The following is a 141,653-nucleotide window of genomic DNA, read 5'->3' on the forward strand; positions in this document are numbered from 1 at the left end:
CCTAAGGCTCACAGGAGATGTTCTGTTCACCAGCAAAAATCGTGTCTGGGGACACCAGCACCAGACATCACGGCCTGAGCTGGGGACTGTACCCCAGAGGGGTGCTGGCATGCCTGAATCCCAAATCCATCTCCCATCCTTCAAGGCTCACAGAAGATGTTCTGTTCACCAGCAAAAATCCAAATGGGGACACCAGAACCAGACATCACGGCCTGAGCTGGGGACTGTACCCCAGAGGGGTGCTGGCATGCCTAAATCCCAAATCCATCTCCCATCCTTCCTTTTCCTGCTTCACAGCCCCCATCCTGATCAGGATTTTAATGGCAAAGATACAGCAAATTTTGATGAGCTATCTTTCCTCATGGCTCAGCACATGGCCAAGGCCAGCCGTGTTTTCCAGGCAGGAGGACACAAAGGGCATGTCCAGACACAAAACATCCTCCCAGTTTGGAAGCTCCTGCTGTAAAGAGACCTGGGGAAGAGTGAGAGCATTGTAAAGAAACGTTTGCCAGAATTCAGCACATTTTTTCATTCCTGGGAGCAGATTTCAGCATTTTGGCTGAAACTTCGCAGAGTGATTTCGCTCCAGGCAGACACCGGCCTGGAAAATTTCATCTCCAACCATTCCAGTTTGGCAAAGCCGAGAGCAACTGCAAACACAGACCTGTAATGTGTGGAGTGGGAGCAGCCCAGGAACCAGCCCTGCACCCTGCACCCCATTCACTCCTCTCTTTCTGTAATTATTTGCTTAATCACAGCACACTTTTAATCCTGTGCCCTAATTAATGTGCTATTAAGAGCCGTGCAGGCCATAAACCTCCCCTTGGCATGAGCAGGATCATTTGCATTTGAGCTCGTTTTTTCAGCCCAGGATCTTGAAGCACTTTCTGAAGTAGAGATCATTAACCCCAGGTTCCAGCTGGCGAGGCCCAGACAGAGGGGATGTGACACCAATTGTCTCTCTGAGCACCGATGTCCTTGTCTGGCAGATCACTGGGATATCCATGGGAATGCACAGTCTGGGATTGCTGCCATGCTGGGGGCTCCCTGGGATGCTGAGCTCAAGCACCACCTCTCTGTGGATGCTCTCCCTGTGTTCCTGCCTGTGCTTGTCACCACTGGAGAGTGATGCTGGCATTGTCCTGCCCATGGAGAGCAAGGGTGACACTGGGATGGCAGGAAAAGAGCAGAGGTGTCGTGTCTGGAGCTGGGAACAGGGACAGCAAGACAGCAGGACAGCAGGACAGCAGGACAGCAGTCCCACATCCCTCCTGAGCCTGGGCTGCAGGAAACGCTGGCCCTGCTCCGGGATGGGCTCTGGGTGCTCGCCAGAGGCTCCCGGTGGATGTGCTCGCTCCAGGGCTGTTTACACAGGTGCTGCTTTGAAAAGCAAATGTTGCTGTTTATAAAATACTTTGCATCCATTTCCTGAGGAGCAGCAGAGCTGAGGAAGGTGGCTGAGCCCTGGCAGTGCCGATGTCCTGCTGCCAGCAGCTCCCAGTGTCCCAATGCCACGTCCTTGGAACATCATCCCTGCAAACCCTGCTGTCCCTGATGGGCTGGAAATGAATCCAGGTGAAAACAGAGCACAGCAAAACTCTCCCAGGCCCTGCCTTTAAAAAAACTCTACTGGAGACAAGGACAATTTCCCTTTTTAGGTCTGTCTGGTAGAGACAGCCAGAACTGCTTGGAATCAGCACAAGGAATCTTCACTTCCTCTGGGTGTGCCTTCCATGACCCCCCCATGAGCTTAGCTTTGGGGTGCACATGGATTTCAGGCTATTCCCCTAAATACTTAATGGAATCATAGAATTCCAAAATGGCTGGGTTGGAGGGGAAATTAAAGCTCATCTGGTTCAAACCCCCAGAGCAGTGACACCTTCTACTGTCCCAGGTTGCTCCAAGCCTGTCCATCCTGGCCTTGGACACTTCCAAGGATGGGGCAGGCACAGCTTCTCTGGACAACCTGTTCCAAATTCCTGCAGAGGGGAGGAGAGGGGGCTGCCCCAGGCTCAGCCTCGCTGCAGCCCAGGGCCTGGCTCTCCTTGCTGAGCTGGCTCAGGGTCGTTTGTCTCCCCCAGTGTGTCTGGGTTTGATCAGCCCTTCCGTCCTGGAGCTCAGAGACTTCCCCTGATGACAGTCTCGTCAAAACCATTCCATTTCCACACAACTCCTCGGCTTTGACAGCTCCACATTTTCTGACAAAACCCAAACCAAAACAAGGCGCTCTTGGAAATTTCTCAAGCAGCTGCAGGGGAATGCTGATGAGATTGGACATATTTGGGTGAGAAAAGGCACGGGCAACAACCCTCAGCTTTCCTTCTTTGGTTCCCGAGGATTTGATTTCAAAGCATGGACAGAACTGCCTCACCCCAGCTGACACAGAGCCACCATCCGTCACCTTCACACCATGTGGGGACCACCTTGGGCACAGAGAATGACACTGGGGACAATTTAGAGAGGAAAACCAGAGGCTCTGGGCACCAGAGTGTGTGGAGGAGGTTCACTGTGGGAAGAGTGACACGGCTGCAGCGTGTTCCCATCCTCTCTCCAGTGCCATCACCTCGCACCCATCATTCTCAAAAGAACTGGCCAAGAAATGTCAGTTTGAACCCTTCTTGCTTTGTAATATTTTTCCTGTTTAACAGCAACCTTCTTGCCCAAAATCTGAAGGTCATTCAGGGCTGAGCTGTCTTGACTCCGTTTTTCCAAGAGTCAGGAACCTCTTCTGGTCTTTTCTCGGCAGCTTCTTCCCTCCTCCTGCATCCTTGGTCTGGAAAATGAGGTTTCACTGAAAAACCTCCAGCCCTGCTCATGTATGAGGGAGGTGTTTCTCTGTTTCACAGGTTGCTATGCAAAGAGAAAGAAACAAAAAACCTGATTTTCAGAATGTAATTTTGGTTAAACCCCACTAAGGGTTGTGTTTATAAAACAAACAATCCTTGAGCTTATTTGTCTAAAATGAGCCCCAAAATATTTATCATCTGCCTGTTTGCCCAGTCAGATGCTGGAATGAGGAAAGGCAGAACTGAGAGGATGGGAAGGGACCACCAGCAATGGGAATTGAGTCCAGCAGCAGGACTCTGCTCCAAAAACCTCCTCTGGGTGCTCCTGTGAGTGCTCAGGGCCAGTGCAATAAATTGAATCATGGAACAGTTTGGGATGGTTTGGGTCAGAAGGGACCTTAGAGCCCATCTCATTCCACACCCTTCCATGGGCTGGGACACTTTCCACTGTCCCAGGCTGCTCAAATCCCTGTCCAGCCTGGCCTGGAACACCTCCAGGGATGGGGCAGACACATCTCCACGACCTGGGATTTGTACAGGGGATTCAGCCTGGCACCTGCAGCAGCAGCAGCCCAGATGTGGCTTCTCCAATGCTCCATTGTCCTCTTCCAGCCGGGAGCTGCCCCAGGAGCTCTGTGCCCCTCTCCGCTCCCCCAGCTGATGCCAGGAACGCCTCTTCAGCACCCTGCTGACTCCCGTGTCCCAGCCCTGCCATTCCTTGTGGAGCTGTCGGTGCCAGCAGCGAGGGCTGGCACTCAGCCGGCAGAATTCCTGTGTGGAGCTCCTCATCCCCGCTGGGAGCCCTGCTGCAGGCATGGCACGGGCTCGGCACGGCACGGCACGGCTCTCATGCAGGGCAGCTGCCGGCGGACACAAAGGAATTCACCAAAATTAGTGGATCCGCCACCTCTGGAGGGGTTCATGTGTGCAGCAATTATCTCCTGAACCACCCGTCCCACCTTCCTCTGGGAATGCCCCCAGGCGCCGCCTCGCAGCGAGGGCTAATGAGTGGATTATTGCAGCATTTTAAAACTCAGCTGTTTTGTAAATTGGGATTATCCAGTGAAACCAAGAAGACTTTCAAGAAGGAGCAGCCCTTCACCCCCTCCTCGCTCTCTGCAGTCCCTGGAACAGCAGCACGGCCACGGGGAAGGGCTCATTTTTTAAATTCTCCATCTCAAACACTTCCTTCTCAATCAACATCAAGCCTCTCCCTCCTGCTCCACTTCTCCAGTGCCAGGGAGCTGCTCTTCTCCCTGTCCCCATCTCCCACCGGAAACATGGCACATCCAGGCAGCTCTGAATTGACAGAGATCTGTGAGCTTTAAGATTCCTTCCAACCCAAAGCACCCCACAGACTCCATAATTCCGTGTGGGAGGCTCCCAGACAGCCCCCCAGCCCCTGGCCCCGGTGTCAGAGCAGAGTGGGACACCCAGGGAGCCACCCCAGAGCCCTGGGCAGGGCCATCCAGGCACCAGGCAAAAGCGACCCAGCTGGGAGATGTGGCTGGGAGTCTGCTGGCAGCATCTTCCCAGACCCAAAATATGTTAATGAAATATTTCAGTTTCGATGAACAGGCATTCTCTTTCCAAGCAAATTTCCCCCAGCTTTAGCTGGGAGCAAGTCCAGATCCCACAGCCCTCCCTTCCCCACTCTGCTCCAACCACCAGCAGGGCTTGGCTGAGCCAGGTCCTGCATCCATGGCTGTCACCTGCACCCCTGGCCAGGCTGGGATGTGTGAACAACAGATTTGAACTCGTGCTGGAGTCAAGCCTTGGACAAAATCTTCTGTCTGGTCCCGGAATCACCCCAAATAATTTGTTTTCCCAAGCCTTTAAAATGGGATTTTCTAAAACACTTTGAGGAGAATTTCACACATACCAAAGGTACTGGTGGCACTGGTTACCCCTTACTTCTCCCAGGAATTCCTTTTCTGTAGGATTTTTCCTTTTTTTTTCTGAGCATCACAGAGACCTGTGCTCTTCCTGTGGGGCTGAGGCACAGGATGACCACCAGCCCGAAGACCCTGATCCCAAACCGAGCACAACCTGACCAGTGGGGTGAAACTCATCCCCCTCCCCAGAGCCCTGAGAGAGCAGCACAACAAGGCGGAAATCCAAGGAGGTTCTTCGGAAAGCTGTTTCCATTTTCTGGAGCATTGTTCCGTGGGTATGGAGCTATTTCCCTGGGGTTCATCCCAGCTGAAACCCAGGAACAGCAGATTTTACCATAACGGGATGTGCCTGCAGACCCTCCCGGCACAGAGCAGCCCCAGCCCAGGAAATCTGGGATTTCCTAAAGGGAATGGGTTGCCCTTGTCTGGGATGGTCCTTAATTTGCTTTGGGCATTGAGCTAGGAGGTCCCAGGGGAAAATGTGCTCTAAGGGCTCCTCTACTTGCAAAGGTTTGTTTTAAGCGAAGATTTAAATGCCACCAAAATTATTCAGCATTTTTCCGGCTGGGTGTGCTGCCAGCCCCGGTCCCGGCCGGCTCATTCTCCCCTGATTTTCCAAAGCCTTGTGCCTCCATGGGTGACACCGTCTACAGGTCCTTGAAAATGTCACAGTTCTGGCGTCTCTCATTTGCTTCTCTTCCTTCTTCCAGCTGCTTCCCAGTGAGGAGGAGGAAAAACCCCTCAGGTTGCCCCTGAAAACCCCTCCTTGATGTGTCCGTCCTCCCATTAGCTCGGTCGCCCCCCCCCCAGGATGCCATCGGGAGCTAGGTCGCCTTTGGCTCCCTTTCATCCCCTCTGTGACATTCAGGCAGGATTTCCATTTGGAAGGATTTCCATTCTCAAGGATGCCGCCGAGCCCCCGGGGGCCTGCCATTAAAAAGAAGACGAGAGGAGAAAAAGGCGAGCCCAGCCTTCCTGGCTCTTTCTTTTCCCTTTTTCCCCCCAGTCAGAAGTCCCTAATTGGTCTGAACTCCGTGGGTGTCACGGGGGCCCTCCTGGACCACCGACCCCAAACAAGACCCCGGCTCATCGGCTGTGGAAGGAGAGGCTGGAGCTGCTCATCTTCCCTCCCTGCTCCCGCCAGAAACGCTGATTCCTGCAAAGCTGTGACAGAAAAACGCGGAATAAATAATTGCAAAGATCTGAAAAAATGTTATTTTTGTGGTGGGGAATACATTTGGGGAAAGGGTGAAAAATAAATAAGAGGGAAAGGTTTTGAACTGATGAAGAAAACAGGGTCTGGTCAGAGATCGTCCCAGAGAGATCCCATTTGCCATTAATGGGGAAATCAAATTGGAGGCTAATTGCTGGATTTGGAGAGGGGGTTGCAACACAGGGAACAGGATCTGGGTCATGATTGTTGTGTTCTGGGCACAGGTGAGCACTGGAGGGAAGTTGCTTTGGCCATCAGGTGTCCGGGGTGGGGGCGATGGGGATTTTGGGATGTGGCATCGCCCCCACAGCAGTGGGTGGGACGGGGCAGCTCCTCCTCCCTCCTCTGGAGAGGGACCACATCCCACAGTGGCAGCTGTGACCCCACTCCATGCCAGGCTGGAGCACCTGGTGGTCCTGCAGCTTCACCCAGCACCTCCAGCTCCTCATTCCAGCTCTCCCAGCATGCTTCCTGCCCTTCCAGGGCAATGGGATGCCCATGGACTCTTCTCACCCAAAGCTGACCAAAACTCTTCACCACTGGAGATGCTGTGGCCTGGTAGGAGTGCCAGTGGTGGAATCATCTTCCCTACCACTGCCTTGTGGGAGGCATCTCCATGGGAATGGTGATGGAGAAGGGAGGGGACACAGGGACACAGGGACACAAGGACACGGGGCTCTGGGAGTAGCACAGTTCAAAGTGGGGGTGCACCAGCTCTTTCTGCTCTCCCTGCTTGCAGGCAGAGAGAGAAATAAAGGACAGAGAGAAGGAAATAAAAGAAGATGAAAGACAGAAAGGGAAGAAGATAGGACAGGTGTTTTCCACTGAGTTATTTTTGAGAGGCTCAGGGCGTCTCAAACAGGAACAGTCCATGACATGCGGACCCTGGTACCCTGTGGCTCTTGGAGGCTGTTGTTGGAGTGCAGATGGTCCCCAACTCTTGGTGGGGAGGGATGATCATGATGGGGAAAGAATTCCAGGCGGAATTCACTCACTGCCCAAACCAGGACACCCCGTGTGCTCCAGTTGGGAAAGTGATGAGCAAATTCCAAGGCTCCTGAAAGTCAGCTCCAGCTGAGCACTCCCAGGAGGTGTCCTGAAGACTCCCCCTACCAGCCCACCCAGATTTCATTCCCAACAAGCAATTCCCAGCCCCAGCCCAGCCACCAGGAGCACTGGGATGAGGCACACACAGTGCTGGAGCTGAACACCCCCACAGGCAGCCAGGAAAAGGAGCAGTGTCACCCTCGGAGGCTGGCACCACGCTGTGTTTCATAGTAACGAGGAAATATTTTATGCATCAAAAATAATATTTTGGCAAGATCCTTCCCAGGCACTTGTAAGTGCTTACCACGGTGCGGGAGCCTGGATGCTCCAGGCCCTTGGACTCAGATGCTCTTTGTTCTTGTACAACCTGATGTAGGTGCTGCTGCAGAGAGAAAAATAAACACAAAATTCGGAATAAACACCCTGTTGTCTGCTGCCCCCCCCAACTGTGTCTGTTCCTAAAATAATTGCGTCTGTGGTAAACGCTGACTAATTAATGTGCACATATTTAGAAGAGGATTAACATCAATAATAATCAATGCAGATCTATTATGGCTAATTACGGATGTGGATCTATTGCATAGCTCCTAATCTTCTATAAATATGGTTTTTATAATCACTTTGTTAGCAGGTATCTAAAGCAATGCAAAGAATTTGCAATACAAGTTTAGAGCCTGGCTCTGTTCCAGCTCAGGTAATTACACCCTGGTTCGATCTATCCCTCTGCAGCTCCCCCTGGGAATATATTTATTTTTAACTTCTTACCCAGAAATGTCTCATGTCACTGAGGGCCGTGTGCTGTGTGACACCACAAAGGGCTCAGAGCACAGGGGGGATGTGGGATCTCTCTGGGTGAACCTCAGAACACACTGGGTATGTTTAGTCCATTACAGCTTGGGATTAGGTTGTTATTAGTCCCTACAGAACACCAGGAGCAGCTCTTTAGTCCGGGGAAAGAGGCTGTTAAATAACAAGGAGGATCTGAGAGCTCTCTTGGATGAAACCCTTCGCTCTGTGTGTCTGGGCTCCTCACTGCTCCACAGCCACTGCTCTCCTCGGGAATTGCTGCTCAAATCCTGCTGGTGCTGAGCTCACGTGGGGCTGATCCATCCCAGCACCCCAGCAGGGCTTGGTGCACATGGATCCCAAGGAGCCCCCAGCTCTGGAGGATGCTCATGGCCATGGGGCTGCGGGAAGGGGCAGTGGGAGCTCTGCAGATGGGATGCAGAGTCTGGGCTGGAGGAGGAAGACCACGATGCAGCAGCAGGAAGCCTGGGAGCTGGGTGAGCAGTGGTTCCCTGCACCTCTGCCCAGGCTGCTGAGCTGCTCCTGCAGTTTGGAAGCACCAGCATCTGTGGGTTTCTTTTTTTTTTTCCTTTTTTTTTTCCTGAGAAGTGACCTTGGGAAAAGTGAGCTGGGGTGGGAGCTGTCACGGTGTGAATGGGAAAGAGGTGGCAGCTGCACAAACCTCAGGCTGTCCGGGAGGCTCAGGAAGCAAAAAACAACAACCATGTTTCACCACAGCCCCTATTACAACAGGGTTAAGTTTGGCACTTCAGCAGTCAAAACATCTCTCCAAAGTCTCCTCAGGCTGGAATCCCCCTCCAAGAGCCATGGGAAGGAGGACTCGTAACCCAATCTGCTGCCCCAGATTATACAGTGTCCAACCGTTTAATTGAGATTAATCACTTCTTCCCCCATGCCCAGAAATACCTTTCATGTCTGGAACACTCTTCCCCGTCCTGAACCACTTGAACTTTGAGACTTGTGGGCGATGGAGATGGAGGGGGAGAGGGCAGGGTGGGATCCATCGGCCAGGCAGCACTTCCTGAGTGTCCCACGCTGGTCTGCAGGGTGAGACACCACCCGGGAACCTCGAGGGAGCAGCTTCTCCGCCTCCCTCCCACCACAATGTGCCTCATGCCCAGAGGCCGTGGTGTGACACTGATCAGTGATTTGATCATTGGCAACCCCAGCCCACGTCACCTTCTCAGGTGCTGTGGTAGCACCAGGACAGGTGGAGAGGGTGACCTGAAATCTGGCAGAGTTTTATTTAAACCTAAACCTGGGCTCAGCAGTGCTGAATTAACAGCTTCACTTGATGATCTTAAAGGTCTTTTCCAACCTGAGCTATTCCATGGTTCTCTGAACCATCCCTGCCTGCTCCCACACAGGAGACAGCACAATTCCACCAGGCAGCTCTGGGGAAGTGAGGAACCCTCTCAGCTGCTGGGGGGATAATTCTCCTTCCTTCAGCAGTGGGAGTGAAGCAGACATGGGGTTTCTTGTAATTCTCCAGGATTTGGTAATGTTTAGTAACGTGCAATAGCCTGAAGCACTGCGGTGGTTTCCCAACCTGGAAGAGGTGGGAATCTCCCTGCAGTCATCACAAGGAAGGTATGTGTGACCTTGCTTGTCTGTTCCTTTGTGGGGCTGGCAGGAAAGATGCCCACCCCAGGCAGTCTGGGTTGGGGTCAGGAACATCCCAAGCACATGGATGTGCCACTGCAGGGACACAGGGCATGTCCTGGGACACGGGGCTGGGAAAAGCGGCCTTGACAGAGTGGAATGGTGAGGGCAGCCCGGCTTCCTGCTCCAGGAGGTTTTGGAGCTGCCAGGCTGGGCTGGGTGACAGTAAGGGACACCCAGATTCCTGCTCCAGGAGGTTCTGGGATTGCTGGGAGGCTCAGCAGGCCGTGCTGCTGGCACAGCCATGCGTGCAAGCTTTGCTTTTCCATTTTAACCTAAAGACCCGAAAAGATTGGGTTCCAGCTGACAAGTCATAAAAGCTGTCATGTCCTGTATCACAGCAAACATCTGCCAGCGGCATGGCTCCCAGCGGGATCAGCGCTCCAACACGAGTTCAAGGGCTTTTTGGGGGCTTGCTGGAAGAGAGCAGAAGGAGGAAGAGGAGCAGCAGTGCCCTCGAGGTGCTCTTGGCCAACCGCAGAGGAATTGAAGCTTGGGCTGGGGCTGGGGCAGACTCTGCAAAGGTCAGCAGCATTCCAGCTGCGGGAGCTGCGGGACAGCCGCTCCGGGTAACTGGAGAAGGAGCTGGATAAGCTGCTGCAGACACGGTTTAAGGCTGCTCGTCCCTGCCCTAGGGGGGCTGCTGTGTTTATGGGTTCTGCTCCCAGGATGGGATAGGTTTGCACTTTACCAGAGCTCACCCGGAGCCTCAGAGCCCCTTCTTGGCACCAGCAGCGCTCGGGATCAGGCCTTGGGGCTGAGTGTGTGGGGTTTATGGGGGCAGAGCCCCACAGACTGCAGGGGATGGGAGGGAAGGATGGCGGGAAGGAGCTGCTCAGACCTGAGCCAACCTTCCACTTCCTAAAGCAACCCCAACGAAGGGAACTGACTCCCATCCCTCTGCCAGACCTTGGTGCCCTCCCCAGCTGCCCTGTGTGGCCATTTCGGGGGGTGCAGAACAGTCACAGGGCTGGAGCACAGGAAAAGTGGCTGGGAGAGGAGGGCTGGTGACCAGGCTGCATCCCAGAGGTGGCACAGTGGCTGTGTCCTGCTCTGGTGGCACACTGTCCCTGTCCTGCTCCCAGAGAGCACAGCCATGGGACTGGACAGACCATTGCACAGCCCCCAGTGCTCTCCAGCCATCCCAGTTCCTTATGCAGTGCAGGCAGCAGCTGCCATGGAGGAAAAGCCCCAGTGCCAGCGAGGGAAGGCCAAAGCAGAGCTGTGTGTGGCAGCTGAGAAGGAAATTAGTGTAGACCCTGCAGGACTCACTAATGGCCTCCACCGTGTGCCTCTGCCTCGTACGAGGCCTTCACTGTGCGAGTTTGGACACATCCCATTTCCCACAGACCCTCATTATCCTACTCGTGTTCACCGCAGTTCTCCATAAATATTTTATGAGCATCCTCTTTGCAAGGCTTTCGTTTGGATTTGCCCTGTGAAAGCGTCTGCCTGGCAAGGAGAAGAGAGGGGAAATGAATAACAAGAATGATCACGGAGAAGGGTGGGGGGGTGGAGGGGATGGTGGGGAGAAGGAGCCTCTCTCTCTCTCTCTCTCTCCTCGATAGCTGGGTTGTCTCATCTCTGCTCCTGTGTGATAACAGCAGAGCAGCTGCGTCCCTGAGCCGGGATCCTTCGGAGCGCTGCTCTCGGGAGCCGTGCCCAGCTGCCTCTGCCACCACCCAGGGGGACAGAGCCCAGCTGTGCCACGTCCTCCCGGGGCTGGGGAGAGGGAGAGCGACGAGAGGAATCAGCCCCAGCATGAGGAGACACGGCCACCTGCTGTGTCCTGCTTGGCTGCGGCCCTGGCACACAGGGATGTTTCAGCACATCCAATCCTGCCCACGCCAGGCAGAGCAGGAGCTCTGGTCCAGCAGGACACAGGAGTGGGGAGCACAGGTGTGGGGGCACAGGTGTGGGGGCACAGGGCACCTCCAACACAGCATCAAAACCCAGCATCCAACCACAGCATCCTCCAACACAGCATCCACACACAGCATTCCCTGCATACAGAATTCCACACACAGAATTCCACACACAGCATTCCCTGCACACAGCATTCCTTGCACACAGAATTCCACACACAGAATTCCACACACAGCATTCCCTGCACACAGCATTCCCTGCACACAGCATCCACACACAGCATTCCCTGCATACAGAATTCCACACACAGAATTCCACACGCAGCATTCCCTGCACACTGAATTCTATGCACACAGAATTCCACACACAGCATCCACACACAGCATTCCCACCACAGCATCCCCCATTCCACACACACAGCTTCCCTGGGTCACTGTGCAGGTGGGGACATGTGTCACCAATTCCATCCTGTCCCCCTGGCTCAGACACATGGGCCGTGGCCCTGTTTGCCTTTGGGACCTGCCCTCCCTCCCTTCCTGCCCCGGGGTGCTGCAGCCCTGGCCATGGGGCTTCTCTCCTCTGGTTTCCAAGGCAGAGTCCGAGCCCATTCCAGCCCACCTCCACCCAGGAGAGCCTCCTGCCTATCCTTCTGCTTCATGAGTGAGCTGAGGCTGGCTGGAAAGCAAGAATTCCATTTAGGGGAAAAAAACCAACAAACCCTGAGGTTTGGAAATTGGTATTCATCATCATTTTGAAGGGGGAGCAGAATGCTGATGACACCAAGGCAGGAAGGGAGCTGCTGGCACCGCTCTCCTGCTTTGTGACCATGGCCCTGCAACCCTGCATTTCTGTGGATGAAGGACCTGGGGCAGAGATCAAACCATTCCTGGGCTCTCTCCAGAGAGTTCCATTTATGGACCTCATAAATCTTCTCAGCTGTCCAATGGGATAACCCTCCCATCCTGCTGGAGGAGCTGCACTGCAAATTCCTCACCAGCCAAAGCTTTCCCAGAAAGGGGCTGAGCTGGGCTGGGTTGGGTGAGCTGGGCAGGGGGCTGGTGCTGTCCCAGGAGCCACAGCCCCAAGCCTGAGGGGTGGGGATTGAGGGTCTCTTGGACCCCTCTGGGATTGGAAAATGTCTCTAGTAAAGGAGATAAGGCAATGGGGATGTTCCAGAAGAGCACCCATACCCAGGACACAGCAAATCCCACTTGCCTCCTGAGTCCTGTAGCCCACATTGCCTCAGAGGCTTGTCAGCAGAGGTTTCCTCCCCAAATTTTCCTTCAGCAGATGCTTTTCACAAATGTGCATTTATGAATGAGGAGCTGGACTTCCACCCTTCCCTCTGCACAACGGCAGCTCTTGCTGCTGGGGTTTTCCTGCTGAGGTACATTCCTAAATAAATAAATAAAGCAGTTAAATAATTTCCTGTCTAATTGGTAAGAGGATGAAATAAGTGACCTAATCATCCTTTTCTGTCTCTCATTTCTGCCTAACTCTGACCTTACTCAGCCCAGCTTGGCAGTACAGGGAGCCCAGTGTGTGTGGTTGGGTTGGCCCCATTTTCCCTGGAGCAGATATGGGAAGCCTCAGGCTCACGGGCTCTGAGCTTTCCTCGGCTCATTTCAATCCCATCAACCCTTACCTGGAGCTGCAGAGGCCATAAAGCTTCTCTGTGCATCCCAGTTCTCCGTGTGCAGCTGTTGGGAAGCAGGCCAGCCCGAATGTTTGCTGAGATGCTCCCATAAAGCTAAAAAAGCCTGGAATTACCCCAAACCAGGCTGGTCTCCTGTTCCCCAGTGCAGCCAATACTGGCTCTAGGGTGAGTTGTCAGTGTCCAGCCCTGGATGGTGCAAGGAAACTGCTCCAGGATTTGTTACTGAGGGGCAGGAGAAGCCAGGAACACTTCTGTCAGGACTGGGCAGGGTCCCAGCGTGCAGGACCACCACCAGAACGGGGTGCTCTGTCCCTGGGAAGAGGAATTTGGTGTTTCCAATGAGCCATCCCTGCTCCCCGTGCCATCCCTGCAGGGCTGCACACTTTGGAAGTTCAGCTGATCGCCCAGGGCCACAGCAGGATGGTCCCATCTCTTCCCAGAGAGGAGTTTCTCACTCCTCTGCCTCTCTCTGTTGGATTATTTGGATTATTTCCCTGAAATTTATCATCTGTTTTCCTTTCCTCAATTCCACCTTCCTAACTCCACATTCCTCTACCTTTCTAAATCATTCCCCTCCCTTCTGCCTGCTGACACCTCTAAACCAGCTGAAGGTCAATGGTTTGACGCCTCTCCCCTGCTTTTCTGCCTCTTCCACCCCAACACGAGCAGGTTCCAGTCTGCAGACTGTCCCCACGGGGTGTCCCCACGACACAGCTGATCTTCCCTCCTGGTTCCATGACCCAGCTCCCAGGTGACAGCCATGAACAAAGAAGCCTTGGGGTGAATTGCTCAGCTGCCTGCAGTGGAGGTTTCCCAGTTTTCCAGCAGCTGTGCTGACATGTTGGCCATGCACAGCTGGGAACATCTGCCACCCCACCCAGATGGGCATCCTCTTCCTCCTCCTCTTCCTCCTCCTCCTCTTCCTTCTCTTTCTCATCTTTCTCCTGTTTCTCTCCAGCCCTCCCCACGCAATCTTTGTGCTCTGCTCTCCCCCTGCCTGTCCTCCTCTCCACACCTTCTCCATCCCTTGGTGTCTGGGGTGTGTTCTCCTTCTCTTTCTCCTGTTTCTCTCCAGCCCTCCCCATGCAATCTTTGTGCTCTGCTCTCCCCCTGCCTGTCCTCCTCTCCACACCTTCTCCATCCCTTGGTGTCTGGGGTGTGTTCCCAAGCCCCGGCCGAGCAGGGGCAGCTCTGGCTCCGGGGAAAGTCAGGCAGGGAGAGCTCCGTGCTCCGCCTCCGCTGCACCTTCCAGCCCCCCATCCCCCGAAATTTGTCACTCTAATCCCGTCTGGACACCGCTAACTCCGGCATCCTCCCCCTCCGCCTTCCCTCTCCGGTGCCTCGCGGTGACTCCCGCAGACGCTGCCTTATCTCCAGCCCATTTGTTATTCCCATTCCTATTCATCCCGCGTTCCCGGGCTGCTTGTGCCGCGGGAGACAGGAAAACAAAGTCGGCTCTGGCCCCGGGGGACGCCGCGCTCGGAGAGGAGAGGCACACGGCAGAGGGATCGGGAATTCGGAGCAGCTTTCCCCGAGCCTCCACGGCCAGCTCATTTCCCGTGGCTGTCACGGAGGGAATCGCAGTGAGAGCAAGTGGATGCACAGGAGAACGTCTGCGAACCCCCGCCAGCTGCCCGGGCCCTGCCCCGGTGCTGTGACACCGGGAGCGGTGACACGGTGACACGTTCCCGCGGTGGCACTGCCGAGCCGGAGGAGCTCCCCGCGGCTGCCGACATCTCCTCCCGAGATGGATTTCAGAGCAGGGACAATTCATCACCCAAGATTCCTGTATTTATTTTGGGCTGGTCGTGAAGTGTTGTTGCTTTTGACAGCTCGCTCTGTGCTGGGGAAGGACGAGGGGGGGAAGAAAGCGCGGGGCCGGGCGGGGGCACATTCCATCACCTCCCCGGATCCATCCCTGCACCCATCCTCTACTGCACAACCCCAAAGCGGGGCACGGCTGAGCAGCCAGGACATGGGGGATGAAATCCCAGATTATCTTGACTCAGAAGGGAGCCACGAGGATCTCTGAGCCCAGCTCCTGGCCCTGCACAGGGCACTCCAACAATCCCAGCCTGTGTTCCTGCCCAGAGCAGAGGCTGCCTCCCATGAGCACTTCCATCCCTCTTCCTCTTCCCTCCAAGGGCCGATGCCTTAGGGCTGCTTCAGTCTTATCCTTAATAGGAGAAATTTAAGGCTAAGGATGGCTGCAAACTGGAAAACAAATTCCCCAAAAGTAGGGCAGGCCACAGAGCTGAGCCGAGCCCATCGCATTGTCTTTTCTCAGAGAAGTTCACATTTTTTCAGTGAAAAACAAAATTAAAGCAAACAAGTTGTGTTTGCTGGGATTTTGTTCTGGCTGTTGTGTGCCCTGTGCCTGTGTGCATGCGTGGAATCGCTTGCTCCGGCTCTTTTCCCAAGGGAAGCCGAAGTAGGGAAATAAAAACCTAAAGTGTTTTTTTTTTTATCATTGCTGCTCAGAAACTAAACAATTTCAGCTATGCAGGATCCTCACAGAGGAAGGTAATTGAGATCACAGAGGCTTTTTTCCCACACAGGCATTTCCATGAGGAGGGTTTGATCCACCAGTTTTAAGCGCTTTGTTTTTAAATATGTTTTTTCTACATGGCAAAAGAGCTTTCCCCAAATCAGTGTTTTGCCCTAAACCGTCCTGTTCAAGCTGTCCCCAAGGCCAGGGATGTGCTAACCCAGGCTCCTGACAGCCCCACTCTCAGGAACAATGTCACTAATTAAGGTGGAATTATGTGTCTGGTGACCCAACCGAGGAGGAGGAGAAAGAGAGAGAGCTTGGCCTAAAAAAGTGCAAATAAAGGGCAAGTGGTTTGCGAGACCCGGGCAGGGAATGGTTTGATCAGCTCCTAATGAACAAATGGCTCAAAGCACATCTGGAGGTCCCAGAGGCACCAGTGACCAGTCCCAGTGACCAGCCCAGCCCCTCAGGGCCACCATGGTGGCACCACAAACGGCCTGGGAGCTTCCACAGATGCTGATGGGACAGCCAAAACCCACCTTGTGAGACCCTGTGGGTGCTTACCCCTTCTCCCCTCCCTCCATCCTCCCTCCTCATGAAGATGGATCTGTGTGGATCCATCCATCCACCCAGGGCTTGCTTCACCTCACCTCTCTGAGGAGATCCTGCCAGGCAGGACCAGAGCTGGGCTCCTCATGGCAGCAGTGCCCCAATCCCCCCCACCCCACTCCCAACACTTTTTGTCTCCTGCTTTTCCCCCGGCCCAGAGCCGCAGCCCTGGGATGCAGGGAGAGATAAGGCCCTGCTCATGTTACCTGATGCTGCCTTCCTGCCACCTGATAGCATTAATTATGACTTATTCTAATATGAAAGGACCCCTTCAGAAGGCTTCCCGCTGCTCTGCCTCCATCCCCGTGCCCACCACGGGGACCCCCCACCCCTCCCGCCTCCCCTTCCCGAGCCCACGGGACTTCCCAGTTTTCAGCAACACGAGATATAGGAGGCTCTTTGAAAACGCTGCACGCTGGCAGCTTTCCCACCTCAGTTTCAAATCTCACTGGATAATATTCTCCATATTCCTTTATGGAAACCAGAAATTCTGGCTTTGCCGTGTCTCGGCGTGGCCACGCTCGTGGCGGCTGCGAGGAGCTGGGGGACAGCAGCGGTGGCAGTGGTGACAGCGGTGACAGCAGACACAGCCCGTGCCACTAGCCATCAAATAAGGCCACAGAAGGCAGAGCTGGAGGATACTCCTCTGCCAAACACGTTGTTCACCCAAAAGCACAGCTGCAAGTCAACCGCGACACTGATGCAACGGGAATGATCTTGTACCCCCCCAAAAAGGGAAAAATCCAATCAAACCAGCCAGGTTTGTCCTGCTGGCTTTGAAGGAAAGCTTCTTGAAGTTCCGTGATTTGGGCTGAAATTATGTTTTCAGGAGAAATTTGCCTGTGTTTAACTCAAGCCCACTTAAGAAGCTTAAAAAGGAAAAGCTTGGAGCGCACATGGAATGTTTGCTTGATGATTGAACCAAACGTCTGGGTTGACTTGAGGCAGGTTTTGGACAGGGGATTTTTTCAGTTTGTTTTTCATTTCACTGAGTGCAAGTTTGGGTTTTGTCAACGTCTCCCAAGTTTCCTGTAACCCCTGTGGAAAGATGGGCTGCCAAGGGCTGGGAGAGCCCCATGTCCCAGTGCAGGGATGGTCACTGGATTCCTACAGTCCCCAGAATGGCCAGGGGCCTGCAAATAACCTGATGTGCTCTCCAGCTGCCAGGAATTCCCAGACAAGGTTGTATGGGATTACCCAGAATGGGAAGGGCTTTGCTGGAGCACACAGGAACACTCCAGGGTCTCCAGTTCTGAGGTCCCTGTGGAGAGGATTGCTTGGAAAACCTCCCCATGTAAATGTGGTGAAAATGCTTTTTTTTTTTTTCCCCCAGGATATCAGTGAGGGAAAAACACAAATCTGCTCTCATCTGGTGCTGCTGGGAGCATCTGCCTGAAGGCATGGGAGGGTGACACGTCCTGTGGGGTGACAGGGGGACATTTGTATTTCCATACAATTTATAAATGAGCCAGGCATGGGAATAACTGGGTGGGATGCTCTCAGGAACAGGCCAGGCATGGGCAGGTAACAGAGCCATCCTGAGGGGAAAAGCCCCACGGGATGGGAATGGAGCTGAGCATGGGGGGCAGCAAGAGCTGAAAATGCACATTTTCAAGCCCCACAATGCCAACTCATCCCCCTGGACAAGGACAGTGCCACTCCAAGGACAGGGACTGGTGGAAGGAAAGGAAAAGAACAAGGCCTAAAGGGGGTTTCTTTGCCCTAAAACACCCTCAAAACCTTTAAAACCTTAATGGCTTGAGTCTGACTCGTGCAGAAGATGCTTTGAGCAGCCAAGTGACAGCAGGGACAGGAAGGACCCTGCCTGAGGGCAGGAGTGGGGGAGCAGCCCTGGGAAGGCTGGGATACCCATCCAACAGGTGCTGAGAAGGGAATGTCAGCTCAGCTGAATGGGAATGCTCCCTGCCAGCCTCTGCAGGGGAGCTGCCAGGCCCTGCTGCTCTTAATCCATAGCACGTTGAGGAGCTAAATATATTCCCAGCCTAGTGCAGCAGGGCCTTGCTAATCTGCCCTTCATCACTTGGACACCCAGGACTGGCTCTGTCCATGTCCCAGCGCAGGATTCACAGCAGAACCAGCAGGATCAGGGGCTCCTGACATCCGGCAGGGGCTGCTCCTGAGGATGGGCACCAGTAATTGAAACAGAACTGCTCTTGTCACAGGGAATGAGCCCTGGGCTTCCACTGGCCTGACCTTGCCCGGTGCTGCATTGGGGAACAAATTGCATTTGTTAATTTGCAAAACAATTCTCCCAGTCATTAGTGTCCCTCAGGTCCTAATCCCCGGTGTTTTCATGGAATCTCAGGCTGGTTTGGGTTGGGAGGGACCTCAAAGCCCATCCAGTGCCACCCCCACCTTCCACTGTCCCAGGCTGCTCCAAGCCCCATCCAACCTGGCACTGAACAATCCCAGAGGTTGTGGGGACTCCACAACCTCTCCGATTTTCCTGTAGATCTCAAATCCCCATCCCAGGTCCTGGCTCTTGGGATCAGGGCTGTTTGGGGAACAGTGCCAGCCTTGAGCTGTGCCTTTGGAGTCAGTGATGGGACAGCACTCTATCCTGTGCCTGGGAAAGCCCAGGATGCCCATCAGCCAGGAGGGAGCGTGCAGCACACAGAGAGCCAGCAGGCACAGGCAGCTGCCTCCAACTCACACCCCAAAAGATAAGTGCCTTCATCCAGCAAAACAGGGCAAGAAATGCTCCCCAGGGATTCTGGACAAAGGCTGGATGAGGGGGAGATTCCCTGCTCAGCCCTTGCTTTGGGAGAGCCCAGCCAGCCCTGCTCCCGCATCCCAGGGGAAACAGGAGCTGGGGAAGGGGGAGCCAAGGTGCTGCCTGGTGCTCGGCCACCCGTAGCCAGCGAGTCCCATCTCCCAATCCCTGTGCCTGCATTAGCATTCCCCAAATCCTTTTAACACGCTGATCTGATAAGGGATCTGCCCGTATTGGATTTTTTTTCCCGGTGACACATAACCCAGCTGGCTGGGTGGCGGCTCAGGGAGGAATCAAACGGTCAGGAACAAATGAGTAAATCAAGTTACCATTTTACATCTCTTTAAGTTGTTTCCCTCTAAGAGCTCCCCAGATTTTATCTCAGGTAGCTTAATTGGAACAGGAGAGCCGGGGCTCCTCGGAGCGCCGGGCTTTCCAAGGGAAGGGCAGCCCCCACCAGGTAGGAGGGAGCTTTGCTCGGGAAAGGCAGGGATAGTTTATCCAGTCTTGTGGGAAGTCCAGCAAACGCCAGGAGTCCCCGTGACGGGGAAGGAGACAGCCCAGGAGCAGCCCCTTCCCAGCAGAGCTGAGCGCTGTGGGGAGGGGGCTCTGCCTCTCGGGGGTCCCTCAGCATCACCTGCCTGGCACCCTCACCTTGCCCACCTTGGCACCCTCACCTTGCCCATCTCATCCCTGGCATCCCACTGTGCCCTCCCTGCCAGCATCTGCTGGATGCTTTTGTCCCTAGAGATTCACAGGGTGACTTCCCCAGGTTTCACCTTCCCTGCTTCGATCTCCTCGTTGGTTGTTCCCTGGCACCAGCTGTCTCCAACACCCAGAGCCAGAACTCCTGGGAATTTGTGCCTTGGGACTACAAGTTGCTCATCCAGGAGCACCGAGCAATCGCTGTCACTCCCTGAGCCCCGGGGGGCACGAGGCCACTCAGGAGCCTTGTCCTGGGCTGCTCCATCCTGCTGACACCTCGGATGGAGCCCTCAGCGTTCCCTGGGCTGGGAATCCTGTGCACATTCCCTGCTCCCCAGGATGTCACATCCCCCCGAGTGTGCAGACACACCTCTTCTCCCATGGACAGACTTCCCATTCCAGGCTGTTCCAGACTGGGAGAACTGGGCAGCTGCTGCTGGCTTTGCTGTTTTCTGCTCCTGAAGTGTTTCCGTGCAGAAATTTGCCCGGATTTCCCTAACCGAAGAGATAATAACCTGAGGAATTCCTAGTCAGGCTTCATTGGCCATGGCATTTCTCTGCTCTTTCACAAATCCCTGATGTCTTCCTACCCCAAAACACTGCAGAAACAGAAAACAAATCAATCCACATAACAACAGCATGATCAGCTTTTGTCTGGCCCGGAAGAGAGGAGAGAGAAGGGAAGAGAGGAGAGATGGAGTGATAGGGAGAGAAGGAGAGAAAGTGCAGGGCTGAGGAGGGGCAGCATTTATGGACTCGTTGGAAACCATCAATCACTGTTAGTGCAAGAGGCTGTTTAGAGCTGGTGAGTATTAAATTCCAGCAGAATTTGATGAATAACAGGAGGAAAAACATTCTTGTTGTAGAAGAATAAAAACAAGAGTTCCCTCGTCCCCCTGTGCCAAACATCCCCAACCTGAGGGAAAGTCCTGGGAAAGGTTGTTCCTGAGCAAGGGGATGTGGAGCAGCCTCACTGGGAACTCCAGAGGGGCTGCAGGGCTGAAAGGGATCTGAACTGGAACATGCAGGACCTCACTGTCCCAACCCAAACCTCCAGCTGGGGTGGAATGGATAGGGAATGGCTCATTTTGCCTTAATGATCAGCCAGCCCCTGCTAATTATTAGCAACTGGAGTGAGTCTGCTCAGATAAAATCAGGCTCCTAACTCCCCAAGCCCTGCACCCTTTGGGGCTCAGAGGGGTTCCTGCTGCCCAGGGGCCTCCTGCTGCTGAACCTGTCATTCCACTGGCTGGGACACACTCAGGGCTGCCCTCCTCTCTCTAAAGATCCAGACCCCAAAAGCACAGACCCTGGTGATGGAGATTGGCATTTGTTGCTTCCCCACGTCCTCCTCCAAAGCAGTCAGCAGCAGCATCTCTTCTTAATTAGACAGGCTGGTAATGAGAGCCGAGGGCCCCAGAGGCTTGTCTGACATCACCAGGTATTGCTGTCAAGCAGACACAGAAAAATGCACTGAGATTCAGCCAGAACATCCCCTGAATCAGGGAATTTGTCCTAAAAATGCAGGGGCTGATATTTTGTCTTTGGTGTGTCTCAGTGCTGGGGAGGAGGGAGGGGAGCACCTGAACCCAGGCAAATTTGGAAAACATCAAACAATGGCACAGGGGGCACTTGGGCTTCTGGTGAAGAATTAATTTGTTATCAGCATAAATGTGAAAGGGAAAGGCTGGTACAGCTCAGGTGACCTTTTCCCAGAGCTGTGTGGGCTGTCACGGTGACAAATGGGACACCTGGGCGCAGGCACAAAGGGGTAGCACTCCAAGGTCACCTCCGTTTGCTAAACAAGGGGTTGGCTGCACTTTGGGGCCAGAGCCTGGACCCCAGGCCACTGTGGGATGTGGGACTGAAGCATTCCCACTCTGGCCACATCCCAGAGGATGGGCAGTGGCTGTGCACAGCTGGGCACAGACCCCAGCGTGGCCATGGCAACGTGAGCATGGCACGAACATGACATGGAAACATGAACATGAGCATGGTCACTCTCCATGGCCACTCACTCATGGTCACTGAGCACCAGGCTCTGACCCAGACCCCTCCTGTCCCCAGAGGAGCCAACACTGCTGTGGGAAGGGGATGGTGGCCATGGAATGTCTTCTGAAGGCACCGTGCCACGGAGGGCGGGCACAGGATTCCCAGCACCTGGCACGGCACCCACCGAGAGCCTGGAGCGATGGTGGCACAGCTGGGAGCAGGGTCCCCATGGGGCCCTGGCCCTGTGTCCCCTGGGCCCCGTCCCTGCCATGTGGCAGCAGCCCAAGGACCGCTCTGATGGGAGAATGACTCACAGGGACTCTGCTGCGGGTGTGTTTCCTATTAGGGCCCTTCGAGTCTCCACAATTAGGAATGCAGCTCAACCAGAGTGTGAATCCCTAATAGGAAACATTCCCCAGATGCACATGAGGGCCCCGAGGAAGATGCCAGCCCTGGAAAGGGCTGGGGGGCGAGAGCCGCCGGGATGGCTCCCACATGAGGCGGCATCAAAGGCGAGGCTGCAATCCCGGGGTCTCCGTGGCCACTTCTGCCAACTTTGATCAGGGTTTGTCGTCTGACTCCCAAACAGTTCTTTCACACTTGTTTCCCAAGTGTGAAGAGCCCGAAGCCTTGTTGGAAACTCTGAGACAATTTTGGATTCCTTTGCAACAAAGCCAAGGCCAGGACAATGGGACTTTGATGTTATTGACATATTGGTTCAGAGTTTCCTTGTTTCCATTTCCCAGCATTAGGCCGGAGCAGAGGGCTGCTGCCTTGCTCTGTTTAATTAGGTAATGTTTGTACAGTGCTTGGAGAATATAAAGTGCTCAGCAAGTGGAAAGCGTTATCCTTATTACTATGCCTTCCATATCCACTGGCTGCGCTTGGTGGAGCTGCAAAAGCTTTGAAAGAAAAATAAAATAAGGTCAAGTTTATTTTATTTAAATGTAAAATAAAATTGTAGTGCTGAGCAGAAGTAATGGACTGGCAGAGGCGGGGAGGGAAGAGCTCTGTGTCTCTGGAGCAGGACAGACTTTGCCAAGCTGAGTCCCCTTGATGTTGTCCCAAGCTGTCCTGTCACTGTGTGTGTCCGGTGTGGCCTGGACAAACCCTTCCCAGAGGCAGCAGAAGCCAGGGCAGCTCCCAGCCTCCCTGCTGGAACTGCCACCAACAGAGTTCCTGGTGCCCATCATGCTTTCATCAGAAGAAGGGACAGCTGTGCCAAGCAGGGCCACCACGGCACTGCCAGGCACAGCTGGGCTGGACAGGGGCTCCCAGCACCAGCACATCCTCCAGGCAGTTCCTGGGTGCTGCCAGCACTGCCAGCCCACTGTGAGACAGGGAAAACACCCCACTCCTGCTGTTGCTGGTCTCCCAACCCCAGGCACTGAGAGATCCTGGAGGATGCTCCGAGTAGCTGAGAATGGGACACCCCTGCACTGCCACGGCTGTGCCCCACTCTGGAGTGATGCCAGGGATGCTCCCACCCAGGACTGCTCCACTTGGGCCCCAGGGCTGGGGCTGGCTGAGTCTTCTCAGGCTGCTGTTCCCTTTTTCCTTCCCCTGGGTGATTTCCCCTCATTGTGATTCCTCTCCTTGCTGGTGATAAAACATTTGACGAGTTGCACTGAAGGCCCAGACCCAGCAGCCCACCCCAACCCTCCCACCCCAGCCTCTCCCCCACCAAATATGTTTGTATTTTTAACATTTTTAGGCAACAATCTTAAACCGAAGCAGATGTGACAATGAATATTTATCTGCAGCATCTCAGTATGGGATTTTCTCTTAAACTCGATAAAATAAACTGCTCAGGATACAGAACAACATTTCTCCTAATATACAATACACAAGGGGCAGGAGGGGAATTAGCAGATGAACTCGGCATTAAAGCCATTTAAAATCAAAAGAGCAGCAGCATTTACATGCGAGGAGATCAGTTGGTGCTTTCAGTGAGATCCTGGCGTGTTTTCCTCCTCATTCCTGGAGGCTGGCAAACTCCAGGCAAAAAGCTCCTGCCAGGGAGGGGCAGGTGAGCAGCTCCCACCTGTGGGGGCTGTTCCCACAGGTGGGAGAGGCAGGAGCAGCCCCTGTCCCCAGCGGGGAGCAGCTCCCATGGGATGGGATGAGGAGCAGAGGGAGGAGGGGAAGAAGGCAAACACTGCTCCAGTGACAAGGAGGTCACCAGGTGCCATGCTCGTGTCTCTGCCATGCTGTCCCGTTGCTGTCCCTCCCTCAGGGGGCTCACAGCAGCTCCCCCCTGCTGACTTCACCAGGGTTTGTTTCCACCCAGCAGGAGAGTGGCAGTCAGGAATTGTCCCCACCTGCTGCTTCCCCGCTTGGAGGCTGCTGGGGTTACCCTGCAGGGACTGCAGGGTGCTCCAGGCTCCCCAGGCTGGCACTTCTGGGCTTGCAGGGCAGGATGTGACTCTGCTGGCTCTTCAGCATCTCCCTGTGCAGCACAGGGTGGCTTGCTGTGGGATCCCTCATGCCCAGGGGTAGGATGAGCTCCTCTCCCACAGGACCAAATCCTGTGCTTGCTCTGCTGCTGAGAGCCCCTTCCTTCCTATCCTGCTCATCCTCAGGGCTTGGCTTTTGGGGCTGGAAGCGAGGAGTGACTAAAAACTGCTGCAGACCTCGGGGTGAGTGCTGGGGCTGGGCGCAGCCCCGCTGGATCCAGCAGCTGCTGGAGGCAGCGCGTTCTCCTGGAGCTGGAGGGCATTGCCAACCTTGCCACGCTGTGCTCCAAGAGCCAGGCACGTTTCTCCAACCTGCTGTCTCTGACGCAAATCCAGAACAATATGCAGATTAAAAATAACAACCACAACAAAAAGGCTCCAGCACCACCCCAGAGAGCCCCAGGCACACGGAGCCCTCCCCAAAGCCGGAGCAGGGAGTGGGCACAGGGGGTGGGTGAGAGCCCAGGGGCCTGGGAATGGCTGGGAAGATGGAGGGGCAGCAGGAGGAGCCTGAGGGTTTCTCCTGTCCTGTGTCCAGGGCTGAGAGGCCACTAAAGCCCCTCGTGCTCATTCACTCCCCCACAGCTCTGCAAAGGGAGCAATTTGGAGGGACCAGGGACAGCTGTGCCATGATGGTGGCCCTCTGTGACCGGTCCCCAGCTGAGCTGAGCCAGTGACCGCAGCACCATGCCCTGGAACATCTTGTTCCTCTTTGGCTTAGGACCATCTACCCTCCTCCTACTCCTCTCCCAGACAGGGATCTGTGTCTCTGGGTCCTGAGGGACCCCTAAATAACGAGTCAAAGGGACAAGGTCTCCTTTGGTCTGCAGAGAACATGAACTGGAGCCAAAAAACTGCTGACTGAAAGGGCTCAGCGGCTTCCCGAGGGCAATGGTCCCAGCTGGTGGCACTCACAGTGTCAGAAATGGGACGGTGACTGTTTGAGCCTGGAGGGAGCATCTCCGTGCTGAACAGAGAGCAGGCTGACACAGGAGATGCCTCCAGTCACCAGCACAGGCCCTTGGGCAGTGAGGGTGGTGGAAAGAAGGCTTTGGAGTCCCTGTGCTTTTAAAGCATGGGGAGGGTCCCCAGGCCCTGCCCCATCCCCTGCCGGGAGGATCCTGCTCAGGCCTGTGTGCTCCTGTCTCTTGCAGCCAGCACTGGATCCCAGCCCACAGCCCCCTGCCCTGAGCAGGAATTTTCCCCTCGTGCTTCATTCCCCGACCTTGGCCAGGTCAGGGCTCCCCAGGGGACTCCTAGGGCAATGAACATTCCACCCTCATCCTTCACCTCCAGAGCCTGGCCATGTCCTGGCTCCCCTTGTGCCTTCGCAGGGTGTGGAGGAGGCAGGGTTTGATTTCCTGAGCCCCCAGGGGAGCAGAGGGACATTCCCAGCCCAGGAGCTGCCCAGCATCCCGAGACAGGTTTTGTTCCTTCCCAAACTCCATGGGAGTGGCCTGATGCGATGCTGCAGCCATTCCTTTGTACATTCCTTTGTAAGGAAGTAAAGTGTCAGTGCCACAGCTGTGACATCCAAGCTCCGCTTCAGTAGCGTGCCCTGGGCAGAAAGAGGCGGCGGGATCCTGTTTAGGTTTTCAGTTACTGTGTTTGTAAAATATTTATTTTTCTTGGTGTTTCTATCCCAGTCCCTTTAGAATCCAAATATTTGGAGGCTGGAGGAGCCGTGGCCGGGCCCAGCACTGCTCTGCTGGCTGGGCTCAGCGTGTGCCAGGCATGCTGATGGCCCCAGACCCCCCCAGCCAGCCCTCCGCATCAGACAGTGTTTGAATGCAGTCTCCAGGGGTGGAGAGGGTGGTATGAGGCACTGAAAGAACTGCGAGAGGAGAAAAAAAGAGAAGAAAAAAGAAAAGGGAAAAAAAAAAAAAAAAAAAGGCAAGGCAGTGGCGTATAAATGAAAAAATAATAGTAATAAAAAAGATCATTGGGAAGCAAAGACATTCTTTATGGTGCATTAATGTGTTTTCTCAGCTGCTCTTTTGACTCGGCACCAGCTCTTGCAGTTCCTGTCCTCAGGACACTCCGTTGGGCACAGGAAGGTTTGTTCTGGCCGCTCTATCCCAGTCCCACTGCCCCTGGAGCTCCTGTCACCCACTGCCTGGTGGGGAGCACAGAGCCCCCACCTGCCCCTTTCCCCACGGCCTCCCTGCCCATCGCTGTCTCCTGGGACTCGGCTCTTTGGGAGAAGAGCCTCTTGCTCCAGAGCAACGCCTCAGGTGGGAAACGCCAGAAGAACGTGGGGTTTTGTCCCCTTGGTGCCACCCACCGCTGCCTCCCCCCGCTCTCCGAGGTTCCCTGAGCCCATGCTTTCCTCCTCCCCCATCTCCAGCAGCTTGCCAGGGAAGGGACCCATCCCCAGAGCTGGTGGGACCCCAGCCGTGGAGGCAGCAGCTCTTATCAGGCGGCTGCCAGCTCTGTCACCACGCTGTGCTGAGTGACGGGCGCTCCCACCTGCTCCCGGCGCTGAGCGCGGGGTGCTGCTGCTGCTGCTATAGAAACACCCAACTTCTTACACTCACCTCCTTTTTTCTTTCCCTCTTTTCTTTTTCCCTTTAGACCCTCAAAGCCGCGTCTGAATTCCCTCACCATTCAAAGGAGGATCCGCCGGCTCCTGAGCGCAGCCGCGTCCCTGCCGAGGCGCCGAGGCACCGTGTCCTGGCTGTGGCAGGGTGTGGTGATCCATCCCCGCCTCACGGAGAGGGAGCTCCAGAGCCACCACCTGCTCTCCAGGAGCTGAGCTGAGAGCTGAGCCCTCTCCTGCTCGCACCAGGGCCATGGGATTTGTTCTCTGCGCTGGCACTGCTCCGTGAGCTCATCAGCTGCTCCAGCAAAGCCCCACACAGAGCTCTGGTGGGTTTATTTTGCTGGCTGCTCTCACCCAGCTGTTTATTTTCTTGAGTTTCCCCCCGTGAACCCACTCCACACCTGGAATTGTGCTGACGAGTTGACTTCAAAGCTGAGCTAACTCTGCAAATCCCTTCCATGCGTGACTGTGGGGAGCAGGTGCTCCTCGCTTCCCCAGGGCTGCAGAGCCCCCCAGCAGGAGAGCAGGATCTGGCTCAGTCCTCATTTACCAAGCAGAGACACTCACATGGAAAACCAGCCTGTCCTCAAGTCATGGAATCACAAAACGGTTTGGGTTGGAAGGGACCTCAAAGCCCACCCAGTCCCACCCCCTGCCATGGGCAGGGACACCTTCCACCAGCCCAGGGTGCTCCAAGCCCCATCCAACCTGGCCTTGGATACTTCCAGGGATCCTGGGGCAGCCACAGCTGATCTGGGCAGCCTAAGCCACCAAGCCTGGACTTATCCAGCATCACTGTGGTAGATGCAGCACATCCCTTCTCATCCCTTCCTGACCTCGCTGGCCTTGGCTGACAGTGGCTTGTTTTGGTATCAGTCCCCATGTACACTCTGCAAACCAAAACAGCTCAGTGTAAGATCCAAGGAGACATTTACTAATGGGCTTTGGGCTGAAATTCAACCCTTCCTCAAAAAAAAAAAAAAAAAAAAAAAAAAAAAAAAAAAAGAAAAAAATTTCGTTCAAACTAAAAGGTTCTAAACAAACCTGACTTGAGAGTCATTTAATACCCTGTCAGCTTCCCTTCCCACTGCTCCTGGCCCTGCCGAGGTGAGCCGTGTCCCTGGGATCAGGGTCCTGCTCTCCTGTGTCTGCCAGGAAGGTGCAGACAAATCCTAAAGTGCAGATGCCAGAGTCACTGACCCAGAGAGATCCTTCTGGAGCCCATCTTTGGCTCGAGCCTCAGTGGAAGGCCAGGACAGGTCATTTCCCAGTCCCTGCACTTTGATTGTCTCTGCTGTGATTCCACTTCCCACAGAGCAGCCCAGCACTGCTGCATTCCGGAGGCATTTCAGAGTCCTGGGGGTGTCGGTCTGGGTGAGTGGCACAAATGGTGATGCCATCAAAGCACGGCAGACCTTCCAGCTGTGACACCTGTAAGAGTCAGGTCACCAGTGTTTCTCCTGCCCCACAGCTCAGGAGTAATTATCCCGCTTCCCTCCCTTCCTTCCTTCCTTCCTTCCTTCCTCCCGCCACTTCCTTCCGCCACTTCCTTCCGCCACTTCCTTCCTTCCGCCACTTCTTTCCTTTTGTCCCTTTTCCCTTTTTCTCCAGGATGACACTGTCTTCCCTTCCCTTCCCTTCCCTTCCCTTCCCTTCCCTTCCCGCCTCTCCTTAGCCGCGCTCTCCCCCTGGCGGCCGCGCTCGGTACTGCCGGCCCCAGGTGCCGCCGCCCCGCCCGGCCCCGCCCGGTCCCGGTCTCGGTCCCCCCGGTCTCGTTTCCCCGGTCCCGGTCCCTTCCATCACGCCTTCCATCTCCCGAACCTGCAGGGACCGCGGCGCTGCGCAGGACAAGGACCCCGAGCGTCCCCCGGCCCCGGGCGTTCGATGCTCCCCCGGCCCCCCGCGCCCCGGAGGTGACACTTCGCACGCGCTGGCGGTGACACCTGGTGGGGAACCGCTGGCTCCTGGAATCTTTGCTCTTTCCAAGGGCAGGGAGCCCCCACGAGTGACTCCCAGCCATGAAGATGCACCTTCCAGCCCCCCTCCTTTCAGTGCCACCCCCAACTCGCCCCGGCTCTGAAGCGGGTGGCCTCCTTGGAACATCCTCACTGGAGACTGAGGGAAGAGAAGACAGGGAGGGAAGGGAAAGGAGAGGGAGAGGGAAACAGAAAGAATTAAACCCCCTGCTTTAAATGATGGAAAATATCCCAGCAGTGTTCCCTTTCAAGCCTTATTTTGCTATTCAGGAGCTTGAAAGGCACCGAGCTCCCAGGCCCTCACAGAGCAAGCAGAGATTTCATGTTATAAAATATGAATATCCTGGTTTATGAATAAACCTGGGTTTGCTACTCAATCCAAGCCACCACAACCTCCTCGGTTTCTCTCTGGGGTGATTTGGTGAGGGGTGTCCCAGGTGTGGGGTCGGGAGGGGATCCAGCAGGGAGCAGCTGGAGGCACGGATCCCCCTCCCCTCCGGGGGCTGCGAGGAGCGGAGGCACTGCTGGGCTCTGGGGTGATGCCAGGGCTGGGAGATGTCCCAAATCCAGCGCTGGGAGCCATCCCCAGAGCTCAGGCACGTGTCTGGGGGAAGATGCTCAGGGTTCTCAGTGGCTGGTTGGAGCACCAGCCCTCGAGAGAACAAGTGGAGAGATCCAAAACCTGCCCCCGAGCCTCCGAGGTCCCACAGTGCTGAGAGAAAGAAGAGAAACGAGCACGGAAGGGGGAAGTCTGGGCTCCCCCTCCCCGGGGGACAGAGGCAGCAGGGCCGTGGCAGGGAGGTGACAGAGGGATCCCCCGGCTCCCGCCGGGGTGTGGGGCACGGGGCTGCGGCTGCACAGCTCACCTGCTCTCCCGCACCTGGGGAGGAGGAGGGGATGGCACGGGCATGCCCAGGCTCTGCCCACCTCTGGGCACAAACCCAGGGCACAGACCCCCGCCAGAGCCCCCTCCCCTGGCCCCGCTGCCCCCGAGCTGCGCTGGCGAGGGACAGACCCGCACCAGGAGCAGCAAAGACTTCAGAAGCGCTTTGGAGGAAAAGGAAGGAAGGACAAAGAAGCTGGGAAGAGGCCATGCCTGGTCCCCTGATGCACTTCAAGAGAAAACAGTCTAGACTTTTTATTTTTTTTCTTTCCCAGACCCTGTTTTCCATTTCAAATCAGCCCTGACATTTTGGTTATCTTTTCTTTTAATAAGTCAGGTTTGGTCTGCTAGAATCCATTCATCCATGTGGCACAGGAAAGTTCAAAGATAAATAATACCTGGGGACGAGGGAGCTCCCCAGTGTCTCAGTGCCACCAGTCTGCCTGAGACAGAGGCCAGGGCAGCACAGGAGGGCACCCAGCACCAGTGTCACCCTGCAGACAAGGACCTGTGAGCCCCAGGGGACACAAGGCTCTCTCCACAGCCTTCACTCTCCCCTGGGAGGTCTTGGCATGGGGCAAATCCCCTTGGCATAGCTCCTGGCAAAGGATGCAGGGGTTCCTGCAGATTTGGGGCTCCTTGAGCCTCCCTCACCTCTCCTCTCTGCCGCCTGGCAGAGCAGCCGGAGCACAGCAGCCGCTGGCTGGGGCACTGCCAGGGGAATTCCAGCTCCTCCCGCCTGACCCCGGCACAGTCCCTTTGGCAGTGTTGGGAGAGCTTCCCAAAATGCCGCCCCAGGAGCCCTTCCCTGCTGGCAGCCTGGCCCAGCCCTGCTCCGAGTTCTCGCCCCTCATCCCGCGGAGGCTGGAGAGGGGGGAAGGCAGATGGAGCTCTGCAGGAGAAGGCGGCTTGAAGGAGGAAAATAACAACCAGAAACACAGAGAAAGGGATGAAATGTTACAGAAAAGTTGGCCTGAGGGAAATAAGGGAGCTAAAAATAACCCGCCAAAGGCTGCGATGGGAGCGGGAGGAAAGCTGCCGATCGCGAGGAGGAATGGGGTTACCCTGCAGCTGCCCCCATGCTGCTCCTGCTGAGCCCCCAGCTCTGTGGGGGTGTCCCGTGGCAGGAGGGGGCCCGGGGGCAGAGATCTCCAATACGGTCCCTGAGCTGGCCCAGCGCTCTCCAGGAATGGGGCACATCCCTCGGGAATCAGGCAGGTGCCCACCCAGCCCAGCCCAGCCTGCGAGCCCTCGCCTTGATTACATTTCTGTTTCCTCCCCGAGCCGAGCACAGGAAGCTGCTTTGCCATCCATTTACCCAGGGACTTCACTGGTATTTAATAAACTCGATTAAGCAAGCGCCTTAATTTGCTTTGGTAATGAAAACATAATTGTTTCTGCAGCTCCAGTGCGGGGACTCTCCACGGCGAGTGGCGGGTGCAGGCAGTGGGATAATCAAGCAGAAGAGCCCAGAGCTGGGAAGTTGTTGGTTCTCCCCTGAGGAAATAACCAGGTTTTCATCTCAGCAGGGCACGGCTGGGGAAGGGCAGGGGGAGAAGCCGCTGCCCTGGGGGGGCTCGGCTGGGCTGGGGTCATTCAGGGCAATCCTGCCCCCTCATCCTTCTCAGCCTCGTTCAGCCCTTCCCCACAAAAACGCACACCACACATCACCAGTGACCTTTCCTATTCCCTCACCTGACACCTCCATCCACACCCTGGGCAGGATGCACAGATCCCACACAGGGTGATCCCATGGGATGCACACATCCCACCCTGGGTGATCCCATGGAGGGATGCAGGTGTGATAAAGCAGGTGTGATGAGGCAGGGGCTCACCTTGGACCTTCCCCAGCACTAGTGCACAGCTGTGCCAGGCCATGGATAATGAAGAATTCTGTCCACAGATGCATGTGCAACCCTCAGCACTTGACTCAAAATAGAGCAGTGACCCCACTGTGGTCCCTCCCCGTCCCTTAAGGGCTGTGTGAATGGAGCATACCAGTGCCCAGGGACACGTGCCACAGCAGCCTGGGGACAAATAAACGGGAAAACAGAAGTTCCTTGTAATGGCAAGCCCCGAAATGAGCAGCCAGGTGCAGCGTGTGCAGTCGGTGTGACACAGGAGGTCCCTGCAGGCACCAACCAGCACAGCCCGCCAGGGTTTGTACACTTAATGTGAGATATTTCTCATGATTGATGGTTTAGGAATTACTGCAACCCCTGCAAAGGTGGGGAGAGCCCAAGGGTCACCATGGCCAGCAGGAGCTGGGCGAGGTCAGAGCCCAATCGTGCTTCCCAAGGAAACTCCAGGGAAGAAGGGCCCTGGATGTGCAGTGAGCACAGAAAGAGAAAATGGGAGGAGGAAGAGACAGATGGTCCCATTTTGTATGAAAAGGCAGAGAGGGAAGATGTAACTTGGGAATCTCCCCAGAACAAGCCATCTGTGAGGTGTAAGGCCTGAGCTGCTGCCAGTGCAGCCAAAATCCTGGAACAGCAGAAGATGCTGCACTCAGTCCAAAGATTTCATTACCTTGTCCCCGTTATTTGTGACTCAGAGGTCACAGGTAGTGAAAGCAGCAATTTAATCCTTTGTCTTTTTTATTTTCTTCTGCTCTAATAGGTTTGTGTTTTCCCTCACCCCTGTCTGATGCCAGCCAGGAGCTCTGGGAACTCTTGTGAGCCTCAGGCAATTCCCTCCACTGATTTAAGGAACCCAAATAAATAAAAGTTGTAGACAAATCCTTTAAAATATTAGAAACTTGAAGCAGCTTTTGAAACCTTGTGAGCCAGCCTGGCTTTCCCACTGCAGCTCTGGGAATGCCCGTAGGAGCTGCTGGAACAGGGAGGACTCAGCCCCAGCACCCTCCCTGTCCCTGGTAGGAGGAATGTCCCATCGTGTCCCAAGAGTTGTCACAGTGGGAAGGGAGGTCTGGGACAAGGGCAGCTCCTGGGTTATCTCCTCTAGACAGTTCATATCCCTGGAAATCTCAGTCCCTCTGGAGGGACACAGCAGCTCTGTCCCTTCTGCACTGCAGCCATGGGGGACTCACACGTTTTTCTACCTCTGGGGGCAGCCAGGCCAGCAATGTCCCCATGCCTGGGGACACTGGGTGTCCCAGCCCCAGGCTGGGCCCCTCCTGCACGGGGTGAGAGAGGGAAAATGAGAATGTCCAACCCCCAGCAGCCACACACTTCCCACCCTTCCCACAGCTGGGTCCCAGCACGGACAGATCTGCAGGGCCACCAATCCAGGCAGGGCCATGGTCCATCCCAGAGCCCAGCCATGCTCAGGAATGCAGGAGCAGCAGGATAATAGGCCTGGCTTGCCTGGGCACTGCCCATGGTCTGATTGTCACCCAGTTTGGTCACTGGAGTGGGAATGGGAGCCAGGTGAGACGTGCTGGTGCCACCGGGCTGGGTCCCTGCAGAGGGCTGGGCTCTGTCCCCATGCAGACCCCGGCAGGATGGAGCTGCCAAGGTGTAATCAAGGCAGGGATCTGGGGGTTTTGGGGGTTTTGTGCATGAGGGGGAATGAAACAAGCCTCAAAAAGAAAAGACACCGCCCCTATAAATCACTAATATTAAAAAGCACAAAAGGGCCGGAGCCTTCAGCCCCGACTCAGCGCTGGGTGGGAGAGCAGGAGCAGCACTGGCCCCGCTGCTCAACTCTGCAAATATCCATCAGCTCTTCCTGACACATCGTTATTAGCTTTCCTACGCTGAATTGCACAGGGATAAACTTGGGGCTGGGAGAAAAACCGCAGAGATTATTGTCAGCCCGAGCGCTGCCACGCGCTGTGCTTTTCCTCCTTCCCCCCTCCGCCTTTTTCATGCAGGAACACAAAGGAAATTCATGGCATTTCTACGGCTCATACCGCAGGAAGCGTTGGTGGGCTTGAAAGAGGAGAAAGAATTAGAGGCTCATCCAGACAGTGGGATGTGGGGGGCGAAGGAGGGGGAGCACAGGGGGGGCGTCAGGAAAGGCCGAGAGCAGCTGATCTCAGTAAAGTGAGAGTTTGATGCATTGGTTGGGGGAAAATAAAGAAACTTCAATAAAACAAATTGAATTTAAATCCTTCGGCAGAGCCGGTTCCCAGCGAGCGAGCCCCGGGAATGGGTTTGGGTTACACTGGGACAGCTGTGGCCCCTCACTGCAGTTTGCTAACAAAGGAGGGGGTTTGGGGGGGCTGGGGACAGCGAGGGGCCAACATCCCCCACTTCCCATCCACACCCATCCTCTCTGGTTCCATGTGTGGCCCCATCGTGTTCCTCATGCACCAGAGGCATCTCAAGGCACTGCCAGGCAGTCTATCCCTCCACCCAACTTCTGCACAAACCCCCAAAAGTCTGGGATCCCCCCCAAAACTCTGTGTTCTCCCCACCCAATCTGGGCTCATTCCAACCCCTGGACCCGCTGTGTCCCTCACAGAATTCCGGCTCTGGCTCTGCCTGGCCCTGCTGATGTCAACGGAGCAGCTGGCTCCCAGTCCAGGAATGAAGAAAGGCAACTCTTGGGAAGGGCAGTGAGCTCAGGAGGCTCAGAGCCCTCCCTGGGCACTGGTGCCATCCCAGCTGCCCATCAGAGCAGTTAGCAGATGATCCATGGAGCCACTGGGTAAGAGGAGGATCCACCTTGGATTCCACTCTCCATAAGCAGGGTTGGATGTCACGCCCCCGGAGGGGTGAAGCCCCTGGAATTTCCTCCCCTGCTGCCAAGTTAACTGCCCAGAACATTGATGATACAATCAGCAGTAAAGCCTAAAAATAGCCTAGAGCTGCTGTCAGCAGTGTAAATAGAGATTGGTGAGTGTCGTGGAGCGGGATAAATACTGGGGATTTATGGATCAGCTCCCTCATATGGGCAGATGATGCCTATGGGTTGTCTGGGAGCTGCTGTGACTTCGGGAGTTGCCCAGAGAGCCTGGGCTCTGTGGGGGCACAAAGTGGCATTTCTACAACAGCAAGAGCTCCAGGAGAGCTGGAGAGGGACTTTGGACAAGGACATGGAGGGACAGGACAAGAGGGAATGGTTTCCCACTGCCAGAGGGCAGGGTTGGATGGGATATTGGGAAGGAATCCATCCATGAAGGTCGGATGGGGCTTACAGCACCCTGGTATAGTGGAAGGTGTCCCTGCCCATGGCAGGGGATGGAACTGGGTGATCTTTAAGATCCCTCCCAATCCAAACCACTCCAGCATTCTGTGACATGGAGCAGAGCTGTGTGGGGGGATCGAATCTGCAGGAAAGGGGAGCAAAGCCAGGGGTGCCCAGGCTGTTGGGGAGGGCAGCTCCATGTGCCTGATCCATTCCCCTGCTGCACAAGGTTCCCAACTCCTTCCCAATGCTCTGGTCTCCTTCCCAAGGCTCTGGTCTCCTTCCCAGACCAAAAGGCCCCCACTGTGCTGGAAGCCCCCACAATTTATTTATGAGTTTATTCCTGCAGGAGGGCCCCCCATGTGTCCATGGAGAGCACACAGCACCCTCTGCTCTCCTGGGGGCTGCTGGAGCTGAGAATTCTCGTGGCACTGGGAGAAATCTGGAAGCGATTGCTCCGGTGCGCCTCTCCAGAGGGAACACCGTGCCCAGTTCATTTCCTTTAAGGAAACACAACCCCAGGGGATAATTAGAGCTTCTTTGCGTACACAATCCCATACTGTTTATCCAACACAAATTAAAAAATGTGGTCCTCAGGAACACGGAGTGGGGAGATAAAGAAGCGATCGCTCCCAGACGGGTTTCATTACTGCCCCAGCACACCAGGCCCCTGAAGCCACCTTGTGTTCCAGGACAACAGCAGGAAAACCAGGATGTTTGGAGCATGAGTGAGATCCAGGGATACACCCAGGGTGCTGTAAATAAGTATGATGGAAAATCAGCTGAATCTTGGCACCAGCATGCATCTCTCTCTCGAGCTTTTGCGCCTCTTGTGTCACGTGCTCAGGTCTTGGGTGCACACAAGTCCTGTGAAAGCCTTCTGGTGATGAGAATCATGGAACCACAAAGTGGTTTGGGTGGGAAGGGACCTTTGACATCACTGAGGACTTGGAGAGGTGCTGAGGAGCAGGGTGGTTTGTGGTTTGTGCAGGCTCCCCGCCTGCTCCCCGTGGCAGGAGCAGAGTCCCTGCTGAGGGTGGGGTTTCTCCCAGCACCAGCAGTTAACTGGGAGCTTCAGTGGACCCCAGAGATGGGAAGAAGGTGAAGAGGGAGTGGGGAAATGCCCCTGGAGTGGAGTCCCAGCTCGGCTACCACAGGTCTGGCTCTGTCACTGCTGCGGGCAGGCAGAGAGGGGGAAATGCCATCTGGGGTCTCACTTGAAAGGGGTTTTACAAGCACTGGGATTTTATTACAAGCAGCCCAGTGCTGGTGTGATTCCTGCCTGGCTCTGGGGTGGAAGGGCAGGGCTGGGAGCGGGGCTGCCCCTCCACAGCCAGGGTGGCACAGAGCTCACCCCTGGGGGGACACCCCGGGCAGAGCCGCCCAGGGCCAGCACGGGACAAAATCCGTGTCCCCTCTTGGAAACGTGCTGTGAAAGATCCACCCCAGAGGGACACAGGCTGGGTTTGAACACTTACTCCTGCGGTAAATAGGAATGTGCGGGGCCAAACCGTGCGGGGACACACAGGAAGATGCTGGTGGCATCCCCCGGACCAGGGGAATGTCACCCCGGGAAGGGCCACGGGCACGGCTGCGGCATGGCAGCGGTGGCAGCCGGTCCCGTCCCCTCCTCCCCTCGGAGCCGGAGCTCATTAGGGCAACGCTGTTTGTTTGTTTTGTTAATCGACACCAAGAGGCCCCATCTGGGCTCTGCCGAGCCCCCTTCTCCACCCCTGGCAGCACGGAACCCGAAGCCAATTTTCCAGTGTGGTTTCTGTGGCTTGGGAATGTATTTCAGGATCCTCGTTTGGAGACCTGGATCAGAGCTCAGAGCTCTTCCCTTGCACTCCCTGCTCTCCATCTCTGCTCCCCCGTGCTGTGTGAGACTGAATTGTTCTCCTCAGGCCACTCACACCCCCTCCCTTGGAGCCATGTCACTGTGGGGATGATGGAGGGACATCCCTGGGGGACACGGAGCATCCCTGGACACATCTGGGATGGACACCTACCGGAGATGCCAAACAAAGTTGATGCCAACTGGCAGCTGGGTTCCAGCTCCCATCCCATAATCTCCTGGAGACGCCAGTGGAGAGGCCACCTTTGAATGGTCCTGCTGGTGATCCTGCTGCCTTTGGGGGACACTGCAGCCACCCAGCTCCGTGATGAGGCAACATCAATGAAACAGAACACACCGTGCCAAAGACAGCCTGGCAGGGACTCTGACAGGGACACTGGCAAGGACTCCTCTCCCCTGGGAAGTTGTCAGGCTGGCAGCTGAGTGTGGACGTGACACGAAGATGATGTGACAAGCATTTGCCACCATGAGCCAGCAGCAGGGACGAGCTGGGCTTCTCCCACTTCCAGCCTCCCCTTCCTACCCCCATAACACCTCCTCCTTTTCACTGGCACAAACGTCTCTGTCGCCAGGAGAGGAACAGTTCTGGCTGAGAAAAGCCACATTTCAAAGCGAAGCCACCCCTTGTGGCGGTGTCGGTGGCTCCAGCCGTGCCCCCGAGGCACGCTGCTCCTCCCGGCCGTGCCTCCCACAGCCCCGCGCTCCTCCACGTGCGGATGCTGTGCGAGGCAAAACAAAAGTCAGTGAAATCTATCAGGTGAGAAAAGCTTTTTGGAGGATGAGAATGAAAAGCAAAGGTTTTTCTGAGCCTTCCCTCAGGCTCCCTCCACACGCACGTCCGAGGCAGCGTCTGTCCCGCTCTGTGATTTAGTGAGTGAGACAGCACAGAGCAAACGTGCCATGTGAGGGGAGGAAGGGAAGCTGCTGGTGTGTTTGGCATTCCTTCCTTCCTTCCTAGTGACCTTGGGAGGCATTGGAGACACAGGTAAAGGGACACGGTAGCCTGTGGCCACCAACCCGAGTGGCAGCCACCAGTGAGCCCAGCCAGGTTGTGACAGGAAGCCCCAGGGTGGCCGTGCCTTGGCTGAAAAGCTCTCACCAGGTGAAGGAGAGGATGGATCTCAGCACAGGGGTCCACAGACCCCAGCCCTCCTTCCCGTTCTCTCCCAAGGCTCTGTACATCCCGGCTCCCCTCCCCTCCCTGGACTCAGGGAACATGTGTCTGGCAGATTTTTATTAACTGTGCAGCTTTCTCTTGCTCGCTTTCCGTCTCTTTTTTTCTGCTCCCTGCTTGCTTGACAGAATTTAGATTAGACAAAACATGAGATCATTCCTGCCTGCACAAAAAGGAAACAGAAGAAGAGAAGGAATTGGCTCTGGCTTCTGCACCCCCTTCCCTCTGCACCCCAGCATCTCCACCTGCCCCAGCCCCGTCCCTCTCCCCCAGCCGGCAGATTTCTGACATTCCAGACGTGATGAAGATCCAGGGCAGACCTGCTGCTGGCCACCACCTCATCCTCAAACCATCCCTCTCCCTGTGCCTGGTGGAGCTGTTTGCTCTCTCCAGCCCTGATGGTTCACACTCCACAAGCATAGAGCCGGCACAGCCACCCGCAACCCTCCCAGCAGGGACAGGGATGTCCTGCAGGACACAGGCTCTGCCAGGGGCCTCTGGGCCAGCACGGCACCTCTGGCCAGAGCTGAATGTTTCCCCATCCTCACTTGTCCCCACACTCCCCAGAGCGGTGGCTTTCAGTGAAACGGGGGCAGGAGCCAAAAGGGGACAGTGGTACTGGGGGTTCATGGGTGAAGGTGGGAGCTGATTCCCACCCGCAGGGGCTCCCACTGGGGAGAGCCCCCGGCACAGCCCTGGGTGCTCCTGCCAACCACAGAGCTGCTCCTCTTCCCCAGGAAAACCATGGGGAGGGGGCACCACCGTGGATTCAGGTTTCCTTCTCACTGCTGCTCCCCTTTCCAAGGAGGAATCTGCAGCTAATTTTATGGACACCTGGAGGAGCTGGAAAAATGATCTAACATCTCCCAGGGCCTTGCAGAAATGGAGGGAGGTGTGAGAGGGGGAGGAAGGCAGCTCTGGAGCCATGAGCCATGCGGGCAGCTGGGAGGTGGGAGGATTTTCCCCTGTTCCCTGGTTTCCAGAGAAACTTGCCTCTGGGTGGAGAAGAGGTGGTCCAAGGCTCCAGTTAGCAATGGAGCCCAGAGGCTTGGGAACACCAAGATCACCATCTCATGGATAGGCTGTGAGCCCTCCAGGGTGTCCCCAGAAAGGTGCTCCCCACATTCCCAGATCCAGGGCATCACCTCCTCTTTGTACCCCAGCCCTGCTCACATCTCCTGGGCAGCACTGATCCAAGGTGAGAGCAAGGAAGGGCAAAGAAATCCTTCCTTCCTTCCTTCCTTCCTTCCTTCCTTCCTTCCTTCCTTCCTGGTCCTGTCCCAGGTGTGCAGGGACAATGTCCCAGGGCCACAGGGATTCCATCCGTGTGTGCCAGCCCTGGAGGGGCCCAGAGGCTCCTGTCCCTGTGCTGTTCATGCTCTGGGCAGCACACATGTGTTCTCACTCACACATGTTCTCCCTGCCCATGCACAATCCCATCCCCTCCCCAGGAGCAGGGCTCACATGGACAGACAGAGGATGCATCTGTGGATCTCACAGCCTCTCTTGTTTCTCTCACATTTCCTTTCCTCTCTGCCTGACCTTCCTCTTGGATAGGACACCTGGATGACTGACTGGAATTTAATTATGACAATTGGATAAATAAACCCCCGCCCTGACAGCAGCGGTGACATCAGCCTGTACCCTGCCATGTCTCTGGAATGCCAGCTTCCAAGGATCACATCGAGCACGGGGCCTGCTCCAGAGGGAGGAGAGAGCACTGCAGGAGCTCCTGGAGCAGCCCTGAAGTCTGCTGGGACACATCTGATCAGCCAGGGATCCTATTTCAGGCATAGGTGACCTCAGGCAGAGGAAATGAGAGGGACCCAGCCTGCAGCAACACTCCCAAAGGAGCAGGGACACCCCAGGTTCGGTTAAATGGTTTTGTTTAAAAACACCCTAATGGCAACCCGAGAGATTGGGAGTCAAGGCCCACCCAAAAACAGTTTGAGAGAAATCCCAATGTGCTTCTCAGGAGATGGAGCGAGGCTGGTGGGGCTCTGTCCCGACCCTGCAGGGTGCTCTGGGGACACCTCACTCCTGTTTCTGGTGTTTTCTTTCTCTGTGGCCACGAGGTTGTTTTGCAACAAAACCTTCATTTTGGACCTGCTTTCCCAGGGCCTGGAGCTTTAAGAGACAAAGAAAAACATGTGAAATGTCTACAGACCTGCCAGGAACAGAGCTCTGATTGTCCTTTGCATCTCCTCCTGTGCATCCCACTGGCTTCTCCTTCTCAAGGGGGACATCAGCTCTGGGCAGGCAGAGGCTGAACCAGACCCCAATTCCCACCCCAAATCCTCTCCCTGCTGGGAATATCCTCACCCCAAGGACACAGCAGCCCCAGAGGAGTGGGTGGGCCATGGCTTGGGCTGAGGCACAGCTCCATGAGTGATGTCCCTCCATGAAGTCAGAGCCCGGAGCTGTGCCAGGAGCCTGGTGCATCATCTCCCAGTATAGAAGCGTGAGCTGTTCACAAGAGCTGAACATCTTGAATCCTGAATTTCCAATGTGCTCCAGTTCTTTGGGAGCCCAGGGAAATGTCATCTGCTCACTGGCAGTGGGAAGGCAGCCCAGGCCTGGTGCAGGCTGGTGGCTCCGTCCCCAGCCGATGCCGATGCCGGCAGCAGGAGGTGCTGCCATGGAGTTGGTGGAGAAGGAAAAGCAATTCTGACAATTTTCAAAGCACCAGATCCAGCTGGATGACAACGGCAGCACCCCACAGAGCAGTGCCCCCCCTTGCCACCACGGGCTGGCCTCCATCCTGGCCATGGATCTCCCAGTGGAGAGACAGTGGGGGACGAGGAGCTCCCACCGTGGAGCTGTGGGGACTGTGCACAAGCTCTCCAGGATTTCCCTGAGCTGTTTTACCTCCTCCTCCCTGCTGGACTCCTGTGCTTTGATATTTTTTGCTGGAAGGAAAGAATAAGCCCCCCCTGCCCAGAAGAGCAGGACAAACCCAGCCCTGGGGGGTGCTGTGGTTCCCCACTGAAACCAGAGCCCAGTTCCTCCCATAGATCTCCTGAGTCTTTGCTGTTTCCCTTGAAATCTGTTTGTTCCTGGCTGTTATTTCGCCTCTCCCCACGTTTTCCTGCCAGGCACCCTCCCTGCCCATGCCCACGTCCACCCCCGTGGTCCCGTGTTCCATCCCCGTGTTTTTGGGGGCGGGGGGGCCCCCCCAGCCCCTGAGCTCCGGAGGTGCTCACCAGCCTCCGATTACAGCTTGTTAGAGGCTATTATAGCCTCCCTCATTTAGAGAATTACTCATTTTTTAGGCCTTTCAGGAACTTTAATGAGTTGTTTTAAACACATGCAGCAGATGTGGCCTTGGGATGAGTTCCTTTGAAACCCTCCCTCCCCCAGCACGCAGCCGGAGCCCCCCCAGCTCCAGAGGGAGCGAGTGGGGTCCCTCTGTGATGTTCCTTGTCCCCCTGTGCCTGGGCACCTCCAGCCTTGCTGTGGTGCAAAACCAAACACCCCAAACCAGCCCAGCGCTGCCTCTCTGCTTGTGATCTTCCTGTTTTGTGGATGCAGGGATTCCAGGGGATGCAGAAGAGGGGGAAAGCTCAGGGAAAATGCAAAGGGAGAGGAAGATAAGTGTGATGGGGCTGCTTGGGGCCAGCCTGGGCTCTGTCTTTGAGACCTGCTTTTAGGAAAGGAAAGAAGTGTCCATTGGAGCATCAGGATCAAGCCTCAAGCCTTGCTCCAGGGACGCCAGGGAGGCTGGGAAGCAGTTGTGGGAAGCAGTTATGTGCCAGCTGGCTGAGGAGAGGTGCAAAAAGCTTCCAGCCCCGAGCCCTTCCCAAAGCCCCCGCAGAGGATCCAGCTGGGATTTGCTGAGCTGGTGGCTGCTGTGAGGAGCTGCCCCAGGAGAACACAGCCCAGGAGCTCACAGAGACACAGCCCTGCTCTGCCTCCTCACAGAGCTTGTGCTCCTTCTTTCTTTGATAGATATTCATCAATGTATTTACAAAACCTGGACGAAATTACAGCCCATTACTCAAATGCAGCCTGTTCCAAATCCCCAGCATCCCTGCAATCAATAACTGCGATCCAGCTCCCATCCCAGCTGAGCCCAGGAGCCAGTGGCTGTTCCCAGCCTGCCACAGGTTCCTGTCACCTTCCTCCTGCTGCACCCGTGCCTGCCAGCCGCAGCCAGGACACCGGGATGGAGCTCAACAAGGAGGGAAAAAGGAGGGGAAAAGAGAAAGGAAAAGGAAACCAAAGGCTTTGGGTGCAAGGCAAAGTTTCGGTCCGTGCTGGAATGCAGATTCCAATTGGAATTCATGTAAACATGCCTGGAGTGCAGGTTGCACAAGCCAAGAAATTGCAGGTGCAGGACGTGGTCCCTGAGGAGACCCTCGGCAGAGCTGGGGATGGAGCAGTTCCCCCCTGCCCTGAGGGCTGGGCACGGGATGGGGGACAGTGACAGAGCCCCTGTGCTCCCTGTGCTCATGGGACAGGCTGTGCTCGTGCTGTCCTGCCCAGGAGATGCTTCCTTGGGAAGGGGGATAGGTGATATCAGCCCCTTGCACAGACAGTCCCATGTCACCGCTGGCAGCGATCGCTGTGTCCTCTTTTCCTTGTTTTTTTTTCTTTTTTGCCTGTCACTGTGAGGCCACTCGAGCTGCGAGCAGCTGAATCACACCCACCAGCGCTGCTGCACCAGGGAATTTCAGGAGATAAAACCCGAGGACCAAAGCATAGCTGTGGAGAGCGGGAGGTCTCTCAGAGCTGCCGGGAAGGAAGGGAAGTGTCACTTCAAATCACACTGACAAGAAGCTGCCTTCGGTGCTTCCCTGCTGAAGCTGCTCTGCTTCAGCTGCAGCCCAGCCAGCGTGGAAGTGCTGGCTAATGGAGTTAAGTGTTTCCATGCATGCCAGGGAGCTGCAGCCTCACCTGCAGGAGCTGCTGGGCCCTGTGGTCACCGGGGCTGGGACTGCAGTGCCTGGAACAATGCAGGGCTCAAATAATCCCCCCGAAACTGAGGTTGGCTCAGGGGTGGGGGTAAAGAGGCACTCTGTGAGCCAGCTGCTGGGACAGACACAGAGTCCATCTGGGACTGTAATTTGTCTCTGCACCGAGCTGCTGTGACACAGTAAAACATGAGGATAAAGGAGGGAGATGGGTGGGTGCCCTGCTCCCAGCGCAGGGCTGGGAAATGCGAGTACAAAGATGAGTGCTTGGAAGAAAATCTCATTTCTGGGAGAGCTCTGCTTCCCCTGCTTTATGCGGCCTCCAGGTTAAGCACCAGCAGCAGCACCGGCTTGGCCAGTCAGCCCTAAAAATACCTGTCCCATTAACCCAGTTCCATCCCAGCAGGGAGAGGGAGCAGCAGCTCCCCGGAGCCCCCCAGCTCCCCCGTGCCCCCCGGCTCCCCCTCCCAGCAGCCCTGGCACAGCAGCGGCTCCGGGCCGGCTGCCAGGGGAACAGCTCCGAGTGTAAACCCGGCTGCTCCCAAAGCACAGCTTAGCCCAGTTTCTCCTGCCTTCCCTCTGCTCTGCTCTCACTTGGGTTTGCTCCCTGCAAGCAGCAGGAAATTGCTCTGTTGGCACTTTTTAAACTCTCTGGGGGAGAGCTGGAGGGTCTGATGGGGATTTGTTCAGTGTCCATCACTGGGAATCAGGGCAGGAGGGGCAAGACAGAGACCCCAGGGCTGCAGAGCCTCAGAACACCACCCATGATGGAGTGGGTGCTCCCAGAGCCTGGCACACCCCAGCAGGGACTGGGGAAATAAATGGATTCCAGCAGGAGAGACATCTCTGCGAGTGCTCTGCTGCCTTCCCCACTCCTGCTTCCCTCTCCTGCACCCCACACGTGCATTTTTCCAGAGCCCCTGCTCCTTTCCAACTGCCACAGCTTGTCAGGCCTGGGAAAGGGGGACAAGGAGGGAGCAGAGATGTGGGGAGAGCTGGAGGGTGATGGGAGAATGCCAGGAAGGAGCTGCAGAGGGGCACAGGCCTGCCCTGGAACCAGCACGGCTACATCCCGGAGGAGAGGAGAGGAGAGGAGAGGAGAGGAGAGGCCTCTATTGTCATCTGGAAGGGACTCACCACACCCCTCTAGTCCAAGTGCCCAGCAAATCCCAAATGCTCCATTGGTTGGAGGGGAAAACACCTCCAGGGAGGTGTTTTGGCCCAGGGAGCCAAATTCAAGTTCCCAACCAGCACAGGAGAAGAAAGGCTGTGGGTACCTTCCCTCCCTTCTCTCCTCACAGAGCTGGCAGCTCTCCTGCCTCTCTTATCTCTCACTGAGCAGAGCACTGAATGATTTTTGCAGCATGAGAGCTGCAGCTGGAGGCCTGTGTGTAAATAAGAAACGCAGAGCCAGCGAGGAGGCAAAGCATGGGGGGAGTCGTGCCCTGATGGCAGAAGGGGGCTCAGCTCTCAAGGAGGGCTCTTTAGGCAGAGCACAAATGGAGAGGGTGACACAAACTGCTCAAGTGGCTCCATGGTTCACCTCTCCTGGGGCTGAGCCTCCCAGGAAGCTGAGCTCTGGAATCTCGGTGCAGCCCCTCATGCCTGGGAGCCCTCTGCTCCTCCCAAAGCCTGGGGGATCCATACACAGCTCCTGATTTGTGGCCGTGGCTCTGGTGCCTTTGTTTTCCTGCTATCACTTCCAGGAGATGAGACTTACGATGAGTCTTCTTTTATATCATGACTGTAAAGATATCGTCCTTTCCTAATGCAATAACCTAATAAAAGTTGACAATGGCATCTGTTCCCGGGGTATAATCTGCATATAGATCAGGAGTGTGGTGATTCCAGAAGGAGGAAACAAGAGTTTGATGAAAGAAGATAAGATGGAAAAAATACCATCTGGAAAACAAAGGAAGGAAAAGCTGAGGCCATGACAGTAATGGGAGATTTAAAACATGACAGGCTCTAAATCAGCTCGATCTGGGGTCGTACCTGGGCTCCCTGTGCCATGGGACACAAAGAGCTGGCTCGTGCTGCTGGCAGGGGGGTCCCAGCCTGGGCTGTGCCCACCCTGGCTGCTCTGGCCTCTGCTCCAGGGAGGGAGGGGGAGGACAGGCTGGGCTGGACTGGCTCCAGCCACGGGGCTTTTCTCTAGCTGAGCAGTGAGCTCGGGGCGTGATGTGATGTGATGTCTGACAGCCTGTCTGGGACACCAGGGATGGCTGGATCCAGCGGTGCCATGAGGGAAGGACGAGCAGGGGGCAGAGGCAGGAGAGCTCTGCAGCACAGAAGGACCCATAAACTAATAAAAGTTGACAAGATGTGGACATGTGGAACAGCTTTTTATCTCAACACCTACAGCTCAGACCCTGCAGCAGGCAATCTTGTGAGATGGTTTCATACTTTCATCCCAGAATAGTTTGGATCCCTAGAAAAGCAGGGTAGGGATTTTCCCAGGAAGCATTTCTGCCAATCCTGGGCATGTGGATGGTGGCCTGCAGGAATGCTGGGCTGGTGGAACTTGCTGACCCATTGTCCAGCAGACACCTTGGACTCCCAGGAGGGCTCAGTGGGACGTTCAGTGGGACACTGGGAAGGACACACTCCTGCAGCTGGTGGAGACTATGGGAATATCTGGGAATGGTGGCACGCTTTAGCCAGACCTCAAAGACACTGGGAAGCCTTGCAGTGAGGCAGAGGAGCTGGCCCACACAGGGAGAGAGCCAGGTCCCTCCTTTGTAAAACCATCACAGAGCTCTGAAGCCATTTCCACATCCTGTGCCGTGCAGGACGGAGCCCCCAGCAGATCCTCCCAGCCCAGAGTCTGAGAGCAATCCTTGATATGAGTCCTGGACCCGCTCCAGGTCTGCAGGCAGCAGAGGGACTGCTGGACTCTGGTTTGGCAGAGCAGAGTTTGTGGTGATTAATTACCCCCCTCTCGGGGAAGTCCCTCCCCGTCCCTCTCTTCTCGTGCAGGGCCCTGACCTCCTTCTGCTCCTTTTGTCCCACTTTCCCCAGGAAGCCCCTGCCTGGAAAAAAAGCTCTTTTTAAACCAGTATTTCCAGAGGGTGACGATGCTCTGCACCAGTCACAGCCCTCACAGTCATCCCCTGTGGTGGGGAGCAGGAAAGTTTGGGGCTGGGGATGCACAGGGAGGGTGGAGGTGGCTGGGATGGAGCAGCCTAGGAAGGAAAGAGCCGGGACCTCTGTGCCAGCCAGGCCTGCATTCCTGCCCTGGGGAGCTGCCAGAGCCTCGCTGCCCACTCTGGCTGCTCTCCTGCCATCAGCAAGGTGTCCCTGGGGCCGGTGACATCACGGAGCAGAGGAAATGACCTCACGGGGAGGGCAGCAGGAGCGCGGTGCCAGGTGATGGCTGCAGAAGCATCCCGGCCATTCTCATGCAAATGGGGGAGGCAGGAGCGGGGAGAGGGAGCCCGGAGAAATCTGATGTGTCGGCAGAATTGTTTCTATACAGAATATTTTTCAAAGACTTCAATAAGGCAAGAGCAGCGTTTGCAAAGGGAGCGCGAACAAAGAAAACACAGCTGCATCTTGGGGCTGAAAGGAAGAGCTGGGGGGCGGCTGCGATCAGCTGGGCGGGGGGCGACAATCGGGACAGCGGGGCAGAGAATGGGCGCATTTTTCTGCAAATATTTGACGCTTTGGATGAGTTTGCTTTAGTGCTTCTTCCCCCTTGTGCGCTCCCACTCCACAAACATTAGCACTATCAACTTTTACTGGCAGGAGAGCTCTCAGTGGGAGATCTCCGCAGCTGATTCATTGAGGGCTCGCAGGAAACGGAATTTTAAAGGGAAATTTGCATTGTAAGTGCTTTGCACGATCGGCTAATCAAGGCGAACATCAACGCCATGAGGCTTCCATGGCCAATTACAGCACAGCTCAAATATTGGCGATGGAGCCAAGGGCGAGACGCTCTCCAAGAGACGCTCCCGGGAGATGGGAGCCGCGGCCGGGGCGTGTTCGGGGGGCTCGGGGGGGCTGTGTCTGGCTCTCGGGGTTGTGTTCTGTGAGGAGAACACCGAGAGCTTCCAAGTGTGGGAGCTGGGAGCCGGAGCTCGTCCGTGTCCCGCGAGCAGAGATCTCGTGGCTGAGGTTTTGGGAATGCTGACAGCCGAGCTGGAGAAGTGCTGACTGGAGACGAGGCAAGAATTTTCAGAGCAGCTTCTTCCAGCAGTTCTGAGCTCTGTCTTGAACCGTTTTGATCCTGAACTCGCTCTGAAGCCATGGCACAGGAGTTCTCCCCTGGCGTTCGCACCCCACGGTGATTTTCGCCGGATTTGCAGACCCCAGGAATTGTTCCTGGCTTTCCCAGCTCAGGGTTTACATTTCTCATTCTGGCCCAAGCCTGGAGGAACAAAGAGGCCTGGGAGGAGAATATTAAACAGGATCTACAGCCTTGAAAACTGTCCTGGAACGGCAGCTTGTGACCTGTGCCACGGCTCCAGTGAAGGCCTGAGCAGCAAGTTTGGAGTCTGGCTGTAACTTGATGTCCTTTTTCCTTTGCTTTCTGCCTTGAATCACCACACAGGGAAAATGCTGCAATACTTCCATGTGGTATTCCTAGGGTAACACCCAGGTTACCCCACAGAGTGCCCTGGTGCATGAGAAGAGTGTGGGGACAGCCAGGTGTGAGCCAGGTGTGCAGCTCCTCTGATCTCCAAAGCCTGGCTTAAATCTTCTGCTTTTCCATTCTTTGTCTTCCTTTGTCTTCTTTATTTACCCCAAATTTTCCTTCTTTGGAGCTATTTCAGACTGAGTTCCAAGGGGTCTGTACCATTTCTTTCAATTAACCTTCATATCAAAGAGATTGCACCGTGTTCAGCAAGTGTTTTTGGAATAAATGCTAAAAAAACCCCCACACTATCCTGATTTTCCTTTCTTTGCTGTTATGCCTGGTGGCATCAACACCTGCCCGTCACAGCGCTTTCATTCCTGGAACAGCTCCATCTCTAACACACTCTACTTTTTTTTTAGTGGTGGTTTGGTTTTTTATTTTTTTTTTATTTTAATGTTATTGTGCAGCCACTTGTGTTTTCCTGCCTCCTTGTTCCAATTTCTTCCATGTATTTTCTGTTTCTGCCTTCCCACCCAATGGCAGCAGGCACCTGCCTGTGCTTGGGGGATCCTCGATTCAATTCCTCTCCCTGACTCTGAACTCACTTTGAAGCTGCAGCAGAAATTCGGGTGGAAACTGTGGAATTCAGTGCTGTGTTGTTTCATTCACACACAGAAGTGCAAAGTCCACTCCTCAGGTCCTTCTGGGATGGGGAAGAGCCATGGGGGTCTGTGGCAGGAGGGAGGCAGCTGGATTTGAATCTGACATGGAAAGGGGTGATGGAAGTGGAGGATCAGGGAATGGTTTGGACTTCAAAGCCCATCCAGTCCCACCCCTACCACAGGCAGGGACACTTCCCACTGTCCCAGGCTGCTCCAAGCCCTGTCCAGCCTGGCCTTGGACACTTCCAGGGATCCAGGGGCAGCCACAGCTTCTCTGGGCACCCTGAGCCAGGGCCTCCCCACCCTCACAGGGAAGGATTCCTTCCCAATATCCCATCTAAATCTACTCGTTCTCTTCCAGTTTAAAGCCATTCCTCCATCCTGGATCCATTCCAGGATATCCAGAAACAAGTCCCAGAAACCATCCATTGCTGCAAGGACTGCTTTATTTTAGTTCTATTTTTAAAGAAAACTGGAAAAAACAGAGAAGCTCCTGGGCACCTTGGGAAACCTAGCCTCATCTCCAAATCTGGAATAACCAGGTTTAGTTCCCAACCTTGAGAATGGGGCACTGGGAGTCCCAGCATTGACCTGAGGGATCAGCTGGGACAGACTTTGGTTCCTTTGTTTTCCTTGTGGAGGTTGCCAAGAGGCCGTGGTGGCTTTGCCCTGGCGATCCTGCTGTGACAGGAAAGCAAGGGAGCATCCCTAAAAATGGTATCCCTGCATCCCTGCACACTGCAGATCCCACCACAAATGATTTCAGATGGAAAATCCCATTGTTAGGTTCTGCTCCCTCCACCTTTCTGCAGCAGAGGAAGGCACAGCTGGCAGAGGTGACCCAGGAGCACCAGGAGGTGTCTGCCTGACCCTGGGGTGACCTGGGGGGTGACCAGGGACGGGGCTCTGCTGGGAGGGGGCTCCTGCACAGACCCTCCCATCCCACCACCACACAGGAGCCTTTTTTCAGGAGTTTATCCACCTGGAGCATCCTATGGGGGCCCAGCAGCCCTAATTACACCTCTTCAAAGGCCTGTGGGCTCTGGGCAATTTACTGGGGCAAAACTTGGGGTGTTTTTAATTAAATTTTCAAAAAGTTGGGCCAGTTGGGTCAAAGGAATTCTCTGTTGAACTGACCCATCATCCGCTTGGAAATTGTTTAGCTGGGCATGTTTTCCCCCCTTTAATTAAAACTGAATTAAAACACAGCTTATTTGGGATAATGACTGCGAAAACCATTTGCATTTTCTGTGGGTTCTGGCTGCCCAATGGACTCTGCAGGGGGAGCCTGGTTTGGGTTTGGGGAGAGCCAGATCTGGGGGGCCCAGGGGCAGCACCAGAGCAGCAGGGCAGGGGGACAGATGCCAGTGTCCCCATCCAGTCCCACAGCAGCCACTCCCATGGAGGATTTTGGGCTTGGAGGAGGAGGTTGGTGTTCCCACAGCCCCACAGTTCTGATGTTCTGACCTTGCTGTTGGCTGGAGAGGCAGAACTGGGACCTTGTGTTTGGTGACATCTGTGCTTGGATCCAGGGATGGCCTGAGAGACCCTGTCATCCTGGAGAGAAAAGGGAAAAGGGAAAAAAGGGGGGGAAAAGGGGAACAAAGGGGGAAAAAAGGGGGGGAAAAGGGGAAAGGGAGAAGGAAGGAAGGAAGGAAGGAAGGAAGGAAGGAAGGAAGGAAGGAAGGAAGGAAGGAAGGAAGGAAGGAAGGAAGGTGACAGAGAAAGGAACAAAAAAAGTAAAAAGGAAAAGGGAAAAGGAAAAAGAAGATGAAGAGGAAAATAAAAAGGAGGGAAAGGAAAATACAGAAAACCCTGAAAAGGACCTTAGGCCCAAAGAGCCATCAAGATCCCAAGTGCTGAGCTGGCCTTTGCTGGTTTCCCCCTGCAGGTGATGAGCAGCCTCCACCTGCCCCCTCTGCCCACCCAGGCCCATTCTCAGGCCCCCTGGGGCTGTTCCCCCCCCCCAGCTTTGGGTCCCATGAGAGGCTGTGTGAGCCTGGCATCTCTGCTGGGAATACCCAGGGATGGGTGATCCCACCTGAGCTCTGCCAGCACACGAGGCTGAGGCAGCTCTGGACAGGGATCACTTTACTGGGGTAAAAGGAGCATGGGGAAATCCCTCCAAGCTGTGGAAACATTCCTGATGCCACTGTGGAGCATCTCCCTGAATGAACACAGTGCTGCTTTTTTTGCAGCTCTGCCCTGGCACTTCTGGGAACTGCTGGCTGAAGGTTTGGAAATGCAATTTTAGGCTTTGCTGGGTAATTTTGGGTTTATTTCCTGCTGTGTTTGCTGGTGCTCTGTGGAGAGGGGAGGCTTTACTTTAAGTTCATGGAACATAGACTTGCCCTCTTTGTGCTTTTCCTAGAAAGTTTGTGCCATTCCTCTGTGGGAACAGGCTGGGCCATGGGAAGTTTTCTTCTGGCTCGACACAAATAAATGTCTTGATCCTCCCTGCCTGGGGCTGGAAACAGGATACAGAAGGTTTCACCTCCACATCATTTCCTTACATCCAAAGCAGCTCAGGCAGGACCAGAGGCTGGTGCAGTCTGAAGGCTCGAGGTGTTTTGGGGGCTGAGCCACATTCCCCGTGGATGGGGCTGCCCTCCCACATCACCCCTGGCAGCCTGAGGTCGGCCAAAGAATTGTGCCACCCTTGGAAGTGTATCCATGTCCCTCCATCCCTTGTTCCCAGTTGCTCTCCTGGAGCCCCTTTAGGCACTGGCAGGGGCTCTGAGCTCTCCCTGGAGCCTCCTCCTCTCCAAGTGAGCACCCCCAGCTCGCCCAGCCTGGCTCCAGCCCTCAGAGCATCTCCATGGCCTCCTCTGGACCCTCTCCAACAGCTCCACATCCTTCCTGTGCTGACAAGAGCTGGACATAGAGGAGCTCTTGAGAGAGCTCTTCTCTGCAGGACAGCCCTGCCCACATGGAGACCCCATTTAACCTCCCACCCCTCACACTCTCCTCTCCATCCCAGGGTGGCAGAATCCCCTTCCCACACCTGGCCAGCATTCCCAGCCGTTCCCCCCTTTGTTTTCCTGCCACGTTCACTGCTGGCACAGCTTCCCACAGCCCCTCTGAGCAGCAGGTACTTTGTGCTGGGTTAATCATGCGTTATCCCAGCAGTAATTCCTGATGGGATTGAACATGTCACAGCCCGGGGAGCCATCAGGAGCTCGGCAACTTCGTCCTGTGGCTCCCCAAGTGCAGCAACAGAGGCTGGATGGGAAAACATCTCCCTCATCCCTGTGTGCTCCTGGTCTGGCTGGAGACCCAGGAGGAGCTGGGAGCTCAGCAGGGCTCCAGCAGGATGGAGCCAGTGATTAAAGGTCAGGCTTACCTTAAAGGGAGAGCTTGAGCCCTTTTAATTAAATATTTATTTGTAACAGTCATTTCTCTCTTGCCTTCTTTCAAGCAGCTGTTAAGGTTTGGAGAGAGCCAAAAAAAAAAATTCCAGCAGAAAAAGAGGAGACCAGGAGGAGAAAGGATGAGCAGTGATGGGAGCAGGGCTCTGCGCTCCCTTCCACCCTCAGAAGATGCTCCAGCGCTGGATCCTCTGCAAGCAGCTCCTCACCTGAAATTCCCATTAAACTGCCCCTGCCACGTTCCTGTCCTTTAGAGCTAAAAAACCCCATAAGTTTGGTGGGAAAACTCCATTTTTGAGGAAAGGAGGAGGGTGTAGGCCGGGGTGCCTCAGACACAGTGCTGGGCCAGCATTCCAGCTGGATGCCAGAGGAGGGAATGAAATGGAGGGAAAGGCATCCTTGGGAGAGCGAGCCAAGGGAAACGCGACTTCTTTGCACCTGATTAAACATCGCGGCACTGGCGGGGGGAACTGGAGCGGAGCCGTCTGAGCCACGCAGGGAGAGGGGGCGGAGGAGCATCCTCCGGGGCCGGGATGACATTCCTGCTCCATCCTCCCGGGGCCGGGATGACATTCCTGCTCTATCCTCCCGGGGTCAGGATGACATTCCTGCTCCAGACCATCCTCCCAGGGCTGGGATGACATTCCTGCTCCAGACCATCTTCCCAGGGCTGGGATGACATTCCTGCTCCAGACCATCCTCCCAGGGCCGGGATGACATTCCTGCTCCAGGAGCTTTCCAGTCCAGCACTCATCGAGGCGGATCCCAACCCATCTGGTCACCGGGGTTATCCATCAGCGAGAGAATACCAGCCAGAGCAAGATAAAGCAGATTATTCATTGGCAAGGCAAAACCAACCACTGAACTTTGGTGCGTTAGATGAACAAAATGATAATATTTGGGGTTAGACACTGGAAAACCATAAAAGCAGCTATTGCCCTGCCCAGGCCTTGCTGTTCCCTCCTCAAGCTCTTCCCTGAGCTCAGACTGAGTCTGCAGGTTTGGGGGACCTGGAGGCACCCAACAGAGAGAGAACATAAAGGCCAAAATTTGACACATATCTAATATAGAAATAAAAAATATTCCATACATACATGATAAAAATACATAAACATAAAGCAATTAATAGAGAGAAAATACAATTCTATATAAATTAATAATATCTAAAATACTGGTTGTATACACTATAAATCTATAATATATTGTATAGAAATAATTACATTTAATACAAATTTTATTTTTCATTTGTTTTAGCTGATGCCTGGAGGCCCGGGTGGAGCTGGCGCTCCTGGGTGTGCCCGTTCTGGAGGGGATGTCCCAGTTTGTCCCCAGGGCACAGGGACCTGCACATGCTCATTTCTAGTGGAAGTGACAAAGCTCTGGAGAGCCGGGGGCACTTCCCAGCGAACGGCTTTTGTTTCCCAAATTGCAGCTACTGAACAGTCTGGTCTTGTCAGTATTGTCTTGATAATGGCAAAACATGGATCTCTCCGGAGGGAGGAAACAATTTGGGGAGGATTTGTCCAGCACACCGCTTCAACCGGTGGGTGCTGAGGGTTCAAAGGCTCCTTCCTTTCTCCTGTGACAAGGTCAAGGTATCCTCACCCCCAGGAAAAATGCAGGAGAAACAGCCTCCGGATGAACCCAAGGCACAGACAATCAACTGGAGCTCAGGGGTAATTTTCGTTCCTGATCAATCTCAAATCATTTTGACCCAAGGTATAATTTGAAATGTTCCTGTCTCAGTTATTACAGCCCCAGGGCCCACTGGGTTGTTTTCACCATTTTGCCTGCTTGCTCTCTCTCTCGCTGCTTATACGATCCCAGGAACAGTTTAATGAAAAATGAGCGTGTGGCTGGAGGGGTCAATGGAGAGTCATTTTAGATCTGTTAAAAAAATCGGGGAGAGTTTGGTTGTGTTCTTTTAAGCAGGGGTTTTCACACTGGAGAAGATTTGTGGGAAGAGAAAAGCATTTATCCCTCTGTCAATTGTTCTGGCTGCCTGCCCCTGCTCTCTTTTTCATGGAATCATGGACTCACTGAATCACTAAGGTTGGAAAAGCCCTCTAAGAGCATTGTTTCCACAGCACTGCCAAGGCCACCACTAACCCATGTGCCAGAGTGCCACGTCTACACAACTGCACATCCATCCGCCCATCCATCCATCCATCCATCCCTGGCGCTCCTGGGTGTGCCCGTTCTGGAGGGGATGTCCCAGTTTGTCCCCAGGGCACAGGGTCCTGCACATGCTCATTTCTAGTGGAAGTGACAAAGCTCTGGAGAGCCGGGGGCACTTCCCAGCGAACGGCTTTTGTTTCCCAAATTGCAGCTACTGAACAGTCTGGTCTTGTCAGTATTGTCTTGATAATGGCAAAACATGGATCTCTCCGGAGGGAGGAAACAATTTGGGGAGGATTTGTCCAGCACACCGCTTCAACCGGTGGGTGCTGAGGGTTCAAAGGCTCCTTCCTTTCTCCTGTGACAAGGTCAAGGTATCCTCACCCCCAGGAAAAATGCAGGAGAAACAGCCTCCGGATGAACCCAAGGCACAGACAATCAACTGGAGCTCAGGGGTAATTTTCGTTCCTGATCAATCTCAAATCATTTTGACCCAAGGTATAATTTGAAATGTTCCTGTCTCAGTTATTACAGCCCCAGGGCCCACTGGGTTGTTTTCACCATTTTGCCTGCTTGCTCTCTCTCTCGCTGCTTATACGATCCCAGGAACAGTTTAATGAAAAATGAGCGTGTGGCTGGAGGGGTCAATGGAGAGTCATTTTAGATCTGTTAAAAAAATCGGGGAGAGTTTGGTTGTGTTCTTTTAAGCAGGGGTTTTCACACTGGAGAAGATTTGTGGGAAGAGAAAAGCATTTATCCCTCTGTCAATTGTTCTGGCTGCCTGCCCCTGCTCTCTTTTTCATGGAATCATGGACTCACTGAATCACTAAGGTTGGAAAAGCCCTCTAAGAGCATTGTTTCCACAGCACTGCCAAGGCCACCACTAACCCATGTGCCAGAGTGCCACGTCTACACAACTGCACATCCATCCGCCCATCCATCCATCCATCCATCCATCCATCCATCCATCCATCCCTCATCCATCTGGCATGTGGGTTCATGCTGTGCTCTAGGGAAGCCTTTTCCCATCCCACCAGGGCAGGGGCTGTGTCACCCCTGGCCAGGGCATTTGGCTTCACCTGGGGGTGGCCCAAACCTGGGAACCCTTGGGAAAGGTGCTGCAGCCTTTTCTGACCAACAGCCTAAGGATAGACTGCTCCCTTTTTGTCCCCTCATGAGCCTGCCCAGCCCATCTGGAGGCCTCTTCCCCCCGGGAATGCCATTCTGTTGGGAAATGGAAGGAAAAGGTAAATGAAGGATGTGGCCAAGAGCAGCCACTAAAACCTGAATCAGCACAAAGCCAGGGCAGGCTGGGCTGGAGGGTAGAGGGTGCTCAGAGAGGCACCCGGGGCTTGAGGATGGCAGTGAGCAGTTGGCAGGATAATTATTACAGGCAGAAAACAAAGGAGAGTGACAATTTTCATGTGGCTGGATTCAGCCCTCGTGCTTCTTAATTCCCGCGGAACAAAGAGCTATAATTGTTCTCAATAGCGAGGAGGGGAAGAACCTAATTTCCAATGTGAGTCAGAGAAGCTTTCAAGCAGGGGGTGGGTGGAAACTATTTATAAAGGACCATTAGGGAAAATCAGATTTCTACGCACAGTAAACAGAGCACAGAAATAAAGCATCTATTTATATGTGAGTGTGGAAAGCTTGTCCCGAGCAGCGCAGCGCCCTGGTGACACCCAGGGTCACCCCGTGGGGCCACGGAGGGTTGTGGTGGCTTCGTGATGGAACAATGCCTTCCTCCAGGCAGGCAAACAAAGCTCGTTCCATCCTTCCTGTGCTGCCTTTAGAGAGAAAAAAAAAAATAATTGAACAATTGTCTTTGTTTGGCCAAAAATGTGCAGAAAGCAAACACCAAAGCACTGTGCCAGAGTCGTTGTGGAGATGAGCTCCCAGTTTGCTCAGCGCTTGTGTGCCCAGGTAAACTGGCATCCTGCTGCAGCCAGCACTCGTGGAATATTTACAGTTCTGTATTCCCAGCATGGAGGAAAACCCCATAAATAAATAAAACATAAAAACAAATTCTGGTGGTGCGGCAGGATGGTGAGACTGCAGGCAGCCGGCGTGAGAGGAGGCTGCAACACACACAGAATGTTTTCCTGGGAATTGCCTTGCTCCCTGGAGTCATGTGCTAAAAGCATCTTGCAGGAGTCCCAGAGCTAAAGGGAATCTGCTCCAAGCAGGGCAGAGGGCCTGGCTGTGAGATCCCTTCTTACAGGAAAGGAGCTTCCCCGTGGTGGGAAGGGCACCAGCTCCAGGTTCCTCTGAGCCGTGACTGCAGCTCAGCCCAGCTCAGCCCTGTGTGCACATCTGGGGACTAGGACAGGAATATTTCACTGCAGCCACTCAATAGAAGTGAAATGCAAGCAAGAAAAGTCCTTATGTCACAGATGAGCAATGTGGGCTCCCTCCTCCCCGCTCTCCATGAGGGAATTGCTTCCCTGAGCCTAAATACAGGCTTGAGCAAGGTCTGGAGGCTTGGCCGGGATAACAAGGACATGGAACAATCAGAGTGATAATCTGCTGATTTGCTCTGGTTTAGTGTAATCTGTTAGGTATCAACTTCACAGAGAGCTGGCAGTTTTCCTCAGTTACTTTTGGAGCACTAAATCAGCTGGATGAGTGGATCCACTGAGTATTTTTTAGTGGATTTATTCCTATTTTACGGGTTAGCGAATGGGATCCAGTGAGCAGAGGTGAGCACAGCCATGCCTTGCGCTGTCCCCACGCCGTGGCTCATGCTCCCCACAGCCCTGCCCTTCCTTCTGCCTCTCCCTTCGTGGTGTCTGGGAGCGATGACACAGCCTCTGCCTGTGGAGCAAAGCCCGGTTTATGGGATGTCTGCCCTCGCTGCAGAGTTGTGCTCCCAGGCTTGGAGCGTGAAGGAGAGCTGTTCCCGATGTGAGGTACTTTATGTGCACACAGGCCTGATTTATATCTCTTCCAACAAGCTGTTCTTTGCTATCATGAGCCAACAGGACCCATAGGGTGTTACAAGACATATTACACACAGCCAAGAGCTTTAATCCCCTTGGGGGAGTGATTACAAACAACTACACACGTCCCAGAGTTGCTTAATCACTGTTAAGAAATTTCTTTATAATCTGAGTAAATTACTTTAATTACTTGCAACTACCAATTAGCGTTTGAATGCTTCCACTGAGAAGTTTGCAGGCATTAATCTGCTCCCTTGGAATGTGAAATCAGCGGCTGGAAGATGGCTTTGGTCTGTGCACAGGCAGCAATCTGGCAGGACGAGGAGGCAGCAGACCCTGCCCAGCAGCCCCTCCGCAGCCGCCTGCCCTCCGCTCTGATTTATTTAGGAGCTTGAAAGGAGAGTTCAGCGCTTCCACGAGCTTTAGCAGCTGGATAATATTGCTGGATCCTGGGAAAGGGAGGGCCTGCTTGAACCCTGCGGTGGGCACGGAGGCTCTGCCTTTTGTAGCCAGGGACTAGGAAACAATCCCAACAAAAAGCAAACAATCCCCAACCCTCCCTACCTGGGAGATCAGGCGCTCAGACACATCCCACAGCCTCTCTGCTCCCATCCCTGTCTGTGCAGCCCCAGTTATTCCCTAATCCCCAGTTTTCCCCAGCACGGGGTGGGTTTTGGCAGCTCCCAGGTCTGAGCTGAGCTCCCCCTTCAGACATGAGCGCTGCTGAGGTCTGGGCAAGCACAGTTCCTCTCCTCTTCTCCCACCAGCCTGCTCTGCCAGGAACTCTCAAACTTGAAATGGCAGGATCAAGGCCTGGACTTGCTTTTCTGGCCACTTTCAAGGCTTTGCCAGCCTGGATCGTGTTCAAAACACTTTTTGTCTTTGATATTTCAGCACAGAGTGGCTGCTCCGGTCCTCTCTTCCTTTGCTGGTCATTAGGGGGGTGCTGGTGTGAGGAGTCTGGGCACGGCCCGAGTGCCCCGGCCTGTGCCCGCGGTGAGGCAGAGCAGCTGCCATGGAGGAGGCCGGGCCCATGGCTGGATCCTGAGAGCTCCTTTCCATTTCCATGGCTGGGATCCTGGGAGCTCTGTGCTGGGTCTATGGCTGGGATCCTGGGAGTCCATCCTGGGCTCATGGCTGGGATCCTGGGAGTCCATCCTGGGATCATGGGAGCTCTGTGCTTGGTCCATGGCTGGGATCCTGGAAGCTCTGTGCTGGGTGCATGGCTGGGATTCTGGAAGTCCATCCTGGGAGCTCCATGCTGGGATCCTGGGAGCTTTGTGCTGGGTCTATGGCTGGGATCCTGGGAGTCCATCCTGGGCTCATGGCTGGGATCCTGGGAGCTCCATGGCTGGGATCCTGGGAGCTCTGTGCTGGTCCATGGCTGGGATCCTGGAAGCTCTGTGCTGGGTGCATGGCTGGGATCTTGGGAGCTCCATCCTGGGAGATCCATGGCTGGGATCCTGGGAGCTCTGTGCTGGTCCATGGCTGGGATCCTGGGAGCTCCATCCCAGATCTATGGGCAGGGATCCTGGGAGCTCTATCCCGAGTCTCTGCCAAAAGAGCCTCTCCTGCTCTCTCGTAGGCCGTGCCTGGGCCTCTGTGCCTGGGGCTCCCACTGCTCCAGTCCAGGCAGCTGCCTTGGGCTGGGGGACAGGAGCTGTGTGCCCATGTCCCCAGACCGTGTCTGAAGGGATGAGCACTGTCCCTTCCACATCACCCCAAGGGTGTGCTGGTGCATCAGCCTAGTCCCCTTCCACAAAGCAACAAGAACAGCTCCCCAAAAGTGACAGTCACAAATTACATGACTCTTTCCCATGGCACTGGCACTGTCATGGCTGTTCCTGGATCTGTGGGCATCCCTCAGAGGTTTTCTCTCCCCCAAGAATTTTCTTGGCTGGAGAAACTTCTCCCCTCGCACCAAGTCCTGCCGTGAGCAGGTGAGGAGCTCTTTGGAGCAGGTGTGTGGCTCTGACTCACTCCACCCCCAGCTGGGTCTCCTCTGGTGCTGGTAGCGGTTCCGCCACCATCCCGTCCTTCGGTGGCTCCCAGGGGATGGAGCGTGGCCAGCCCCCAACCACAGCCCTGGCACAGGCTGAGCTGCTCCTCCCAGCCAACATGGACGTGGCCCAGGCCCCAGCAGCCTCTCCCAGCCGCTGTTTGTGCCTTGTGATACTTTCACATGAGAAACAAATAACGGCTGATGGTATCTCCTGCAGGATAAAAACAAGGTTACTCCCCTGACCTGATTAATGCAAATAAACTGAACGGAGTCCTGTTGCCCGGGGCTTGCAAATTTAATATCTGTTCCCCGCCTCATTTCATGCTGGTTTAGCCTCTCGCCCTGTGACTGCAATTACCTCTGTGGCTCTGCCTGGGCGTCGGGGCCGCTTCCCCCGCGCCGCACGTGATGCAGCTTGGGCCGGGGCGCCTCACTTTGGTGTTTGGGCTTTCTTCTTCTTGTGGTTTAATTTCCTTTGAGTTTATTAATTATGGCCAGGGGTGGGGGCCAGGAATGTTTGGCTGATGCTTCCTCTTTGCGTGGTGCAGAACTTCAGCCCTGTAATTCCCCCTTTATTGGATGCCCCAGCTTGGGTCAGGGAAGAGGAGCCAGATCTGGCTGCAGGGAGCTGGGGATGGGAACATCTTTTTCCTTGCTCCTGCCTGTGATCCCTGTGCCCAGCTCCCTGCATCGCCCCCTGAATCCCCTCCACCCTCTTGCCCTGTGTTTCCCACTATCTGGATGTGTTCAAAAAATGACTGGATATGGCACTTGGTGCCATGGTTTAGTTAAGGTGTTTAGGTTGGACTTGATGATCTTGAAGATCTCTTCCAACTTAGTCATTCTGTGATTCTGTGATCTTCACGTGCATGAAGTGACCACTTTGCAAGAGGCTCTGAAAGGTGTTTGGAACCATTTCATTGGGGCATTCTGTTGGTGTGCCTTGGACTGGATCCCTGGGAAAGCAGGCACAGACAGCCACATCCCCCAGGCCTGGGTGAGCCAAGAGATGCTCCAGATCCATCACTGGGCATTATCAGCATGACCCTTTGCAGGCCATGAAGCAGATTTTTATTCCAACTCCACCTGCAACAGTCAGGACCTGCATCCAGAATTCATCTGAGTGGCAGAAGTCTCATGAGAACAACAGGCAGGACTGTCCTGGAGAGATGGGATTTCCTCCCCCTGCTCCCAAGGCATCCTTGGAGTCAGTGTCCAAGGCAGAGCTGGGCACTGGTCCCAGCCCTCCAGGGACACTGGTGCTGTGCCAGGCAGGGGATGTGGAGGGGAGGCTGCAGCCCCTTCACCTGTGCCACAAGAAGCAGAGACTCTGTGGCCATGAGCCCAGCCCACCTTTCAGCAGCACAACATTCAGTTTAAAGGCATACAAGCAGCTCTGTGAATGGCCCTTTATAATTTCCAGGCAGGACTGCGAGCGGGGGCTCCCACCCTTCTGTTTGCTTACATCTTCCTTGGAGCTGGGAGCTGTCAGGGAGGTGAGGATGAGGGATGGTGACTTCCCGAGCGTGCCCGGCCCCACGCGAGCGCTCGCACACCCAGCACTGATTCCGCAACTCTTGTTTGGTTCCTGGCCCCAGAGCTGCCAATCTCTGCCGGCTTTCGGTGCCTCTGTGCGAGTCTGTCACGGTGCCTTAATGGCTGTATCACCTTGTGAAGCTTTCAGACATCCACCCTCCTTTCATCAGCGGTGGGAAACCTGCCAGGCTCTGACAGGTTCTCCAAACAAACCCCAGTGTGATGGGAGAGGGAGCTGTGACTGGCACTTTGGCCCCGTGCCCAGTGCCCACAGTCCCCAAACCTTGGTGTGTCCCTCCAGCAGTGCCCAGCTCAGCCATGACAGTTCTGGCTCCAGCCATGGGCTCCACGCTCAGCCCCACAAGGGACAGAGGTTTCTCATCCCTTTGAATAGCAGTGAGGCCCCACTGGCTCATCCAAGCTCCCTGTCCTTGCAAGGTGTCACTGGGGCACCGTCCCCCTGTGCCCGGCACCAGGATGCCCTGGAGCTCTGTCCCAGCCACAGCTCTCTGCATCTCGGCAGTCCTGCTCTAAAGAGGGCTCCAAAGGGATTTTCCCAAGCTGATTTGGTATTTAGGTTTGCCCCGTCCAGTTTTGGAAGGGGCTGCCCAGGGAAGTTTGGAGTCCCCATCCCTGGAGGTGCCCAGGGAAGGACTGGAGGTGGCACTCAGTGCTCTGGGCTGGGTGACAAGGTGGGGATGGGGCACAGGATGAACTCAATGATCTCGGAGAGCTCTCCCAGCCTCACTCACTCTGGGATTCTGTGGTCCCAAGAGACTCTCTGGAGCAGTTTTGTCATTCCCTGGGCAGCCTGGCCATGGCATTGTGAGTCTCCACACCTCATCCTGGGGCTGGGCCATGCACAGAGCTTGGAGCAGCATCCGGGGCTGGCTGCATCCCCCTCCCCCTGATCCCTCTGCAAGAGCCTGCCTGGGGGCAAGAGCTGCTGTGAGCAAACGGAGCGCTGCTGGAAACTGCAGAGGACACAGCATTTCATCATTTTGGGGCCCAGACTGTCTCTGCTGCACCAACAAGGGAACTATTTGTGTGGTTCAAAGCCTTATTCATTCTGTTGTGGGTTTCTTTTCCAAACCACCCACTTCAAGTTTTGGGTGAAGGTTCAGTTCCATTTTTCTTATTCCCAGCTCATTTGCCCATCCCTAAAACAAACATATTGGAGCAAGCGTGTGGGGGAGAGGGAGCATTAATCAAAGCAAAGGGGAGGTGAACTTAACGCAAACAGGGAACGACAATGCACAGAGTATTTGCATAATCCAGGGAGAAAGCTTTCCTGCTGAAAAGCTAAAGCTACTGGCATGGAAAAGCAAAGGTCTGAACAGGAACTCCGGTCCTGAGCAGCAACAGACACCGGGGGTAATAAATCAGAGATGTGGTACAGACGTAGCGGTTCCAGCACGCTTCCCAAACCTTGCATTCCAAGCCTTTGGAAGAGGGCCCGTCCTGCCTGCTTTGAAGCTCCTGGCCAAGGTGGCTGGACAGCAGCAGGAACAAGCCCAGGCCTGAGGAGCAGGTGCTCAGGTGGAGCCTGAACCCCTCAGAAATCAGCGTTGGCCTCGTGCAGATGCTTCCCCAGGACAAGGGTGTCCTGCCAGCTGATACAGCCAGAACAGAGCCCCGAGCACTGGGAGAGGGTAATGGATGCAATTCCAGGGCTAAGAAGTCCGGGAATTTAATAGCAGTTGGCATTTTACAAAGGAAATGGCTTTGTGGAGGTGTCTATGAAAGCGTGGGGTTTTGGGGAGTGCCCTGGCTGGCATTCCCCACTCCTGGATGACCTTGGGCAAGGTGCTTCACCTTGCTGTGCTTGGGTTTCTGCTGAGCTGCTCCACAGTGGGATAATTTTCCCTTCTCCACACATGTGATGCGGCTGTGTTTGTTGGTATTGGTGAATAGTCTGAGAATCCCTGAAGGGATATCTTAGAGGAAGGGAAGGGAAATAAAAATCCAGCCAGGATCCTGCCCTAGCAGGAGGTGCAGAGGTGGCAAGGACCTTTACAGGTTGAGTTCCTATCTGTGCCAGGTGCAGGCAGTGCCAAGGAAGGAGCAAGGAAGCATCTGGAGCTGAAAGCCTGGAGTGTGTTTAGCCTGGAGAGGACAGATCCAAGGGGGATGATAGGGTGCTCCTCAAATACAAAAAAGGAGGCTGAAGCAGAGAGGGTTCCAGGCCAGGCTGGACAGGACCTGGAGCAACCTGGTGTAGTGCTAGGTGTTGGAACAAGATGAGTTTTAAGTTCCTCCCAACCCAACCCATTCCATGATTCCGTGATTATGGACATGGAAATAACAGGATGAAGCAGCAGCAAGGGAAAAGCAGGGTAGAAAGTGGGAAAGGCAGGCAGGGTGGCACAGCTCATACCTGGGGACAGGCTTGCAGCCTGGCCCCACTGCAGACAGAGGCTCTGCACCCAAGGATCACCAACAGACTGTGGGAACAGGGAGCCCTGGGAATGGCTGGTGGAGAGGTGGCTCTGCTCTGCACCAGCTGGGTGCCACCTGCCCGCCCTGAGCCCTGTCCCAGCACTCTCCCCTCTCTGTGTGACCCAGGGCACAGTGCCACACACAGTCCCAGCCCTGTGAGCTGCGTCCCTGCCCGTGGGATGTGCCATATGTTTCCTTGCCCTGCAATTCCCTGGCTGAAGGTATTTGATCAGACCAGTCGTTCAGGAGCCATCTGTCCCCTGCACAAACACAGCTGATTCTCCTTCCAGCCTCCCAGGGCAGCTCCAGGGGCACAGCCAGGTTAGCAGCTTTGGAAAATGCATCCCTGTAAGAGATGTCAGGCATTCCCAGGGACGGCAGTGGCAAAATATTCAAAGCCCATTCTGCAAATCAGTGCTTTGGACACTAATATAAGTAACTTTAAAAAAGCAGAGAGAAAGGCAGTCGAGGAGATAAAACCCTGTCATTTCCATTTCTAAGGGATATGAAATGGTGCTTTTGAAAAAAAGCAATTTGTAAACTTTAGATAGCAGCAAATTCCTTGTTTTTTGGATACAATACCAGCTTTGCATATGCGCTGAAAGAAAGAGGGAGAGAAAATAACCCCGAAGCATCCTGCCCACTGCATTAGCTTTTAAAATAAAACCCATTTATATATAAATGTTGGCTTTTTTCCCAGTCTCTGTAGAAAAGCTTTTTTATATTAAATGCTACAATGAATTAAATTAACCATAATGATTTCTTTGTGAATGGAAACCCTTTTTCCTGTGTGACATGTTTTTGATCATTTTTTTTCCTAGCTACAACAACCCCTGCTCCTATCAAGTTGAGGATTTTGTTTGTTCTGCTATTTGCACGCTTCGATACAATTACTACGTGCACTCCTTGTTCTGAGGAGAAATAAGCCACAGATATTCTGGGTGCAGAGGGGTGGGAACCTCCGAGAGCCCCACACTCATCTGTGGCAGCAGGGTCAGGACAGCCCTGTCACCTCCCATGGCCGAGTGCCACAACAGGAGCTTCCCCAACAGCAGAGCCCAAATCAATTTGGACAAGGCCTGGAGGAACAGGGCAAGGGAGAATGGCTTCCCAGAGGGCAGGGTTAGATGGGATACTGGGAAGGAATTCTTCCCTGTGAGGGTGGGGAGGCCCTGGCACAGGGTGCCCAGAGAAGCTGTGGCTGCCCCTGGATCCCTGGAAGTGTCCAAGGCCAGGTTGGATTGAGCTTGGTGCACCCTGGGCTGGTGGAAGATGTCTCTGCCCATGGCAGGGGGTGGAACAGAATGGGCTTTGAAGTCCCTTCCCACCCAAACCCTGATTCTTTGATTCACCTGTGACCCACAGCCACCACTTCCCCTGGATTTGCCATTAAGGGACTCAGCGTTGTTCAGTGATTTCAGTTGTTGATGTTTTCAGTTGTTGATGTTTTCAGTTGTGAATGTTTTAGCTGTTGATGTTTAGCCTGCAGTGCCCTTTGGCCCTCCCTGGGCACCAAGCCCCTGCCGTGCCCTGGGTGCTGCAGGGCCCAGCCTAGGGCTGGGGGCACTGGGGGTCCCTGGCTGGGTGGCTGGGGCTGGGCAGGGAGCTCTTGCTGGGGGGAGGGAGTTGGCTCATCACTGGAAAGGAAAATTAGGTCACATTTCTGGTTTGAAGAGCCTGGATGGCATCCCATTTATTTTGGGTTTTTCCTGACAAGTGACAAGCTTCTGTTTCCCTCCAACCTCATTTCCTTCTCCAGTTTGTTTGTTTGGGGTTTTTTTAAGCATTTCTCCTTTTTCCTGCTTGTTTTTCCTAGAAAACAGAAACTGAGCCATGCTAGCTGTGCTGAACTGAGCTGAGCCAAGCCACAGGGACATGCTGGGGACACCAGAGTCATCTGCAGATCCCAAAGAGGTGTCCAGGGCAAGGACTTTAACCAGGCCAGCCTGAACCCTCTGGTAAATCATCCCCTATTGTCCAAGGCATCCCAAGGCACAGTTTGTCCCCAGTTCATTTGGAAAACCATTCTGGTTTTCTTGTTGAACCTTGGTTCAACAAGACAAGGTTCGACAAGAACCATTTTAATTTCTTCCCTGACATTCATTCCTGATTTGCTTCTGCTGGATTCAATTCCATCACTCCTGTCCAAGCCCCTTGAGCCACCCCTCTCCTCTCTCACTTCGTGCCATCAGATGTTTTTGGGTAACTGCAAAGTCCTTAGCCCCTGTTTCTGCCTCCATAGTGGCTCTTCCCAGAGAGGAGACCCCTGGGGAGCCCCCACCTCCTGCTGTTCAGCACCCCCAAAATCCCCCCAAACCAAATCCTCTAGTGCAAATGAAACAAAATACCAGTCGAAGGTGTAGGAATTAATTTTGGGCGTTTGTTTGTGTGGTGGGAAGGCAGGAGACATCAGGCTCAGAGCTGTCCCATCCCTACACATGCTGGGGGTGCCCCAGCCCCGAGTGAATCCCCACTTCTTCTCCCAAAATGTGAGCATCACCACCTGGGTGCAAAAGCCGTGTTTCCTCGGCAATCCCTTATCTCTCATCTGAGCCATCAGCATAATGAACGGCTCTGCTCCTGCATGAAGAGCACCTGAACAGCCCGTGGAGCAGGGAATTGTCACATTGAAGGAAAATGCCTGAAATGGAGAATCCCCTCAGGATTTCCCCTCAGGATGGGGGATTGTTCCTGAAAGGACAGGCTCTCCCTTTTTTCCAGGGGTAATGAGGTAATTAGGGACTGAGTAAAGGATGGTTGCATCAGTACCTGAGGATTCCAGAGGTGAGAACTGTCCTGGATTAAGGTCAGGGTTTGTGACCAAGTGTGTGTGACCAGTCAAGACCATGCCTGGTCCTTCCAAGGACGGAAATAAACACTCCTAGGTTTGAAATATGTTTAAAGAGGGGTTGAGACTTGACATTATTGAAGTCATTCCTCACCTCCCTGCCAGGGAGAATTGGGTCTGGGATGCTGGAGAAGAGGCAGGCAGAGCAGGCAGCTCCTGTGGCCCTGGAGTGGAGTGTTCTTATGTTTGCATCTCCAGAGCTCTGGCTGGGGAGTTCAGAGAACAGCTTGGGTTGGAAAGGACCTTCATGGTCATCCAGTGCCACCCCTACCATGGGCAGGGACACCTTCCACCAGCCCAGGCTGCTCCAAGCCCTGTCCAACCTGTCCTTGGACACTTCCAGGGATCCAGGGGCAGCCACAGCTTCTCTGGGCACCCTGTGCCAGGGCCTCCCCACCCTCACTGTAAAAAATATCTTCCCTGTATCTGACCTAAATAAACCTTTTAATTTAAAACCATCCCCCCTTGTCCTAGAAATGGAGCCCTGCCCAAATTCCTCATCAGGGCCGAAGGAAAAGCTGTGGTGCTGTGATTGTTTAAGCTGAGGCAGTGGAACTGCACAGTTCTCAGAGCTTTAATTTAGATGATTTAAGGTCTTTTTCTTTATGTTTTCTTCATATGTAATTGCAAAGAGGCTGTGAACCAGGACACTGAGCTTATCGATGGCTCTGAGCAGCCACCGACTCCGGGGTGGGATGTGGTCAGGCAGGAAAAAACCATCTCTTCCCCTCCCTAATTAAGTGCCTCGTTGGGCTCTGCAGCACACGTGGTTGCGGTGGCAGCGGTGACATTTTCAGCTCACTGGGGCCATGACAGGGAAGCAGAGCACAGAGCTGGGAGAGGCACCGAACTGGGGAGAAAAAACCATTTCCATGTGCCCCAGACATGTTCGTCTAAGGTGATCTTTAACCAGAGCCCCATGCTGGCAAGGGACCCTGTGGAAATCTGGATTGCTGGCATGGAAAGGACCAGGTCTGGGCACTGGGTTCTGCAGGGATGCTGGAAAAGGTGCTGAAGGCACTGGGAGTCTTGGGGGGCTCTGCCCCCCTTGCAGCCCTCTGAGGGGAAGCCAAGGTGGAGAAATCCCAAGAGGAGGCAGGTAGGAAGTGGGTTGGGGAGATGAAAGCGCAGGGAAGGGGTGGGGAGCTCCAGGTGCACTGGGACCTGACCTGGAAACGGGCAGGTAGGAATCTGAGCATCAGCAAACAGGCAAAAATAACCCTGCACCTAAGGAATGCCTGAGCAGCAGGAATGCCACGTGCTGCACATGGGGAGAGAGAGGAGAGGCAAAAGTACCAACAGGAGTAAATTAGTACCATTACTCTCCCCTCTACACTTTAACATCACCTGGGACTCTGTAATTAATTCCCTGGATTTTAGGAGCATCCTCCTTTGGGAACTGCTGCTCCAAGGCTGGGCTCCTGAAATAGATGGGACATGGTGGGAAGCTGGAGGCTCTGCAGCCTTCAGCCATCCCAAAGTCTGCAGTCCTTCCAGGCAAGAGCAAGACAGGACAAGAGGAAATGGCCTCAAATTGCTCCAGGGGAGGTTTAATTGGATATTAAGGAAAAATTCTTCCCCCTAAGTGTTGTGCAACCCTGGCACAGCTGCCCAGGGCAGTGGTGGAATTCCCGTCCCTGGGGAGATTTAACAGACACGTAGATGGGGTACCTGGGGACATGGCTTAGTGGTGGCTTTGGAGCAGATGGAGTCAATGGTCTCAGAGGGCTTTTCCAACCTTGATGATCCAGAGATTCCAAACCCACCCGTGCAGTGCTCGAGGAGCCAGCCAGGGGAAGTGCTGAGTCAGCAGCACTGCAGCCTTATCTGTCTAGTGCTGAGCCCTCCCTGCTGATTGCTCTGGGTTTAGGCAAGAGCAGATTTTGCTAAATAGGACCAAATGCACTGGCACTCCCCTGCCTGGTGTCAGCCCCACTTGGCTCTGCCAAGCCCGGGCTAAGGCCTGGGGAGCTCTGTCACCCCGTGACCCGGTGGGGACATCGCTGCCAGGTAGCACTCAAGAAGCTGCTGGTGTTGTTGTTCTTGGTTTCCTCTGGGTTTTATTTTCCTAACCATCTTCCAGATGCTGCAGAATCCCCAGATGCAGCCGCAACAAAGTTCTTGCATTTTTAACTTAAAAAAACCCATAATTGGGTAACTGAGAATAATGACTAAAGAGTGCAATAAATCATGTCTCCACCTGGCCTGGAAAAGGGGGAGGGGCGGGGGACGTGTTCCTTCCCCCGTTAATGAGCAGCGCTGAGCCATCGGCACAAAACACTCCCGGAGTCAGCAAATCTGCTGCTGCCCTCGCAGGGCTCTGTGCTCCCGCCTGGGGACACGGGGACACGAACCCCCGGGCAGGAGGGGACTTGGGAACCTCCGAGGTTTGCCCCAGAGACGAACTGGAATAGGAATGGCACTGGGTGAAAGTCTGAGACACTCGTGTGTCCCAGCAGGAATTTTTGCGCTGCCCTGTTCTCACCTGTCCGGTAACACAGCTGTGCCCAAGCCTTGGGAGATGTCTGGCGCAGGAAACAGGAATAACTGTGCTGGAGCTGTTAATGTTCCCGTTTTTGTTCCTTTATCCATCCAGGCAGGGCTGTCACCCCTAGTGCCAAGATCCCCCACAGCCACAGGACCTGTTGGCTCAGTGACCATGGGGCTGGGGGCAGCGGAGCACCAGGAATGTCAGAGTTTCCTTCACTCTCTGTGTTGTGTTCCCAGGACTTGGCTGGGTTCTCAGCAGCCTCCAAGGCTCCCCCTCTGCAGGGCAAAGGGAAGGATATTTTTAGTTCTTTGCCCTGCAGTTTTCAAAAGGAGATGTGGGATGGATTAGGACCCTCTGTGGCAGGATTAGGAGAGAATCCCAGGAGGAGGAAACCAGTGACATCACAGAAGAGAATCATGGAATCACTAAGGTTGGAAAGGACCTTTAAGATCATTAAGTCAAATCACCAGCTTAACCCCACCAGGTTCACCATTAAATCGTGTCCTCAAGTGCCACATCCACACAGTTTTTGAACACTTCCAGGGATGGTGCCTCCCCCACTGCCCTGGACAGCCTGTTCAATGCTTTGCAACACTTTTTGTGAAGAAATTCTTCCTGATGTCCAATCTAAACCTCCCTTGGTGCAGCTTGAGGCCATTTCACTGTTGTTTCCTCCCAGATATGACACACAGAACACTCCTGGGAGAGCAGAGGGAGGGAACACCCAGAGCAGGGGCAGGACTGGAGGGGGCGAGGGGCAGAGCTGTGAGCTCCTTGTGCTCCATCCAGGGGAAGGGCTGGGAACAAGGATTCAGCACGAGGGAAGTGCAAGGATTCTTGCACAAGTCAGTGACACTACAGGACATCCACAGCCCTTCTCCAAAGAGACATTCCCAGCCCAGTCTCCCTCACTCCCATGCTCTGGCATAGATTCATAGATTTCTCCCAGCTTGCAGCTTTATCAGCTGTTCCAAGGCAAGATGCTTATCTGCCTGAGCCTCTTCAAGCTGATAGTTGCTCTTATCTCTGCTGCTCTCCAGGGCTTTGAGGCTGAGGGGTTTGTGGCATAGTCATGGAAAAATTTCAATGTTGGGAGACTAAACCTGGAAGTGATTTCTGGATTTTTATCACTCATTGTTCATTGTTCCAGAGTCTGTGAGGGACTCATGGCCATGGCTGTATTAAAGGGACATGGAAGCAGAGCCTTTTCCAGCAGTCTTTGCCCATGACAGACACAGCCACACATGTCCCAGACACAGCAAAAGAGTGTCCCATGGGCACACAAAGGCTATAAGGAGGTTGGCACAGGAAGGCCAGTGAGAGACAGGCCTAAACAACTGCCCTGGAAGCTCCAGCTTTGGCTGATGATCATCTAAAAGCTCCTTCATCCACCTTTGCAATTAAATTTTTGGATTTTGTCCGCTTTGACCTTGGCCAAAGCTCTCCAGCCTCTGTGGCTTTGTCTCCTGACCTTCTCCGTCCTCCTGGGAACAGTGCCTCTGCCCACGGGCTGTTCCCGAAGGCTGCAAGGAAAACATAAACATAATTGAGAAAAAGTAATTGAAACTTGTAAGAGCTGATGAGAGAGTTCTCTCCTTGGCCCGCCGTTCGTCGCCAGGAAATAAACACCTTTATGGCTGCTGTAATTAAGGCCTAAATACAATGGAGACAAAATTTCTGTCATTAAAGGCATCCTCAAAGATCTCATGCCTCCACCTGCTTCCCTCCAATGCCGCTTTCCCAGACTTCATCCACACAGCAACAACTTTCCAGACACAAGCGTCACCTCTAACCTCAGCTAAGTTGAAATTTTCCCAGTTTCTCAGCAGTTTTTCCCCATTAAATCCACCTCATACTGCAGTGCTGCCCTGAAGCTGTTGCCCTGTTGGGCACTGTCCCCATTGCCCTGTGTGACCTGGCCACCTGCGTGTCCCATCACTCCCAGCATCCACGATGCTGAGACATTGGTTACCCAAAGGTGTTGTGGACTCCCCATTCCTGAAAATGTTCAAGGCTGGGTTGGACAGGGCTTGGAACAACCTGGGATAGTGGAAGGTGTCCCTGATCATGGCAAGAGGTGGAACAAGATGGGTTTTCCAACCCAAACCATTCCATGATTCCATGATGCTGGAGCTGGCAGAAGCTTTTTAATGTCACATCTCCAAGCACCGTGTCTCACTCAGCTCTGCTGGCTCACACTGGGGCCAAACCATGGCTAATTCCCTGTTTTCTGGAGTGGCTGGAGACCCTTGGGCATGGTGGCTCTCGGAGAGCACCGTGTTGCTGTGTCTATTGTATTTCTAAGCTCGTTAGCTGATTAACCACACTCGCAAGCTGGCAGCCCGGCTGCCTCGCTGAGGGGCTTCAATGGGAGCCTGGAACAATGCAATGACACAGACAAAGGGTTTAATGGATAATTAATTGTTCCAGCGTGTGAAGTTTCTGTGCAAGGATCCTGGTGAATCAGAGTTTCCGATTTCTTTACAACAGAAGTAAATAGTAACACAGAAATCATGGAATGGATTGGAAGATTTTTGAAAAGAGAAGGGCCAGAAATGAGGCTCATTTGGGGTGGGATGTCCCGGCACTGCAGCTCTGTATCCATGTCCTAATGTCCTAATCCTTCACACAGAGAAGGTGCTGCCTCTAGGAAGACAAATACAGCAAAATGAGGGAAAGAGAAGGGTCAGTGCGAGCTGCCCAGCCCTGCAGGGAATGCACTGCCAGTGCTGTAAAGGAGCAGAGGGGCCTGATGCCTTCTCCATCCCTCTGAGCTGCCCTGGCACCACCAGGATCGTCACCAGCACCCCCTGTGAGCGCCTGGCATGGCAGCATCCCTGTGCCAGCAGATCCACAGGGACAGAGCCCGGCAGCCACAACACGCTGAGCACCCAACACATCTGCCCGGTGCCACGTCCACACTTTGCCTCCCAGAGCCCTGATACCACGGTGGAATTTCTTCCATTTCCCTCGTTTTACCGGGTGTGTTTGACCCCTCACAAAGGCCCAACACCAACATCTGTCCGTGCACAGGGCACAGAGCCTGGGGCACACAGTGCACGGGCACAGAGACTGCACGCACACACACACACACACACACACACACTGCTCACACACAGCAACGCTTTCCCCTGTCTCTATCCCTCTCTCTCTCCTTTCTGAGCTGTGGCCAAGGCTGGGGAGAGGAGCTGCTCCCAGCCCAGGCCCGGCACAAAGCCGGGCTCAGCGGGGCCGGGCACAATGTCAGATTACATTAGAGACAACAGCCAGACGTGTCCTTGTCATCCCAGGTTAATATGACTATGGATTAATGCTGTAGCTGCTGATTGTTATGGAAATCCCCCCATTTAGCTCCTTCCCAAAGCATTGACAGTTCTAGCCTTGAATTCCGAGCAGGGGTGGAACTTGTTAATGGATTTCATTTTCCTGCAGGAAACCAAAGCATTTAGAGGGAGAGGCAGCGTCAGGGTGCTGACTCCCTGGAAGGCTTCCAGCCTGCATTGAGGCACCGTGGACGGCTAATCCCCTGCTCGGATGCAAAGCGATGCAAAGAGCCGTGTTGGTCTTGCCTCTTTAGGAAAAAGGAGGAATTTGGGTGTGGGGAAGTGAGCGTTCATGGGATTGTTTCCTCTCGAAACCTCTCCTGGCTTGGGTAATGAATGTCCCGGGAACATCCCACTCCCTGTTCGCAGACACGCCTGGCACTGCACCTGCTGCAGGGATGGCTCTGCCAGCCTTGGCTGCCTGGTGCCAGCTCGGGGACAGGAGCTGCTGCCATCCCTGTGCTTTGTTGCCATCTTGTAGCTGCTGAGTGTGTTCCTGGCTGTCCCCTGGCCGATGGGAACGCTCCGTGTTCCCGCAGTGCGGCTCAGCCGTGCCACTCTCTCCCTGCACAGCTCCTTCCTCTTTCATCGCTTTGTCCCTGTGCCCCTGAGCAACAGGAAAATATCCAACTGCTCCTGAGCAAACCTGGAATGTCTCTGCACATCCCTACCCCACTGAACTATTTAGGATTGAGATGATGACTCATGGGGCAGGTCTCCAAAAGCCTGGGTGAAGGAGGGCTCTGGCACCGGCACGAGGAGCAGATGGATGGTGGGTACAGACACTCAGAATTAGGGTTTTCCTTATTTCGGTTATGCTTAAAAGCAGGGTCCTCTCCTCTTCTGCTCCCTCTCGTCAGGAGGGATCGTTAGTCATTGCAAGGTGGTCCAAGTTCTCTCTGACATTTCTCTTGACTTTTGCTGGCGAAGTTCATGGCTATTTCATCCCCCAGCCAAAGGCCACCGCTGCCCATGGGAAGGGATGAAATCCCATCCATCCATCCCGTCCCAGTTCTGCCACAGCAAAACAAACCAAACAGAAACGAAGCCAAGAAGTACCATGGCTTTTTCCACGGTGCAGGGAGCAGATTCCCGGGCTGACGCTCCCGTTGGAACAGAGCCCTTGGAGGGGTCGGAGCGGTGGGAGGTGACAGCAAAGAGACACCCGGGGTCCTCCCCTCTGCCGAAACAAACACGTGTTCCGCAGAGAAACCAGCGGAGTTTCCAGAGGCAGGGGCTGTGTCTGACAGCAGTTTTACACGCTCCCAGCACACAGGATACCTGATCCTGACGGGAGCTTTGGGATGCTGCTGCAGCACACGCCATGCATAGCAATAACGCTAATGAATCCCGTCCCCAATTGTCCCACTCCCGGCGGTGACGGGAGCTCCCTGTCCCAAGCCCTGCTCGGGGGAGGGAAGGGGGGTTGCTGTGGAGATGCCTTGAGGGATCCCACACTTTGGAGCCTGACTTCAGGTGCGGGAATGAGCAGCACGAACAGCCCGGAGAGACAAAGCTGCCCTTCTCATGGAAATGTCTCTGGTGGTGCCGGGAAGGGAGGGAGCGAACCAGAGGGTCTCTAGCCATGGAGATGCAGCATTGTTTCCCAGTAATTAGCGTGTTTTCCAAAGCTTTCCACGAGTCATCAGCAGCCATTTAAGGGGATTTTGCCAAGGAGCATTTAAATGGAAATCCCCCGGAGATACAGATCCTCTGTTCGGGGTCTCCCTGGAAGGTAGCTGCTTCCCAGGGGAAACCAGCCCCCACCTGCTCGGGGGGTTTATGTGGATCTCAGATCCGGGGGGGTTTCATGTGTGCCGGTATGGGGACAGCATTCCCGGCTGCAGCCCCTCTCTGTGGTGCTCCTCAGCCCCAGCTCCTGCTCCTCCGTGGATACAGGATGGTCACTTCCCTCTGCCCAGACTCACACACTGCTGTGCCCGGGGGTTCCCAGGGCACGGACACACAGTGGCTTCCCAAGGGAGCAAACCCATGGAATCATGGAATAGTTTAACTAGATGAAGTCCCTTCCAGCCCCAAGCCTTCTGTGATTCCGTGTGTGGAGAGCACTGTCCCAGTGGTGGCTGAAGAGATCCCGGGGGACAGTGCCAGGCGCTGGTGGGACCGGCAGGGAGGTCAGTCCTCCTCAGGGAAGCCACGAGGAGATGCCTGGAAGAGTCACAGGCTGGAGCCACCCAGCTTTTGGTCATCCAGGTGAGCAACACCAGGTCCCTAAACCAGCATTTGGGGACAGGAATGACATCACCTGGTGGCCAGAAATGCTGGAGACCCTGCAGCACCACCCCACAGCTCCACCCAGGTGCAGGTACAGAGGCAGATGAAGGTGTAGACGCAGATGAAGGTGTAGATGCAGATGAAGGTGTAGATGCAGGTACAGGTGCAGGCAGACACCCATGGGCAGCCCAGAGAGGCGTGGGCAGTGAGTGCCAGTCCCAGTGCTGCTCCCGGGGTGGCCAGGCTGGATGTCCCTCCCTGGATGAAAATCCTTCTGCAGTCTCACTTTGCCCTTCACCACTTTTCCCCAGCCCTGTGGCAATTCAGACATTCCCTACCAAAACCCTTGGTGACTTTCCCAGCTGAAGTTCTCAGTGACCAAACTGCTGGATCTGCCTCAATCCCCCCCTCACTTTCCCACACAAAGGAAGCTGCAATTTTGCTCCTTTCCTCAAAAATGAGGAATTTCAGCCCAGTTTATTGTGCAGGCCTGTATCTGGGAGATTTTCCTGGCCTGGTGATTTATGCCAGGGCCTGAGTTATAACTCCCATTTCTGTTTAAAAGCTAAACACTCCAATAGTGGGGACTATTACTGTCAGCACGTTTCAGCTCCCAAGATCCAATCGAGCCAGAGCTGACATTATCTGGGTGTTTGTCTGCCTGATGGAGCTGCCTTGCTTTTCCCTCCCTCACATATTGCTGTCTCAAGGACTGTTTTCCAAGCAACAATTCATGTCTCCTTCAGTCATCAGCGAAAACAATCAAGCTCAATTTTATTTTTGGCAGAAATCAAATGCTAAATGAGATCTCGGAATCATAAACAAGAGTGATGTCGACAAATCAGAGGGAATTCAGGGAAGAGAGGCACAGATGATGAAGGGGCAGGAGGGATTGATGATGGGGAAAGATTAAAATAAGGAAATACAGCCAGGCCCAGAGAAGACTAACAGGGAATATAATGGCTGTCTAGGAATACCTGAAGGGTGTAAACACTGAAAAGGAAGAAATATTGTCCAGAATGGCCCAAAAGCAATGGAGCTATGAATAAAGGTGATGAAACTCAACACAGGGAAATTCAGCCTGAACACCAGCAGAGATTTTCCCCATTTCTGCTGATCCAGCCTCTCCCAAGGAAGGCAGGATAAACACTGTGCTTGAGTGTTCTGAGCCTGCCAAGGAGAACATCCCTTCAATAAATAATTGGCACTGGAACATTTTCAGCTTTCTACTCTTTCCTCATAAGCAGCTGAGATGAATGAATATTCCATGATGGAGAGTTTACTCAGTGAATCTGGCTGTGGACATCACTCACACTCTGCTGGTGAAAGGATCACACTTCCCTTCAATTCATCTCAGATTGATCTTACCTGATTCATTTTTTTTTTTTTTTTTGGCAGAGGGTTGTACTGGATGCACTGAGTGCCCTTGGAGAGCTCTCCGTGCCCGTGGGTGCTGTATCTGCCAGCTTCTCACAGAAAATGGAAAAGGTTTTGGGCCAGATAAACAGCAGGGGAAGGAAGGAAGGAAGGAAGGAAGGAAGGAAGGAAGGAAGGAAGGAAGGAAGGAAGGAGTGGGAATGGAGGAACTTCCCAGGGCAGCCTGTGGAGCTGCACTGAGGGGTGTGGGGACACCCCAGCCACACCAGGCAGTGCCAGGGGGACACCCACAAGTCTGTCACCCATGCCACTGTGGGGGTTCCATGTTCCCCCTGTGCTGCTGCCCCAGTGGGGATGGCGCTGGGAACACTGAGCTTTCCTAACAGGCACCACAGAGGGGTGAGAGGACAGAGTGGTACAGCTGGTGGAGCATCAGGAACTGCCTTTCCTTTGTCATTCGGGAACATTCCTGGTTTTCTTCTTCCTTTTTTCACTTTCTTTTCCTTTTTCTGGTCTTTTTTCCCCCCTTTTTCCATGACAAATGGTTTTGTGCTGCAAACAGAATAGTTTTTGTGAAGAACCAAATCACCATAAAGGCTTACCTGCACGGTCCCTTGTTCCCTCTGATCTGGTTAAAGATGAGGACAACAGGACACCTCAGGATGGTTCCTGCTCCTTTCCCTGTGCTGCTGGGGAAGGCTCCTGACTGTGCCTGAGCCTTCCTCTGCCCCAGCAGTGCTCTGGGGGGGACACAGTTCCTTGCTCTGACCATAAAATAAGAGACCAGAAGCTCTGGGAGCCACAGGGAGCTGAACCATCTGGGGACTGGGCTGCTCTCGGGATGTAGGGGCCGCCAGCAGGAGCATCCCCTGCCCCTGGGGTGACAGTCCCTGTCACCCTCCTCCAGAGCCCCAGTGCCAGTGGAGTGGTCCCAGGTGTTCCTCTGGGAAGGAGAGCTGCATCCCTGCCAGTTCCACCAGGGGCTCACCCAGGCTGCTCCACAGGGAAGCCCAGAAGAGCCCAAATAGGAAACACATTGGGGATTAGTGGGAGAGATAATTCCAGCAGACGGGGCCGGGCTGGCCTTGATTAGTGCAAATCACAGCGATCGCTGCTGGTTGCAATCCCAGCAGAAGCAATTCCTTTTTTATTGTGATTTCTTCCTGATTGTGTTTGGGGTTTTTTCTCTCTCTGGTGTGGAGTTGAAGCGACCTTGACGTGTAGTTTAGGATCAGATCTGGCCCTGTCAGGGAATTGCTGTAATCTGATTACACAGGACTGTCCCCCACATCTGTGGCATGACGGCTTCAATTGCACTTGAACTGTCCTAAAACTTCCTCTGTTTTATTGAACAAGCAGAAATATTTCAGCTGAACACATCTTGAGCTCTCATTAGTGAGAGCAGTGCCTTGGTCCCACTTTGCACTGGGGGTGTCTGGCAGCTGAAGGCACTTTAGCTAAACCACCCTCAGGTGTGGCAGCAATGCCACCCAGGTGGTGCCACAGGGGGGCAATTTGGGCAATCCAAGCAGCAGGTGCCAGTCTAACCCGTGTCAGAGAGCCCAGCTGCTCCAGTCAGGTGTTCCCATGGGTCCTGGCATGTTCCCTGGGGTGGCCCTGCCAGGCTGGAGGGTCCCTTGTGCCTGGGGTGGCTCTGCCAGGCTGGAGGCCAGACCCTGCTGTGCCCGGGGTGCTGCAGGGAGAGGCTGAGGCAGCTCCCAGCCCTTCCCTCTGTGCTTGCCACACTCCTGCCCGTGCTCCTGTTCCCACCAACCATCACCTGTGGGATCTGGTGATTTCTCAGAGGAGCCAAAAGCCCTCCAAGCAATTAAATTAACTCCTGCACAGCCCAGTGCTCACTGCAGGGACACACTGGGGCCAGTGCCAGATCAGCAGCTCCACTCCAAGCAGAGCTGGGACAGCAGCACCAGTGTCCTGGGAGCCCCTGAGGGCTCTCTGATTTGGGGAGAGCTGGCAGCGAGGGCCAGGGATGCCAGCTGGGCTGCTGACCCCAAATGCAGCTGCAGCATTTGCGAATGTATCAAAGTATCCCAGAGGGTGAGGGTAGGGGATGTTCCTCTGTTTAATTGCAGGATGGTTTCTTTATTTAAAAGAAGGGATAATTAGTGCCTTCTGGAGGAGCCAGCCCTTCCCTGGGCACAGAGCAGGCTGCAGAGAGGTCCCTGGGCAGGAGTGCAGCCCATGAGCAGCCCTTCTCCTCGCCGCCTTCCCTTTGTCCATCCTGATCCATTTAGGATCTCTGCTCATTCATCCCTACACTTCTCTCCCTGCCTGTCAGATTTCACCCTCCCTTCCTACCTGCAGAGATGGAATTGGAAGGTTTTGAGAAGCACTTTTGGAGACAGCCCTCACCCTTTGTTTCTCCGATGGCATCTGGTGATAATAACAGCGCAGCAGCCCCAGACCTCCTGGCTTCAATTACTTTACAGGATCAGCTAATCCCAGTTAAAATTACCTTTGTAACTGAAGGATAATTGTAAATCAGGCTCTCTCCTGCACTTGGGTGTGCTGAAATATCGTTGCTGAGATGCTCTGTGTGCCAAGGTTGCAGAGATCAGCGGATGAGGAGCAGGCGCTGGGAGATGCTGTCCCAGAAGGTTGGTTTTCCTTTTCAAAGCAAATTCCAAACAGATGGGCTCTTTTTTTCCTATGGTTCTGTGGAGTGGATGGGATTGAAGTGATGGAAAGGAGACATTTCACAAGGGTTTTTGCCTGGGTGATTTTCAGTCTCCAAGGATTCTCCCAGGATTGCTCTGTGAGGAGGCTGATGCAGAGGTTGGCTCAGGACAGCTCTGGCAGTGCCCTCCTGCCTCAGGATTCTGGGAGCAGCGTCCCAGGGCAGCTGTGCACGCCCCAAAACACCAGCACAGAGCCCCAGGTCCAGGGAAACACCACATGAGGCTGCAGGGTGAGGGTTGGGTTTGTCCATCATCAGCTTTATCCCCCTTTGTTGTTCTCGGCCATGACTGAAGCAGGAGAAGGTCTGGACAAGGGCAATGGGTTTAAATTGAAGAAGGGTCCAGTCAGATTGGATATATTTTTTAAAATGAGGGTGGTAAAACCCTGCCACAGGGTCACAGAGAAGCTGTGGCTGCCCCTGGATCGCTGGAAGTGTCCAAGGCCAGGTTGGACAGGGCTTGGAGCAACCTGGGCTAGTGGAAGCTCTCCCTGCCCATGGCTGGAATGAGATGGGCTCTAAGGTTCCTTCCAACCCATGCCAGGATTCCATGATCTCTTCTCTTGCTGAAGCCTCCCTGGGCTTTCCACCACCTCACAGTCTCAGGACATCTCTCTGGAACTGCCACCAAGCAAATCCTGCCACGATTCTTCCTTCCATGACAGATAAATCTCTCCTGAACTGCTTTATCCAACCACTGTGTTCTGCTTTATCACTTTGACCTTACAGTAACTTCCATGGCAGCTTCTGCAAATTGTTCCTTTAAAAGCTGAGATTCCCTGGCTGTGACCCACCTCTCGTTGTGGTCACCTCCTCCTCCTCTCTGCCCAGCCCTCCTGCCAGCCTTGCCCTAACATCCATGGCAATTTCACCACCTGCCCCTGAGCAGCAAATTTATTTTCCCAGGCAGTTCAGCTGTAAGCCCTGATGAAGGATCAGACAGACTCTAAAGGCTCAAAGACTCAATAAACTTTATTAAGTCCATGACAAGCTGAACACTCTCCCCACAGACTCTGATATGGTCCCAGGTTTCAGGAATTGTTTGGTGCATCCCACAGAAAACCCCAGTCCAGAATTGTTTGGCAGAACTTACCCACAACTGCAGAACAGACCTCTAAAAAAATAATAAATGAGGCAGGTGTATTCCAAGATAAATCATCTGGTCAGGTGCTGCCAAGAACAGCATGGAGTTAATCCTGAGCACATAATTCTTCCTGTGAGCTGCCCTGGGGCCGTGTCCTGTGACCACAGTGGTGCCATGGGGCAGCTCTGGCTGCCTTCAGCTCCCTGGCAGGGACAGAGAGTCCTTGGCACTCCAGAGGGTGCCTGGGCAAGGGGGGATGTGTTCAGCCCCAAAACTCCCACCAGTTGTCCCACTGAGGGTGGGGCACACGGTGTGGGGCAGACCAGGGTCATACAAGAGCAGAGCAGCTCTGCCCCTCTCCCTGTGTGCAGGAGATGCTCCTTTCTCCCTCCAGTCCAAGGGTTTGACAGTTCAGGGAGAGGGAGAGGGGGCCTGCCCAGGGTATTTTCCTAATGAAAGTAAGGGTTAAACCCAGCACAACACACTGGGAATGCACAGAGCAGCAATGTCACACGCAGACTCTGCTTGCACCAGGGCTCCAGTAAGGGTTTGTGATGTCTGGAGTTGGCTGAGAACTTTCCCAAAGAAAGATAAAAATGGGGGAATAGTGGCATGATCAATGTTGCTATTTTGTCCTCCTCAAATTGTTTTTCTTGTGTAAGTGTAGCCCAGCACTCTGGTGCCATTAGGCCTCTCCCCTATTTTTCAGTCTGCTTTATGAAAGCTATTGATCTCCAGCTGCTCGAGGATCCGTCAGCCCCGGCTCATCCCAGCCCATTACAGACTCTGCTCTCCGCAGTGACGAGGGATCGATGCTGTCCTGGGCACGCTCACAGTCCAGCCCGAGTGTGCCTTTATTGATCTGTGGGTTCTGAGGTACCTGGGGACACTGGCAGGTGACAGTGGTGCCTGAGGCTGCGGGGAGCAGGCTCGGATCACCTGGCAAAGCTCCACTCCAGCACCACGTCTGGCTCTCTGCTGCTGGGCTTGCCTTAATCATCTTTGATTTGCCTCTTCCAGCAAGTAAATAATTGTGTAAGGCCAGGAGCCTGCTCAGAGCGAGGATGAGGGGGAAGGCAGAAGTTTTTTCCTGTTTCCAGTCACAAACTTGTGATGTTCTGCAGAGTCTGTGCTGGCTCCATCCACCCTCACCTGCCCTGTTCCCTCAGCACCTGAGGGGTGCAGGTCAGTGTTCAGGGCCAGAGAGGATTAAGGAGATGTTCACAAGTTATCTGGGATGGATTTACATGAGTTTGTTCAAAAACAGACCCCAGGGGGCTCCATGGCTGGAGTGTGTGCCCAGGGAGAGCCACAGTCCCAAGGCTCAGGGACTGGCCTCATACCCATGGGTGTTTTATTCTCTGTTATGAATTACATCACCAAAACTGGAGGCTGCTCATGGGCAATTTGAGTCAAAACCAAACAGAATTATTCTATTAACGAGGTTACCATGAATAATACAATCCTGCTGCAGAGGTGGAAGTGGCAGCTCTTACAGATGTCGAAAGGGTTTTGCTGAAGGGGTGAAAGTTTGGGTGTTGATGGTAGCAGAGAGCCTGACCCGGGGCTGCTGCTGGTATCCAGCAAAATGTTTTCCCAAAACTGCTTGTAGGGATCAAATCTTGCAGCAGCTACGGCAGCTGATTGTCCCCATCTCCATCCTCCTGCCCACAGCAGCCAAACTGGTGAGGAACATCTCCATCCACACCAGCTCAGCAGCCAGACTTGGCCAGCCCGGGAGAACCTCATTTCACAAGGTGGCAATTAAAATTTTATGCTCTGAGTTTTCCCTGAATGATTTTAAACCGTCTTTTCTGATGACTTCCTAGTAGCAAGTTGAGTAAATTAGAATCTGAATGCAATCAACATCCTTGATTCCGACACCAGCCGGGGTCCGTCGGGGAGGCTGAGTCTGAGCAGCTCTGCCTGACGAAGAAGGTCAAGGGCTCGGGGTCCTTGGAGGCTTTGCCCTTGGAGAATTGTCAGAGAGGGAAGGAAAGCAGAAAGTAGGACACACTCCCCCAAGTAGCACACAAATCCCACCCTGCTCAGCAAACTTTACTTCTTTCCCTCATCTGTGTGTTTTCTGTCACGTCTCAGATGGGACTAAGATGATAAATGAATAAAGGAGCTGCAGCAGCAGCTGAACCAGAACCAGCCTGTTCCTGTCTGTGGGGCCTGAGAGGGCACAGGGGCGATGCTCAGCACCCACTGCAGGGCCAGAGGTACCCTCAGGTCACTCCTGGAGGGGTCTGGCACAGAGATTTCATTCCCTGAGTCCGCTCCCTCTCCTCTCCACCACTGCCTGGCCATCCCTGAGCTCCCAGCAGTGCCCACTGCTCCTGGTGGCTCCGTGCTCCCATCTCCACCTGCAGCAAGGTGGTGGCTCTGTGGGAAGGTCCTCGGGGGCTCTCAGCATCCAGCTCCCCCCCAGCTGATCACTCTGTTCACCCCCCCAAGCGAGTTGTGCAGTGCTCAGCGGGGCTTGGGAGGCACCAAGGACACAGGGAAGGACACGTTCCTGGGCTCAGGACCAGCAGAAGGCACAGGCTGGGTGTGAGCCATGTGCCCTGCACACACAGGGATGTGCCATCTCTGCTGGCACTGGGGACACTCCATTGGGGCAGCCTCACAAACACACAGCTCTGAAACTCCCAGAGCAGAGCCCCCAGGAGAAACTTTGGATGGAGACAATCCTGCTACACCAGGAGAGGGGTGGGAGAGTTTTCCTTTCCAGTTACCAGCTCGGGGGCTCTGATATGCTGCAGCTGCAGGGGAGTGGGGTCACATCCTGAGCTCAGGAAGGCTGGGATGGGCTCAGCCTTTAATAAATCACAAAACAACTCCAGGGTGGGCTGCTGGCAGCCCACATTTCTTCACCAGTCCTGCTAACTCAGCTTGTACCCAGCACCACCATGGGATATCAGGGATGGGACCCTGCTCGGTGGGGAGATACCCACGGATGTGCCAGTGGCCATGGGCTGGTGATGTCCAGGATCACCTGAGCCAGCAGCCAGGCCGGGCATTCCCCTGAGGAGGAGGAGCCATCCCAGAGTCAGGAGCTGTATCCTGGCACAGGGGAAGCGCGGGGGTCCCTGGGGAGGAGCAGCTTGGCCATCCCAGGCGCTGTGGTGGGTACCATGGCCGGGGCTGCTCCATCTCCCGGTCCCCTCCATGGAATGAAAGCCGGGATTGTTTCACCTCCCGCCCCGCAGCCGGAGGTGTGTAAACATTAAGAGCACACTCGGAGCGAGGGAAAAACGAGTTGTTGAAAAGATGACAACCGGTTCTGCCCAGGAGTTCACCTGGGCAGGGAGCGGGGTCGGGAGGAGCAGGGAGCGAGGGATGGGGAAGGTGGGAGAGCCCCAGGAGGAGAGGAGATGCTTAGAAAATTGTATGCTTTATTTTGGGAGCAGAAAATATTCTCTATCGCTTCCTGGAATCAAAGGATTTTCGCTTTCTTGCTCCTTGAAGAAGGAAAGGCAGGGCCGGGGGAGGTGGAGCGGGGCGGGCAGGGGCCGGGCAGCACCGGCGGATGAAAAGCGCCCGGTGCGGCTCCGCTCTCCCGGGGGGCAACCAGGGCTCGGGAAAAGCGCAGAAAGAGCCTTTAGCACGGAGCGCTTAGCGCTGAGGTCATTGCTGCCCTTCCCCTCTCCGCCCTTCTCCTCCCTCCCATGCTTGGGGGACCAGGCTCGGGTTTTCCCTGGAAAACCTGCCGTGTCTCGGGTCATCCCGCCGTGCTGAGCTGTGGGTGCCTCTTTTGGGGACAGTCACAGCGGGGACACGGCTCCGTCAGCGCAGTGCTTGGTCAAGGCAGGACCACCGAGACTCCCCAACCCTGCCCCGCTGTGCACGGGGCTCACGAAAAGTCCTTTTTCTCCAAAGGGCTTTCAAGAAAATTGACATTTGGTAGCAGCTAAGATCCCTCCATCCTTCAAAAGCATTTCCCCATCGCCGTACAACACTCCGGGGAGGATTTATGCTCAGCCGCAGCTCCCTGGAGATCGATGTCCCAAGGGGCAGAAATTTCTTTTCCCAGGCATCAGTGCCTAAGAGCAGCTGTCCGGGACCGGGTGGCGTGAAGGGACAGCCGGCTCCTGCACGTTGTTACCACCTGGTGGCACCAGAAAAGGTTGTCAGAGCAAGAACTAATTAATTCCAGTCGCAGACCTTGGCTTGGGAATTTCCGCGCAGTTTTTCGGCTCGCTGTGGTTCGCCGTGTGGCTGTTAAACACCGAGTCAGGTTTTATAGCCTCAGGGTTAATGTTCGTGGGCTTCAGCCTCGCAGCAGGGGCTGAGCACTCAAATAAGGGAGGGGGGGGCTTTTCCTGCAGGGCTCGGCCCCTGCGCCCCCCGCCCGCCCTTCCCGGGGGCTGGCACGGCGAGGGCACCGCCACTTCCCCGGGCTCGCTGACAGGAGTGAGACCCGCTGCCTTCCCCATGGCAGGCAGTGATTCTGTGGGATCCGAAATCCTTTAGGGTGATCCCAAACCCCGCCGGGGCTGGATTGTCCCCTCTGCTTTGGGAGGAGTGAGGATCAGGGATGGCTGCTGCGAGCAGCTGCATCCCAGCAGGAGACCTTCGGGGCTGGGGTGGCTCGGTGGGGGAAAACCCATCCGAAATTCCTCTCCAAGCCAGGAGGGAGGTGTCAGCACCGGGGCTGGGCCTCCAGGAGCAGAGGTCGGGTCCCCGCAGAGCTGCATGGCTGGCTGCTGACAGCAGCTGGATCTCCGGGGGCCTGGAAGTGACCCCAAAAGTGTCCAAACAAACTGTCCCGTCTCACACCCCGGCCGGTGAGGGACAGTCTGGCTCTGCTCTGGGTTCGTGCAGGGCAAAGGAGCTCGGCAGGGTTTTGTGTGTTCTTGTGTTCTCCTTTTTCCCCGGAACATCCCACAGGGACAGGGCTGGAGCTGCCCATCCCAGCCACACCGACACCTCGTTCCTCTCTGCTGAAACTCGTCTTCATCCCCCGGGAATGGCATGGACAGCACCGGGAGGGGAGACTGGGGGACAATGTGAGGCACCCAGGCTGCTTCCCACCAGCTGTGCTGCCCTCCCGAGGGCTGACCCCAGGCAAGGGCTGCTGCTGGAGGTGATGGAGCTGCAGGGACGGCCCAGAACAGCAGGACAGGGACAGCAGCACTCACCTGAGCTGTCCCTGCCCACATCCAGACCCGTGCAAGGCTGCAGGAGCCTCCCACGTCCTTCCTTTGCCGGTGATATCGCTAAGCAGGAGGTAAATTGAAGGCAGGACATCTGATGAAAGAGCTTAATTGCTTCAGGTTACATTCAAAAAACACAGCCTAAATAAAGAGGTGGGGGGAGGTTGCAGCTCTTGATGTCTGGAGAGATTTATGTGTCTCAGCTGCTCCTGATCAGCCCTGGTCACCTCCAGTTCCCCATCGCCTGTTTTCCACCTTCCAGGGTTGCCCCATGTGTTGAAATGTTTGGGTGTCCCCAGAGGGCTGAGCCTTGGCCCCCATTAATCCCCCCTTGCTGACCCGACAACAGGGAGGAAATTTGCCTCAATTAAACGTGTAAGGTCTCATTTCCCTTTGAAGTCAGAGCGGCACCAGGAACTGCTGGGGAGGTCTGGAGAATAACCAGAGAAACTGAGCCCAAAGTCTTGAAATTAGGGAAGTGCACACTAGAGATGAGCCCACGCCTATGGAGCAGCCCAGCTCCTGTCTCATCTCCCTCAGGAGAGTGCCCACATTCCCCAAGCAGAGCAGGAACACCCTGCCAGGGAGAGAGAGCAATGCAGAGATGCCAGAAGGACAGGAGAGAGACCCCTAATCCCCTTCAGCTGCTGTCCACAGGAAGGAAAACGTCCTCTGCGTCCTTTTGGGCTCAGTTCTCCAAGGCTGTGGTGATGGCAGCTGGCACTGACCCCTCCAGGGAGGGCGGTGAAGCCCCCAGGTCCTGCTGTGCCTCGTGAGTGTCCGTGCAGGACGAGGGTGAGCCCAGAGCCGCTCTGCAGCCCCATCCATGGTGCAGGGAGGGCTCATCCCAGAGCCACCCAGAGCTCCTGTGCTGGAGAGAGACCTGAACTCATCCAGCCACATTTCCTGCATCTTCTGGTGCTGTGGGAATAACAGATCACCAGCTCCTGCCTGTCATCCATCCTGCTTATTTCCTGCACAGGGCCTGATTTATGCCAGCATCGCCTTCCCCGGTGCCATCGGCGCGCGCTGATGGATGGCCCCGCTCCCTGCTCTCGCTGTCCCCTTGTGCTGCATCAAGCCATTAATTCTGTGCCAATGTAAACCTGTCTCACCTTCAAGACTTTAATTTTGCAAAAGCATAAACACCTTATAATCCCTCTGTCTTTATCTGGCTCCGGAGCTTTTCCTCGCCTCCCTTGGCTGGGGTTATCTGGGGTGAGGATGTGGCTGCAGAGGGGGAGCAGCAGAAAATGTGGCCAGTGGGGCTGTCCCAGTCCCAGCTCAGGGGACAGCTGGAAGATTCACTCCCCATCCCCATCATTCCTCTGGAGCACAGAACAGCCTCTGCACAGTTCTGGAGAGATGCAGGAGGTGCAGCCAGGCCCAGTAAGTCATTAAATCCCAGGGTCAAGGGCTTGGAGAGCCACTAAGTGGCCTAAGCCCAGTTTCCAGACCCTGAACAATGCCCAGACCTCCCATGCAGGGAGGGTTCTCACCCTGAATGAATCCCTGCGTGTCCTGGGGTTTTAGTCCTGATGACAGAGTGAAAATGGAGCTTTGTGAGGACCTGGGAATGGCCACGCAGCACTGCCCCACTCTGCTGCTCCCCCCGTTCTGCTCACCTGGCTGGCACTCAGGGGTCCAGCTGAGGAGCTGTCCCCTGGCTGGGAGCCAGGCAGGACTCATGACCCTGCTTGGGGGCACCACCACGGCCAGGAAGGAACAGAAAACTCCAGGGATGTGGCAGAAGGAGCTGTGTAAGCCCTGGCACTGCACAAGGGCTGGACACGGTGAGCTCGGAGGTATTTTTCCAGATTCGTATTTAATGGTTCCAAGGGACACGTGTGTCACTGCCCTGCTGTCTGCTGATGAATGTGCTGGTTCCTGAGAGAGGGACGCAAGGAGCTGCAGCCACCAATGTCCCTGGGCCAGCCCCAGGGCAGAGCTCTGACCTGCACGGCCCAGATGGATGGACAGAGCCACAGCAGGTCACAATCTGGGCCATCACCGCCCAGCCCTCAGTCCCCAGTGAGTCCTGCAGTGTTTTTTCCTTCCTTCCCCAGCTTTTCTCTTTCCCCTTTTTGATTCTTGACTCATTTGTCTCAATCTTTGGCAATTCCTGCAGTATAGAAAAATCCATGCCACTCCTCCCTTTGGGGAATGACGTGCTGCAGCTCTGTGCCTGCCATCCATTCAGTGCCAGGTTATGAAAATGAAGATATCTTTCAGCACTACAGACCTGTTAATCAGGGGAATGGCTTCGGAGGGCTTTTGTGGGCTCTGTTAATTTGTGCTGCATTGAGCCACGCAGAGCTGAGAGGAGCATTAGGGGCAGCAGAGAAGGGAATAAATCAGTGCAGGGATGGAGGAGAGCTGGGCTGGCTGTCCTGGGGCTGCCACGCTCTCACTTAAACACTTTCCATCCATCAGAGCCTGCAGGTGGAACTCTGCCTCCCAGGCAACAGGTTTTGTCCTTATCAGCTCAGCATGTGCTGTGCAGGCTCCCCAGGGCAGGGAGCAGCTGATCCTGCCTCACCTGGCTGCCCCAGCTCCAAGCACCCCCAGCCTCACTGGAGAGCTCTGCCCCAGGGGCTTCTGCAGCTCAGGCAGCAGCTCTGGGGTGCTGGGAGGGGCTGGGCACCCCATGGTTGCTCTGTGATGACATTCACAGAATCATGGAATCACAGGATGGTTGGGTTGGAAGGGACCAAGGGACCTTAATGCCTGACCTGTTCCACCCGCTGCCATGGGCAGGGACACCTTCCACTAGCCCAGGTCATTCCAAGCCCTGTCCAGCCTGGCCTTGGATCATCCAGGGATCTTCCAGGGATCTTCCAGGGATCCAGGGGCAGCCACAGCTGCTCTGGGCACCCTGTGCCAGGGCCGGCCCACCCTCAGGAATTCCTTTCCAATATCTCATCTGTCAGTGAGAAACCATTCCCTTCTGTCCTGTCCCTCCAGGCCCTTGTCCAAAGTCCCTCTCCAGATCTCTTGGAGCTCCTTTAGGCACTGGAAGGGACTCTAAGTTCTCCCACTGTTGCCCTGAGGCAGGAGAAAACAAGCCCACCCCTCTTCTTGGAGGGGGCCCAGCTGAAGGTTGGGTTGCCTGTAGCGAGGCCATTCCCTGGGTGAGCATCCCTGGAATGCAGCTGCAGGGAGCTGAGACCTGGCAGGGCCCTGTGGTTAATGCCACCAGCCCATGGACACCCTGGGAAGAGAAGAACCTGCTCCATGTTCCCCTGGGCAGCTCCTGCTCGTCTCGGAGGCAGCCCAGGGAGGAAATCATTCAACACATCCATCCATGATCAGCACTTCCCGTCCCTGCAGTGCCAATAGCCTGGCTTTGGGAAATTCATAACTTCTGCTAAGTGGGGTTTTCCTGTTATCCTAATGGCCTTCTGGCAAACAATCCATCAGCCTCCCTCTGCAGTGCTGATCTCCTGTCCTTGCAGAGGGGACACCCTGCAGAGCAGACCCTCTGTGCAGGGAGAGCCCTCCTCCCCGGGGATCATCAGGAGCACGTGCCATTCTCTGTCCTCCTTTTGGCTGAGAGGGAGCTCTTGCTTCTGAAGGAAATGTTGCATTTTCATTGGGTCTCATTCTTTAGGAAAAGGAATCATTCATGTCTCCTGCCTTTGAAACCTGCAAGTCTTATCATTTTGCTGTTAATAATGTTCTTTTTTTATTGCTGAAATGTTTCAGAACAGCAGCTTTTAAGTCTTTGCTGTGGTCAGACAATGGGGAGATGGCAGCAGCTCCATGCCTGTGAGAGGCCTCCAGGGAATTTTAAGGGAGAGAGATGCTGGAAGTTCAGCACCAAAGAGATGGATTAGGATTGTTACCAACTCAGAGTGCTGCTCAGAATGAAAGGTCAAACAAGGTTATGGCCTGGCTGGGGTGATGGAGTTTGGCTTTTGCTACACAGAGGTGAGGTGGGCAGAGGAGCCAGGTGGGGGCTGAGACCCCAGCACTGGCACGGGTGACAGGGTGTGACCAGGCAGGAGAAAACACCTGATGGTTCAGAGATGGTGCAGTGCCAGAGAGCTCATCCCATCTAGAGCACATGGATAACTCGGGGAGCAGCATCTGCAGAAGAGCCTTTCCAAGCATGGTTTGCTCCTGGTATTTCACCAAGCACTGCAAGGACCCCCCCGACCCCCGCCCCCCCCCACCCCCAGTGCCCTTGGAGACTGAGGAATGGGCAGAAAGGAAGAGTTTTGGAGTTCTCACTGGGAGTGAGGTACCTGATGAGGATGGGTTTTTACACTTTGGAAAGAAATGTCGCCTCTGGCTGCCACCTTCCCTGGGCTGTGGCCATGGGGATTTGCCCATCCCTACTGAACCCCACTTGTCTCTGGGACCCCCCTTGCTGTGGACAATCCTAGAATGTGCCCAATGTGGGAAACACAGGGAGGTGCCAAGGCTGCAGGTCCTCCTGGAGCTCCAGATTTGTTTTTCCTTTGCCTGAGTGAATTCTGGGTGAATCCCTCCAATTTGCTTTGGGGTTTTCAGCAGTGAGGAGAGCTCGTCGTGCCTTTGGAGAAGACATCAATGGCTGGCAGCCTGCAGCCCTGCCCTCAGCCCCCTCCCCACAGCCCCAGGAGAGGGAAGGCACAGGCATGAGATGCTGCAAAATGTTCTTTGTCAGAGGAGGAGCAGAGATTTTCATGCATTCTGTGTTCATTCCTTCTGAGCTGCTCTGTCTTTGTGTTTCAAAATCTCCTGGTAACTCACTCTCACTGCACTCTGCCTTTCAGCTTTGTGGGTTTTGCCTTTTTTTTTTCCCCTCCAGGCTGGATTTCCTGGCTTGGTTTGGGGCTCTCCCCTGCCCACCCTGTGCAGCTGCTCTCTGCTCTGGTTGCCATCGGCTGTTTGGAGGCAGCAGAGCTCGGGGTGCTCTGCTCCCCCTGCTCACCCCACAGAGGGGATGCCTCTGCCTCTGGACGTGTGCTCCAGAGCCAATGGGAGGTGGGATACATCTCTTAATTCCCATGGATGTTCCATGAATCCCAACAGCTGCCCTCAGGCATGGAGCACCAGCCTGGCCTGGTGGTTGAGCACCTGGAACAGTCCTGGCCGTGGTGTCAGGGATGAGTCTGGATGGCACCCTGGGTTGGGGGGAGGCTGCTCAGGCCGTGGAACAAGGCAGGGGTGGAAAATCCATCTGAACACAGAAGTCCTTAAGGGCAGGGCTGAAGCACCTCCTGTGCAGTGACAAACCTGCCTTGTCCCAGCTGCAGGACCCCGGGGCACTTTGCTTCCTTCTCTGTTCTTAACTCAGTTTGACAAACATTTAGAGATTAAGAGCTATCATGAGATATTAAAAAAATGTAGAAATCAACATCCTCCATTATATCAAAGAGGTTATCAAAATGCTCATTTCTTCCTTCCAAACACAACTTGGCTGAAGATAATTTCTTCCTGCCGAAAGGCTGGTGTTCAGTGAAATGGTCTTGGGAAGAGGATATAAAACCTTGTTCCCTTTCTCTATTGAAGTGGAGAGGGAGAAAAATCCCAAAACACCAAAGGCCTTATTGCTTCTCTCAGGGAATCTGTAGAAAGCATGAGGCAGCCCAGGGACTGCCAGGAGCTTCTGCTGTCCCTGCCATGTCCCGCTCCAAGGAATTTCAGTTCTGCTGAAAAGAAGGGAATGGTTTTCCTTCACCTTGCAGACTTGTTGTGTGGGCCCTTGACTCAGTTTCATCCATCCAGACTCTGCCTTTTTATTTTTTTAAGCAAACTCTTCTCAGAGATGATAAATGCCAGCCCAGCCTCAGCCATTCCCCTCATGCCATCCACCAGACCATGACACCAGCCCGAGCTGCAGAATCCCCTCTGGTGCTGGCAGCCCACAATTAGCCGTGATGAATGGGAGGCTCCAAAGAGAGATACTGAAAGATAAGTTGCTCAAGAGGTTTAAAAAATGAACTGTAAGGATTTGGGGTAAAGAATAAGCCGGTGTCTGCCAGGAGGGAGGGAAAGCTGGCTTTAGCAGCATCATCATCAGTCCCTGTGTGTGCACAGATCTGGAAGGAAATTCTGACCAATTCAGACCTCTTTTCTGAGAACACACAGAGCTAAATTTGTAGTTCTCATGTAAAAATCAGCTGCTGTTTAGTTGGGTTTAAATCCTTATCAGCATCGAGGCACTGTCTGTTCTTAAACAAGGAGAGGCCAGTGTGGAGTGAGATTTCTCAGTAACTGGAAATTATTTTGAGGGACAAGGCAGGAAGTTTTTTGCCTTTTAGCCCAGACTGTATGTAAGAGAGAACCTCATATTCTGAAGTACAATTATGAACCTGTACTCTCCCCACAAGCTCTGAAACACAGAAAAGGGGCTGTTAAATGTTGAAATATTTACTCTGCTTTCCCAGCTGAGGAGCCAGAGGTGACAGCAGTGGCTTTGCTGTGACGAGAGCGCTCATCAGAGATGGTGTGGGTGGGGAGGGACCTTAAAGATCATCCAGTCCCACCCTGCCATGGGCAGGGACACCTTCCACTAGCCCAGGTTTCTCCAAGCCCTGTACATCCTGGCCTTGGACACTTCCAGGGATCCAGGGGCAGCCCCAGCTGCTTTGGGCACCCTGTGCCAGTTCTGTGATGCGTCCCTGTCACACAGGTATCACTGTGGCTGGTTCCCCTGGGTGTACTGGGTGTACTGGGCCCCTGTGATCATTTCTAGACCTCAAACCATTTTCTTTTACTGCAGAAAACTTGATTCTAAAGTTAATTTTTCCAGTCGACACACTGAGCTCTATTAACTCAGTGGCCTTTGTGAAGCTCATTAGGTGTCTGGGGTCTTTCCCTTCTGCCTCAAGGCCAAGGGAATGGTCTCGTTAAATAAGATGGCAGAATCTCCACAGAGGAGTTTTGCAGTTTGTGCCAATTAACAAATTCAGCAACGCTTTTAACTTTTCTTTTCCAGGTAGCCCAGAGCCCGTGGGCCAGGCACACGCTGCAGCGGGCTGTGTGTGTTCAGAAAGGGCTGCTAATAACTAGAATGGCTGCTCCAGGATTGGGAAGAGTTTGAAGGCCCCGGGAAGCTCTGAATGCAGAGGAGTGTGGCTGTGGTAGAGGCCACCCCACAGAGAAAAAGGGAGTGCTGGCCTGCAGGATGTCCTGGGATGGAGGACTGAGGCAGGCTGGCTGTCTGAGGCCTCTGCTGGAAATGATCAGAAAGCCTTTAAAGCAAACAAAGTTCCCTGAAACTGAAAAGGTACCATTTGAATGCGCTCGGAAAGAGGAGGCTTGAGCAGCACGATCCATTCTGTCTCCGAAATGTCACAAAACATTTATACAGCTGCTCAGCTGGCATTAAAATCTAGGTCTTGTGCAGGAACATGGCAAACAGCTCCAGGTCACTGGGAGAAGTCCAGGAGCTCCAGCGAGGGGTGGCTGGGGCCTGGGAGCAGAGGAGCAGCTCCTGGGAGCAGAGGAGCGCGGGCAGTGCCAGCCGCCGGCGCTCCCGACCCTGGCACAGCCCGGGCTGCAAAGCGCGCTCCCCGCGCAGCGCAGGGGACTGCTTCCCGAAGGGCTGCTTCCCGAAATACCGCATCCAGCGCAGGCAGAGCTGAGGAGGACGGAGAAAAGAAACAAAAGGAGAGGGAGGTGCCAATATGGGCAGAGATATCCCGTTCCCTTGGCTGGGAGAGCGGGAGCGGAGCTCCCTGGTGAGCGCACAGCCTCTCCTGATGGTGGGAGCCGGGAAAACACCGAGCAGTCGTTTCGGAGGACGGGCTACATCGCCGTGGAGGCTCTGTCTGCTCGTTATCTCCTCTCTCCACTGGTCCTGTTCCTCACCCTGTCCCCTTCGCTGTCCCCTCCTTTGTCACCCCGGGAGAGGCCGATCCCCCGGCGGGCGCTCGCAGGTGCCTCGGTCCCTCCGGTGCCCGCGGGCAGCTCGGGCACCGCTGCCACCTCTGTGACCACGAGCGCAGGTGGGAGGGCCATGAGACCCGTCCCTGTGTCCCACCCTTCAGGAGCTGCCCCGTGCCCTCGCTGACAGCCCGGGGCGAGCACCGGCGCTTTCCTCCAGCCCGGAGTAGAGGTCTGCGGCTTTGGGTGAATATCCCAGCTTTGATCCTTTCTCCTGGCTGCGGTTCCCTGTTTACACAGACAACCACAGCTCTTTGTATCCGCACTCATCAGCTCCTGGGAGGCGTTTCCTGATCCCCACGATACGGTCCCAGCGTCTGCGCGGGGCTGAGCCGCATCTCCGCGCTCCCCAGCCTGCCCCGACACATCCCCCCGAGCTTCTCGGCACTGATCTGGGTTTGTTGATGGTGGCAGCCGTCCCAGACAAACCCAGGGGGGACGGAGCTCTCCTCCCCGGGCAAGCATGGCTTTTGTTCCCCAAAAGGCCAACGTAGGAGGAGACCCACCTGGAGCAGGCAGCGCACGGTGAGCGGCGGGCAGCGCTCCATGGAGGACATGCCTCGCTTACTCTGCCGCTCCTTCACGTGCATTTGGGGGTTTTTGGTTCTGTTTTATTTTTTTTTTCCCTTCTTTCTTTTATCCTCCCAGCCCTTCTGGCAGGCTTTTGACTACACATAATGACTTGGAAGGTGCGGCAAAGGTTCTGGCAGCCGCGGCGCGGGGCGGGAGCTCAGCCAAGGCGCGGGGCCGCACGGTGGTTTCATCCCATTTGCAAACTATAAGGCAGCCTTTGAGCGGGGGGGCAGAGCACGAACATGTGCTAAACATCATGTCGGGAAGCTTAGCGCATTACAGGGAACAGCGCTGGCCACGCACAAACGGAGCCGCTCTGCTGCCAGAGGCAGGCGCAGGCAAGAACCGTCTCTGTTGATTTAGGGCTGAGTGAACAGCTCTGGCAGGGCAGGTAGGATGGGCTTCTCCAGGTGTTACAGTCGAGCAAGTGTCAGAGTGGCATAAATCAGAGAGCTTTGCCCGTCTGTCAGACCCTCGAGGAGAATTCGGTGGTGTCTGAGGGTGCACAAAGCAGCACAGGGTAACGAGACAGAGAGTCCTTGGGAAAATAAAAACCCAGACACCAATCTACAGCATGTGCTTCCAGGCTGGGCCCCAAAACCCTTCCCTCAGCCACCTGGGGTGGCACAGAGATGTGTGCTCCTGCTCAGCACTGTGGTGTCCCCAAGGGGCTCACGTGCCAAGGGCCTCCAAGAGCTCCAGAGTAACTGAGCAACCAACACATCAACCATCGACCCACCCACGGGTTTGTGTGCTTCCCTTCCTGCCCTCTGTGCGCTTCCCTTCCTGCCACCCAGAGGCCATGACATCTGATGTGCTGAGGTGGACCCTGGGTTTCCAGGGCGCTCTCACAACCAAAATACCTGCAGGACTGACAGGCTTCATCCATCATCGTGCTCCTTGGGATGGTGGCACGGACGGAAGAGTGAACTTCAGAGCTGGAGTTGTGTGTGCTGACTGATGGGATCAGCTGGGTCAGGTTCCCTGGGATTTCAGAGGAAGGTTCAAAGCTCCAGTTAGAAACTGACATCTCCCCTTCAAAGGAATTCTGGTGTGTCCCTCATTTTCCCCACCGCATGTGGCAGGAGAGCACCATGTCCGGGCTGGGACTGCGGGCAGGGGCTGCTGACAGCAGCAGCCACACAAGAGTCCCAGGATTCTGCAAGACAGAAGGGCTTTTCCAGACCTTCTTGAACTCTGAGCACCCACAAAATTAAATGTCTGGGTATCAGTTTTGGGAAAGAAAAAGGATCAAAGCAGCAGAAGTCTTTTGAGAGTCTTTTGGCAGATGGAGGAGGATGTTCTCCCTGCCAGGCAGGGGGTGAGCACAGGCTGTCCAACACTCCACTGCACCACAGCTCCTGCCTGCTCAGCCTTGGAGCATCGCTGGGCCAGGCAGTGGGACCAGCTCGGGATCACAGGGGATGGGGCTGGGCCGTGCTGGGCAGAGCCAGCAGCTTCCAGCTGGTGACAAAGAGGCTGGTCCAATGTCACCGAGGGTGCCCAAGCTCAGAGCCTTTCCCAGCCACTCCAGAGCCCAGCTGCACATCGGGGAATGTGGGCCTAAGGCTGGACATGACTCCCCTTTCCCTGGCCTGGTGCATCTCCCTGGGGATGCTCCAGTGCACAGAGAAGGGTCCTCAGTGGCATCTCAGTGGCCATGACGTTCCCTGCTGCTGTCCCCTCACCCCACACTGAAGCAGTAGCAGGTCCCACATGGATGCTGTGTCACCAGGGCTGGAGAGACGCTTTTTGTGGAGCTCACTTCCCACCCCAGCACATGAGCAAAGGGATGGAGCCCCAGCCTGCCAACCAAAGCCTGTGGCTCCCTCTATTTCTAACAGCACAGCACCCACCAACCTGCTCAGTGCTTGGCAGCCCTGTAGACAGAGAGGTTTGATACCCAGGAACCTGACAGTGGCTGGGTGGTGACAGTCACACACACGGCACAGGGAGAGCGCCTTCCCTTCAGCACTCACAGCTCCAAAGGAGAGAGGGAATAACCCCAGCTGGCAGGTGTGAACACAGCATCTCCCCTCTGTGACCCCTCTGGGAGGATGGAGCAGCAATTCCAAGATCAGCACTCCCCAAACCAGTCTGGTTCTGCAGGAGGCTCTGGCACTGGCCCCCATGCCAGGCTTGGTGACAGCGCCCCAGTCAAGCAGGGGGACACAGCCAGCATCACCCTCTTTCCAGCAGCAGCTCTCTCTGCTCCACTGCTCCCTCCCCTTCCCTTTTTCCATTTGTTTGTTCATTCCTTCTTTATTCGCCACAATTGTCCTTAATGGAAACAGCATCTCAGCAGAGTCACCCCGCAGGAAAGCTCGAGCACAGAGGGATTTTTGTAGATGGCTTTAATAAAAACATTGAAGGTCTGTTGTTCTTATAGTGCTGTGTGATCCATTAAGTCTATTAAATACAACAGAGGAAAACTGTGAAAAAAGCCAGAGGAGGCCATGATGTCACAAAAAACAAATGAGCCAGGGCTGCTTTCCTGCTCCTCTCCAGTTCCACGGCTCTGCCCTGTGCCTCCCTGGTCCTGCCCTGTGCCTCCCTGGTCCTGCCAGCAGAGCAGGGGCCTGTGCTTGGTCACTCCTCGTTGCCACATGTGCAGGTCTGTGTGTGTGTAATTAGGTTCCCATAAATGTGTAGTTCCTAGATATTAATCCAGAGGATATTAAAGCTGAAGACCCGGGAGATCTGCTCCTCCCTGCTGCAGACAGACTCCTCCTCAACATACATGTGCTGGGCCGTGTCAGCCGTGTGTCAGCCAGGGCCTGGCCGTGCTCCCTGCGCCCATTAAAACATCTTTGTGACCCCTAAAACATCTTTGTGCCCTTGGAAACACCTTTGTGCTTCTTAAAACATCTCTGTGTCCGTTAAAACATCTCTGCACCCCTTAAAACATCTCTGTGCCTCTTAAAACACCTCTGCACCCTTTAAACCATCTGTGTGTCCCGCAGATGCCCACCAGCAGCAGCCAGCCATGGACAGGAGGATATGTGTCCCCTGACACCTGCCACAGGTCTCAGGGGCTCCAACCTGAGCCTAAACAAGGCTGGAATCCAGCCTTGGCTCCAGGGCAGATTCTCCATCGTGCTCAGCACCAAGTGGCTGTGGAAGGGTGGAGGGAAATGTGCTGGGGGGAAGTTTTCATGGCTGGGGAGGGACTGCATGGGTGAAGCTCCTTCTGCCAGGACAAGAGGCGAAGGTGAAGCCAGGAATGGGATGACTGAGAGCAGGCAGGGGCATCATGGCATGGGATGGGCATGGCATGGATCATCAGTGTGGAATTGTCACGGCATGGGATCCCCCCTGTGTGTCACACACATCTCCAGCTCTCCTGCACCATCCGGGCTTCCCATCACCAAATACTCCTCAAGCACGAAGGCTGGACCTCCCTGGGCTCCAGGTCCAATTGAGCTCTCAGGCAAAGCTGTGGGTGTCACTCCCAACCCTCTCCTGACACTGCAGTGACATGGAGTGCTTGGGGAGTGCTTGGAGAGCCTCTGCCTGGAGAGCGTGAGGATCACTTTGCATTTACCTCTTTATCTCTTGTACATCTTTGTGCATCCTGGCTAGATCTCACTCTGATCTAAGCCTCTGTTCCCAGAAAAGGGATTTAAGGAAGGCTGAAGGCAGGAGGCAGGGAAGCAGGGGTGCTGGAGGTCTGAGCTTTGTGGTTCACCCAAGAACAGGAGGAGAAGCTGCCCGTGGGTACAAGGGGCTGCTTCAGCACGTGGCCACACCACAGCCAGGGAAGGTGACCCAGAGCAGCTCCCTCCATGAGCCCAAGGAAATGGTGGGACAGGCTGGAGCCAGCCCCCCGTGGAAAACCAGCCCGGGCCCCCGGCAGCTCCGGGGAGCGAGCAGGCATTCCAGCAATTCCCTGCACAAACAGCGCGGGACAATCCAGCTCTCCTGTTTATTTGCACAAGATAATTGTTTTGTTGACACTCGAGAACCTTCTTCCTCTGGTCCCCCTGCCCTGGGTTCTAGAAAATGTTAACTCCTGCTCTCGCAGCAGCACCAGAGCCCTCCCAGTGCCAGATGAGGAAAGCTGATGGAACCTGGGCAGGCAGCAATGGCCAGCGCTGGGGCTGAGCCTGGCCATGGTGAGCAGGGAGGGCTGCTGCTGCCATGTCCCCATCCACCCTCACCCCCATGCAGTGTCCTGTCCCCTCCACAGCATTGCCCTGGCTGCCTCAGTCACTGGTTTTCAGAGCTCGCCCACCCCCTTGGCCCCCCTGCCAGAGCCCACCCACCCCCACCAAAGCCCCTTTGTTGCAATTTCAGCTGTTTGACAAAAGTGCAGCCCCTACCAAAGCACCCCCAGAGCTCAGGATGCTCCAGCCCCAGCCAGATGGGCTTTCTCCAGGAAGAGCACAAGAAATCAGTTATGTTCAGGGTGATTTTATCCCCTGGGTGTCCTCCTACGTTCTGCTGGGCTGTGGTTTGTACTTCTGGAGTTGCTTAATCACCCCTTTGGACCTGCCTTCAAAGACGGTGCCTAATCCCTCCTGGAAACCTCCTAATACCTTTGGCTGCTTCGCTGCTTTGTGGCCATGAATTATGGTGGGTCTGGCCAGTCCTTACTCAGCATCAGCTCTCCTGGCTATTTGCCATCCCCAATGGCTTCAGAGAGGTGTTCAGACCTTAAACAGACCCCCAAAAACTGTCACATCCTGCACATTTGCTGTTCCAGTCACCAGCCACTGGAATGGTATTCCGTGGCTGGGGCACTGGGGAACCATAGAGAGTATTTGGGACCAAAGCAGCAGAGAAGGGCTCTGTGTGTGGTTTCCAGCAGAAGAACAATTTGTAATTCTGCTTTTATTGTCCTGCTACACGAGGGAAACATCACTTTGCCAGGAAGTCATGCCACAATGATTCACAAGGATCAGCTTGGGCTGCTCAAGTTAAAAAAAAAAAAAAAAGGAATAAATCAGAGAATCCCAGAATGGTTTGGGTTAGACAGAATCTTAAAGCTCATCTCGCAGGTTTGTGTGCCTACAATTCCATCCAGCACAGCCACAGCTCCCAGCTCTGCTCCCACCAGCGTGGGCCATCCCCAGAGCATCATCACCTCAGGGTCATCCCACCTGGTCTTGGGGACAGCTGTGACACAGCCAGGTCCAAGAGCCACCACAGAAAGCAGGAAAATCCCACCACAAATTCCCAGACCTACACCAAAACCCACTCACAGCACAAATACTGCCATCTCCTCGTCCTTTTTGGGGCACATACAGGGCCCATACGGCAGCTTGGCCACACCAATCCACAGATTAGGACCTCTTAAAGCAGGAGGCTTTTCCTCCTCCTTCAGGAACAAAGTGCAGGTATCTCTGCAGGGCTCTGCCTCAGAGCAGAAGACTCCTTGATTGCAGAATTGGGTCTGAATAAAGAAGTCTGGTCTAGGAATAACAACACTGGCAGCGAGAGTGCTTTATATAATGTCCTGTAATAAATGATATTATGGCACTACTAGGAGACAGGAATGCAGAGGGAAGGAAGGAGCAGACGTGACAGTGATAAATCAATCTGGAGAAGAAATACCAAATGCAATATACTCTTTGCCTCCTTTTGTTTGGGGCTCTGTAGATGTTTGCAGGTTCGAATAACGGAGCTGGCAGGAACCTGCTCCTGCACCGAGCGGAGTTTATTAAACCCCTCCGTAAACAACCTCTGCAAGGCACCTCTCCCACTCCCCCCGCTCCTCTCTGGCAGATGTTGGACAGATGTGCAGGGCTGCCAGGCAGGGGGGGGCAGCACTTCCAGGTGAGATAATTCATCCTTAAATTGCTCCCGATGAGGATAATGTGGGATGTAAGGAAGCTGACAATAAAATTGGCTCTAAAAGTTGCCAATTAGGGAGGAAACGGCCAAAGAGGCGAGCAGAGACAGCGACTCCCTGATGTGGGCAGTGGAAGGCTGTGGTCTCAGGGGGCTGGAGATGGAGGGCAGAGCTCTCCCCCAGCCTGCACCCCAAAGCACAGAGCAGGGCTCTCTGCGATGGGGCAGGGAATGCTCCCCATTCCTGAGGCTGTTCCACGGCTGTGGCTATGAGATAATTTAACTTCGGAGGCCTCCCTTCAGCAAGGGGCTTAATCACACATCTCATTTCCAACACTTAAGTGAGTCCATTGACTTCAATGATTTTCTTCAAAGGAACAACAGAGACATTTAAGGCACTGAGCCCTGCTGGATCAGCCCTGAGCTCTCCTCCCAGGGCTGCAAATTGACCACTTGCTTTTATGTAGGGCTGGGTTTTTTCCCCTATCTTTGATGCTGTTAATTTACTGCTCTTATGACTTTTAACCAGAGGGAACAAGAGCGCTGTGATTGTTTTTTTTTTTTTTAACTCTGGAAATTAGGAGGAAAAAATGGTGACCTGTGACTCCATCCCAAGGTATGAGGTTGTCATTCCTCATAAGATCTCCTGGAGTTTCACTCGGTCTGTCACGCTGCTCTGGCCAGGAGTTTTAATATTGGCACAAAGGAAAATGATGGGATAACTGCCAATGCTCAGAGCTGCTATCTTAAGTAACATTAATCCAGCATTTCTTGAGTATTCCAGGTGGATTTGGGGTTTCCTCACACTGTTTTGGGGTGAAGCTCAATGGCTGGTGTGCAGCAGAGCTGTGGGAGCTGCAGGGCCTCAGCTGTCCCTTCTCTGCCAGACAAATGGGCATTTTGGGGACAACTGAGGGACACAGCCTGGCCCAGTGCCACAACTTAACCCCGCTGGTCCATGGCCCCTGAAGGCTCTGAAGAATAAATGATTCACAGCCATGACTTTAATGAGCTTTGGCTTTCCATCCTCTTATTTATCTTTACAGGAAAAAAGCAATATTTCTTCCCCTCTCTGATGGGCCAGGGGAAAACAGGAACGATGGCACCTTGTGCCACCAGCAGCTCCTCTCCAGCAGTGACCCCAGGACAAGGAGCCAGAGCCTGGAGGGCTGGGTGGGCTGTGCTGGGGTGGTGACACCCACGGGCCAGGCTTTCCTGGGATGGGGAGGGAGCAGGGGGGAGGAGATGGCCAGGAGCAGGGCTGGGCTCCCGGCAGGATCCTGATTTTCTGGCTTGCAGCAGAGAGATCGGCTGGGCTCTGCGAGGAGGGTGCTCCTCCAGCCCTTTTTCCCTCAGAAGGAGGGACAGGAGCCAAGCTGGCAGGGCTGGGTCCCCAGGACCCCTTCCCTCTGTGCCATCCCCCTGCCTCAAGCGCTCTCCAACCAACCTCCCTACTCCTCTCTGCTCTTGCCTCTTCCTCTCCTTCCATTTCTGCTCCCACCATGACTTCCCCTCCCTGTCACCTCCACGCACACCCTCCCCTCTGCTTTATCTCTGGATACCAAGGAAGATTAGACTTTTTTAATTACGGCTCAGTTTGGCGGCTGTGTCTCCGAGGCTGGCCCAGCAGCCGGGCCGGCTCAGATGTTCCCGCGTGCAGCCTTTCTGCCTGGCTACCCTTGTTTATTCCTCGTTCATTAGCTTTTTTTACGTTGCTGGAGATCTGAGGCACTCACATGGAGCAGGAGGCTCGAAGTGACAGCAGTAAAAGGCGCTGCTAGTGAGATTATAGCTGCTCTGAGCTGCTGCTGGCGCGGGTGGGAGCGCTCGGAGGGCAGGGGCAGAGCGCTGCCTTTGTGCCAGCTCAAAGGGCCCTGTCAGAGCGCGTCAGGCAGCCTCCTGGAAAAAGGGAACTTTCCAAAACCCCATGAGAACTGGTTAAATTAACCCTTTCCCCGGTGGCCACCCCTTGGGAGGCTCCAGGCAGAGGCAGGGAGCTGCCTGTGCCTGCTCTGGGCCCCGCCATGGATCGTGCGTGTGCCTCACGCTCAGCACAAACCCACTGTTCCCTTTATCAACAGGCTTATTTCTATCAAATCAGGACAGAAACTTGGAAATCTTGCCGTAAGTCAAGCAGAAAATTATCAGTCCACAATCAAAACACTCCCCTTTGTCCTTAAGACATTAATTCCCTGAGCTGGCTCTACTCACACACAGGGCATCGCAGAGCCCTTGGCACTGGCGGCCCACCCAACTCTGCAGCCACCCAGTGTGGTCTCTTCTCTCTTTCCTGCCCTCATTCCTGTGAGATCCTGTGGGACAGGAGCAGGAGGGGATGCAGAGCAGAGCCCCGCACATGGCTGTGTGCTGCTTCATCTCTGGCAGCAGTGGCAGCAAGGAAGCATTTCTCCAGTAAACCCAAATTGTATTTAATTGCAGAGGATTCCTGAACTAGTGGGGCAGAGGAAGAGCCCAAATGGTCCTAATCAGCTACTCCACAGCCATCCCTGGAAGTGTTCAAAAACGTGTGGCTGTGGCCTTGGCAGTGCTGGGGGAACAGTTGAGCTCAGTGATCTCAGAGACCTTTTGCATCCTTCTAGATTCTGTGATTCCATGGTTGTACAAATGTCCAAGCTTCCTGTGGCCGGCCCAGGCACAGCCAGCTGTGCTGGGATCCCTCAGGAGAGTCAGGGTGTCTGCAGGCAGCCCCCGTGGTCCCCTGGACACTGGGAGAAGAGTCTGGATGCACTGTCATCCCCCAGAGCCCTGCTCCTGGGAAAGGGGCTCCTGTTCCCACTCCAGGGTGTTTACGCTGAGCCCTGACAGATGGGCCCGGGCTCTGGATGTTTATACAGCATCTCCAGAGGCTCCAGATGGCCCCCGAGCTCCCAGGCCGTGCTCCCCTCTCTGCTCCCAGCTGGGCTCCTGGGCCCAGAGCTCTGCCAGCGGGGCAGCATCGGGACAGGGACAGTGCTGCCCTCCAAACACCCCTGGGCTCATCCCTGCCCATCAAACACTGCTGGCAGCACTGCTGAGGACCCTCAGGTGTCACCACTGCCTTCAAAGTCCCCAGTAACCATTGGCTGAGGTACCTGCAAAGCCAGGGAGGAGAGGGAAGGAAGCCCTGGAGGGTGGGGAACATCCCAGATCCCAGCAGCAGCTCCTTGAAAGAACAAGGGCTGGAGCAGGACACTGGTCCCCGTGGTTGTGCATGGGGGGTGGCATGGGGACACATGCCATCAGGGGAGACAAAACTGTGCAGAAGCAATGTCCTTGTGTCCCTGTGCTTTCTGCAGGTGCCATGTGGTGTGGTGTGCCATGCTATGGCCCCATGTGCCATGGTGTGATGCCACATGGTCTGGCATGGTCCCTCCTGGTGTGGAACTGCTGTGGTGTCCCATGGGCTGTTGTGGTGTCCTTTGGAACAGTGTGGTGTCCCACAGTGGTGGTGGTGCCTCACAGTGCCACAACCAAGCAGTGGCACAGGCAGGAACAGCTCTGGGTCCCTGCCAGCCCCAGCCTGGGGCTGCCATGGCACAGCTGCTGTCACACACACAGTGCCTGTCCCCCAGCCAGCCTCTGCCAGGACCCACAAACACCTGGACTCCTCCAGGGACCTTTCCCTGGCTTGGGAGAGGACAGGGCACAGGGGACACACAGCACCCATGACATTTCCATTCCTGCTGGCCCTTCCAAACACACCCAGAACGGGCTGAAAGGGGGATAGGACGGGCTGGAAGGGGGACAGGAAGGGCTGGAAGGGGGATAAAATGGGCTGGAAGGGGGATAGAACGGGCTGGAAGGGGGATAGAACGGGCTGGAAGGGGGATAGGACGGGTTGGAAGGGGGATAATTGGTCCCCTCCACGCCGTGCACAGCACCCGGGGGCACACGCGTGAGAACGGGTCCCTCTCACAATTTGCATCGTTCCAAGGGAAGCACATTTTTTTCCCAAGTCCTAATGAATATTGCACATTCCAAAGGCTCGGGGAGATGAGTCCTGCCAGGCCGGATCGCGCTCTGCAGAAACACTTTGTCACTTGCTGTTCCCGTCACGGCGCTTTAACAGCCCGGCACAGTCGGGCTCACGATTCCGGACAGCGAATGCCTTCAAAGCCCGCACGGCCCCGGCTCCGCTTTCAGGTCATGGAAATGCCACTGTCACTTCGATGTCGAAATGTCCCCAACACGTTGTCAATAGGGACGTGAAATGCCCCCTCAAGGGGAAGGGAGACAAAGGGAGAGGGGCAGCCGCTGCTCCCGGTGCCCCAGACAGCGTTCCCAGAGACACGGCTCACATTCCCGGAGACACAGTGCCCACATTCCCAGAGACACAGCGCCCACATTCCCTGAGATACAGCGCCCACATTCCCGGGGACACAGAGCTCACATTCCCGGGGACACAGCACCCATATTCCCAGAGACACAGCGCCCACATTCCCGGGGACACAGCGCCCACATTCCCATTGACACAGAGGCCACATTCCTGGGGACACAGAGGCCATATTCCCGGGGACACAGTGCCCACATTCCCAGGGACAGAGCACCCACCAGTCTGGCCCTGAGCCCGGGGGATCAGCACCTCCCTCAGAATTTCACTCAGCACCTCTCTCAGCACCTACACTGGCACCCTGCCACAGGGGCATCCCTAAAAATCAGACAGGAAAAGGCCTTAAGGAGCAGCCCAGCCCTGTGTCACCCCACTGCAGCACAGGGACAGTGCCAGCGCTGCCACTCCCTGTCTGTGCCCATGCGTGTGCTCCTGCCTGTGCACAGGCATCCACACCCATCCCACACCCATCCCACGCCCATCCCACGCCCATCCCACGCCCATCCCACGCCCATCCCACACCTATCCCACGCCCATCCCACGCCCATCCAGCACACATCCAGCGTGCACCTGGCATGCCACCCCAGGTCAGTGGCATCAGGACATGTGCCACTCTGTGCAGGGACAGCCAGACGCCGGGCAGAGGGGCAGCGTCCCCAAAGCTGTTTCATGCCCGGCCATGGAGCACTGATTGCTCGGCTGGGATGCGAGCATGGCCACAGGGCTGAGCACGGCAGCAGCAGCAGCAAGCACGGGCTGGGAGCGCAGTCCCTGCCCGGGGGGATCCTCAGGAGAGCGGGAATGGAGCTGGCAGCGCGCCGGAGCTGTTCCATTAGCGCTGCTACCTCGGCTGCCGCCGGTTTGCTGAGCTAAATAACAATATCGCTCATCCCCAGAGGCAAGAGGCTGCTCTGAGGAGAAGGGACAGGAAGGAGGAAGCTGCTGTGCCTCATGGAAAAGCCAGGGATTTGTTCCAGCAGGCACAGCCCAGGTCGTGCAGGTGACAGGGACAGGGTGGTGGCACTGCCCACTGTACCAAGACTGACAGTCCCATACAGGTAACACTGGTGACACCTGGATAATATTTACCAACAGCCACAAGTTAATTCTTCTTTTTCATAGTGTCCTTTTTTTTTTTTTTTGTGGTGTCATGATGCTACATTTTATGACAAATCATTGTAAAAATTGCTGTGAGCACTTTATCTGCCATTGTCCTACAAAATACAGCGAATTCCACATCCCAGCTGAGCCTCAGCACTCGTGGGGACACACTTCCCGTGGCTGGAGGATGCTCATAGGTTGCCACTAACATTTACTACTTGTGGCTATAAATATTTAAACAAACCAGGCAATCGTTGGCCCAGTGAATCAAAATGTTTGGCTGTTGCTGAAGGAAATGTGGGAAAAACCCAAGACAAGGTGGTTTCATCCTTGTCTTCCGCCCCTGTGTGCATGTGGATCCCAGGCTGCTTTGTTCTTCACAAATGGAATAGGATACAGGCAATTAACCCAATACATGAAATACTCACTATTATTATTCACCAGGAATGATCATCTCTACCAGGCTGGCAGGAGTGAGGGGTTCCATCCTTCCTGGTGCTGCTGGAAGTGCTCAGGGAACACCAGAAAAAGCATTTTTCAACAGGCAGGGACTGATGATCAACCAGCCTGTGGTTTTCCTTTTTTTTTTTTTTTTAAATTGACACAAAAATTTTTTTCCACCCCTCCCTGAGCATTTTTCAACAGGCAGGGGCTGATGATCAACCAGTCCTTGTGGTTTTCCTTTTTTTTTTTTTTTATAATTGACACAATAATTTTTTTCCACACCTCTCTATACTTTAATCACCTCTAACACGGGTGCTTCTCCGGTAATTTGACCTTTTCAATCTCTCTGTGCACGTCCCCCAGCAGCCTTTGGGCTGAGAACAAAACAAACACTAAAATTAAACGTTGCTTTTAATCCTGGGTATTTTTGGTAGTGCTCTGCACTGCTGCTCCTTCTTCCTCCAACCCATTTTTTGGCAATCGCTTTTCAGACACTTTAAACTCCTTCATCCATGAAATGCTCTTTGGGGAAACAGGAGCCAGAGGAATTCTCTGAAACCCTCAGCATCACCTCCCTGGTTTGGGTAATTTTGTTTGTTGGTTTAAAAACTGTTACGAGAAATGACCTCTAAAGGGAAGTAGCTTTAGTGTGAGGGGTAAACAATTAGAACCTGAAAAAAAAATCCCAATTTTTCAGTACAATGAAGCAAGAGAGGACTTTGCCATTTCTACCCTGGCCAGAGGAGGTGATGCCCACACCTCTCAGCCTGTTGGGAACATCTTGACACATGGAGCCAGCAAAAAATTCTCATAGTCTTTATATAAAAAGAAAATATTTCAAATGGCCAAGTGCTCCCAGGGTGAAATTTGAGGCAGTTTCTCTCTGCAAGGGCACCCACAAGAGCATGGCCATGGCCTCTCCAGCACAGCCAGGAGAGCTGCAGGTCTCACCCCAGTGATGGGGCAGAGCAGCTCCTGAACTGGTATTTCTTGGATCATCAAAAACATTTCTTCAGGTATTTTCATCTTGTACAGGGAAATTTGTATTAAAATCCTTAATTTCAATTATAATACAATCAAATTTTAAGGAAGAAACAGGAATACTGGTTTCCTGAGCTTTGACTTTTTTAATATTAAAAGAAAAAAAAAATAGACAAGGAGTAATAACTGAGTACAGCCTCAATAAAAAAAGCCTCCAATATTTCAAGTCCATTTTCTTTGACTGAGATTAAAGCGAGCTGGTTTGGTCTGTAGAGCAGAAAGGCAGAGTTGGGGTCTTTGCCTGGAAAAGAGCCCATGAGAGTTCCCAGTAGCAGGAATGTCCCCATGGTTTGTGGATTTGCTCACCTCGTGTTTGCATTGAAGGGCCAAGAGCACAAAGGAAGCACAAAAACATCCCTGACCCTGTTCCGTGGGGGAATGGGAACAACAATAGCAGTGAGCAGTGGAATGGACCCCAAAGGGCAGAGCTCGTCTTGGTGCAGTGGAGCTCGGGGTCTGATTTATGGGATCTGCACACCGAGGGGAGAGGAGAACCCCTCCATGCCCGCGGAGCTCCTGCCGTAGTGCTCGGGATGTGCAGGGCAGCACAGCCTCCTGAGCTCCTGGGCATGGCTCCGGAGCCCCCGGGGTGCTGGCTGCTCCCGAGGAACGTGGCTCAGGAGTGGGGTCAGCAGTGGGGTCAGCAGTGGGGTCCCACTCCCCGCCTGGGCATGGTGGCAGCGATGGGTCCCTCCCGCGCTGTCAGGAGCCATCACTCCCGAGCCAGGGCCATGCCCTGTCTCCCCCACTTTGGGGTGCCACACCCAGGGCAGGGGGGATTGTGGGGTGCTCTTATCTCGCTGTGATAACAAACTGTGGGGTAACCCAAGCCCTTTCTCTGCCCATCCCCGTGGGCACCGGCGTCGCTTCTCCGGCGGGTTGGCTGCCAACAATTCATCTGCTGCCTCAGCTCATTATCTCTGTGGCGCAGCCAGGACGTGTTCTGGGTGGGAGAATTTGGGTCAGTGGGTTTCACAAGGCGTTCCTTGAGATGCCCTGGCACGTATTTAGCGTTTGGCATTCCATGTGGGACCAGCCACCCATCCCCATGCCCGTGTCTCTGCATCCTCCCTGCTCCAGGCCAGTGTCACGGGGACAGCGAGGGGGGCTCAGGCAGCCCCAGGGAGTGGGTGGGGAGAAGGCTGCAAAGGACAGACAGAGCTGGGATGTTTTCAGTCTCCTCCTGTTTTCTTTTGTACAAGTCTGAATATTTTATCTGGCTGCGTGCATCGTCCCTGAACTTAAAAATAGCCGGGTTCCTTCCTGGTGGAATGGAGCAGTTTGCTTTTCCTAGATTTTTCACGCAGATTTCTTGTTCCCCTCACACCCAGTAATTGCTCCTGGAGCCAGGAGGGCGCGGGGAGGGTGCCTGGCCCTGCACACACACACTCCCCTCCCCTCTGTGCCTGGGGACAGGGCAGGTTTGGGCATGAGGGTGTTTCCCACCTCCCCAGGTTGTGTGCACGCTGGTGCTTCAGTGCCATGGGGTGCTCAGGACAGGGGACAGCAGACTTCAGTCCTGCTCTTTAATAACCAGCCAGCCCCATAGTGAGAGAAGCCATCAGGGCACAGGCTTGGTGAGGGACACACTGGTCTAGGTCATGGAATGATTAACACTCAGTGCTTAAAAATACATGGAGTTTTGGGGATGGCTCCTGAAGTTCGGTTGATTCTTGTGGTATCTCCCATTCTCTTTGGTTTTGTGCAGGGAAACAATGAAAAACAAGGACTGACAGACTTACAGACACAAAATCTCCTTTTCCTGCCACAGTGCAGTTTTAGGGACCGTCACAGGACAGGAGAGGGGCACACCTGAGCTGGGGTGGGGAGCAAAGCTGTCTCCAGCAGCCACATCTGGGGTGCATCTCCCCTCCTGGCTCTGGGCTGGTTCAGGCCAGGGTGAGTGAGGAGCTGTCACCCTGTGCTGCATTCCCAGAGCAGGTGGCATTGATATTTGGAACCTGAAAGCAGCTCTCCCTCAGCACATGGGGTGAAGGAATGGGTGGCACCACACGGTCAGGTGCCAGAAGCACCTCCTTCCCTGGTGCACTGTGAGAGCTGTCCCCAGAGCTGTCCCCAGAGCCGTCCCCAGAGCTGTCCCCAGAGCTGTGCCCAGAGCTGGCCCCAGAGCCGTGCCCAGAGTTGTGCCCAGAGCTGTGCCCAGAGCTGTGCCCAGAGCTTGCCCAGAGCTGTCCCCAGAGCTGTGCCCAGAGCTGTCCCCAGAGCTGTGCCCAGAGCTGTCCCCAGAGCTGTGCCCAGAGCTGTGCCCAGAGTTGTGCCCAGCGGTGGCACAGTGTGAGTGAACTGGCAGTGCCGGTGTGCCCCGTCCCCATGGCCTGTGTCACACACCCTGCTCCCAGCCCTGCAGCTCTGGGAGATGGGATGGCTGAGGACACGTTGCTGGGCCCACACAGGGCACTGGTAACTGGAAGTGACACGTGCCATACTCTGTCACCTCTCGCCGGCCGCACACACAGCCCTGCCAGAGCTTCTCTGACATTTCTTGTCCCGGTGTTTATTTTAAAGGAATGTGACATTCTGGCTGTGCAAATGCCCTCTCCTGAGCTGGGGATGCTGTGTTGCAGAGACGCCTGTGCGGGCACTCTGTCCCCATTCCCTGGAACACCAAGGTCCTGCCACATGGCAGGGATGGAGCAGTGGTGCCAGGAGATGCAACAACACCTTATCTTCCTTAGCTGCTGCCTGGGCATTGCATGCAGTGACACGAGGGATCCACATCCCCTTGCTCAGCTGCACCTGTCTTGACCCAAACACAGAATTTTTCCCTTCTCACATCACCCAAGGAGCAGCAGCTCCAGGCTGGGAGCAGAGGGCACAGAAACCCTCACCGTGGCAGGGATGGTGAGGGGGGCTCGCCACCATCTGCAGCACCTCAGAGCCTGGAATTCCACCCAACCCATTCCCGTGCTGCCCTCCCTGTGGGGGATTCTCCTCTCGCGTTCCTGGAGTGCTGAGTCCCCATGGCCCCGAGCCCCTCGCGTTCCCGGGCTGGTGTGAGCAGCTCCCGGCGCGTTCCCAGCTCCTCGGACGTGCTGCGGGTGGTGAACTTTCCCCTCCCCCGGCTCCCCCATCCTCCCCCAGTCTCTCCACCATACGGACACAGCTGAGCAGCTACCAGATATTCAGAGCCGTGAAGGTTGATAAACAAAAGTGAGATAGGACATGGCACCAGAAAGACCTCAGCTAATGGAATTTTTAAGCTACTTAATTTGGGGGCTTGTCAACCTTGACAGCAACCCTTTAATAAATGATGTGTTGTAATTCCCACCCAGTTCCCCGGCTGCGGGGGCCGGTGCGGGGCTGGGGGGTGGGATCTGGCAGCTGGAGATCCCAGGAGCACACGGGATGTGCTGAGTGGGGACTGCGGGGTGGCAGCGGGTCCGGCTGCTGTCCCAGTGCTCCCCCAGCTGGGAGGGGCTGGCGACTGGGCTGGGGGGGCACAGCTATAGCCCGCTGCTGGGCAGGGGTCGCCGGGCTGTGCAGCCTCTGGTGATGCTCTGGAAGCGGGGAGCAGCCGCCGAGGGGACCCCAACGGGGCAGAGCCGCGGGGTGCACAGCGCCCACGGACCCCACGGACCCCAGGGACCCCCGGAGCCGAGGGCTGGCCGGGGGAGGGGGAGGGCGGTAAATCCTCCTCCCCAGCCCTCAATCTCTGTGCTTTCCTCCGGAAAAATCCTGCTGGCAGCTCCCGTGCCAAGGCGTGCGAGTGCCACCCAGTGTCTGCAGCGAGGGGGGAGCGCAGCCCGGCCGGGGGGTGGCAAGGGGGACACGCGGACAGTGCGGTCCCTCAGTGTCCCCGCAGTGTCCCCGCTGAACCCAGCAAACCAGTGAGCTGCGATGCCCCCCAAAAGGTGCTCCAGCCACGGCCGTGGCACCGGGGCTGCCCCGGCAGCGGGGGCTGCAGAGGCTGCGGCAGAGCCCGGGTCATGCACAGCCCCGCACCCCGTGTGATGCAGCAAAGGCATCCCAGCCCACTGCCAGCAGCGAGGGGGGACGGGGCTGAGGGGGCACTGGGGGAGCCCCTGATCCCCGGGATCTCCGTGAAGAAGCAAGGACGGGGCATCCTGGAGCCTTCTGCAGGAGGTTGTGCTCCCGGCAGGATGGAGGCAGAGCACGAGCTTCTAAACACTTGGGTGTGTTTAGAAGAGGATTTAAGAAGTTCTGGTCCACTCCTCATCATTGTGTTGTGGCAGCTGATCTTTGGCTCCGGAGTTGCTCTGCTCCACACCCTGGCTGCTGCCAGCCCTGGAAGGCCTTTCCCTCCTCGTGCCCAGATGCTGCAGCACATCTGTCACACACTGGGCTCACATCTGTCACACACAAAGCTGCCCGTCCTCAGCACCGTGCCTGTGCAGGACAGGCTGGGCTGGCAGAGCCAGGTGGTGGCACAGTGACACCCATCCCCTCCCAGCCCTGCCATGCCACGGGTCTTGCTCCTGTTCTGGCTCCTAAAGGCTCCGAGAGAATGACCCAGAACAGCTCAGTTCAGGAAGATGAAGTAACTGGAGTAAAACTGAAAAGAGGAGGTGCAGCAAACCCGCTGGGCACTCCCCAGGGGCTTCCCAGGAGTTTGGCAGGCGGCAGCAAAGAGGGTAGAAACCACCTGTGGAGGACAGCCACAGCACTGTCCCAGCCAGAGCACAGAGGTGATTCCAGAGCACCAGAGGCTGGGAAATGGCAGTGGCAGCTCCACGTTCACCGGAGCTGTGGAACCACTGGAGGTGCAAAGGTGTGAGGAAAAAGTGTCCAGGCTGGGAAAGAGCCAGGTGGGAGCAGCAGGGAGCAGATGGGAGATGGAAAACAACAATGCATGGCTGCATGGAGGGGCATCTCACAGCCCCAGGAGCCACGGAGCTGCCACAGAGATGGTGAGGAACCTGCCCAGGGGTGGCCGAGGGCTCCGTGGGTCTCCTGCCCACAGCTCCAGAATCCTGCAGCACCTCCAGCTCCAGCAGCTGCCCTGCTCTGCTGTGTCCATCTGCTGGCAGCTGCCTGTCCTTGGAAAGCCTCTTTTCTTTGGAAAATCAAGTGTTTAACTATGAGGATTTGTGAGGAATTGGTCTTGTCTCCCAAAAACTCAGCCATCACCTCACAGAGCTCCATTCACAGCACAGTCAGGATGGGCTGGAAAAGGGTGTCCAGAATCCTGGGAATGGTACCAAGGAGTAGCACCAGTGATGTACCCCAGCCCTGGGCTGCAGGGTGGGAAGCTTCCACTTCTGGTGGCTTGTACTGACCCTTTAGCCCTGAGGCAAGAAATCTCCAGCTAGGAATATTTGGGGAAATTAGCTGAAAATCCCACCTAGGTGTGAGACGGCTGAAATCACATCTTAAAGCAAATTTCTCATTTCCCAAGTCATTCCTGTTGCCTTTAGAAAAGAGTGCAGGAGGCCCCGGTGCTGTGGGAAGAGGGAAGCGGATGAAGAGCCAGAGGACAGAGCAGGATCAGCAGCACAGGAGCCAGGCCAGGCCGAGGGGCTGAGGCTGGGCCAGATGGCTCCAAACACTGCAGGGAGAGACCCTGGAGCCACCCCGGCCAGCTGAGCCCAGCACTCAGCAGCACTCACCGGGCCTTTATAGCCAGGGAAATTAATTTTTTAAGAGCCCCTCTATGATCTCTGGTCTCTGGTGTTTGGCTGAGCAGTCAGGTGGTCTCCAGCCACCCGACTCCACGTCCAGATGGCAGGGAGAGGTGGGGAACCAGAGCCCGCTCCAGAGCCTCATTCCCAGGTGTTTGCTCTGGAATCGACATTCCCAGGTGTTTTCTCTGGGATTCTCACTCCCAGGGCTTGCTCTGCAGTCAGCAGCAGCTTTCCTGCCCATCCCACTCTTGGACACCAGGGCTCTGGAGGTGCCAGATGGACACAGCTCATCCTGCAGCAGGAGGAGCACTCGGAATCTTCTCCCTGTGCTCTGGTGATGTTTTGGGCTCCTCTCTCCTGCAGGGCACCGGGAGGCTCAGCCTGTTCATCCCATGATCCCGGACAGACTGACAGCTCGCTGGGAATCAGCAGCCTCTGCTTTCCCAGCCATGCTGGGTCAGGGTGCCAGGGAAGCAACACTTCACCACTCCAAGCAATTACTCAGGATTTTATCATTCAAAACTCAAACCAGAGCCTATAAATAACCAGGATCTCTGTCCTAATAGCTGCATTTCAGCGTATTTTTAATTATCATTTTATGAATGGGTGCATTAGAGGATATTTAAATACCACGTCAGCCGTGCTGGTAATGAGGCAGGATTGTTACAGGCCAGGGCTGGCCATATATTACCCCAGTATATACATATGCTTCGACATCACTTTTAAAAATTAGCTATTTCAAGCGTAAAATTATAATTGGTTTGTCTAATAAAAGGATAAATAAATATCTATTTAACTTCATTACTGTCAAAGGCAGGAGGCTTTTCTCCATTGTCTCCTTAGGGTTTTATGGCAGAAAAGCTAATTAGCTGTAATTGGGTGGATCCAAGGCAAGGAAGGCAGGGGCAGTGGCGGTGCTGGCTGGGAATGGGGCACCGATGCCTTTCCCGGACTGGTGTCCCGGTCTCTGCAGGGATGGGAGTCCTGCTGGAACCCTGGGCAGGTTCTGCCCCCCTGCCCAGTTCAGGAGGGTCTCTGGGGTGGTGCCCGTGCAGTGGGGCAGCGCCAGGTGCTGCTTCCCAGGGTCACCTTGAGGTCCTCGCATGGCTTTTTGTGTTTTGATGGTGCCTCTGCCGAGCATCCCTCCATTGTCTGATGGGCACTGGGGTCCCATCTGCTGGCCAGGGCTTGCTCATCCTTGTTTTGGGAGGAATCCTGCTCAACACCCATGCGCACGTCCCACATTTTCACCTTCAAGCACCAAAGCTCAAACATCTCCTGACAGCGGCCACCTGCATGATACAGGCACCAGTCATGACCAGCCAGCAGAAGGGATGTGAATGTCCTCTCTGGAGAGTTCCTGGCCCAAAGGAGAAGTTACCATGAGCCCCAGTGACACCCCACACAGCCCAGCCTGGAGCACAGGCCTTGCCTGATCACCCCAGAACATTCTGAGCACCCTGGTGCAGTGAAGGGTATCCCTGCCCATGGAGGGGCTGGGATGAGATGCTCTGTAAGGTCACTTCCAACACAATCCATTCTGTGATTCTGTTCCCTGTTTTTCCCTCTCCCTCTCCCCCCAGGATCCTCCCTCCCAGCCCCTGGGAGAGGGATGGTGCCCGTCGGGGGGCAGTGGATGTCACCCACAGCGATGCCTTGTGCCTGTGTACAAATCTCCTTTGCATATGGGATTTGACACAAGGAGAGAGAGGAGCAGGCCTGACACCCGTAGCAAATCTCCAAGCTGCCGGCAACAGCTTTCCTTTTTTAATTTTTTTAAAGGAAAGGGAAAAGAAGGAAGGTTAATAATTGCACGTTCGCCCCTCGTGATGTGCTGGAGGTGGAGGGGGGGAGTGTCTGTGCGGGGGCATCAGCGCAGAGAACACGGTCTGGGTTTGCTTATCAGTTCTGCTTGTTGAGTGCGATCCAGGGCTGGCAGAAACACCAACAGACAGCGTGGAAAATTAATTTTTAATGCCTTTTATTAGCGCTTAAGCCATTCTGAGAGGATGAAATAATCCCTGTTTAGGAAGAGTGCAAAGGTCTCGCAGGGCTGTCAGGAGCTGAGTCACTGTACCAGCCAAACTGATCCAAATGCATCCTCCCAGTCTGAAACCTTCAGGAGCCCAATCCCCCACACACCCCCAACTCCTGCAGCATCTTCCTACACAGCCACTCAAAATAGAGATTTCCTCCCATGGAAGGGAGCAAAGAGCTTTGTCACTCCCCTTCCACCCTCTGTCACAGCGTGTCAGCACTGCCACCAGTGCAGGGACAAGGATTGGCAGCAGGTCATGCAGGTCCTGCCCACAGTGGGGACAATGTCCCCAAGTGAGCCCCACAGGTGGGATGGGCTGGATCCTCCTCACAACGGGCACCAGCTCCTCCATCCTTTGTGGCACTGAGGGCTGAGCAGGAGGGCCAGAGCCGTCCCTGGGCTGTGGGTTCTCTGCCCTGCAGAGCCACTGAGGCAGCTGGACAGGACTGGGAACAGCTGCCACCCATCCCAGGAGCCCCAGCAGCCCCAGGCTGGGACAGGCAGTGGCACGGACGGGATCCCATCCTGCCAACACTGGCAGCACAGTCGCTGCTGTAGGGGAGGCTACAGCTCAGGATGGTGCTGGAGAACCAGAGCTCTCCATTGCTCCTCCCCTCCCAGGTGCTGGAAAGAACCTCTTACTGAGGGTGGAAAACAAATTTACCAAGGCTGGAGGATGGGAAGGGCTGGAAGGGGATCAAGATCCAGCACTGGGCAGTCTGGGATGTTGGAAATAGGTTTGTTTGCCTGGGGATGGTGCTCACAGGGCGATCTTGGTGGTGCCACCTGGCCCACAGTCACCTCTCCTCCTTGGTGTGCCAGGCACCCACCAGGGTCAGCTCTGAGGGGCTGTGCCAGCTGTGCCAGGCAGAGGCAGCAGCCACAGCCAGGCACACAGAGCATTCCCTGCTGGGGTCCGTGTCCCTGGCACTGCCAGCACCCAGCTGGGCTGGCAGTCCCTGCACACAGCCTGCCCAAGGCTCCACTGCCACGGGAACATTTCAGCCAGACCCCAGGGGGAGCAGGGAACTGGGTTTCTTTGCACTTTACAAACGACTGTATCAGTTCAGTGAGGAATTAACACACCTCCCACGTGAGGGTTGAGGGCTGCCCCAGAATGAGAGCTGCAGCCCGGCAGGAGGGACAGCAAGAGCTGAGAGAATTAAAACCTGTATCACAACACACAGGCACGAGAGGGGCGAGCCAGAGCCGTGCAGATGACCCCTTTTTGTTCCTGGAATGTATTCCCTGCTGCCATCTACTTGCCTTTCAGGGCATGTATTCAGCACTAATAACACATTCCCTGCCCACTTCTAATGAATTTTATCTCTGTGTGCTCATGGACGTGTGGATCTTGCACACACAGAGGTGCATCCTGATACATCCTGCAGGTGTGGGTACAGCACACCTGAACCTGAGAGATCACCCACATCCCTGCGGGTACCCCAGGCTGAGAGCAGCAGCACAGCAAAGGTGAGAGCCCAGCCTGCACTGCCCACCTGCCCCAGCACCTCCCAGGCTCGGACATTCATTCCAGGGTGCCAGTGGAGGCAGAGGTCTCCCCCCAGGAGGAAGGAAGCTCCAAAGAGCTCTTCACATGATGAATTTTAACATTTCTCTCCACGTCCAGCCCGAGCACAAATCCCCTCAAAGGCCCAGCCCAGCGCAGCAGAACTAATTTGAAATGTCAGCAGGGTCAAGCCCGGCTTCCCCCGCCATTAACCTGCCTCTCAACTCCACACTCCTATTTATTTACATAGGCACATATTTATTTAAGCCCCCGATCCCAGCTCCAGGCCGGGACGGGTTGGGAAGGGAAGAAATTCCCTGCCTGCAGGGCCTGAGTTGCTGCTGCCAGGGGGACTCTCCCGAGGGCTCCACGTTCAGAGCACGATGTGAGGATGAGAAGGGGGCTCTGCACAGAATTGGCTGCTCCAGCCCAGTTCTCTGGTCGTGTTTTTGTTCGATCCATTCCTGTCCAGAAGCAGAAAGCACAGCCTTGGCTCTGCAGGCAGATCTTCCACAGGCACAAACCAGGGTTACTGCTCCAGGACATGCATTCACAGAGCTCTGCATTTGCTGTCTTTTCATCTTTGCTTCTGCTCCCAAGCAGATGAGAGCGTAGGGATTTTGGGAGTGCTTTTTCAGGTGCATTCGCTGCAGAAATTTGATCCCATTCCTCTTTTATTTCTGGCTTCCCAAGCCACCACGATGGACCAGGAGACCTGGAGAAGTTCTGGTTCCAAACTCCACCAGACCCACCTGATCTCTGTCCCTGTCCCCTCAGCATTGCTGCAGATTTGTGCTACCCGTGGATAAAGACAGAATTCCTTCCTCCCTGCTGGGCACTGTGCTGCCCCTCAAAGCCCTCCTGCCTGTCCTGCTTCCCCCCTGGAGCAGTGCCACTGCCACAGGTGAGCCAGCCCGACCTGCTGGGCACAGGACAGACACCAGCACAAGCACTTCCATGGGAGAAGGACCTCCCAAGAGCACCAAAATCTTCCTAAATGCTTTTCCACCGGGATGTGCCAATTTGGAGATTAAAACCTCCTGCTGAGACATGCCTGGGACCAGCTGGGACTGCTTATGTGTGAGTGGGTGCAGAGTGGGTCTCTGGGAAAAGGGAGCTCCAGATGGATGCTGGGGTTGCTGGGGAGGAGGAAGGCTGGAATGGGGATGGTCTGGCCTGGCTGAGCCAGCCTAGGCAGGACTGGAGCATCCCTGTCACAGAGCTGTGTCACACCAGCTCTCCTCTCCCTGCCTCGTGCCCAGCAGGTGCTTTGCAGGGAAAGCAGAGATTGGCTGCTCTCCACAGGTTCCTGTGGACTCCTATCTCCTGGATCCCCAGGGTCTGGGCAGGCTGGACCAGCACATCACCAAGGGGGCTGTCCCCCCTCCCCCTTCCTGCTGGGCAGCAGCTTGTGTGCCTTGTGAACACAGCCTGACCTTTCTTTTTTTAAATTCTTGTTCTTATTGCTCCCTTGCATGTTCAATTCGAGGCTGTGGAGCTGGCTAGCCTGTGGTTTTAAAAAAAAATATTTTGAAAGCCCTGGCAGGGAATTAAAGGAGTTTGGAGTAACTTGAAATTAGCAGGACGATGTGAGACAGATGTTGTGAAGGCGGGAAGAGGAGCTCACTTGCTGCGTCTCCTCTCTGCTGTTGTTTAAAAGACCTTAATTTGATGCTTTTTTCTTAAAAAGGAGGAACCTCTAGGTCAGGATAATGAAATCACATTGTCCTCTTATGATATTCCAGCACCTTCCTCTCTTGCTTTCTTCCCCTTCTCGTGTGCCTGGCTCCCAACCCACGGGGCCAGCGGACAGGGATGTGACTCCTGCAGCCTGAGCTGACTCCAGGGTGCTTGGGTAGGGGATGAAAGGGGAAAAAGCAATAAAAGTGGGGTAGTTCTCCCATTTCGATGCTGATCCCTGGTGTGATCTGAGGGAGGGCAGGTGAAGGAATCTCCTTGGGGGTGCTCTGTCTCCTGCAGCAGCATTGGGAGGTTCATTCCCGGAGGGATGCACTGGCTGCAAAGAGCAATTCCCCTTTTGGGGTGCCCTGCCACCCCCACCATGTGAGAAATGAATTTGTAGAGAAACCACTGCTCTGGTGGAGCTGTGAGAGCAGGGGGGAGGCTTTCAACGAGGTTAGTCTGCAGCTGCTCCTCCTCAACAAGGCTGGGACAGGGCAGGGAGAGGAGCTCGGAGCTGCCATCAGCAGGGAGAGGGATCCCAAATGCCCAGGAATAAAAGGCAAGACAGAGGTTTTGAGGCAAAAAGCCTTTTGCCAGCAAAGCTTTCAGTGGGTGAAGGTACAGAGCACCTGCCACCTTCCCAGAGGCTCCACTGCCAGAGCTGGGAGCAGGGCTGGAAACAGTCCATGCTGGGCTGGAGCAGGGGTTTTCTGCTCCTGCCTCCTCCTCCTCACTTCAAACTTCCCTGTGATTTGGGAGCTGCAGCCCTGAGCCCTGCCACAGCCTGATGGTGCTGTGGGATGGGCTCAGAAGGGAGCTCAGCTCCCAGCCAGCCAGGGGGGCCTGGCCATGGAAATTCATGGGTTTGGACGCTGTAAATGGCTGTGAGACCCCCCTCAGCATTCCTCTCTTGCCCACACACGGCAGGCTGGCTCTGAGTGCAGAGTTGGTGCAGGAGGCAGTGGTGTCTGTGGGTGTTTTGCCCTTTACTTTGTACCGTGGGATGCTCCAGCTGTCCAGGGAGGTCACACCTTGGGCATCCTCCACCAGCTGCGTGCAAATCCTGCCTGACATCATTCTGGGGACAGCTGGGTGTGGGCTGCCTCTGCTCCAGCCCTTCCAACTGCTGTGGGGGACATTTCCTGAGCGGGGAGAGCATCCTCCTCCCTGTTGTGGGGAGCCAGGGAGCTCAGTGCTGTAACACCTCTCTGGGTGCTCTGTTGGTGCTGGCTGTTTTGGAGCATCCAGGGACTGGATTGACTCCAGGATCACGGACTGGAGGTGTGCAGGAGCCAAGGGAAGGGAAGTGCCTGCCTGCCCCTGCAGTGCTCCCAGAGTTAATGAGTCTCAGAGTTTGCTGTCTTGCAGTGGATTCCACCCCCTATCCCTGTGCCAGAGGTGGGTGTCCATGCTGCTGGGATGTGTCAGCTCCAAGTGCCACCCCCACTCCCATCCCTGCTGCCACGGGGGATTGCTGGATGGCAGCACCGTGTGGCCCAAGGCAGGGCTGGGGAGGGGGTGATGCTCCTGGATGCCTGGCCCAGGGAAGGTTTCTGTCCGAGCTACAACCACCTATGGAAGCTCTTTCCTCTCCCTCCACCAAACCAAGCCCCCTGTGGCTGGGAGAAAACATGCCAAGCTCTCAGGGAAGGTGGATGTGGGAAGGAGCACTGTGGGGAACACAGTGAGCTAAGGCTGGGTACTAAAACCAGGAGATCAACCAATTCCTCCTCCTGGGTGTTGGCTGGGGTCCCCAAACCCAGCTCCTGCCCAGGCCCCATCGAGGCAGAGCAGGGTGAGCATTCAGTGCCAGGTGGGATGGTCCTGCTTGGAGAAGGAGCTGCTGGGGCAGCTGGGCAGGAAGGACTTTTCTGGCCATACTGAAACCTCTGGAAATCTTCCTTGTGGAAGAAGAACCAAGAAAGAGATGGTTAACAGGAACTGAACTGGGTTAGTCTGGACTCGACAATCACAAAGGTCTTTTCCAACCCAAATGATTCTCTGACTGAATGAAAAGGAAGACACATCCCTTCGTTTGCTCTTTATTTTCCATCAGTGAAACTGTGGGATGGATTTTGGCTGCTCAGCATCTGTTATTGCCTTGCCAGCCTGGAGGTGGGGCCCACAGAAACGTGACGAAAGCGACGTGTCACGTTCAGCTCCTGTCACCTCCTGTCACACGCGGACCCAGCGGGCAAATCCCTGCAGGTTCCCGTAAGGCCGAGGAGGGGTCGTGTCTCCTCTCGCTTCTTGCAAGCGGGGCACGGAGCGGCGCAATAAGGAGTGGCACACTAAGGGACAAGCGCGGCCAAGCCAGCCAAGGCCACCACGGGAGGGACAGGACGATGCAGAAGTGAGAGGAGATGTGTGACAAGAGAGGAGATGTGTGACAAGAGAGGAGATGTGTGACATCGCCCTGGGGCTCCGGCGGTGCCAGACAGCCGGGCTGGCCGGACACACTGCGGGGCTGGTGACACTCGTGTCCTTGAGAAGGGAAGAGCCGTGGAGCGGCTCCTGGAGCTCTGCTGTGCCCGTCTGGGGCTGCTCGGGACCGGGCAGTGCAGGGTGGAGAGGGGACAAAAGGCAGCTCCTCGTGGGAAGGTGGGGACTCGGAACGGTGCCTTAAATCACCCTGTGGATGTGACAGCCTGGTCAGAAAGAGAGAAAGCTAGAGAAGTTTTCCCAGAATCGGCCTGGGAGTCTTTAGGGAGCTGGAGATAAACAATGATAGCCAATTATTATAAACAACCTGCAGGTGGTGTTTTTCTAATATATGTTTTCTTGTTATTCTTGTAAGATTGTTTACAAATGGGCGTCTTGTTAGTTAGCCAGTCAGGCGAAATGTATTGATTAAATGACCAATCAGGTGCACCTGTATTGATCAGGGTGTAAAAGAAGCGGTTTGGAATAAAGACAGGTGCTTTTGCCACTCAGCCTTCTGATGACTCTGTGTCATTTCTCATTACACAGTGACATCACCTCATGTTGCTCACAGCTGGGATGGCATCAGAGGCAAATACCAGCCCATAAATTCAGCTTTATTTGTCATTTGGAAAAGAAAATCCTTCTCTCTGTAGCCAGAGATGCCAGAGACAGCAGGAGGGTTGACTTTGCCCCCAGTGGGAACAAGCTCTTCTCTGGATAACTTTAGAAATAACGATGACAGACGCTCCTGACCACTCCCAGGAGATCAGTGCAGGTTCTCCCTTTTCCCTGCACCTTTGTCCCCCTGTCCAGGCCAGGCAGAGGAGGTGACACGAGTCGGCTGTAGCGCCACAGCTGTGGTGGCAGGAGGTGCCCTGCTCCACGGCTGCTGTGGGGGATGCTTTCACCATCCTTGCTGTTTGCTGCCCGAATCCCCCCGGTCTGCTCAGCTCTCACCATTCCTCTGCCCAGCAGGAGCAGCTCGGGCTGTTCCCAGCCTTGGGTGTCTGCTGTTCTGCAGAGAGAGGGAAAGGCCTGGGGGTCTGCAGAGTTTGTGGGCAGGCTGCAGCAGCCAGAAGCGTTCTGCTCCTCCCTGCTCTGCCCCGCGGGGTCCTGCTCCTCGTGTGAGTGCTTGTACTGCCTGAAAGGTGCCTCAGGGCTGCTGAGCTCCCACGGCTGCCTCGCTGTGCTCTGCCTGAGTAATACCAGCGAGGTTCAGGTCTGATGGCAGTGAGGATCAGGTCTGATGGCAGTGAGCCTCGCTGTGCACTCCCTGTGCAGAGGGGCCCATCCAGGGTGCCCTGCAGCCACCCCCACTCAGCTGGTGTGCTGTAAGATGCTGCAAAACCCTCCTCTCTTTGTGAGCACCTGCAGAGCCTCGATGCCTCCCAGTGCCCCTCGACCAGCTCTGGAGGAGCCACCTGCTCCTGCTGGTGAGTGGTTCCATGGAAAGGCAGCTCCGAGCCACCTGCTCCCACTCATCAGTGGTTCCATGGACAGGCAGCTCTGAGCATCTTCCTGCAGCCCCAGGGCACTTGGCACTGCCCACGATGGCATCTTGGGTTCTGCAGCATCCAGGGAAGCCCAGCAGTTCCTGTCAGCTTTAAGGATTCATGAGTCCTTCCTGTGCCTCAGGGAGCCCAGGCTGAGACAGGAGGAAGGGCCAGTGGATGTAAATTATTGGGAGCTCTGCTGGCCCCGTTCTGTGGCACAGAAACCCCTTGGCTCAGTGCTTCCCCCAGCACTGGTTCTGCTCCAGGCCGTGCTGGGAGAGAAGGAAAGTCTGGGAAGTGTCTGTGCAGAAAAAATCTCCATGGCTATGTGCAAGCTGATATATAGATCCAGATATATGTGTTTATAAAAATGTCCTGCAGAAGCCAATATTTGATCCAGCTCAACCTCCAAGTGTTAATCATAATAAATGGGAAAGGGAAGTAAATGGAAATAATGGGAAATGGCTGTTAATAAAGAGGTGTTGTGGTGCTGGTGGGATAAAAGGCAGTGAGCAGATCTCCACTCTCAAGCCCCCTCGTCCACCCCTTCCTGAGCCCACTGTCCCCCAGGGCTGCCCCACTGCTGCTTCTGCAGCCCCTGCAAGGCCTCCATTCCCATTCCACCCCCAGACCTGGCCCAGGCTGGGGGGGATGTGCCCCAGCCCTCCCTGTGGACACAGCAGTGAGGGGGAGCAGGGCCAAGCGCTGCCAGAGAGGGCTGCAACACCTCGGTGACTGCCCCAGCTCCCCAGGGACCCTGCCTGGAGAGCTACAGCCAGCAGCCCATGGTTCCCAAAGCCTCTGCAGGGAGGACTTGTTGAGGATCATTCAGCTGAATTCCCTTGGCTGTCAGGCACCACGGCCCCAGTGCCAGGGGACTGTGCCTCCTCCCTCTGCTGAAACTCCCCGAGGGTCTGTGGTGTTTGCTGCCCAACCCACAGCCAGATGGGCAGGGAAACTGAGCCTTTGAGTCCTGGCCATGCCATGGGGAGAGGGGGCCTGGGGACAGATGTCCCACTCCACTGGTAGGGAGTGATTTTAGGGCTTCCTCCTGTTCCCCACCAAGGCAGCACAACCAGCACCTTTCACTCTTTCCCGTTTCAGTCCATGAAGCAGGTGCTGACAGAATTATTGGACAGGCTGGGGGCAGCAGCCCGGGGCTGGCTGGGTGGCCCCATGATGCTGGGCTGTCCTGCCACGCGTCCCTCACAGCCCCACAATGCCAGAGTGTCCCACCCCATGACCCTGACAGCTCCCCCAGCCCTGCAGCTCCCCTGTTATGGAGCACAAAGAGTGGGGGCCTTGCTCTGGCATAGAGGGACGTGTGATTTTATCACCCTTTTGCAGCATTTTGCTCTGGCAGCTTGTCACCAGCCAGGCTGTTAAAATTCCCTTGAGAAATGAGGGATTCGTGCACATTACTGTTTACAGGATGGTGCTTTAACCCCAGACCCAACCCAGCCCCACGCAGCCACTCACTCCTTGTGTCTGGGCTGTCCTTGGGTTGGGAAAGGGACAAGGACGGGGCTGGGACCAGAAAAGGGAAAATTTTGACCACCTGTGCCACAACATACTGGTGCCAAGTGCCAGCAGGAGCCGTGTGTCAGTCCTACCCCCTCCCCAGACCTTTTGGGGAGCAAGAACAGGGCGTGGAGGGTGGGAGCTGCAGGCATTGCAGTGCCTTTTCCTGGCTCTTCCCTTACATCCCCTCCCACCATCAAGGAGGGGCAGCAGCCAAGCAGCTCAGTGGAATGGCATCAGAAGGGGAGGGGAGCCCTCGGAGATGTTGAAGCAAGTCAGGAATGAGGAGGCACTTGAGGAAATCCAGCGTGTCGCTTCTTATATTTGACCACACCAATTCCTAACAAAAGAAAACCCGAGCTCATTACACAGAAACATCAAACCAGCCAAGATAATTATCTCTAATTAGTGCTAATTTAAAAGCGAGGTCTGTTCTAGAGCTGAATTGTTGCATATTTCATTAGTTCATTAGATGCTGAGCAGACAATGCAGATAAGAGGATCAGTTCACTGGGATGATATAAATTTCATCCTCCCTTCACTGCAAAGACCTTGGAGGTCCATGTTCACAGCACACACCAAGTGAGGGGCCACGGAGCCCAGACAGCTCCCCCAGATCACTCTGTGCTTCCTCTGCTGGGGAAGGCCCGTGGAATGCTGCATTCACTGCAGAAATTAAAGAGAGACACAGAGAGAAACAGGCAGTTTGTCAGTCAGTGTTGTCGTCTCACTGTCTGCAAATATCAATCAAATCATTCTGGGTCTCCTTCAGTGCCTGGGGGGGGAGGGGGGGGGGAATGTTGGGACCCTCAGATTCACCCTTGGGACAAGGAGAAGCCTCCCAAGTGGGGAGCAGGTTCCAGTGAGGATGTGCCTTGGGCTGTCCCATCCTTCCCCAGGCAGCAGAGAGGGGGCAGAGTGATAACCCAGGATGAACAATGCCCCCTGTCACCTTCAGTGAACTGTCACCCCCTTTCCCACCTCTCCTCCATCCCCTTTTTGCTCTTTTCCACACCGTTTTCCATCTCTTCTTCACTCTTTTCCACCTCTTCTCTGTCTCCTTCCCCATCTCTTCTCCATGCCTTTTGCTCTCTCCTCCATCCCACAGAACAGTGGGGGTTCCTAGTGCAGCAGTTGTCCATCCTCTGGTGTCACAGCCAGCAATTCCAGCTGTCCCCTGAAGAACCCCTGCAGGAGCCAGGGTGGGCATCTGCCCCTTCCAGCTGCAGCAGCCACATCCCCAGCTCAACTCCCATCCCTGACGCCTTTCCCTCCTGCCACAGCCCTGCCTGGCCCCGGGCAGCCACTGCTGCTGAGATGAAGAGCAAAACTGGTCATTTAAGTGGTGATTTGTGCGCAAGAATGAAGGATTTGGCTTTCAGATCCACTCCAAGATTGCAGGAAAGTAACCTCTGCATAGGCAGGATCCTTGGGAGACTGGAAAACAGCCCCTCTCTGCACACTGCAGGGTTTTAGTCAGATTAACCCAAATTTATGGCTCTTTCAGCTGTAACTGCCAGTGGGGCCTGGGCCTGGCTCAGAGCAAGATTTTGTCAAGTGAAAGGCAGAAGAAGTTTTAATCCTCAAGAAGTTCCTGAGCAGAATCCTGGTAATTGAAGGAAGTTACTGCAGGTGTTTGAAGCTATAATTAATCTCTGAGAAAGAGAGGAAAGCTTTGAGTCCTTTGAAGGAGCAAACCTGGGAGCTTTAGAGCATTTCAGAAGGGAAGATTGAACAGGGATGAGCAATGCAAAGGAAGGAACAGTTATGGGTGTCAGCTTTGGGAAATGAGAAGCTGGGATGGGGGGGAAGGTGGGAACCCCCTGCCAGGACCTGGGAGAGGGAGCCCAGAGCAGGGGGGAAAGGGGGTAATGAGGGCAACTGCATCACCCCAAAGTATGTGGGATCACATTCCAGGCATCAGACCCAAATCCCAGACCTGATTAGTGAGGTTCCTGATGCTGAAATGCTGTTTGTTTTCCAAAGTGCCTCTGCAGAGGCTGGAGATGGCCAGGGGAGTGTGCACGACAGGGACAGGAGAGAGCAGGGTGTCAGTGGGAGCAGCACCAAAGAGCCCAGGTACAGCACCTGGAAGAATCAATCAGTTAATGGCTGCTTTTCCAGACAGGAATGGTGATTTAATGAGTGCAAAACTGATTTATCGATGACTCAGGAAGATAGCTCATTCCTGCCTGGTCCCTGCTCTTCCTCACTGCCAGCTGGGCCAAAGGGCAGGAATTTGGGGAGCAGGAGCTCAGGGAACTGGCACTGGAACAGGCTTGCTCATGTCTGAGCATCCTCTGAGTCCCATTTCTACAAAACCATCCCAAAACCTGCCTTGTTTCTTCTGCTTTAACCACGTGTGTTCTGAGGATGGAGCTGGAGATGCTGCACTCTCAGAAGCCAGCACTGGTGAAAAGGTGCTGAGGTTTGGCATGATCTCTGAGATTTTGGGGAGGTTCTTTCCACAGGCTAGGAGCCACTGTCCCAAACCATCCTCCAGCAGCATCCTCTGGCCTCACCTGATCCGGGTTCAGGAGAGCTCGAGGTGGGGCTGGGAAGTGACCACACAACCTCAGGGCCAGGTGAGGTTGTCTGTGGTGCACATATTAGTGAGACCTCTCTCTGACCACCCTCTCACTGCTGGGTTCCTGCTGCCACCACAGGACACAGTCCTCCTGCCCAGTGGCCCAGGCAGCAAAGCTCAGGTGGCAGAGCCCTGGGCATGATCTTTGTAGCCCTAATACAAAAAATAACATCAAAACAGCTCAAAATGTGGGTCTGGTTGGTGCTGTGCCCTACCTGCAGCCCTGCTCTGGGTCTCCCTGGCCCCCTTGGTTCTCCTCTCCCCCAGGGAATGGTAGAGGCTCCTCCCTTATCCCTCACTGTGTCTCCCTCAGCTGCCACCAGAAGGAATGTTTGGATTTCATGCTCAATATTCTGGATGCAAGCCGAACATCAAAACCTCAGCAGGGTGCCTGGGAGCATCTGAGGGAGAATATCAGAGGAATCTGTTTCTACAAAGGAAAAGAAACCAACAAAGCCTCTGTGTGGGGATGGTCTTTTCATCCTCGCCTGTACATACAAGTAATAACTTTAGACATGGGTTTTTTTATTATTATCACCCTTCCTGATATCAATCTCTCTTTTTCATTATAATAAATATTGATTTGTGCTGTTAGAAAATGACTTCCCCAATCAGCTGCTGATCTTCCCGCAGGCACAACGATGGGGATGAGGACAGTGGGATCATCATCCCCAGGAACAAACATCCTGCTTGTGCCTCCCTCCCTGCCAGCAGCGCCAGGGCATGGAGCTCAGGGGCAAAGGGGACCACAGGTGACATTTGGGCTCCTCTGGGTGGAGGTGGCTGTGACCTGCTGTGGTGGGGGATGTCTAAAACAGCCCCTCTCAAATCCCTCTTCTCCCTTCTCTCTCCTGCCACAAGGCAGGACAAACACCTTCATAAACCACTAATGACAGCTTTTCTTGTCAGTGAACATTTTCTTACTCCCAGGCATCTTCAGGGCTCTGGCCTCATTCCTCTGCCATGTGTGTATCGTTCCCAGCACAGCTCTGGGGCCACATTAATTCTCTTCCACGTGGAATTTGTTTTGTGCCTGCAGAAATGTGCTTGGGCTGGTGTAAGAACTGAAATAAAAATAGCTGCTTTCCCCAGAAGAGCTCTCTGGTTATCCAAGATGGATCAAACCCTGGAGCAAAGGGAAAGGTAACACCAGGGGCTGGATTGCAGAGTCAGCCCTCCCTGAGCATCCCAGATCAGCTGTAACTCAGGATGGATTTGGAAATGGGGACAGTCGGGGGAGCCAGGCAAAAGAACAGTGCTTGGGAAGAAAGCACCAGGCAGCTGGGAGGAGGAGGAGGAGGAAGAGGAGGAGGGGATGAAGGCAGTTGGAGCAGGGTATCACTGAGCACTGGGCTTGATCTGTGCCCTGTTCAGATGGGAGAGCCACAGCATTGTGAAATCCCAGAATCCTTTACAAAAGGTTGGAAAAGCCCATGGAGACCAACTGTTCCCCAGACTGCCAAAGCCACCACCAACCCGTGTCCCCAGGTGCCACATCCACGTGTCTGTTAAATCCCTCCAGGGGTGGGGACTCCACCACTGCCCTGGGCAGCTGTGCCAGGGCTGGACCACTCTTTCCATGAAGGATATGTTCCTAATATCCAGCTAAGCCTCCCCTGGCTCAGCTTGAGGCCATTCCCAGCACCACACAGCCACAGTGCTGGTGGGACTCTGCAAATGACACTCCTGTCACAGGAGGGGGGACAGGAGAGTCCAGCTCCCATCTTCCAGGCCAAGCCCTGGCTGGGATACGAGTGGGAAAATGCAATTTTCCAGCCCAGCAAGCCCTGCACCACCTCTGCCAGAGGCTGGGGAGGAGGGACAGTGAGGAGGGGGTTTGGCAACCCGAACATTTCCAGTCTCTGCTTGGCAAAGAACAGGCTTTGCCCTCGGATGTCAGAGCTCCCAGCCTGAACCATGAGTGCAGCCAAAATCATTTTCATGAGATATCAACAGGATCTACAGGAATAAAGGGTAACAGTGTTTGCTTCTAATGCAGGGAGCCCGTTTGAGAGCCGCAGCCTCGGCTCGCAGCACCTGCCAGCCCTGGAGCAAACCACAGGCAATTTCTGCCAGGGAACAAACCCACAACCTTCTTGTTTCACACCCTCTCGGTGCCCTCAGGCCCTCCCAAGCTACGCCTGAGCCTGGGGGGCCACGGGGAGGGAGGGAAAACAATCGTGTTGCATTTTAAGAAGCGATTTTTATCAGAAAGCTGCTATTTATCAGTTTTATTAAAGTGCCATCTCCCAGACTCCGGGGTCATGAGTTAATCTCGGCTTTCATTAACTAAAAACACACGTTTCTCACAGTGGGAGCTGAGAAGCTGGCTGAAGTGAGGAGAACCTGGCAATGATTTCTGCTTCCCAGGACCCTGTTTGGGGAGAAAGTGGCTCTGGAGGCTTTGCTGATGGAACAACATTGGGCAATCAGCTGGAGCTCCCAAAAAACCTTCTGGGTGCTGTGCCAGGTGCGGGTGCCTGCCTGTCCTGCACACCCAAAGGGACATCACCCTGTCCCCTGGCTCGGGGCAGTGCCATCCAGCCGTGAGCAGCTCCAGAGGGAATTTTTGCCCTGTGAGGATCCCCGTGGCCCTGCAGCATCCCGGCGGGGAGGCAGCCCCATGCCGGCCCCGTGCCGGCTCCCCGCAGGGCAGCAGCAGGATTTGCAGGCTGCTGACACGGACATCCTGCGTGGGTGAGGGAGGCTCTGCCGTGGAGCAGAGCCCTCCAGCAGCCGCTTTCACTCACAGATTTATTGGTGCTGCGAGGAAAACGAAACCATGTGGAGCCTCTGTGCGGAGCCGGGCAAGGAGCTGGTGGAGCAGACGGAAATTTCCTGAAAGGTGAATATGGCAGAGCATTAAAAGACAAATAAATACAAAAGCTTTGCTTTATTCCTCTGTCTCAGCTGTGCTCCAGCTTGCCCCAAAGCCCAGGCAGTAGAAGAGCCCAAGACTTTACAGTGGACAAAAAGCCAAACCAGAGCTCCCTGCACCCCAAACACCCCAATGTCCCCCCAGTGCCCACAGCCAGAGGCACATCCCGTAAAGGACATTGACAGGACAGCCTGCCCAGGTGAGATATTCCTACCCAGCCCCTGGGAGTCTGGGGATGCTTTAGGAGTGGAGGGGGGAAGGTTTATCTCCCCCATTTTGTCTCCATGCCTGGCAGCAGCAGGAATCTTCCTGGCAGATCCAGAGCACGGCTATTCCTGAGCACTGTCATAGGATTTATCTCCAAGGTGTTCCCTCCTGGACGCCACTGGGAAGCCAAATCTCCCCTCCCTGCAGCAAATCAGAGATCCTTGGCCACAGATCCCCTGTCCCACGGAGCCCTGGCACTGCCAGGAGGGTGGGCATGTCCTGGCCCTGGCCCAGCCTGGCACAGGGCGAGCTGCCCCATGGATCCCATCCAGGGATGGTGTTTTTCCTTCACATAGCTCTCCCTGCGCCCATCCCCACTCTCCAGCCTCTCCCCTGCCTGCCACGTTGAGCCCAGATGTCTCCTTTAAAGGGGAACAGCAAAGTTTTGTTTAAAATAACACTATTTAAAAAAAAAATACAGCCCTTCCAAGATGGCCAGCAATTAATCAACTCCCCGTGCAGGCTCCGAGCTTGCACACACATTTGAAAGCAAAGCCCATGGAGCTGAGCTCCCTGCTCACCTGCCAGCCCCACCCTGGGGTTTTGGGTGTCCCCTGCCAGGATCTCATGGAGCCTCACTGAGCCAGAGCTGGGTCCTGGCCCAGGCACAGCTCCAGGAGATGCAGAGGGAGAATTCCAAGGCTGGAGATGCCCTGCTTGCACATTCCCCCAGTGCTCCACTGCAGCAGGAATCTCAGGTCTGAAAAAATGAGATTTGTGTCTTTTTCCCTTATGCATCCCTGTGTGCCTCTGCTGTGTCACCCCTAAACCAGTCCTGCACAGGCTGTGGCGTGGGAGGCAGCAGAGACCAGGTCCTGCAGGGCTGTCCCAGCTCCTCATCCCCAAGGGGGAAGGCCCATGGCCCCATCTCAGCCTGGGACAGCTTCCCAAGCCCCAAATCTCTAAACAACTCCCCTCCCCCATGACCTGCTCCCTGTCCCCCCACCCGAGGTTTTCATTTATCAGGAGAATTATTAAAACAGCCATTTCTCAGCTGTCTAACGTTTCAAACCCCGCTCCCATTCATCTGATAAATATTTACAGAGCTTGACATTGTCTTCAGCTCATTCCCTTCTGCAGCAAACAATCCCAAACTCCCCTTCCCTTCTCCTGGGGCTCACGGAGCAGCACTGCCCACCCTGGCATGGCCAGGCCCGTGTGCCCCCTCCTGCTGCCCTGCTCAGGGGCATGAGGGGGGAATTGCCCACCCCTCCTTTGCAATCACCCGCTGTCCCTCTGCACGGTGCCAGAGCTGCGGGGGTGCCCAGCTGGCACCGGCCACCCTGAGCCCATCCAGCCCCATCGGTGTCACCCACTCCACCCCACCGTCCCAGAGCCATCACCCCGACCCTGACAGACATCCCAGGGGCTCCAAGCTCCATCCACAGCCTCGCCTGGGACACTTCCAGGCATAGAGCAGCCACAGTTTCTCTGGGCATCCTGTGCCAGGGCCTCCCCACCCTGGCTCAGCTGTTTCCCCTCTCAGAGCCCATTTTCTGTGGGGCACAGAGGTTTTGTACCTTCACAGCTACTTCTGCCACTCAATATCTGATCATTCTGCAAGCAAAGGAGGAGGCACAAGAAGCTGGAGTGTTCATTTGTTAGACATCATGTAGAAGCCAAAATCCACGAGGTTTATCTGGTGAGCTGTGACGCAGCCGAGCCCGGCCATGACCACAAGGAGCCCCCTGGGTTCTCTTCACAGCCCCGATCTTGACCAGACATCACCCAGGAGCCCACCCCAACCTGTCCTTTGGCTGCCAGCAGCTCCACGGGCATCACTTCCATCCAACCCCAGCTGCTGTCACCCCCCGTGGTCATTAACTTCAGACAACCCCCCCTCACCCTCCCACCGCTCAGAGCCTGCTCAGCCTGTGAGTGACAGCCAACACGGCGACGGTGGCAGCAAAGCCATCAAGTGACACAGCTTCAGCTGCAGCTGGGGCTTTGCAGCACTGAAGTGATGTCTCACTGCTCTGCTGCACTGATCCTGTTAAACGCCAATTGAAACCCTGATCACAAAAGAGCCGAGCCCGACATTCCGGCCCGAGGAGCGATGGATGGCAGGGAAGGGAGATCTGCAGCCTGCCCTTCACTGCAGTGCCGTGGAGAGCAATGAAAGGGGCCTTTTTATCTCTCACCTCCTCTCCCCGGGCCAATACAGGCCCTGCATTAACCTCCAGGGCTTCCCCAGCCTAAATTCAAACAGCTCAAGGTTTCCAGCACTCCCTTTAGGATACTGCTCTGCAGCCTGTGGAGCTGCTCTGCTCTATGCAGTTTCCCTGGGAGTCAGCCTAAATACTTCATTTCTCCCCCCTCTGTCCTAATTACAGCTAGCAAAGTAATGAGAACGTTATTTACAAATTATTTGAAGCTGAGATTCGCACACAGAATTCCGAGCAGCCGGAACACGTTTGCAGGAAGCACGTGTGCCACGCTCAGAGTGTGACATCCAGTTGTCACCCACCTGGACCTGTCTGAGCTCACTCCCCAAGGACCTTCCCAAGCCAGTGCGTGCTCACAGCCTTCCAGCCCTCAGACAAACCCTCAGAAATGCCTTTTCCACCCTCTGGAGGCCAAAACATCAGCTGGAGCATGGGGTGACAATGCAGGGTACCCCCATTCCCTGGGGTACCCCCCAGGCAGCCTCAGGGCACAGGGCTCCTTGCCATGCACCAAGCACAGGGCTTTTTGGGAGCTGCTCTGTCCTAGGATGTGTCTGGAGCTACATCTCCTCTCCCCCTGGTCCCTTGATGCTCCCCCCAGCCAAACTCTGCCAGAGGAAGGGTTCCTTCCTCCCTGGGAGCCATCTCCAGCAGGACACTGAGAGCAGAGCAGGGGTGCACTGTCCCTGTCACAGAAAAAAAGCCCTCAGAAGAGGCCGAGCAGGATATGAACGCATTGCAATCCCCCATGTGCTGCCCTTGAGTGGAGAGGGTCTGTGGAGACTCCAGTTTTAAGCCCCCCTTTCAAAGGCTTTTATTACAGACTTAGTCATAAAACTCTGCCTGGGGCGGATTTGGCACTCGGGGCCTCGGCCTGGAAGCCAAACCCTTTTCATTTTTTAATAACATTTCATGAAAATCCATTTGGCCCTTTGTAACTCGGACAGGTGGGAAAACAATAGAGGTTTCTACTCCCAGCCAGCCCAGCCTGGGGGCTGCTCCCTTCCCCAGGACCCTGGGGACCCCACAGCCACAGCCAAGGGTGGGACAGGGTGACAGTGGTGACAGGGACCCGTTGGCAAAGCCCTGAATTATCGAGGGGTGTGTGAGAGCTGCACACCCATCCCAGTCTCCAGGTCCATCTGCTGAAGGATGGGGATGTTTTATCCACTCTGGAGCTGAAATGGGGGCAGGCTGTTGCCCCTCATTGCCTTGCCCAGGATCGGAGCCCCTGGCACTGCCAGCACCAGGCAAGCCCTGTGCCCGTCCCCAGCTGGGTATCCACGTGTCCCCACAGCCCTTCCCTCCAGTGGGCACCTGGATACTCCAGCTGCCCACCACACCAGAGCCACTGTCACCCTAAAGCCACCATCACTTAGAGACACTGCCACAAAGGCTCGAGATGCTGTTGTGGGGAGGGAGGTGAAACCTGAGCCCCGGGAGGGCGACAGCAGCCCCGGAGCCCTGTGCGAGGGGCTCCTGGCGTCGGGCTCTATTTGTACAGCTTGTACCTTAATGCTCCCGCAGTTTAGGCAATCGGGAGGGAGCAGCAGCTCTGCCGGGAGGAACAGGCCGGGTTTAGCACAGCCAGCGTGAGCTGAGCCCTCGGGGGCACAGAAGCCCAGGCACGGTGCTCCCAGTGCAGCAGGACGGAGTCCCCGGCTGTCCCAGGGACAGCGGGGGGGCACAGCCTGGGCACCAGGGGACAAGCTGTGCCTGCTGCCTGCACCGGGAACAGGGATGCTGCAGCCCTGGGAAGAGGGGCCTGAGGGCACAGGAGTGCCCATGCACCCCATGCAGAGGAGCAGTGTCCCCAGGCAGGCAGAGGGAGCAGCCCCCCAACATCAGCCCCACGATGCTCCCACCCCCTGTCACTCGAGTCCCCTCCTCGGAGGGCTGCAGGGGCAGTTTAACACCAGAACTGTGTTTGAAAGGTTGGAATTATGAGTCTGTCAGCATTTCCATTATGAGCCCTGATTAATTTGGGGGTACAGGGTAGGGTTAGGAGTTGTCATTCCAGATGTGAATTTTTGCTTTAATTCCCCTTAAAAAAAAAAAAATTGAGGGGGGGTGGGGGGTGTTTAAATCCTTTAACTTTGTGTTTTCCCTTTCAAAGGAAGGAAAATATGTGCCGTCTGGGTCTGTTTTGTTTTTGCTGCAGAGCTCCAAATGCTGTTTGCCAGGTTCATGGCCATGAGGGATTTCACTCGAGCCGGGATCGCCTCTGCCCTTTATGGGATCACCACATTTTTATCAGGGAATCCTGACTTGGGGATCTCCCTGGAAACAGCCCCAGATGTATGAGAAGGGACCTCTGAGCCTCTTGGTGTGACACTGAGGCAGTGCAGTGGGTACCTGCTCCCAGAGAACAAGCTGCAGCTGGAAGAGGTAGTTTTAGATGGGATATTGGGGAAAAAATCCAGGATGGTGAGACCCTGGCACAGGCTGCTTAGAAAAGCTGTGGCTGCCCCACCTCTGGAAATATTCAAAGCCAGGTTGGACAGGGCTTGAGCAAGTGTCACCATGGCAGGGCTATGGAAGAAGATGAGCTTTAAGGTCCTTTCCAGCCCAGATTTTTCTGAGACTTGGTGATTCCCACCGTTGGATGGAAGCAGTGTGCTGGCAGCTGAGAGCATGCGTGCTCTGGCAATACAGCCAAGCAGAGCTTTCCATTCACCCAGGAGAAGTCTAAACCCTGTGGAGGGGGCTCTCTCCAGGCTGCTCCATTCCCCCTGGCTCTCAGGCACGTCGGATCCCGCTCCCAGCCACGTGCAGCAGCAGGACTGCAGGAAGCTGCCATCCCTCCCACCTCCTCTGCTTGGAAACATCACTGAGAGCTGGTGGGCTCAGGATGCAAGAAATGGGCCCAGAGCTCTGCAGAGACAAGCCCAGAACCCCCGGACTGGCTGCAGCTGCGTGGGGAGGTGGGGGCTGTGCTATGGCCAGGGCCCTTTTATTGCCATCTTTTCACTCGAGAATCTGCCTGGCAGCTTTTCAGCTCCTTGCAGAGACACTGTTGCTGTTGCTGTTGTTGCTGCTGCTGCTGCCAGGAGAAGACTCACAAATAAACTCCCCATTAATGCTGCCTTGTATCAAAGTTGGGATCAGCGTTTTGCAGGGAGGGCTGAAGGAGCTGCATCTGCTCACACAGCCTTGGGGGCCGTGGGGCTGCTGGGGAGCATGGGGCTGCCAGCACCAGCCCAGCCAGCCCCTGCCTCCCTTGTTCCACTCCCTCCCTCTGTGACAGGGTGGGGAGAGCAGTCAGAGGCAAGCCAGAGCTGGAGAGCCAGGGCATCCCAAGGAACAGAGAGCTGCGAGTGAGAGCAGCTGAGAGCAGGCCTTAAAACTTTTCTGTCTGTAGGGGCCATTTAACAAATGGCTCTAAAACCAATGGCACTGTAAGCTGTGTGACCATGCAGGGTCCTGCATCCCTAAAAACCTGCAGCATCATTGTCCCCAGTCATAACCTCCACACACATCCATCCCATAGTCCGTGTCTGTGCTTGTGAGGATCCGTGGGGACCCTCCCTGCCACCAGCCCCTCACATCCCACATGTGCTTCTGCCCCTATCACGTGTGAAACAACCCATTTACTTTCTTCCCAGGGAAATTCATGTTTCCTCATGAGGGACAATAGATTAATTGCTGACATGAAGGAAAACTGCAGGAAGAGCAGAGTTAAAAATCTGAGAGCGATCAAGGGAAAGGAAGCCCTGTGCAAACACAGGGTATCTCTGGCAGATGTGGTGCTGCCCCTGAGCCCAAAGGGCTGCACTTCAGCCTCTGTTTGCTGCAGGTCCCAGGAGCAGCAGCAGGAGCCCATGTTCCAGGAGGGAATGCTGATGGATAGGGGGCTGCCGAGGAGGCAGGAGGGAGAGGGGAGCTCACCTTGCCCCGGGGACATGAGCATGCCAGGGCCCACACGCATGTGCTGCTGTGCCACAGGGGCTGTTCCCCACCTCACTCCAGTCCCTGACCCCTGTTCCCAGCCCCTATCCATGATCCCTTACCCCTGTTCCAGCCCCTATCCATGATCCCTGACCCCTGTTCCAGCCCCAGTCTTGGGTACTCCTCTGTCCCCTTCCCCTGCAGGTGCTCAGCAGCCAAAACTCCAATATTCCAGCTGTGTACCCTCCCTAGTGCCAAAGCAACTCCCAGGATGATCCCCACAGCTTTGGAAAATCATTCCTTTGGTCTCTCTGACCTGATACAATTTAGGAGCCCGACTGTGGGAGTGAAAGGTCCATGTACCCATTGTCCCCAGCTCCAGGCTACAGGATACAGCTACAGCTGATGCCCCAGCCATGAGTGCCTGGAGGAGGAGTCCAGTGGAGAAGTGGGAATGGCTTTCAGGATCAGCACGGGAGTGCAGGGAGTGCAGGGAGCACTGGGCCACAGAGTGCTGTTCTGCTCTCTGGAAATTAACACCTGGGCTCTTCATGGGAGAACAGTGATGGGATCAGGTCACCTCCTTGCTTTGGGGTCAGCCACAGAGGAAAGGGGGTGAGGTAACTGGACATTGAGGGCTGATGGGGCTCCCTGACCTCCGTCCTCGCCCAGCAGCAGGGTGTGAGCACAGACCCACATGGAATGTTCTGATCAGGTCCTGGAAAACCTGCCTGGAAGGCGGTGCTGGGTGCAGTGACAGTCTGCTGCCTTTTCCCGTCTTTCCTTCCTCTTTTCCGCTGTTTTTCCATGTTTTTGCTGTCGCAGCTCGGAGTGTGGGGAACAGATGGAGGTGGAAAAGGGTGAAGGGGAGGGGGCTTCTCGGTGCAGATGAAATTAGTCATGAAAACACAGTCAGCATGTGCCTTCGCACGTCAGCCCGCAGTAAGTGTGTGGGGGTTTATGCTTCCCAAATGAGGCTGGGAAGTGGACAAATAATTGTTTCAGGGTTTGGTTTAGTTAATTGATTTCTTTTTTTTTTTTTTTCCCCGGCGAATTCTCACAATGTGGGAAGCTGGAGCAGTGGCCAGATGAAAGAACCCTCAGTGAGAGCAGCACTGCAGCCCAAGGTGGGAGAAACCAGGCTCTTGTGCGAGCCCATCCCTCCTCCACTGCTGTGCTCCCACAGGGTGCCAGTGCCACCCCAGCCCCACAGTGCCGGCACCACAGCCATGTCCCAGGGCCTGTGGCGTGTCCTGGTGTGAGCAGGACCATCTGTCAGCCCCGGCTCCCTGGGATGTAGTTGTGACTGCCCGGAGAAGCCCATTAATTAGCGGGCAGCCCGGGCTGTCGGAGCTGCCGGCCGGGCAGGAGGAGACACCAGCCAGGGAGAGAAAAGGGGTCATTTTTCAAAGTGATGAATGGGAGGAAAAGAAAGTGGAAAGGCGGACAAGGGGAAGAGAAGGGAACTGATTTCCAGATAAAGTTTTCAGGACACTTAAATAAACATCTCAGCCGGCGGAGCAGGGGTGGGGGCGCGGGGGACGTGTGCGAGCTGGGCAGAGCAGGGAGCACTTCAGCAGGACACTTCAAATAAACAGCATTTTAAACTATGTGTGCTCTCCCTCCAGGGGTTTACCTCCGAGATTATCTCTGCAATTCCCACTGTATCCTCAGCTTGGCCCAAAGCTTGACAGCATTTCTAGTGCTACTTTGCCCCCTCGGCAAGGCAGGTCCCAGGCAGGGGGAACCTTGCCATGGATCAGAAGTCTCTCCTTGCTCCCAGCCCTCCTCCCTGATGTGGAAAAGAGTGGCTGTGGATCCCTGGGACCCCATTCCTGGAGGAGAAGGAGCTGAGGAGGCAAAGCCATCATGCCCATCACACTCCTCTGTGTCCTGCTTCCTCCTCTTCCTCCCATCAAGAACAAAAGAGCAAAGGAGGGAGAGCAGGAATTGCTGAGCCATTAAAATCAAAAATGAAAGCCCATCAATGAATTAATACAGCATTAAATGTTAATAATTAGGGGATCATAAATGTTTATGGGAACAGATTAAAGCCAAGTTCTGCTCCATTAAGCTGCTCCTGTGGTCTCTGCTTCCCACCCACCTCAAGGGAGGAAGAGCCACAACAGGAGAGAAGCCCTGGATGTGCTCAGTGCTCCGGGGATCCCAGCAACTCCAGCCCTTCCAGCTGCCCCAGGGGCATCCCTGGGAGCAGAGAGGGTGGATCCCATGTGCTCTTCAGTGGGATTAGCTCTGAGAAGCAGAGCTGTGTGTGTCGAGAGCACGGAGGCTGCAGGTGGGAGGTGGTGAGCACCCCGAGATGGGGATGTTCTCAGTGGAAATTACACGGTCTGAACATCTGAGGGGTGATGGCACCACGATTAATCATCCACACTGAGACCAGTGGTGTTCACTGGGCTTATTTAGGAAGTATTTGGAGTCAGGAGAGTTGGGATGAGGTGGTTAAACACCAAACACAGGCAGAGTATCCCCTGGCTACATTTGCCTCCAAGCCCTTCTGCTGTGTGTCCCTGCTGGAGTTAAAGAGATGGGAGGTTTCTACTCCACAGAGAAAAAAGATGTTTTATTTTTATGATTTGAGTCTTTGTTTCTTGGGGAAAATTTCCTAATTTTTTCAGTGATGGAATCTTTAAGAACCACTTATTTCCCTAGTCATTTTTTTAATACCAACCCTTTTCTGAAAATATTATTTTTCAAGCACTTTCATTTACCAAAAAACCCACTGAAATTTTTGTCAACAGCCAAAAAAAAATATTTTTCAGTAAAACACTCTTGAAATAAAGGAATGTCCATAGCTTCAAGGTCTCTGTGGGGCTGCCTCTGGCAGATCTGATTTACCTATCCCTGCTTGCTGCTTCTCCTACCAAAATAACCACCTCCAAGCTTGTGGTGGAGTCACAGGAGGAACAGGAGGGATCTGTCAGCCATCAGAACACCTCCTGGTGATTCCAGTCAGAGCTGGCAGCGAGAGCATCCCTGGCTCTGTGATGTCTGGGGGGAGCAGGGCAGCTCTGTCAGAACTCCCAGCCGTGGGGCAGCGACTGGGGAAGGAGGAAGGTTCCCCACACTGACACAGCTGGAAAACATCCCAGCTTTGGACTGAGGCCATGCTGGGTGGGAAGCTGGAGCAGCCAGACTCCGGGCTGTGGGAGATGGGCAGCTGCGGCCGTTTCATGGGGCTGTCCCTGTCCTGGCAGGGATTGGAGTGAGCAGCCAGGGCAGCCCTTTGCTTCATCCCTTGGGAAAAGCCCCATGCAGGGCTGCGTGTCCACGGGCAGGGAACACATCTGGGCCCCCCAGAGCCCATCCCAGTGGGATGATGTTGTTGTTGGCCGTGCTGGGGGCTAGGGCTGGGGGTCCACAGCAGCGGGGGCCCTTTGCAATCGAAAGCTTCCTGCTGGGGACCCTTCAAGGGCAGCCCTTGTAGCAGATCTAATTATACAAACAATTTTGTTCTGCTTCTCCAAATAAACACAGTGAGGTCTGCGGGACACGGCACGACGGGAAATTAGAACGGAGAACACTTGCTAATGGGCTCCTTAGCTGCAGGGGTAAACAGATTATTTGAAAAGGCCCCAGCCCCTCCGACAGATCCACTCACTCTGCTCCCCTCTCCTCCCACCCCTTGCTCCCCCCCCGTCGCACCAAATATTAACCAAGCTTGCAATTTAATCAGATCTCTGAACTGTGAAAGGAGACTTCTGGAGATTCGATTTCAAGGCTTTTCCCTGTTAAGATTTGCATTGAGAAAATTAGATTAAAATCCTGCATGGAAAAGGAAAAAGGGTCTGGAGGCAGGGAGTGGGCATGGAGGGAAGCAGGGAGGAGGAGAGGGGGCACAGAGGGGACCTCAAGTCTGGCTGAGGAGTCAGGAGGTGACTGGCAATGGAGTGAGACAGGGGATGCCCTTCCCTCCCCAGTACCCAAAGTTTTGGGCACAACCCTCCCACTGCTCCCCCGTACTCCCAGCTGGGAGATGTTCCAGATCACCTCATGCAGAAAAGCAGCTTATTTTGGGCTGGGAATGGGTGATGCCAGGAATGAGGCTGGGAATGGGGGACACCACTGGCATCCAAGGATGAGAATCCCTCAGTGCCAGTGAAATGGGAGAACATGATCTCATCCCCAGCACAGCTGCTCCCAGAGCTGGAGCTGAGCCGTGCCCTCGGGACGCACAGCACTACCAGACCCTGCTGCTGGGATGTTGTGGATGAGCCAGGGGGCCCTGGCGTGGTCCCCAGTGGTGGCAGTGACACAGGGTGTCCATGGCCCTCCCTCTCTGTGCACATTTATTGGGGTCTATCACCACCCACCACCCCAGCACCTGACTGGAGCCAGAGCCCTGCGAGGGCGCCTTGGCAGGAGCAGCTCTTGGCCCAGACTTTGTTTTCATTCTTGCTCCATGGAATTCCTAATTTTATCAAACCGAAGAGCTGATTGCTGTGCTGGCCCATCCCAGCCCTGCCAGCACCAGGGTACAAGAGGGCTGCTCCCATCCTGGGCTGCGGGACACAGCACTGGGCAGAGCAGGGAGTCCCCTGGGATCAGGGGTCCCACAGCACCAGAGCTGCCATTGGAGCCTCCATGATGGGAAATCTTCCTGTTGTGTACCAGTTTCCTTGGGCAGCTACTCCAATTCTGCCATTTCTTCCTTCATTTCAGTCACACTGAGATCTTGAAATTAAATTTTCTTTTTCCCAGATTAAGAACCTCCCTTTGACATTTCGACAATGGAATGTGTTGATTTTGCTCTCCAAAACCCCTCACTTTTTTAAAACACCCTTCAATCCTACTTTTTAAAAACCAGCACTTCAGAACAAACCAAATGTTTCCCTGCAAGTAAAATGTAACATTTTGTTAAATCTGGATCAATTCCTTTTTCTTTTTTTCATTCCCTAAGCCCGAGTTTTTGCCAGCAGCAGGTCTGACCGAGTCCCTCTGCTCTCCTGAATCATCCCAGCACGGGAAGCTCCAGGAGCAAAAGGTATTAGGGAGACCCAGGCCAGCAAAATTCAGTGAGAAAGGGGAAAAACAAGGAGGGGAAATGGGCTGAGGGAGGGAAATAGGAGCTGGTAAGGGAAGCCCAATATTCCAAGCACACGAGGGCAGGCACTGGACCTTCTGCTTCTCGGGTGGTTGAATCCCAGAGCTGAGTGGTTTCCTCTCCACCTCACCGGGGAGCAGCTTTTATGTTCCACTGAAAAGGTATCCTGCTCAGACAGGCGGAGGCATAATGGGAGAGATCCATTAACCGGGAGGAAACGAGGGCATGTTAAACATGAAATATGCATGGGGGCTCTCGCCAGCTTGTTAATGCGTTTGTGTTTGCAAAATACCTCTGGCTGGGGAAGCAGGGAGGGAGAGAGGGATGCGGCAGGTCGGGGGCACCCTGGGCACGGCGCGGGCAGGAGGAGGGTGTGGAGAGCAGGCTGGAGCAGGGACAAAGCAATTTGTGCCTGGTGGGAGAGCAGTTTGGTCATGAAAGACCTGCTCGGTACTGCAAAGGGAAATAAGGGCAGCTGCCTCTCGATCCAGCCCAGCCCTGTCACAGGGGTCCCCAGTGCTGGGGGTTTGGGGGGTCAGGCACTGCTTTCCCTTCCCTGCACAACCTTGAGCCCCTGCTCCCCACAAAGGCTTGCCAGCATTTGTACAGGGACCTCAGTGTTCCCACAAAACTCACTTCCACACATTTACTGGGATGTTATGAGATAGTATCAATAATTAAAAATAAGCTGCAGCTGTCAAAAGGGGCAATCCCAGTGCATGAGGTGATGGATGACCCCGGCTGTGGGACAGGACTCGCTGAGCCACATATTTCACTGGGTCCCCCAGTTGTTCAGTGCAGATTAGGGAAGCTCAGTTATTATTCCTGTTTTTGTTGTTATTGTTATTGTTCTGTAACACAGTGAGTGTCGCTTGCCAGGGCTGCCTCCCTCTCCAGGGAACAGATGCAGGAGAGTGTCCTCAGGAACAGGGACAAGTCCCAGCAGCACCAGTCCTGGGGTGTCTCTGAGCACTGCAGAAAACCCTGGGATGGGAATTTTCCTCTTCCCAGCTTGGGCAGTTTCCAGGTCTCAGACCACAGCTGTCCATCCCATCTTTCCAGGATGTTCTTGCCAGCGTCAACACTCAGCAAAGCTCCCCAGAGGGTTCTGTCCCTGCCGTGTGAGGCTGCCCTCCCCCCTCATGCCACAGGTTTTGGTGACAGGCCTGGAGACAGGACAATCCCGTGTCCCCTGCGGCTCCACTGTGGGAAGAGGAGCTGGGGAGAGGGGAGAAGGGAGGAGGGACACAAAGGGGCTCTTCACAGAGCAAAGTAATGGGAGCAACAGATGAGAAGGGCAGGAGAGAGAAACTGATAAAGAGCCAGTTTTAATGGTTGTTATTTTCCCCTCCAAATTAGTGAAAGCAGGTTTGGGCTGCACAAGCAGGAGCGGGGTTGAGAGGACTGAAGTGGCTTTGTCACTGATGTCACTGAAAGCAGCTGGTGGCTCCCAGCCCATGGACCTGGGCTGAGAGGAGTGGAAAAATCAGCATGAGACAGAACTGTAAACACGCTGGTTGTGCTGTAAAAGTGTCTCACTTGGAGGAGGAGGTTGGGGAGGGCGAGGGTCCCCCTGGGCAGCCTGGAAGTCCCCTGGCAGGGACCCACAGACCAGGTGACAAACCCTTCGTAGGCTGAGCTTCTCACACCTCAAGACCTGGGAAATGGGACCAAAGTGTAAAGGGGAAAATGTCGATACAGATCAGGTTTATGCTCTGCAAATACACCCTTGCACTGGTATTTGGGAAATGCAATCCCAGCCGTGGCCAAGGAGGGATTAGCAGCAGGTTCAGAGGCAGCTCAGGCTGAATATTTGATCAGAAATTGTCTGTTTCTGCGGTTGCTGCTCAACTTTGCTCCCTAGCCCCTGAGAGTGGGAGTCCACCTGAGCCCAAGGCCATGTATGAGCAGCTTTTCCCTGGCTCATACTGAGGTTCATTCTGCCAAAATCCAACTGGAATAAAAGCCAGAGAGATAGAAATAGCCTGCAGGGTCCTGAGGGGCCAAGAGCAGCCCCTGTCCCAGCAGGGGACACCACATGTCCAGCCATGCTGCAGCTCCAGCCAGCCACAGAGCTCATGGAGACCCCAAATCCATCCCCAAGAGTTTCCAGCTAAGCTGAGGGCTCCACTGGAAGCCCATCCTCAAATGCTGCTCACAAGCCTGGCCTCTTCTTCAGACACAGCCACATGCTTGGCCCGACACAAAGTTCTGGGCTATTAATTTGTCTCCCCATTGCAAGCTTCCCAGGGATTTGCTTTGTGAGGGAGTGAGCTGATCATTCCAAACTGATGTTTGGGTTCACCAGCTGAGCTCCTTCCACAGACAGTAACTCCAGCCAGCTCCTGCTCACTCCATGGTCTGAGCTCCCACCAGTCCTTAGAGCTTTGACATCTCTGGGATGGTTTATCCCTGCACCATCCCCTGCAAACAAAAACTTGATGGAACATTTATCTAAAATTTCTCTCCCTTTTTGATTCCAAAGTTCAGGGCAATGAACTCAGTGGCTGCTTGGAGCAGACCCCAGCTAAAAGCATTAAGAGTGACTGGGGAGTGGGCAGGGAGCTGCAGGCAGAGCAGGGAGGGATGGATGGCTCCACCCACGGAATATGAGGATCAGGACTGGGAGAGCAGCAGAGGATGGGCAGGATGTGGTGACCCTGCAGCAGGACAAGCCCCTGGGCCATCCCTGAGCCTGAGTCTCTGCTGACCCTCCTGGGCTGGAGCCCTCCTCTCACTCCATGTCCCCATCCAGCCCGAGACATGTCCCAGTCTCCCCCTGGAAGAGGCACTGCCCTGGTGTGCCTGGACACCCCTGCTTGGACCTCGGATGGGGCTCACTGGGAAAAACAGCTCCAGATATACCTTCAGAGCTCAACCCAATTCCACCCAAGCCCAGTTATTTACCACAGGGCTTATCCTTACTTCCTTTTTTTTTTATTCTTTTTCTTTTCTTTCACTGGCATTAAGATCCTAAAAATAGCCTAAAAATAGCCACGCTTCCCAGTGCAGCCGGCAACACAAAACCAGGTTACCAGTGCTGCACAACAGCAGCCAGCTCGTTTGCTCTGAAATCAAATTTGTTAAGGCATTAGTCTCCTGTTCCCTCTCTCCTCCTGCTCTCCCTCATCACAGCCAGCGCAGGCTTCCCTGCAGCCACTGCCACAGCTGGCTCTGGGCACAGGGGGGACGTCATGGGCCAGAGCGAGGGACAGCCACTGCCAGGGGCTCAGCATGCCCACCCACGGGCACCTCGGGAGTCTCATTGCTGGCCATGCCCCATCAGAGCTCATCCCTGAGCTCTGGGAGCAGCCTGGGGCCCAGGGGATGGATGGAAAAGGGTGCTTCTCCCTCAGGCTGCAGCAGGAAAAGGGTGAGCAGCAGTGCCCGGCCAGGACAGCTTGGGCTGGGGGCTCCTGCCAGCCCCGCTCAGGACACGAGGAGCAAACGGCTCCAAGGGGAGTGACCTCAGGCTGGGCAGGGGCAGAAGGGAGCAGGCAGGGGCAGAAGGCAGCTGGACCCTTTTGGGGCTGGGAGAGGCTGTGGACAAGGCTCGCTGTGTGCTCTGACCGCAGGTCGTTACAGACCAGTGGGATCCTTCATGAATTATGAGCCGATATCGATCGTCTTTGCCAGTAAACACAGAGTGACCTTTATTAAAAATACACGAAAAACTCACTTAGGGAAACTCACTGACTTCTTGCTGCTGACAGATTTACACAAAAAGCAGATTTGTCCCACAACAGGAAATGTGGTGAATGAGGCAGGAGAGGGGAGCGAGGCTCCAGCACAGCAAGCACCACATCCCTGCCAGCTCCTGCACACCAGGACCAGCTGCCTGCTCATCTGGCAGAGCTGCCCACCTGGGCACCCACCAGGGCAAGGGTGCAGGTCTCTGCCCTGGAGGAAGCTGCAGGGGGAAAGATGCCAGTCCCTGATGGATGCAATTATTTGGGATAGGAGAGGGACAGTGTAAATCTGGAAATTTGCTGGGAGCTGCCCACCATTGGTCAAGTCTCTTGGGGTTAGAACAATTAATTTTGTGCAGTACAATAGCACAACCATTCCTCCTGGCCAAGGTTAAACATCCCAGTGCTGCAGAACAGCCTTAGTGTTTGCCCAACATAAACCCATCGTGCTCCCTCAGGAAT

This window comes from Pyrgilauda ruficollis, unplaced genomic scaffold (genome assembly GCF_017590135.1).
Source record: "Pyrgilauda ruficollis isolate IOZ18807 unplaced genomic scaffold, ASM1759013v1 scaffold7, whole genome shotgun sequence".
NCBI classification, from domain to species: Eukaryota; Metazoa; Chordata; class Aves; order Passeriformes; family Passeridae; genus Pyrgilauda; species Pyrgilauda ruficollis.